The sequence below is a fragment of the Amblyomma americanum genome, chromosome 4, assembly GCF_052857255.1.
Source record: "Amblyomma americanum isolate KBUSLIRL-KWMA chromosome 4, ASM5285725v1, whole genome shotgun sequence".
Classification (NCBI taxonomy): domain Eukaryota; kingdom Metazoa; phylum Arthropoda; class Arachnida; order Ixodida; family Ixodidae; genus Amblyomma; species Amblyomma americanum.
In genome coordinates this window covers 199,132,563-199,254,629 of record NC_135500.1, presented here as the reverse complement: position 1 = coordinate 199,254,629, position 122,067 = coordinate 199,132,563, and the positions used below count along the sequence as shown (strand labels likewise).

General features: G+C 46.8%; 4 protein-coding genes across 8 annotated transcripts in view; 2 read left to right on the top strand and 2 right to left on the bottom strand.

Moving 5' to 3' along the window:
* Positions 1–516: 516 nt before the first annotated feature.
* On the top strand, positions 517–12,515 carry LOC144129017 (acyltransferase PGAP2-like). 3 transcript variants are annotated; one of them, XM_077662885.1, is made up of 7 exons: positions 544–891; positions 2,428–2,674; positions 3,401–3,507; positions 3,577–3,685; positions 5,043–5,176; positions 9,328–9,434; positions 12,227–12,331. In XM_077662885.1, the coding sequence occupies exons 1-6, from the start codon at positions 748–750 to the stop codon at positions 9,415–9,417; spliced, it is 831 nt and encodes a 276-aa protein (XP_077519011.1). In that variant the 5' UTR covers positions 544–747; the 3' UTR covers positions 9,418–9,434; positions 12,227–12,331. The 3 variants fall into 3 exon arrangements, 2 of the variants coding, with proteins under 2 accessions (XP_077519011.1, XP_077519012.1); XR_013313853.1 differs by lacking the exon at positions 12,227–12,331 and having other exon boundaries at positions 517–891; positions 5,043–5,890; positions 5,935–9,434; XM_077662886.1 differs by lacking the exon at positions 9,328–9,434 and having other exon boundaries at positions 12,227–12,515.
* A 323-nt stretch (positions 12,516–12,838) lies between these two features.
* On the bottom strand, positions 12,839–44,011 carry LOC144129016 (NF-X1-type zinc finger protein NFXL1-like). The gene is made up of 19 exons (XM_077662884.1): positions 43,807–44,011; positions 43,152–43,477; positions 41,401–41,519; positions 41,165–41,301; positions 37,649–37,827; positions 35,704–35,865; positions 34,677–34,777; positions 32,942–33,056; positions 31,065–31,180; positions 30,362–30,493; positions 30,168–30,258; positions 29,410–29,530; positions 27,524–27,683; positions 26,335–26,448; positions 24,849–24,980; positions 19,152–19,264; positions 18,788–18,911; positions 17,118–17,294; positions 12,839–13,083 (listed from the first exon to the last, which is right to left on the bottom strand). Exons 2-19 carry the CDS (start codon positions 43,474–43,476, stop codon positions 12,925–12,927), a joined length of 2,577 nt encoding a protein of 858 aa, XP_077519010.1. The 5' UTR covers position 43,477; positions 43,807–44,011; the 3' UTR covers positions 12,839–12,924.
* Positions 44,012–44,750: 739 nt separating this feature from the next.
* Positions 44,751–85,629, top strand: kibra (WW and C2 domain containing protein kibra). 2 transcript variants are annotated; one of them, XM_077662882.1, is made up of 18 exons: positions 44,751–44,983; positions 48,461–48,570; positions 52,009–52,103; positions 52,530–52,766; positions 53,581–53,760; positions 56,297–56,547; positions 57,494–57,736; positions 58,272–58,496; positions 59,066–59,224; positions 63,524–63,751; positions 67,563–67,818; positions 71,902–72,061; positions 72,661–72,911; positions 77,702–77,800; positions 78,436–78,601; positions 79,777–79,850; positions 79,940–80,055; positions 84,844–85,629. In XM_077662882.1, exons 1-18 carry the CDS (start codon positions 44,856–44,858, stop codon positions 85,013–85,015), a joined length of 3,150 nt encoding a protein of 1,049 aa, XP_077519008.1. In that variant the 5' UTR covers positions 44,751–44,855; the 3' UTR covers positions 85,016–85,629. The 2 variants fall into 2 exon arrangements, with proteins under 2 accessions (XP_077519008.1, XP_077519009.1); XM_077662883.1 differs by having other exon boundaries at positions 44,752–44,983; positions 63,542–63,751.
* Positions 85,630–110,622: 24,993 nt separating this feature from the next.
* Positions 110,623–122,067, bottom strand: part of LOC144129014 (uncharacterized) — a 13,677-nt gene continuing 2,232 nt past the window's right edge. Inside the window, exons 3-5 of one of the 2 annotated variants that reach the window (XM_077662881.1) lie at positions 112,795–113,656; positions 112,144–112,301; positions 110,623–111,419 (exon numbers count right to left, since the gene is read on the bottom strand). In XM_077662881.1, the coding sequence (XP_077519007.1) occupies positions 111,124–111,419; positions 112,144–112,301; positions 112,795–113,656 (1,316 nt within the window). In that variant the 3' untranslated portion in view covers positions 110,623–111,123. The remainder of the gene's footprint in view (positions 111,420–112,143; positions 112,302–112,794; positions 113,657–122,067) is intronic. The other variant, XM_077662880.1, reaches the window with a different exon arrangement.

Below are 122,067 nucleotides of genomic sequence, written 5' to 3'. Positions count from 1 at the left end.
CATGTGCTGTGCAACTTCAGTGTATGTTGGTATAGTACGTAGCTCTATGGTGGAGCTAGGGCTCCGGAATAATTTCGACCATCTTGCACTGACATCACACAGCACACATGCGTCTTTTGAGTTCGCCTCCATCGAAATACGGTATTCCGACGAAAAATACTTGCGAAAAAATAAAGAACACATGGAAGCCACGCATGAACCGAGCCAGAAAGAAATAGGCCCTCAGTTCCTCGGCGCTCGTTGTAGTCTTGTTCTTTCAGACATCTGCGCTTTCTATTTGTTTGATATTATTTCGTTATCACTGTTTCATAATATTTTTTTTTTGTTTTTAGACCGTGGCGAAGCGACTTGCTGAGTACGGAAACCACCGAGTTCCAGAGCTGCGCCTGCAAAATGTACTTTATGACTAAATGTAGTTGAAAAACGCGGCCGAAAAGTGGCGCTAGCATATTATTACTTCGGAAAGAGCAAGAAAAGAGAGAGAGGAACCAACGCCAGCCGACGCCCAACCCGATTGCTGGCGCTGCAGGCATTAAGAAGCTCATAGGGGAGCTCACTCATTTCGCACATTCCCCTGTTCCGGGGATGTTGTTATAGCGCCGTCAAAATTTCCGCCTTAAAGCCCAGTATTTCCTCAATATGCCCGCAAGTAGCAGCTACTTCGTGACACAGCTACACAATCTAAGTGTATTACTTCTTAAATTAGCTGTCTAGCATACTTTGCAAGGCATTCCGAAGGCGTCAACGATGGCTCAGCCGGTGGCGCTTGTCCGCGTACCGTTTCGGATATTTGCAGTGGTCACCGTGCTGTTTCCCTTTTTTTCATTCGTCTTCTGTGTTTTGTGGTCGTTGATGTTCAACTTCGCTGCGGTCACAGCAACGCACTGTGGGGTATGCATACTTTCTGCATCGTTTGTTTGTTTCTCAGTTTAGCTTCGCGTTGATGCTTCAGGATTGTCTTCCTGTGTGCATCGCGGAATGTGTTATTTCGGCTTGAGGTGCCATGTATACAGACAGACGTCCACATGTATCTGTGGGCCGGCTACCATCGTGTGCATGTGTACTACTAGCTGCTGCTCTCCACACGCTGCCACTGCCCTTCCCACTTTTCTCATTGCGTTCGTTTTGCGCGGTTTGGAGACGTGTTTTTAACAGACAGGTGTTTTTAACAGTTGTGTCCGCTTCGTCCTCGCTGCTGTTTCCGTCTTTGTTTTATGGCTTCTGGCACAGTTATTTTAAATGAGTGCAGAAGCTTTTTCTCTGCTTGTAGGAAAAACTGCGCACGCTCGTGTCACTGTTCTAAAGTGTATCTCTCAGTTGCGCGAACAAAAGTGCGCATGGTGTTTAACTTTAAAGTGAGGCAAAATGATACCGCAATATTAAACGCTGAGCTGAGTGTGGATCCTTTTAATGTAAAAGTTAGAATGTGGAATTGTAAATTCTGTTTGTGAACTTAGTGCGGCAGGACTAAATTTTGCCATTGAAGCGCATGCTGCAATGTGACATCGGTTTGAAAAAAAAAAATTGTCGAGGCCAGGCGCCGTGAGCCAAAGTTCGTGGTGAACGTTTGCAGGAGGAAGACTCGCTAATGGAACAAACCCTTTGATACAGTAGGTCCTGCTAGTAGCGAAAGGATATATGCTCCTGGATCACTTTCTATTTTTTTTCTCTCTCTGTTTTACGTGCTGTTTAGCCACTAGTGGGATATGCAAACATTTTACAGCATTTTAATAAATGATACGCTAATTAACAGATTGCATTGAGACAACCAGATGCTAAAGAAACACGGAGAGCAAATCACTGCTAAGTATGACTTCCTTCTGTTTCGTACAACATATTTCCTCAACGAATTTTAGTTTCCGTCTTGTACGTGGGAGGTGCCAGGTCAACCCTCAGTGCTGCCAGGTACCGACTGGTGATACTATGGGTACAAGCTTTCCCCTGGCCTGGTGCTCAGCTTCTCTTGGGGGGGAATGCTGTTGAAAATGGGTCTGACCCCACCTTGTGTAGAAAAACATGCCTTATGCCATTGAGCTGTTTCGTCATAGCTGCCCTTGCGCCATAAAAATTTGTCGTGTTTTAGTTCATGTCAGATGTTACCTGTCCTGAAGTTGCACTGCACGCTGTAGTAAAGCTGCACTAAGGCACTTGGCTGGTTGTCTATGAACGGCACAGCCTTTGCCCTGCTGTCTTCGTTTGTTTCAAAGAATACTGTACTCAAGAAGAGCTGTGACCTGACGCTTGGAGTGCATTGAAGAGTCACAGGTTATTTTTATTTATAACTTGAAATGTTGCAGTGCAGTATTTGGATAGTTATTCATGATTTGAAATATAAAACGCTACATATTATTTCTTCGAGCTTATTACTGCACAGAGTATTAGCTCTGCACTTCTGTGTCACACTGTGTTCCTGAACTGATGTTGCAGGTGGCAAATTTTCTTCCGTCCATCAGCGCAGCGATAGGAGGCCACACTCCGCAGCGCTACATCTGGCGTTCTGGTATTGCGCTGCACGCTGCGCCTAGGCTGCTAGTTAGTGTCATGTACTATCGCTACTACCAAGGCATGCTCGACATCCAGCATCAGTATGTTGCCCGAATATCCTGGTGCCTAAACACTGTTGAGGTCCTTTGTCTGCTGGGCCTTACAAATGTTTCATCTACTGAAAATTATGGCAAGTTTTCATGTTTTTCTTTTTTTTTCTATTGTTTTGGACATTATTTTAGCCATGTGGAAGTTAGCTAAGTGCCTGGCAGTTTAAGTCATTAGGCACACTGGCACTGGAAGAGGCCTTTTAGATAGGAACTGGAAGTAACCATATAGATTCTCCCTTAATGTAGTGCTGTATTCAAGTATGTGTTGGTTCTGTGAACAGAAAAGTTTGTGGCTTCTTTACGCACATACTGTTATCCTTGGAACCACTAGAACATAAGTCGGCATTTAGAGTTTTCTGATTCCGCAGAATGTTTATGATAAGCAGCTGTTGTCAAGGAACACCAAGGTTTATCAGATGCTGAAATTGCAGTTCTAATACAATACTGTTGTGAAGTTTGTCTGTGTGTGGAATAGTGATGCTCAGGTAAACGAGCCAAGTAAAATAGGTTTCTTTAGACACAACGTGGAGGAACAAATTTTTATTGCTTTTATTTTGAAGTTAAATAAAGTGAATCATGGCTTATTGGTACGAGTTCTTAGTCAGCGAGTACAACAAATAAAGCATACGTCTTCCTTTTCTACCATTTCAGTTAACACTGCAATGAAACCGAGTTATCTTAGCATGTTGTTGCCAGTACAGATTATTAAATTTGTTTCTACAGCTATTCTTGTTGTTCAGTGTAAGGAAGAATCTTGGAAGACTTAGTGCATAATTTTTCGCTTATTACCGTTTTCTTTTTTGCAGCTGCCCATGAAAAGATGTTCATAACGTTTGTAACTTGTTCACTTTTATACATGATGTTGTGCTGTGTTATGCCGGGCCTTGGAAAAAGACGCTCTCTCTCGGCAATGGTAAGCACAACCACTGTCTGCGGTCATGATTGCGCTCACTTATTGTGCTCGTTTTTGTTCTCTCTGCAGGAAGCATATTCCCTGAAGGTGAAAAAACGGCTCACAATAGTGTCCATCGTTCTTTCCATTGTGTGCTGCTACTTTTTTGTTCGACATACCAAGCACTGTGAGCCAGGAAGTAAGTGCTGCTCATTGCCAGTTTAAGAAAAATTCAGTTACCTAGTGAAATGGGAAGTTGTCATCATTGTTCACTTTGTAAGCAATTAAAGGTGAATGATTTTTTTAATGATGTAAAGACCTCGTGATGACAGATGACTTCATAGTTTTGCACGTAATTTATACATGAAGCATCGTGGGGGCTCGTTACAGCCTCTATATGCAATACCTTGCTTCTATAATCAACAGAAGTGCCCGAACAATTCTTGTTTTTAGACAAAGTAATTTCGGTGAGCAACACAGAACTTTGAAGTCTACTAATAGTTGGTGTGCAGCAACTGTGTCATTTAAACTTGGACTGGTACTAGCTTCTTTTAAATGTGATGTCTGAAAATGATCACAAATGAGTAGGCACTTTACTTTTTATGTGAATTGAATGTAGAACACAGCTGCTACAACATGTGTGAAAGCATAGAGGTTTGGCAGAATGCTACAAGATATCTTTTCATGTTTACAGCGGTTGTTAACACTGAGCCACGGTCCGCAGCATACGTATTACTCCTCTAGCCAGTCACAAAAGTAAACAAAATAAGCTTTTTAATGTTCGACTATTAAACAAGCCAGGTATCAAAATTTTAGAGCTTATAACTTTTTCTCGTGTTTAGCTTCTTGTTTAAGTGACAAGAGAAGTTTCAACAACGGACTACTTTTTTTGTCGTGGAGGAAATCTGTGCGCCGGTCCTGAATGTGGGTGGAGCTTCAATGCATACTTAAGTTGTATCCGACCATGCTTAGAATGTAAATTGATATCTTTCGGTTGAACACTTTGACAAAATTGTCAGCTGCAGTGTACTGTAAGACACTGAGCAACTACTGTGTATGTTCCCATTCTGTTAATGGCACAGCACCACAACTTCTGATTGCATGTCACAGCTTGTCTCGCACCTTTCTAAAGAGCGATGTTGGCTCAGAAGCACCTAAACGCAGGACCTAAAAAGCAACATACACACAAGGAAGGATCATAAATAATTTGTGTGCAGTTATTTTTTAGCATTGAAAAATCAAGAGAAAAAAGTTGCTTGCTGTGGGGGAGTTCAGTTTGGTGTCAAAAAGTGCAGAGCTTATCCTCTAAAACACAGCACTGATAAATGGACTTTCACCTAACGTTGTTATCAGTTCTCGTGAAATCTTCCTTTTTTGCCGTTGGTGGCACTGTATAACCAGAGATTGTGGTTTGCTGATGACAGGACAGAATGGCATCTGTGCCACCGCCCCCGATGTGCTAGCCTTGACTGTTGCTGAGAAATTAATGGTGTTGTGTACAAATAGTTACCTTTTGCTGACAGTTCATATTGCTTGTCCACTTTTTTCTTTTTCAGTGTACACGCTGTTTGCTGCTGCCGAATACATTGTGGTGCTATGCAACATGGGTTTCCACATGACCGCCTATTGGGACTTTGCTGACAAGTCGTTTTATGTTTCAGAACTCCCACGTGAAACTGAGGAGGACAAGGTCAGCTGATTGGCTGCCGCATAGCGTGCTGGCAGATCTCTAAGATGCCCTTATTCCTGTTAAATAGCAAGTAATGGGTGGCCTGGCTCCGCTTATGTATATGCAGCATACATCAACAACTACGTACTCTCGGTTTGTGCATATGCTCTATGCCAGCTGCGCAGTGATCTGAGTGTTCACATGCCTGCAGTCTTTCCAGCACGTTTGCCTAACCATTACTCTCATGGGATGCTGGTTGGAAGCAAACAGAAGTGATGTGACACCACGCTGAATGTGCCAAGCTGTGTCTTGAAGCAAGCCTGCATCAGCTCACAGCACTGAGTTGATGGGCTGTCCGTGTAGCATGTAACTTGGCACGCCATGGAGACTGTGGGCAATGTGCCACTCTGACAAAAACCCACATGTCCACGGCAGACTTAAAGGGCTACAGAAAGAGGTATTTGAGCTTGGCTGTAAAATGCTTGCACTATGTAGAGTACAGGCCACCGAGCGTCCATGCCGCGTACAAGACCTCAGAAGCGGGCAGGAAATTTACAACACATTTTTAAAAATTTCCGCTTTCGCACCTCGCGGCAACGCGCGGTGCCAGTCTTTCGCACGAAAACCTAGCAGACGACGTCACGTCTTGCAAATGACGTCAGCAGCCGGGGGTTATCTTTGGTTCACAGCGCCGAACTCTTTCAGACGTCACGCGCTACAGCGGCCGCGGCAGAGGTAGGGGAGCGGCCGCGGCAGAGGTAGGGGAGCGGCCGAGTGAGTGGGGCCAGCGGAGGAGCGCCGCCGTTTTGGCGTGCGAGAGGAGAGGGAAAGGTGCAAAGACGCAGAAGTTGAAACTTAGTCTGCATATAACTCAGCTTCCACAAAACGCATTAAAATAATTCTTGCTGGGGAATAATTATTAACTGTCGTCTTTTAACATCCCAGACATATCGCACCTTTATTGAAACCCCCTTTCTGGGTCCCTTTAAGATTCTACCCATTGTACTAGATAAGGCATTGTCTGTTGTTTTTGGCAAGGTGTACGCCTGCTTATTGAAATTTTTTTTTTTACAAAAGCAGCAGTGGCACAGAATCAAGCATACCAAAATTCAAGCGCTTGTAGAGAGGTTCTTGGCACTGAAAGCCACTCTTATGTATGCTTTTAAAGGCTAAAAGATTGAAATAGTGAAGGAAGGCTTCATTTTTCTCAGGTTTGGCAGTGACACACCAAGCCAAACACAGATGGCGTCAGAGGAACAGGGAAAATGAAAATCCTTGTTTAACATTTGTATTCGATAGTCATTTCTGTCGTAGAATGCATTTCGTAGGAATGTGAAATTAAGTTCACAAGCAGAGAGCAGCTTAACTAGAACCAGTATCAGTGAAAATTGCCAGCATTTTGGAGCTGAATTAGACTCCTTGCCCATCGGTGCCATGCATGTTCATTTGAGTATTCGTACTGGTTTATAATGCCAGAGTTTTTCAGTGCCAAGTTAATGCATTGCTATTGAAGCTAAAAGGCATGAATAAAACAACGCAAAAGAACTAAGCATGAAGAAAAGGCACCCAAAACGCTTGTGCTAATTTTTTTTTTTGTGCCTAGTGCTCTTGTCTGTGTACCCATATCTCCATTCATGCCTCTTTGGCCTTTAGTAGTAGGATAACTGTTGAGTTTGCCTTATGTCCATTGTTTGCCATCACATGACATGCCACTGTATGTACAGTTGTCCACACACCTATCTAGAGCACTCGAATGGTGCACCGGGGAGTATGCTTGTGTCATTTGTGAGTGGCCTAGGCCTCGAATCCTGACCTTATTGTGCATGAACATTCCTGTGGATTGTGTTTCACTCCTCATATTTTTAAAAGCTGTATCGGGCCTATCAGGCTGCGGTGATTGGCATAAATGCAGAACAGAGCACCGGTCAAGCACTGTGGACAAATGTGTGGACGACTGCACTAGGCAGCATGTGTATGGATCTGCTAATGCGCTGGATATGCCAGGATTCAAGGAAGGATTACCTATTTGATTAGTTTTGAGGTTGACAATATGTTCATTTTAAGGTCAGAAGTGTGGTCGTGGCCCAGAGTTTAGTTTGCGACAGCATTTTGCTGAAGTCATTTTTTGTTCTAACATCTCGACTGCAGAAATCACTTCTGTGGCGACTTGCGAAGAATAGGCTGAGTTCACCTTTGAATTGTTGAGAGACTTTCATTGAGATTTCTCGGGATCTTGTTGCTTTCTGCTTATATATTTTTTTCTGTTTCCCAGTCATGTAAGATTTCGTGAGCTATCCAGCGCCTCCTCTGTTAGTTTCAATGCCAGCTGCATCGCTTGCTTCACAGTGGGTTCCCTTTGGGTGCCTTCATTCAGTTAGTTGCTGCAAAGCAGTACTAGCCATGTGGAGTGACTCTAGGAGTGGCTACTTGCACTGGTCCTGGTCTCTGGGGCTGCTTGTGGCTGTCTCAGTTCATCGCTAAGCAACACATGCTGCTGGGCAAGTTGGTTTGTTTCCATGTTTGCAGGACTCGGCGCAAGAAAGAACGGAACACAAGAACAAGGACAACAGGATGGAGCACTGGCCAGCGCTCCGTCCTGTCGTCCTTGTTCTTGTGTTTCGTTCTTGCGCTGAGTCCTGCAAAATCAGTTCATCTCTGTTTCATCGTATGGTGCCACCAAGTCAGTTCGGTCTCCCACAGCAGGGAGCAGCTGCAAAGGCTAGCCAACAGGGAAGAGTAAGAAAGGGGATAGGAGAGTGCCTTGATCGGTCGGATGAGCTGTATCTGACTGGCATTGAAAAAAAAAAAGAAGAGGGAAACGGGCCATATTATGGTTCATGCTACTGAAAGACCACTTCCAGGCGCTGAAAGTGCATGTGCTTTTGTGCACAGTCCGGCTTTGAAAAAAATCGTCATTTTTAACTACGTTAGAGTACACATGGCTCTTCCTTGTCTGCTGTGAGAAGTTTGTGTAGTCATCTGTTCGAAAGCCTTGGTGGTGCGCACACAGTACAAGAATATATGTGGGTATGAATTTTCTTATTAAATGCTGGATGCCTATCTTGTGGGGTGCAGCATAGTTAGGATAGCACAACTCTGAAGACGACCATTGCAGAGTGAATGCAAGAGGATCCCACATTTTAATGCGAAGGCATTTCTTGTCTCATGAGTGCCGTGTACAGGACCTGTTGGCAAAACGTGTCTGCACGAGCTAAATCATCCATTATTGGGGTAATTAATAGAATAGATGAGTTAATTGTTATGTAAGCATGAATGAATAATTAAGTTATCAAATTGATTGACTAAGTATGCAATTAATTGGACAAAGTAGTTAGCTGTCATAAATTATTTGAATTGTTGCATTAATCAAATCAAATTATTCAGCCCTCACAAATGACCAATTGGGGAATTGCTACAATAATTAGTTTAATTAGTGAATTACTACATATCTGTTGGTAATTCAATCAAATTGATGAATTATGTACTGAATTAGTTAATCGGTTGAACTAATTAATTAGTACTTTGGTGTGCCTACTAGACGCTCTAGCAACGGGACCCACGTCTTCAAATGTGTTAGAACCAAAGTTAAGAGCGGAAACGCGATTTAGAAACGGCAGAGGCACAAAGAAACGAACATGCAGCAACATCATCGGCAGCAGTAAGAGAAATGCTTTCACAATACTGCACCTTAGCAGACTAAGTGCACCCCTGGAATTCTTTAGCAGTTCTAACAAGTTGCAGATTTGATTGCAGAGGATGAGCCCACTTTCAAATCTCTCTCGATCTTTATAAAGGAGGTGTGAATCTGTTTAGCTTTGCTTCGTGCTAGGCAAAAGTGATGAAATGTTTGTTTCCATGTTAATACATTTTAAATGTAGCTTTGCAGTGGCTATTTTGGGGTTATTTTTGGAGGTCTTTTGGTATAGAATTTACATTTGCCATGGCAGTATTTGTAAAGAGGCTGTTAGTGCTAATGCTAGGCATGTATGTAGCAGCCTTCGTAAGGGGCAAGCCTTCGACTGCATATTATTTCGATTGCCCTGTGCCTTCGGAGACTTCAGAATTTTTGTGCTTTTTACTTTACCGGTGAACTGACTGCCTCATTCGTCTTTGTACTAGAAGCATCACTAAACTTGCTATCACAGAGGTTACTCGTGTATGATCTTGTGCAGTGCCGAAGCCGATTTATGCTAAAAGCTCGGAGAAAACGGCCGAAATTGTGCACTAACCAATATTTATTAGAAACGGAGAGCCACATTTAAGTCTGGAACAATGGCAGGTAAATATTTTGGCTAATGGTGGTGTTGGGCAATGAAAAATATTTATCATTGCATTCCAAGCATATCTGCTATTCTACTTCACTCTTCGTACACATTTTTTGTGTAGTGGCTGTTGCACAGAACATCATGTTACTTTTGCAACAAGTGCGCATTGTGCATGTCTGTGATGCTGCACATGTCAGGTTAGCAATGCATGTCTTGCGTGAAATTTCTTCAGGTGCACCTGAACTGCGCTTTTTACTTAATCTCAAGAGAGCTTCAAGGCACTTGAAGATACTGCAAATTTTGGACATTTGTTAGATCTTTTATTTGGAGGTGTAGCACATCTCTGTTTTGCTGCTTGGCCAAACTTTATTTGTGTAAACGTATATCTGGAAGCTCCTTTTTTGTGTCTTTGGTACAAGGTGGTGGTGTGCGACTGTACAAAAGCACTGTTTTTCTTGGTTATTGCTCTTTTATTTGTTGGTTGGCACACAACAGTTAGTGGTGGCGTCTTGTACTTTCAGTGGTCCTTTGTGCACTGTTGGTGAAATTATCTTGGCTAGCACCTTATCACTGTAGTTGTGGTCAGAGCATGACCTGGTAATGGCCAGCTGCTGTGAACCGTCATGCCTGCTCTTTGAAGCATTTGGCAGGTTGTGAGCACCCGCGACTCTAGTCACCACAATGGCGTCTTGACGCTAGTTTTCACTTTTCCTTCATTGTGACTGGGCATGACCGTAAACTTCTCGGCGGATAGGTGACGTGTGCTCAAAGCATAACCTAAATCATTCAAAACGTTTTGTGCAGCAGAAACAACACTCTACTTGCTTGTCTGGTGAGAAGTACCCTAGGACAAGCATCTGTCAATTGAATCTCTGAGAGTTCGATCTTTCTTGAGAATAGGGTATTCCTGCCTTTAGGGAATGCTAATTGCAGGCACATGCCTGCTTGGGGTTGTGGTTTTGAGCAGAGGAAGTATTCTCAGGGAGACTTGCTTAGCCTGAAAACTGAAAACAAATGATCTTGGGCATTTTTCCATATCTCTGGCTATGTAAATAATCACCTTTTTAAATTTTTTTTATTGAACTGTACTCTGTTCTAGTTTTAATGTCAAGTACAATGTGTATTATCAGGCATTTTTTGTTGCATATGAAATATTAGCCTTCAATTAAGCAGTTCAGATATCTAGGTGTGTAAATTGTCTGGTTTTGTATGTAAATAAGTACTTGAGGCTTTAAATGTGTTCATAAGCACATGTTGTGGTGCGCAGTAAATTTATGTTGTTTTTTAAAGCTTCACAATGTGTAAACACTGAGAACTTGATCAGAATTTATGCTCAAGTTGCATCTTTGCAGATCTTGCCTGTTTAATGTGCATTACTGAAGAAGCATAATGAATGACTAATTTTCGATGGACAACTGGTTAACGTACACCTTACTTTCTGAAGCTCTTGTTGGTGCAGCCGTTGCAACTTTTCAAACCTGTTGCTTGTTTCACTTTATAACATTTTTTTCTTGGAACACCTGGCTTCAATGAGCGGAAAAATTCTGCAAGGCTAGTACGGTCAATGAACGCAATGTGGGCATGTGACCTCTTCTGAATTAGCTTTGTTGTACTGTGTATTCTTCAAAAGTTACTCAAGAAATGGTAATAGTGCAGGCACTGCTACGGCTTTTATCGGAAAGCATCCGAAAAGTCCTCCCAGAGGGCACCATGCATGTCCAAATACATCAGAGGTCGAGCTCTCGGGATATTGCACCTAATTTGTTGATGGCTGTACAGGTGCCCACAGTTTTAAAAACACTGATGTCACAGAAAGTTTAAACATGCAGTCAATGAACCAAGTTTGCTGAAATTATTCTGACGATCTCTACTACAGCCTGTCATAGCCCATGGGTAGTTGTCATTCATTATACCACCATACACTGTACCTTACTATACTGTACTAAAGAATGAAAGTTGTGATCTGCACGTCCCTACGAGATGTGCACAGTGTACTCACCAAGGTCAGACAGCTAGAAAATCTTTCATGGCTGCTGTGTTCCGAAAACTTTTGTGAGCACCTGTACACCATCTCCCTTTGGGCCCCACAAATTTGTTTATTCAAAGTTTGTTGCTTTCATAGTTGCATACTTTCGGCTGTTGAATGCCAAAGTGATTTTTTGTGTGCCTGAATATTCTATCGTGCATAACTTCATAGCACTATGGCAAATTGTCATTTTCTTCTGGGGTGCTGTGAATGTCCAGTAATAAAAGAGCTTGGTCCCACTTCACATACAAGACTCTGTTTCATGCCAAACCTCCTTAACAAATTGGGAAATTGAATGTTTTTAGTTTATCAGGCTTAGGAGCAAGTAATTTCGTGCCTATCCCTATTTGCTGGGCAGGCGGTTGATTACGGACATGCCCGTGAAAAGTTACATGACCACAAGTTCCAGCGAGGTCTGTATGTTGGCATACAAGAAAGCTGTTCTTATATATACCAAATGGCAAGCGTTTACTCAAATTTTTATTTTTGTCTTGCCTTACTATAACACTTGTCAGGAGCATTACTGTCTAGATCCCAGTTTTATTTGGCAACAACAATGGCTATAAGAGCAGTCGAGAGGGCACAGACTAATCACTGTTTTATTAAATATTAAACGATGACACTCATATTACCAAACCTCACTTATTCAGTTTTCCTTCGCTGCTTATCGTATGGTATGTGGTTCATGACTCACATTGATTTGCTTTCACTATCCTTATTGCAAAAGTATGAGATAAGCATATGTAGACGCAATTTCAATCGTACACTATCTCCTTGCAGGAACCACTGTTGACAATGAACCAAGAAGTTTGATCGATTGCAGCGAAGAAATCTCGGGAGCATTAATAACAGCATGTTAGACAAGACCAAGTGCTTTGGCAACATCCCCATAGCCGAAGTGTGCCCCATCTCACTCACCAGCACATTTTGGGCAAACAACACAAGATGGTGTTGAAATTTTTAGCGTTGTGCCTTTCACAAAAGGTGTACCTGAGGGACCTACGCGACAGCAAAATTTCTTTCACGCCTGCGAATAAAACTCTTTAGACTTGTCAGTGTTACTGAAGAATTTCAGGAGTCAAAGTTGCCCGTTTTTTGAGATTGAAAACATGTTCTGTGATAAAGTTCCGGTAACAGCAGTGCTCTTGCACTTGTAGTTATCGCTTTCATAAATGGATGGTCACTTGTAAAACTTGGATAATAAAGCTAGTTTACATAAAGGGCTTTTTTTTTTTCAGCTGCCCATTTTTTTTTCAAAAGTGGAAAATGTGTTTATAAACTATGTGTTGCAAAGCAATAGCAAAGGGAAACAAGTTGTGTTTCATTATGACATCGGCAAGTAGTGAAATGCACGTCCTGCACAGTGGCAGTTGGAGTATGCAAATACAAGAGGCCGCAGTGAATTGCATTTTTATTTTGCGCCATTTTGCCGCCTTAATATTCTCCTCCTTGTGGGCTGTTACCATTGCAGGGTTCAGTTATTGGAATGTACTAGAGTGCATTAGCCAGTAGGCTAGTGCCATTGCAGTGACCAGTACCACACCACTCAGAGCAATGATGACACGGGCTTGTCCCATCATATTGTATGTCTTCTTTTGCGGCTCTGGCTTTGGCTCTGTTGCCTCCAATTGGTTCTCCTGAAGAGAAAAAAAAAAAGGTGAGAGTACCTCCCAAAAAGCTCACCTAGTAAAAGTGACCATCAAAAGCAGGACAACAAAGGACACAACTGTCTTGCAGAGTGTGATAGCGATCTGTATTAATGTTGGGTGCACACCTCTAAAAGTATTTAACTGACCAATGCATGTAGCCTTGCAAACTTCAGTGGTGGAAACAACGCTTCTGGGCAGGATTTGAGTTTGTTTGATCCGGTGACATAGGCGGGAGAATCGCAAACACTTGGCTCCAATAGTATACACTACAAAGGCACATTTACAGGTCCCTAGTGTTAGCATATGCACCAATGAGAGGAACAAAGTTTTATATGCTACACAAAATGGATTCAATATGATCTGGCTCATTTCGCCAAGTCTGCTGATATCCACAAATGCTAAAATATATCTGAACATTTCATGATATCAGTGATGTCTGTTGGCTCTTCATAACGCTACAAAGTGAATTGTGCAGGTGCATGGGCTGGGCTGCAACTAGCACTGGACACGGCTAATGGGAGATAAATGGGAGAAGCAGTGAAGCACCAAGGGGAGGCGAGGAATGGTGGCTGACACTCCAAAATTTACTAGGCCGCACCAAAATGTGGCGATGCATCAAAGCCACAAAGGTGTCATGCCTGCCAAAAATTTAATCATTTCCTGGTGCCATTCCCAGGGAAAATCCTCTGCAAAGCAGCGAACATAGAAATGATGATGGAAACTGTCAAGTATTCGATATCTGAATGCCAGAGAGATTTGCTCAAGAGTGGATTACTGCCGGTGATGCCAGAAGTGCTGGCAAAGGAAATTTTTTGGGGGCTTGCACTGAATGACTGATTAACAATTTAAACTGCGTGTGCACCACGCATCCAACCTGGCTACTGGGCATAGGGTCGAGAGATTCGCGTGCATCGCGGTTCCCGGTTTTCGGCGCGTTTTATTTTTTTTCGTAGGTTCACACCTTTGCCTTCCGATGTATGCAATCTGCAATGAATTTGAGTGCTGTAAATGAGAAAAACAACAATCGGAACCGTTACAAGAACTCGGAGCCGAGCGCTGGCGTGCTCAAACAATGACCGCGAGACGCAGGACCGAATCGCAGGTCTGGGTCGATAGAGGTGGCTGCGTTTCGATGGGGGCGAAACGCAAAGGCGCCCGTGTACTGTGCGGAGTCCTTGCCCTCGTGGCCGCATTTCGACACAGGCACAATGCAAAAATGAACATCTTAGATACGATGCCAGCATGCTTTAAAGAGGCCTAGGTGATCCAAGCTTTTCTACAGATGCTTTGCGTCCATGCTTAAATGCCCTCCATCTCATACCACGTAGCGTGTTCAGATGTTCACTGTGAGCAAGACAGTAACTGCACCTTTGCTGTCCTTGTAACTGCCCAACACAAAACCAGTAAAAAAGGACAACAGCAGAGCACAGGGAAATCCTGAAGTACCAAAAGAGGTGCTGTACTCCACAACAACATTCCTTGGCAATGCTGCCAAAGCTATACAGCCGAAACACACCTTTCATTCTATGCAGTGGAACGTAGTCCCCAGTTGCAGTTAACAGTCTCTTCTTAAAACACGGCATATCGGTAATACTCATTATTTAAGGCATTATTCTACCATAACTGCACATTTTTAATGTTAGAGAGTCACACCAGAAGCAGCTTCATTGATTACAACAAATCGTTCAGGCAAGTCTGGTTAAAAATAGTTTCCATAGATGACGCCAACTACTGTGATGCAGCACAGCAACTGCACATTGAGTCGGGTCCTACGGCCTAACTATTGACGAGTGACACAGACCCTCTGCCAAAAAAAAGTTGTTACTGACTGTAGCAATGAGCAAGACAATGCCCTACACCGTCTCACTTAAATCAACCACCACCAGGGGAAGCTACACGTAGCGTTAGCTAATCTGCAGCTGAATTCACAATGCTTTTTGGCCTGCGACAGCAGCCTCAGGCTGGATAGTGCTCTGCTAGTAGTATCAACGGCTGCCATGACTGACCAGCATGTAGACCTTTCCATTGAGGGCTCCTTGGGCTTTGCCACATTGCTCGCTGGGCTGTTGCGTGCACTTGGTGCTAGCGCAATGTAAGTGGCAGCGGAACAGGTTTGCAACAGTCCAGGCAGGAGGCATTTCAACATCCTCCTTGCCTGATGGAAAGGTCTATAGGCCCTGACCAGTCTTGCACTTCTCTCATGCACAAACGCCTTCATGGACTTATCCTTTAATAAAGTGGCACAAGTTTTGGCATCCACTATGCTGCACACTGACTTAGATGCCAGCAGCAATGATAGTAATGAAAGTTCCCAGAGAACATAAGTGACCATAAGTGTTGACCATAAGTGAATGTACTGAAGTGCACCAGAGAGATCCCAGAGCATCGAGACAATGCTTTAAGACGAGGTTTATAGTGCATACTGGTATGACAAAACCGCTTATACAGTGTGTGCTTCCACTAGTTTAAGGAACTTCCAATTTTCAAAGTTCTGACCAGGTCAAATGTGCACAGATTTATTTCCTGACCCAGGAGAAAAACCTATTCAGCACTAACATTTGCAGAAAGACTTTCAAAGATCTCCATCATAAGGAGTTGTGCACACATGATTTACTCCTATGGCTTGGCTTCATGGACAGCAATCGGCAGGGCTTGGAGTGGATGGCGTCGCATCCTACTTGGAACCAATGCATGGTCAACTCTTGACAACTCGAACTTCAAGGCGACCAAGAATTTGTTCAAATTAAGGAGGAGCCTTCTTAAATCTCTCAATGTTGATGGGTCTAAAGAACATCAGTTTAAGTAAACTTATCTCAATTTAATCAGTGAAGACAAGGAAAAACTAGGGCCTTCGTAACCACATCCCTAAACAAAAAAATGGCACAGCATTTGGAGGTTGGCTCTCCCCAGGAAATGGATTAAGGCGGTATAGTGGGGATCAGTGGGTGGATTAAGGTGGAAGAGTGGGCAGAGTTAGTATAATCCCTTGAATCCTGGAGCGTTCTAGTCCTCAGATTTTCAAATTTGGCGGTGCTGATGACGCCACGACTCTGCCGACCAATCAGTGAAATTCGTTACAGAGAAACCGGATGGTTTTTACAAGACGAGAACCTAAATGCTGTTGCATTAAAAAATTCTAGAAAATGTAGTTTTTAATCGGCTTATAATTCTGGTACCACTTCTGTAACATGCATGCTGTATTTTTTTAAACTGCGTGCTTTTTTGGTGTTTATTTCAGAGAGCAAGTTTTTTTATTTGCAGTTAATATTGCTTTCAGCGTAAAAATTTTCATTTTTTTTTCACTGAAATATATGATGCCCCTATGTAAACGTACCATAGCGTTAACACAATGTAGAACTAACGTTAAAGCTGCATTAAAATAATGTAGAGTTATGCGTCCTTACATACAATGGAATAACCTACATAATCAAGCAACGGTGCTAAACCGGTTTTAATTGCTTAGGTAGCAGATGAAGCTTCCTGATCTGGAATTGCTTGTGTCATTTCACAGATCACTGACGCAAAACTCACAACCATGGCACTACTTTCAAGAGATACTGTTGTCTGACCGCGTTCCTGGTTCCAGCATTTTCTTAATTTTTTCCTGTGATCTACTGCAATTGGTACTAAAAACCCAGCTAATTGTGACATCCATGTCAAAAATACTGACCTTTTTCAGTTAGAACTGAATTTCAAGAAATGAATTGTTTACTTTCAGCACAGTTTTTTTTTTTTTCATTTAAACCGAAAAGTCCAGCCGCTATTTATAAGCAGCAATATTTTAAGCACCATCAAGTTTTCAGTGCTATGCAAAGCCCTGCACCGGTGAGCATAAATTTGTAATGTAGAGAATAAATAACTTTTTTTAGCTATTGCAGGGCTAAAAAAATTAGGAGAAAAGAATGAACTTTAAAAACGGCAGTGTGCCAGCTATATTCACTTTGAAATAAGACTTTTCTGAGTATAATAAAAGGCACATATCTGTGCTCTAGACCACTATGTCTACTATGAGCACTTCTTACCTGTACACTAGAGTGGCATTCGTCACTGCAATCCAGACTACTCTTCAGCTCACAGCAGGGCCCTTCTGCTTTGCGGCGCTTGCAAGGACATCGCACCGTAATCTTTTTACGGCACTGGCTAGGTGGGGCACATGCACCTGGGTGACAGCTCAGGGGACACCGATGCCCGCACTCCAGCTGTAAAAGAAAGGAAAGCAATCTATGTGGCATCAGTCTGCAAACTCATGCCACTGATGACTGTAGTGCTCAAAAAAAGCTGCAACACAGGAACGAGCTGCAAAAGGAGGATTTTGGAGCATGCCTTGCATAGCCTGTACCTGGCAGCCAATTATTTTCACTCGTTTGTTTTTCACTCTCAAGAAACATCTCGCTGAATAACCATTTGCAGATAACGAGTTCACAAGAGGATTCATGACATAGTTCACATGGTAGGTGGCAGACTTCTGTGACCATGACAAAAAGCAGATTCCCAAAAAGCAGATTAAAAGCAGATTCCCAAGCTAAACAATTGTTTGGATAATGACAGCACATATGTGGAAAAATGAAGAAATGTAAAATGACCACTTCTAAGTTAATGTTTTTGGAGTAAAAATTTTCCACAGCCGTGCTGCCCTTTATGTCTTTACTTTCATCTACACATCTCGTAGTTTGCTAACAAGATCATTTCCCACTTTCCGATACCGGCTGTCTTTTGAGGCGTCGGGACTGCTTGATCTCGCTACTGGTTTATGGTTTACATGGATTTAATGCCCCGAGGCAACTCAGGCTATGAGGTATGCCGTAGCGTGAAGGGCTTCGGAAACTTTGACCACCTGTGGTTCTTTAACGTGCACTAACATTGCACAGTACACGGGCCTTTACAATTTCGCCTCCATCGAAATTCGACCACCATGGCCGGGATCGAACCCGCGTCTTTTGGGTCAGCAGCCAAGCACGCCATAACCACTGAGCCATCATGGCGATTTGATCTCGCTACTGTAACCATTTACTGACAATGGAATGCCCAGAGAGAAGGAAAAAGCATTAGATCAGAAGATGTGTCTGTGCCCCAACAAAAGCTCTAAGCTGTCTTGAAGTTCAGGCAGCACAAGACAATAAAAAGGCAATATGCATCAACCGCCAGCGACTGATCTAATCGGTCAGAATGCCATAGGCTTTTTGAGTACTAAGTGTACAGCCTTTTGCTGTAAGCATTGGGCCGGAGGCATCTGGTTCTTGGTCATGCTCGAAACTCATTATGTATTGCCAGCATCTCTAATCCTCGGTGCTAGATGTACTTTCAGCACTGCGCCCTAATCTTTTTTAGGTGAGAGGAACTGTCGCCCTCACCACTCCAAAAGTTGAGACTTCCACGGATGCTATGAGAGCCCAAACTACACGGCTTAGAAACAAACCCCTTGGGACATTTACTTTCGACAAAGATTGTACATTTTGTGTTCAGTATACTATGTCCATGAACACACAACACAAATACACAATTTTCACAATGGTGAAAAATGGCACTCCACAAGGAAATCAGATAGAAGACACCAAGCCGAAAATTGCAAAAAAAAACAGCGGCACCATTTCTGGAAAGGAACAAGGTAGCTGAGGCTGTGTTTTGACAGAGTCTGCTATCATGGTGGCCACTATTCCCACACCACATTTGACTGCAATGTAGACAAGCCCACCTGTTTACAGCACCGGTTCTTGCAGCTCTGCAGTTCATCCTGCTTCCCCTTGCCGTCCACGGTCCACTGGTGGCACGCCACATAGACAGGATTGAGCCCACAGTGGCACTTCATCTTGACATACCTGCAAGTAGCAAGAACAGTTTTGAATGCCAAAATGCTGTCACGAGCACTATCTTTATTTGCCCAAATAAAAGACTGTATTTGCATGCATATAAAGCGACCAAAAATTTAACATGAGGGGAGAGTTTGAGACCTCGCAAAAATCAACAAAAATTATATTATGATTATAATGCGATTTGACCTATTCGAACCAACTACAGTCGAGGGGTTGAAAAAAGAAAACGCAGCCAGAAAAACTCACTGGGTGCATGGAGAACAGTCTCCTGGGTGGCAAGGCTTGTTGCATGGGTGATTGCAGCCAGGTGGCCGCGGCTTTTTGCAGCCTTCTTCACACAAGCTGCAGTTGGAGCCCGCCTGTTTGTGAGGGCAAAAAATGTTTGTTCTAATTCTTCCTTGTTAAATTGCGTCTCTCTCCTCTGCCAAGACGATCTATGAACAAGAATGTAAATCAGCTTGCTGAATGTTTGCACACAAGGCCGCAACGAAGTTTGTTGTGAACTGAGCAGGTATGTTTTATGGTTGCACACCACTGAAAACAGAACATGTTCTGCCCAGATGCCATTTAATGTGCACACAAAGTGCAAGTGCAAGCGTGCCTCTGCTTGCACAGCTTTGCTGTGGAATGATTTCAAAACCATAGGACAACCCTCTGCTATAGGCAGTAAATGAGAAAGCAGGTAGTTGGAAAATCTTGAAAGCAAGGTTCGCAAAAACGCTGCAGCTTTTGTGACCAACAGGCAAGTTCTGAACTACAGTATTATAAGTGCCGGAGCTTCAGAAATATGCTGGAAACACATTACTAAACTCTTTCCTTACCACAGAAAAAGAGAAGGCAATTTAGATATGGTGAATTTATTCAGTCATACAGTAAAACATTTTGGCTTATGTAGCACCTTATAGTGTAAGAACTCTTCAAGGATACAAAGGAAAAAACGAAACCAGGATATTCATCCCACATTTAAAAAAAGAAAATCTGACCAGCAAACTTTGTGCAACCAACATAAAAGTTAGCAAAAAAAAAATCAATTTATTCACTCATATTTTAAAAAAATCCAGAAAGAAAAAAAATGACCTTGTGACTACTGCGCCAGCCTCCAAACCAGTCCCTGTAAAGCACAATTACACCTCCAAGGTCGTGCAAAATACTATGCTCACTTTTTTTCATATCAATACAATCAATGCAAAATACAGTTGAACCTCATTATAACGCAGTTGAAGGAGCCAGACGATTACTTCGTTATAGCCGCAGCTTCCTTATAACCCGTGCTGACCGGGCTTCCAAGGGGAATCGTAATTTGTCCGTTTATTATTCCATTATAAACCATTTTGTTATAACAAGGTTCGACTGCACTTTTCTACCCAAATAATATACACAAGCCTGAAGAAAGCCAGTTTGCAAACGGAAAATTTTTTACATGCACATATAAAACTTTATGCAAACTGCTGAAATGGTTGAAAACTGCAACACTGAAATACCAGGACTGATCAAATAAACACCCAAGAAATCTTGGAATAGTTTTCTCTTCCAAAGATGCACATGATGATAGAAATTCAGAAAAAAAAAAAAAATTACTGTTGGCAAAATCTGTCTTGTCTAAATGAAAACGGCAGCGGATGTGCTACCATGCTCAATTTTTGAAGAAATATTACCGTATTTACGCGCATAATTTGCGCCCTAGCATAATTTGCGCACCCTTAACTTATGACTCGGGTTTACAAAAAAAAATTTTTTTACTCTCATATTTTGCGCACCGCGCTGCGCTAGATAACCATCATGCACGCGGCCTCTACCCTATGGCTCTACCCAGTAGCATTCGGCTATTCCGCGTGTTTTTTCAGAAGGCTTTTTGAACCTTTTGTGCACTGGGCATTCATGGTGGTGTCAGGGGCCGCTGTTACAATCGCGGTTGCACCAGTGGCATCGCCACTCGGAATGGCCAGCAGCGCTTCCAGGGAGGATCGGCAGCTGATAGAAAAGCCAACACCGCTGTTTGTTTGGCTGATGCATGTGACTCGACTGTATAGATGGGCAAGACGGCTCACTTCAGTGAGCGGCTCGTCGGCTCACTTAAATCTGTAAATGTGAACGGGTCGCTCAGGAGCGAGTGAGCCGTGGTTCTTTCCTTTCCACTTCCCCTCTCCCCAAGTGCGGCGCAGCGACCTTTTTTTTTATTCTTTTCCTTCTGCATGCTGCCGGCTCACCCGTCTGGACAGGCTCCTTCAAGCACGTCTCTAGCTCTTTTTTTTTTCTCTCCCTTGCTACCGCCTCATCCGTCTGGCCTGGCTCCCTCGCTCACTCCTAACGCCCTCTCCCCGCGACGCGGCATGCGGTGAGCACTTCCCCTCCTTTCTCTCCCCCCCAACAGAGCAGTGACGATCCTCTCCGGTCTTTCGAACCGCTCTTTCGGAAGAACGAGTGGTTCTGTAAAAGTGAGCGGCGGTTCTTTTGGAGAGCCGGTTCTCTCGTTCAGTGAGCCGTGCCGACCCGTTCAGTGAAAGCCATTCTTTTGGAGAGCCGGTTCTCTCATTCAGTGAGCCGTGCCGACCCGTTCAGTGAGAGCGGTTCTTTTGGAAAGCCGGTTCTCTCGTTCAGTGAGCCGTGCCGACCCGTTCAGTGAAAGCCATTCTTTTGGAGAGCCGGTTCTCTCATTCAGTGAGCCGTGCCGACCCGTTCAGTGAGAGCGGTTCTTTTGGAAAGCCGGTTCTCTCGTTCAGTGAGCCGTGCCGACCCGTTCAGTGAAAGCCATTCTTTTGGAGAGCCGGTTCTCTCATTCAGTGAGCCGTGCCGACCCGTTCAGTGAGAGCGGTTCTTTTGGAAAGCCGGTTCTCTCGTTCAGTGAGCCGTGCCGACCCGTTCAGTGAAAGCCATTCTTTTGGAGAGCCGGTTCTCTCATTCAGTGAGCCGTGCCGACCCGTTCAGTGAGAGCGGTTCTTTTGGAAAGCCGGTTCTCTCGTTCAGTGAGCCGTGCCGACCCGTTCAGTGAAAGCCATTCTTTTGGAGAGCCGGTTCTCTCATTCAGTGAGCCGTGCCGACCCGTTCAGTGAGAGCAGTTCTTTTGGAAAGCCGGTTCTCTCGTTCAGTGAGCCGTGCCAACCCGTTCAGTGAAAGCCATTCTTTTGGAGAGCCGGTTCTCTCATTCAGTGAGCCGTGCCGACCCGTTCAGTGAGAGCGGTTCTTTTGGAAAGCCGGTTCTCTCGTTCAGTGAGCCGTGCCGACCCGTTCAGTGAAAGCCATTCTTTTGGAGAGCCGGTTCTCTCATTCAGTGAGCCGTGCCGACCCGTTCAGTGAGAGCGGTTCTTTTGGAAAGCCAGTTCTCTCGTTCAGTGAGCCGTGCCGACCCGTTCAGTGAAAGCCATTCTTTTGGAGAGCCGGTTCTCTCATTCAGTGAGCCGTGCCGACCCGTTCAGTGAGAGCGGTTCTTTTGGAAAGCCGGTTCTCTCGTTCAGTGAGCCGTGCCGACCCGTTCAGTGAGAGCTGTTCTTTTGGAAAGCCGGTTCTCTCGTTCAGTGAGCCGTGCCCAACCGTTCAGTCAGAGCCGGGTCTTCTGGCAAAGTGTGTACTGCTGGACGAGTTGGCTGAGAGCCGGTTCTTTTGGAGAGCCGGTTCTCTCGTTCAGTGAGCCGTGTCGAACCGTTCAGTCAGAGCCGGGTCTTCTGGCAAAGTGCGACTGCTGGGCGAGTTGGCTGAGAGCCGGTTCTCTCGTTCAGTGAGCCGTGCCGACCCGTTCAGTGAGAGCTGTTCTTTTGGAGAGCCGGTTCTCTAGTTCAGTGAGCCGTGAAACCGTTCAGTCAGAGCCGGGTCTTCTGGCAAAGTGCATACTGCTGGGCGAGTTGGCCGAGAGCCAGTTATCTCGTTCAGTGAGCCGTGTAGAACTGTTCAGTCAGAGCCGGGTCTTCTGGCAAAGTGCGACTGCTGGGCGAGTTGGCTGAGAGCCGGTTCTTTTGGAGGGCCGGTTCTCTCGTTCAGTGAGCCGTGCCGACCCGTTCAGTGAGAGCCGTTGTTTTGGAGAGCCAGTTCTCTCTCGTTCAGTGAGCCGTGCCAAATCTTTCAGTCAGAGCCTAATAGATGGCGCGCAAATCGCACCCGGCAGAAGAACCGGCTCCGACGAAACGGTTCGGCACGGCTCACTACGGCTCACTGAATGGGCTCTCCAAAAGAGACGCCGCTCACTTTTACTGAGCCATGGCTCACTCGCTCTTTTAAAAGAGCAGCTCAAAAGATCCGGCTCGCTCCTGAGCGACCCAACTCTACTCGACTGCCGGCTACGCTTTTCTTGGAGGCTCTGACGGCTTGTGTATGGTTGTTCGGCCGTGTCTTGCGATGGGAAATCACAACTATACGGCAAGTTTCAAACTGCCTGTCAGCACCTTATCACGGTGCGGAGCGGCAAAGCCAGCGAGAATAACCGCGTGCGCACAAGTTTGCCCACAGACGACAATCGTTGTGTCGGAAAACTTGTGCGCACGTGGCTATTCTCGCTGGCTTCTCAGCTCTGCGCCGTGATGAGGCGCCGACAAGCAGTTTGGTCGACGCTCGTGCGGTACTGTTAAAAAATTGTGTGGTGTGACAATTGATTTATTGATTCGCGGTTGCTTTCCCGGACGAAGTTGCAAAAGCAAACTTACGGAATCCGGAACTACCGAACAATTGGCTGGGCCGCAAGCGATGACGCTATTTTAGCGTCTTATTCAGCTTCGTGCATGCACCTTTATGCCATCCCGCAACGTGGGGGGGGGGGGCTTTGTGTAGTTTTTCAAGTCGTGCTCGCGAAATCCCCGCGTAATTTGCGCACCCCCTTCTTAGAGCCCTAATTTCTGAATAAAAACTGCGCAAATTATGCACGTAAATACGGTAATTACTGCATTTGCTAGTTGAGATTAAAAAAAGCCCTCTATTCGCAATATGAAGGATGCTAATTCTCCTGGAAGAAAAAAATCAATGTAGGTACAGCAATTTCCGAGAAAGCACCGCAGGCTCACTGTGTACAGAACTGTGTATAAAGCTTTAAAGGGCTTTGTAAGTCGACTGAACATCACAAAAATCAATTCCAACAACCTGTTGAATGGACAGTGCATCCAGATCCATCAATACCTTTCTGATTTAACCTTTTGTGCACGAGGGGTAAAATTTAGCCCACTTTTTTGGTTGGCTTTCCAGAACCTGCAGACAAACAGAGTACATCTTAACCCAGTTTGTGTTGTGCTGCCTGTTTATGAATTAAAAGAAACGCTTTCCTTATAGTTTCTAAAGTTGTCATTTGATCAGAGCAGGATCAAGAGCAGTTTGAGTTAGCACTGCTCGGAGTTTGGCACGTGAAAGTTTTTGCCAGGATGCCGTCAGCTCTGCTTCTTCTCAAACATGCCTGGCAAGTTTCTCCATTTCCCGTTTTTGCCATCAATACCACTACATTCTAAAAAAACAACAATTGGAGCTATATATTCACTGGTACTGACCCACTAGGCTTGCGTGTGAATCGGTGCATGCCAACAGACAAGCTACATGTGGTTTCGAGTGCTGCTGGGGCCACCTAGCTAATTAATGGAAACATATACAGGCAACTCTGTGCAGCTTATCAAGAAAAATTGGAGGGGACACATAAGCTCCGCCTTAAGGATATGATGCAACAGCATTAATGAGTTAATGCCCATATATACAGTTAAATGTCCTGAAGCAACATATACGGGCTATGAGGGACGACATAGCGGAGGGCTCCAGATTAGTTTCGACCACCAGGGGTGCTTTACCACGCATGCACCAACATTGCACAGCACATGGGCGCTCCACTGAAATATGGCCAACACGGCTGGGGAAATGTGTAGCCATCATTAGAATAGACCTGCTTTGTATAGATGTGGAAAGGAGGAAGTTGAAGTTAGGTCATGAGAGGGCTTTCTTAGATAGCAAAAGGCGTTAACTTCTTCATGCTCTATGACATACCTGTGAATCGTTGGGTGCTTCTTCAACTACGTGGCACTCGTTGGTGCAGGTGTGATTACCACAGGCCAAAGAACGACCGCATGGTTTTCCACACGAGTATGGCCTCAGTTCCGAACAAGGAAAAGTGCTAACCTGCAAGAATAAAACGTCCCATCTGCTGGAGGCTCATGTAGATGGTTATAAAAACGAACTGTTACAAGCTTAAGCCAGAACTGTCAGAAATTAAAATAGTAATAGATTACTAGCACCTTTCCTGTAATCACATTATGTTACTGGAAATGTTCAGCGAACTGAATGTTGCCAATCAAGTGATGTGCTTAGAAAACTAGAGCTAATAAACCCAATGTTTAGTGAACGTTGCATTACAAAGTACTGAAGTCTGCTCATGAGGTATACTCACGCTAATTTCCATTGCCCACATCCATGAATATTACAAAAAAAGAAAAGAAATAGCAAAACTTGTTACACATGCTTGCAATGCTTAAGTACAAAAAATTCCCAGTCTATAAGACACACCTGTGTATAAGTTGCACCCCATTACAAACGACAGTTTATCCAGAAAAAAAAGAACCATGCACACTAGTCACACCGCGCATCAGATGCACCTGCTCATTTGGTAAACGCTATAAAATGCGCCGAGGATCACTTCATCAGAATGAGCGTCCAAATACAAGCTTCAAGCAGCTGCCGTGCGCAGACTATTCTCAAGCTCTCGCCAACAATCCTTTCCATGGTCTGCCATTTTGTTGGCTTCATCGACCGGAGCACTATTGCGCTTTTGCACCAAACCCGGATCATTTGTTCAGCCATGTCGCACTGTCATCCCGCTGCTCAGTTCCCTTTCTCCAGTACATATCGAACAGCACTTAACTTGAATTTTTCTTTGCAACTCCTTTTCTATGTAGGCAGCATCATGTTAAGCAACAACAAATGACATGTGCGAGGCCAAATGAATGTGACGCCGAAATAAAAGTTTTGGAGAAAATAGCTAGACTGGATATGGTGTCAGCACAAGCTTTGCACTCCTGCCTCAATCAGCGCAGCTGTGACGAGATTATGCACTTCTACCCATACGATAACATTTTTAAAGTAACTAGACTTTTTCCTCTTTTACATAGATTTTCTTTTAAAACACAGTTACTTGGCATGACATAAGATGGCACGCACTGGTGTGTGATTTTTAGCTGCATATAAATCACACCACTGACACTTATACACCAGAAAATACAGTAACCAGAACATACATCATTTATTATGAGCAGTACCAAGCAAAGCTACGATTGAGTCAGTGGTGTACTAAGAATAATGCTTACTTCAATAGCGCTAACTACTGAGCCAGATGGTGCACGCTCAGATCCTACAGAAGATACCAGCGAACATAAGAATGCAGACACACAGCTGATGTTGATACTGTGCTCTACAATATCGAAAGCAAACCTTGTCTCCAAGCAAGCAACAACAAATGTGAAGAAAAAGTATTTCTCACGGAATGATTTCCACGGCAGGCCAGTTGCATGGGCTCTGGACAAGGTGGGCATGGCTTAGAGACTACTTCCATTCGAATTGCAGCCAAAGGTTCCCATGGTCCCACTCGCTGACCCTGAGAAGAGTCGGCATTTCTGGCTGAGTAATTGTCGTCAGCGGCAGACCGACAGTCAGTCATCCTGCCATGATCTCGTAAGATTAACTTAGGCCATCACAACAATTTTAAGGGTCGTGCAATTTCTTTGCTTCACTGAAGTGAATAAAAGTATTGCAGGCTGTAGAAAGCTGTGATTCCTGACTCATGACCCAACACCAATAAGAATGAACAATTACTTAACGTTTCTGCAAGATTTGGTAACACATCAAATTACTGCCAGATTTCCTTTTGATGGTTTCTTATTACTGCAACAACAAAAAATTAACACAACAAAAGGTAATATGGAAAGTAAGGCATCTGAAGCATGCATGTGTGGAAACAATAACTTTTTCAAACTAGTTTCTTTGCATCAGAGCAGGCACACTGCACAGTACAGCACATTTTCAAGCCATGAGAGTTAGCATTCCTTATTTCTTTAAAACATACTTTCCACATATACACCACTATAGTATTATGGGGGGATGTGGCTTTCAAATCCCAAAAACCTTGAAAGAAATTGAATTTTAGAAAACACCAGATTTCGTATCTATAAGGTCTTTCTAATTATATCCCGAAAAATTTTCCCCGAGAACAGCCCAGAAATGACTTGAAAAAATGTTTTTTTGTGACCCTAGGTAGCAAAAAACTGGTCGAGATCTTCGTGAAAATGCATTCTCACACAAGTGCTTGACCCGACTGCCCTGCTTGTAGAAAGCATAGCATGACAATGGCTTCATGGACTTTCATGTTTGAAATCAGCACACAAAAATACATGTTCTCTGAAGATTTCATAATTGTGACTTCATTAATAAAAATTTTTTTTCTAAGACCAGCTTCCCCCCTTAAACGGCAAAATTTTACACGTTGTTTCAGAGGATCCTAAACCAAGCATATATGAATTCAAGAAGGGCAACTCCACATTTAGGTCAGAATGCAACAGTCTATGACAAAATTAATGTTAGTGCACTACAATTTATTGCAGTCAGCATGCTCCTGCTGGCCAGGTAACATTTCATACTACATACAAAATGTCTCTCTTGAGACACACACACACCTGCTTAGGTACAATTTTGGTCAGGACAGCAGAGTGGCAGTGAGCCTTGCATATGTGGCCACACTTGAGAGGGCGGTTGCAAGTCTGGGTACAAGGTGGGCAACGACCCTCGTGGCAGGAATGCGGATCTTGCTTCTCATGATGACACTCTGGAGGTATGCTGGTGAAAATGTAACACAAAAAAAGAAATCGAAAAATAAACCAGCATGAGCTTCCAGTATGGTGTGTACTTCACAACTCGTGCTCAACACGACGCCATCTGCGAGGTGTAGAAGCTGCAATGCAGAACTAAAGTTCTATGCCTTTGAATGTGCGCTGCAGGATGGGAACCAGGCAGCAGGGAGGCAGTTCGTGAGTGAAAAAACTATCTGGGACTGGCAAAAATCCACAAGAATGCTATGGTCAATGAAGCCAACAGAAGAAGCAGGCCTCGGGAAGAATGAAGACACACTTGTCAGAGCCCGAGGATTGTTTGTGCATGGTAGCTTATGCTCAAGTGTATTTTCATCACACCCACTGACAAAGCAATCCTCAGTGCGTTTTTATAGTGCTTACCGAATGATCAGGTGCACCTTTTACATCGATGCGACTTAGGCGTGTTTTTTTTTTTTTTTAAGTGCCATATGCAGGGTGGTGCGACTTTCCAGGTGCAATTGTCCGTGATAGAGAGCAATTAAAAACAATTAGGTAAAATTAATTAGCTTTGTAACGTTTGTCTTATGGCATAAGACTATATTGCAAAATGGATGGTCATTAAATTCTTTAAAGGGACACTGAGGACAAAAGAAGTTGGCCTGTTTTGATAGGGTGCCACATTCTGATTGCAAAGAGACCACCCTAATCGAAAACAGAGCTGTTATAAGCTAGAAAAGATGAAGGAACAAAATACAGGTGGTGTCATCACGGGCAGATTTCCCAAGTAAAATGTGCGTGGACATCATTTTTTTGTTGCTGATCACAGAGGCTAAGCTCCACAGCCATTCTCTTCAAATCAGTGGCAACTTTTCAGTAGGGACGTCAAGAGTTGAATCGACTGGCTGGAAGATTTTTAAATGCAGTGAGTCTTTTAGTCTTTCACTCCCGGACAAGGCATAGTCAGAAAAAGCCATGTAATCAATTTTTACAGGGAACAATAAGTGTGTTCTCAGTGTCCCTTCAAGCTGGCTTTCCCACGTTGGATGGATGGATGGATGCAAGCCACACACAGCTTAGCCAAGTCTTTTTGAAGGGCAATGAAGCGAACACTGAGACTGACGCCACCGAGAACTTCGCAGTAGCAGCATGCCGTTTCCCCACTTCAGCTGAGGAAGGACAAGAAAGTCAACACTGGTGCCATTCGTGAATGTTTGTGTCATGCGTGTTTCCCTCCACACCACGAGATGGCCAAGTAAATTCATGTGTGCTGCAGGCCTGTTTCGCTCCTCTGTATTTATCAGGCGAGCTGCAAGACAATAGGCCCAGCTAGCATATGATGCCTGCTCACATATATATACTAAGGAATGCATGATTGAAGGATTTCCAGGAAAATTATGTTTTCTGCCAGTGCCACTGATATGAGAGACAGATACTGCACCATTTCCCTCCCCTAAAAACCAATTTTCAATTTTTCATGCAGCACAAAAGAATTTTGTTCTTGTGAAAAAACTAACTTTTGATGCAGGCTTGGTGCAGATTACTTGTATTTCGTCATAATGTCGCAGCAGGCTTTGGCTTTGGCACTTGGCGCAGTCTGGCACAATTGGTGCAGCGTCACTGGGACTGAACAGTCCAGTGCACCAAGGCCTCATTTTTCTAAAGCATCAGCTGTCCCATAAATCATGCTGCAGTATTTATCCTTGCAGGAAGACAAAAACACAGTGCCAGGCAAAGGCAAAACTCGCACATACCTGCAGGGCTGATGACAGGTAGGTGGCTTGGCTGAACGCTCCCGCCCACAAGGCACAGCTGTTCTAGTAGCTTTGCACCGACAGGTCAGCTCAACTTTCTCGTGGCATGGATAACATGGACCTGGACATCACATAACATGACTTGCACCTCCTCGCAATTACACTCAAGCACTAAAATCACTGGAAAACCATGCTGCACGGAAATCATGGACACTGGTCCAAATTAGGATGCAAGAAGATGCTTTGGATTATAAGTATACAACACATGTCCATACACAAATGGCTAGCCATTTTGGCTCCGAGTCATTCACCTTGCCAGGTTTTACTAGTTTCATGCAGCTAAAACTGACAAGCACACTAAGTCAAGATGCAGTCAAGTGTCGCTGTGCCATAGTGTGGCTGTGCCTCAAAACATAATGTAATTTACAAAACCTTAATTATCTGTTTTGTTCACACTTCCCCTTCTCTCCCCATTGTTTATATTATATAAAGTACAGAGCTCAGCCTCCCAACCTTAAGTATTTAAGTGGTTTGCTGCACAGAAAAAAAAAAAGTGAAGTTTGATGGCAAGACTCACATGTTGGGAAATGCGCTTGTGCACAAAAGCACGTAGGCATGAGCATTGTAGATCAGACACAAAAGTGAATGCAGCTTTCTTTGATAAAAAGCGTAACCCTCAAATGCAGTAGATAAGTCTGGCCCCCTTTCTGCATGCCCTTTGCGTCCGTCACTGTTGTTCTCATTTTAAAGCAATTTACCCATATGACAGCAGCTGGAGCACCGGTGGTTCTTGCAAGGCAAAGTGCGTCCACAAGGTTGTTCACAGGGAGGGCACCGGCCGTCACAACACTGAAGCATGGGAAAAAGCGAATTACATAGCCGTGTTTTTCCAGTGAGTAAAACATTTATCCGCTTTCCCTCGCCAACATCTAGTCTGAATGAGAACACTTGCCTTGCGGCTGCATGGGTGCCTTCGGCAGTCCCTAAGCCTTTTGCATTTTGTTTCACATGTGTACTCCCGACTGCACGGCACCTCTTTCTCTCTGGCCCCGCAACGGCATCGCTTGGAACGTATCTGAAGGCACTGCACGAAAGCGCAATGCAAAGGACATCCTTCAGCTAGATGAAGCACACAATCATTCTATCATTCTCAATGCTTATCAGTGCACAACTGAAAGTAACTATCACCAGCTCTTTGTGACGCTGCAATATTAATACTACATTCTTTTCTACCTTGTTCCTTATATTGTCAACGCAGCAAGACCTCTATTTTGTGAAATTTGTGCTTGACGACTTTATTTAAAGCATGCTGTGGCTTTTCTGAACTGAAATGTTTACGTGTGAACACTCATGAGGCTAGCCAAATTTCCATCTAGGGAAACAAGAGAAAACTGCCACTATTTCCTTTTATCCTTCTATAAACACAGAACAGCCGAACTTGCGTAACACTGCCCTTCGATTTGTTTTCCAAAGACTGCACACATTCCTCATTGTAAATTATGAGGACTTCCTTAATACTTTTATAGCTTTATTGTAAGTGCCACCTAAATTAAACTCAGCTAGGGCAGCTACTAGCGACAATGAAACATGTCTTCATCTAAGTCCGCAAGTTGTGCCAATTTTCTTCATGCAGTGAAAACAACACTTCCTCTCACCGGAGGGCAGCTGCCAGTGTGGCAACGTTGGCTGCAGTGGTGGATGCCACACGCCAGCAGCTTGTCACAGGTGTCTCCACACGGCCCCACATCTTCGGTGCAAGGCAGCTCCCACTCTGCAGCATGTGCAAGAATGCACAGTAAAACCTTGATATAGTATTGAAAAAAAATGCAGAAAAAAACGTACTGTTCAAGAAAAAATATCCAAACCGCCTAATTTTGAAAAATACAACTGTTGAATGAGGTACAAAAAAATTTATTGACACTTTCACTTCATAAAAATGTTTTATGGTTTATGGGGGCTTAACATCCTAAAGCGACTCAGGCTATGAGGGACGCTGCACTGAAGGGCTCCAAAAAATTTCAACCACCTGGGGTTCTTTAACGTGCACTGACATCGCACAGTACACGGATTTTTTGTATTCCTTGGCCCAAGGTCTGAACAGCTCCTTTGGCGAGTGGTCTTCTTTTTTATATTAACCTCCTTTTTTAACGCATGCAGAATTCAGCCTACATTTGTGCTGTTTTAAGCGCGGAAGGAATTTCGCAATACACCTGTTCCGCTGACAAAGACGACAGTAAGCAAAATATCTTCGTCGCCCCATTGCACCTATGCACTGCGGAGAAGCCGCCATGGCAGCTGACTGTCTCAGCATTTTTGCCTTTCCTACTGCATTCCCCAGACCCAGCCCGCTTGTTGTTAGCACATTGTTGTAGTTCTCAAATGCTTTGCCACGTGCCCAAGAAGCCGCTGCATTTCTCTTCATGTCGCATCCCCGTTCGTTAGAACGACCCGCTTATGTTTTAACGCACCTTATTTTTTTTTTTATTCTTTGCCCCTCTGCACTTAGGCACCACAGAGAAGCCGCCACGACAGGTGACTGCCGCTGCATTCCAGCTTATGTTGCATGCTTCCGGTTCGACTCACTTGTATGTTAACACGTATGCAGTTGGTCACTAGACGTTCTACACGACCAGAATTTGTCAAACTTTTAAATGCAGTAGCCGGGAAATCGCGTTATCCAGGAACATAACTGACTGTGATAAAAACACAGTACCTCTAGGAACATTTTAATGCCCGAAATACTGAGTGCATGAACTAGGAACGTACCAATGAGGTTTTACAGTACTATGTGAAAGTCTCAATAGACATCTAAATAATAATCATTAAAAAAATATTCTCTCACTCAGTGGCTCATTGCACCTCATTTTCCATTCCATCATCGTCACTCAAGCATCAGCTGGAACTTCCACACAATAACGAACTAGCTCACACATAAGCCATTCTCAGGTGGTTGTCCCTAGCCTGACTGAGCAGCACTTCTCATGGCTAATAATGCAGTCAGTGTCTAACCATACTGTGTGCTTTTTGGCTGTGTGTGTTCATTGTACTATTGCAATTCTAGCCCCAAAGCAAACTTTTCTGCACTGCAGTTGTGTACCATAAGTAACCGCTGATTTTTGACTAATATAAATTTGTTTTTCAACTCAAACCAAAATTCCTTACATGCAGCTGGTTATCTACTGAAATGATGCAAATGTATTTAAACAAAACAGCAGGTCACGTGATTGCAAGGGGCTCTGATGACCAAGCTTAATGAACGAGGCCAGTGTGGGAGCCTGTAACCAGTAGGCTAAGGGACTAAGTTACTCAGGAAAAACTGCCAAGGAGCATTCAAGCACTAGGGACGCTCTAAGGTTGCATTTGACAAGGTCTGTAAGCTACTTCGTAGGGTCTGAAGCCCGTTTGTCGTAACAAGGTTTAAAAAAAAGAAAAATCCTATCCTTACAAGCACACGGCAAGCCTTAGACCTGTCAAATGGCTGCAGACTGCACTGACAAAGGTGAAGCACAAAGAACCATAATGCACAACTCACTTGACTTCCCACAGGGGCACTCCCTGGGACCTGACCTCGGGCAGGCAGAGCAAGGGCCCTTGTGACACACGCTTTCACACTTGTGCTGTCCACATGACAGCGGTTTACCGCACACCTGCAAAAATTGCATTTGCATTTTGAATTACACAATGCTTACCAAGCGCCCCCTTGCAGGATATTCTCTTAAACAGGGCAGAACCAAAGCAATACACATATATGCATACCTGCCAACCTGAAGCCTTTAAAATTCGTAAAACCTTCACAACCGAGAGGGTGTAGCAAGCGCATTTTTTTTTCTTTAATGTCATGTTGCGTCACTTCTTTTAGTCTACGACACGATAGCATTGGAACTTCACACGTGGCGTCAAACATGAGGAAACGCGCAAACAGTGAACAGTACATGATGAGCGCAGAATTTCGGCACGCTAGAAGAACAGAAGTATCATGCGGAGGGAATAAAGGGAAACGCGCATTGGCTTCAGAGCCTTGCCGGAGTGGCAATTAAGACAACTTATTTTAATAAATAAACAAACAAACAAACAAAAAGTATCCGCGACAATGCAAATGTTGTTCTAAACAGCATGTAGCTCAGCTGGCTGACTGATACATGCAGCTGAAAGCCGCTGTTCCTCCAGGCTGGCAGCGAAGCTCCGAAAACGAAACTACGTGGCCAGACCCTCTATCGGCCTATTGCCGGGGGCCTGCCGGTCGTCAAAACACCTGCAGATGCGTGCATGTCAGAGGGGCACTGGAAGCAATGTAACATGCAGTTCAGGCCTGGGGACAAATATTAGGGGGATCGGTTTGTTGAGCAGGTCATACCGTGACACGGCACCACTTTGGGAGCCCGTCCGAATTGTCCGATGCCAGCCCCTGGGTGTCCAAATAAACGAGCTCCCGAGGCCACAGTCTTACACGGGAATTTGGCGGGACTCTGGCGGCAGTCCAGATTATCCGAATTAATGGGGGTTGAGGAGTAGGAATAGACGTTTATTTAGTTGGGTCGAATTAACGATGTTTTACTGTATAAGTATAAATGTTTTTCGCAAATAGAATTTAATTTCAGTAAAATTTGAGGCAAGATTCGTAAAACCATAATACGGGACCAAATTTGTGAATTCAAGAGTTGGCAGGTATGATATATGCAAAATTAGCCTCTTTTCAGCTGTGCTCAACTAAGCAACTACCACGCTTCAAACCACACTTGCAGAAGTATAAGGGGCTGAATATACAAACATCTTCCCATCCTCATTAACCCAGTGCACACAGAATATTGTGAGGGCAAAAAAAAAAAATTACAGGAGTACATATTTTACAGGCTCATAAAGCTCACTAAAATTTCACCAACAGCATTACAAGTTATTATGAAGGTTCACAGATTTCACTAGAATATAGTGAAAATTTATTCAAATGTTTAGGGGAATGCCCCAAGGTGAAGAATGCCTCTAAACGCCAGACCAGGATGAAATTTTCTTTAACTACGGAGTTTCTGTGGAAGCTCTATAGCTTTCCTTTGTAGCCGCACGGCTGCGCTTAGGTGGATACCAAGGAGTAATTATATTCTCTTATAATAGTGACAACTTAGCTAGATGTTTACTATAAAAGGTTGCTTTCCTGTCTGTCTTGCCATGACAGCATACATACACATACAGTTCAAAGGGAAGGAGCAATAAATTACAAGAAACAAAGCTAGGGTTTCGAAAGGGAGTTTGCCACGCCAGAAGTGGGAACTTACTTTCTCACAGTGCCATTGTGGATCAGCACAGGGCCTGTCTGTCATTGATGCCCCGCACAAGCAAGACTGCCGGCTTTTCCGTGGACAAGGTTTGCATTCTCCTGTTGAAAAAAATTAAGCATGCTAATAACAATGCCCTTCCACAGACAACTTGCGCTTCGAATCCCAAAGCAGGAGCCATTACTGAAAGAACATGTAAAAGAATACTCAGGAACTTTTTGAGATGACACACCACGCATGTGTTTGTTTACCTGCTCATCCACAAGTTTATGATACAGATATTCGGTAACCTTCTATTCAGCCACTGCTAAAAGTTGAGGTGACTGGCGTTGGTTTATGCTACAGAGAACAAAAACTGTACGAAATCAAGGCTACTGAGCAGTGCAGGTCTGAGCACATAGGGGACAAGTGGGCGGTATACAAACACAGGCATCCTACGGTCGGCCCTCATAATGCTGGACGTGTAGGACAGCATGCTCATTTTTCTTTCTATGCAACAACAAGCAAGTGTAGAACACACAATGAAAGACTGATAAACATAAACCAGAACATCTTATGACTGTTAAACAGTAAATGTCAAGTTGAAAAAGAGGCTAGCTATGAAGTAGTTAGAAAGAATGGTCTTGAATGGCATCACTTGCAATCTACTTTTGTTTATATAATCTATAAATGCTTCAACTTCCTTAGACATGGAAAAAGCAAAACCGTAGACTTCACATTACATCGAATTATAAAGCACAGTTAAGCCACGAAGAAGAATAAAATCAAAGAGTTGAGTCAAAGCCCCCTTCCATTCCGGCACATTTCTTTTTTTCACTCTGTGCTGCTGTTCTAACAGCACACCTTAACTGCACGTCTTTGCTTTAGCTGTCATTGTCAGTCACCCTCCCATCTCTTTTATTGCCCTTCCCAATCCTTGCAATTAGAAGAACAAAATCTGCACTGAACAGGCTGACCTCTAAAATTTCTCTCAATAAGTCCTCTTTCTGCAAAAGGAAATGTAGGTCTGCATTCAAAAACGACTTACCCGAGTGACAAGTGAGCTCGCATCTATGCTGATTGCACGAGAGCATCTTCCCACACGGTTTCCCACATGACCAGAGGCGTGAACCACAGCGCCTGGCGGTTGGATCTGCCTTGCCACAGTAGCAGCTGCTACGCACCATCTTGGGACAAGGAGGACAGGGCCCTGAAAGCGCACACAGCATTTGAGTGCTATCCGCATTCGGCTTCTAACCAAGAATACGTCATGACTGCTAGCATGCACTCAACCTGGAAAAACCGCACGACAAAGCAAAGCAGCAACTAATGGCAACAGCTTATGGAGCAGCATTGGCTGCTGCTAAGCCATATACACAAGATACACAAGAGACCTGCACTCCTCATGCAAAAGAACGAGTGTAAAAACCAAACAGCAAATCGACACGCTTCGCACACACAATCCAAGGAATTTCTTTCAAGCACTTCAACGCCACAGCAAGACAGCCGACAAAATGGCACGTGTGGTAATAAGGAGATCTAACTGAAAAATGCATACCAAGTGCTTACGCCCAAATAGACACAATGCAAGTGTAATGCAACAATGGATTTCCCATTCGATGTCGCTGACCAGTCGAAGAAGCCAGAACATGACACTTTCGTGCCGCTTGTGCATGGTTTTGATTTTTACAGAGGCATGTTGAAGTTAAACATTGTCAATGTCCTTACGTACTGTGTGAAAACTCCACACCCAAGTAATGGCTCTGATAAGGTGATGACAGCCTGTTAGTTGAACCTGATATGCTAGTAAACGAAGCTTGACAAGATAGTGGAGCCTCCTGGTCTCATCCCACTGTTTGTCTAAAGTAAAGAAGTAATGCCTCAAAACGTACAACTGCACCACTTAGTTTGGTCTGGTTCATGGGGTTCACGCTCCAAAGCAAAACAGTCTAAGAGATACCGTAGTGGAGAGCTCCGAATTTCGACCACCTGGGGTTGTTTAACATGCACTGACAGCGCACAGTCCATGAACCTCTAGCATTTTGCCTCCATCGAAATGCGACCGTCACAGCTGGGATTGAACCCACGTCTTCTGGGTCAGCAGCCGAGCATCATAACCACTGAGCCACTGCAGCGGCAACTGCACCACTTAACTCGGTGATCCTGTGGTCATGCCACACTCCTGGCTTTTGCACTTCATTAATTCTCTCTTGTGATCGATTCTAAATTGTACTCAATAGCCAGCAAGCTATGACATACATCTGGAGAATAAAAAAAACGAATTCTGAAAAAAAAAAAAGTTTGATGTACGTTTATTGTTTTTCGGTATAAACCAACAACTCCAACCTCTGGTTAATATGCCTGCCACGTACAATACGATATGCTCCATGTAAATGCTCATAACGCCTTCAGGCGCTGCATGTACTCCATGTCTTCAACACTGCCGAATTCCAGTAGAAAAGGCACAATGTGCAGATATATGCCACTGAAATGTGCAAAATCATCCGCAGACTACTTTCAACCCAGGCATGATAAATGAATGCAAAGAATTATTTATATGACAGATGCCTCTGCGTTTTACTGTATTTCTGGTGTGGCGACAGTCAATGAACATCTTCTTTTCTTTGTTTTGCAAGGATAAGTGCTTTAAAATGCTTCAAATGTGCTGATCTGTTCACAAAATGAGTTCTTATAACAGGAATGAGTCGTAAGAAGTACAACAGAGACCCTAAAACTATTGTTGAGTCATGAAGGGGAGATATGTGGCCTTGAGAGAAACTGCATAATAAAGCATCTAAAAGAATGTAAATTTTTTTTTTTGCACAATCTTGGCATTCTCCTCAATTTTATATAAAATTTTTAACATTTTCCTCCCTTTGAATAAACACTGTGCCTGAAGGGGATATTGGCAATAAAGATTTCTTGATCAATTTGCTAGAAATTTCAATGGCCGATGGTATGTGAAAGCAAGCTTAGATAAAGGCTCCACGCACCTGGATGGCACAGCAGCAAGCAACGATGGCCACAGGCAGGCACCAGCTCACGTGAGCAGGTTTGGCCACAAGAGTGTGGCACCAGCCAGGGGTCGTATTCAGGATCTACCTTCTGGCCGCAGAAGCACCGGTACTCGTTCAATCCCTGCCTGCTGTCATAGTCCTTGCGACACTTTGGGCTGCACAGGTGTTATGACGAATAGATGCTCAGATGGCTGTGCTGTCACCTAGGACAGCAAATGGCGGCACTGTGCTCTTGGCTGGCAACATAGCGGTCTAGAATATACACTGGCTGGCTACATCATGACACAGGATAACTACTACTTGATGTATTACTGCACTCAACATGAGCTACAACACAGGAGCTGGGGATGGAGGTCAGTTCTTTAAGCACTGCCAGCCCAGTGCTGCTGGAAATTTGTGCGCTTACCCATCGATGCAAAGATGCACACTCAATGTTTGTGCAACTTGAGTGCTCTATATAAGGGCACATTGTTTTACTATAAAGAGGAACCTTCAATAGGTTCACTCCGGACGCATTGCAAGTCATAATGTGTGAGACGGCACATCAATTTACAATCTAGCTGAATGGTTTTGTAGAAGCAATGGTCCAAGAACCAACCACAATACCTTTTCCACAGAAGCTCCGAGAACAATGACAGGCGATAGCCTCATGTGTCAAAATTTGGCGCACAAAGATTTCTTGTAATCACGTGACCATGATCAATATATTGCAATTAAGTTTTCCTGTTACCAGAAAACATACTAATGGGAAGCATACATGCAAAGCTATTCGCACACACAGCACTCGCTCTTTAGCATGCTCCATCACACTGCATACTAATTCCCCCACCCCACAAAAAAAAAAAAAGTAGTGCATGGACAAGGATCACCAAAGAACCATAGAGACTGTCTGCGTGGTTCCTCTGTTGCCCTACTATCTGCGCTGCTTCTTTTATGAAATGTCACACCAAGTTGTGCAGTCACCGGCGTTAGTTACTACACGATTAAATTCAAAGACGCCTTGCAACACCCTTCATCGTAATGCATGTTTCCGCATCTCCGAGACCATCCATCTCTATTCATCACTGCTGTCGCCAGATTCAACTAAAAGGGGAACTGAGGACAAATTGAAGTTGACCTGTAGCGACAGGGTACTGCAGTTTGATAAAAAAGAGATCACTCTCACTGAAAATGAAGCTTTTATAATCTAGAAAAGACCGAAAAACAAAATACAGGTGTCACCATCAGCTGCAGATTTTACAAGTAAGATGCATGTGTCAACTCCGATTTTTGTGTGCGGGTCTCATAGGCTGGGCTACAAAGCCATTCACTTCGAAACGGTGGCAAACGATCCTTTTCGGTAAGGATGTCAAGCGTCTCAATCAACTGGCGGAAAGGTTTTTAAATCCATTTTCTCCACAATAAATGCTTTTTTTTCTGCCAGACAGACATGAACACAACCAGAAAAAGCCAAAGGATGAATTTTTATTGAGAACAATAATTGCATATAGTTATTCATAGTTTCCCTTTAGGAGTGGCAATATGGGCTAGTTGGTTCATCATGGCAAACCAAAGCAGTGCAAACAAAACAACATTGACGCCCCCTTGAATGGGGGCCTTAAAGGAATAAAACTGAACTGAACTGAACTGAGCTGACGAAAGAAAGAAAGACGAAAACAAAATCGGTGCGTTTTTGTCTTTCTCTGTCATCCTCATTTTGTCTGCGCTGTTTTCCGTCCCTTTAAGTCTGCAGTGGAACCCTGCCCACATCCATGATTGCTGCCCACTGTTTCTCTACAATAAGCAAATAATCCGCGTAAAAGCTTTCTTGTTAGCTAAACGAAAAGGTGACCACAAGGTGACATTATTAGCACAAGAATACTGGTACCTCTGACTTGTTTAATAGGACTGAACAATGAACTGTTGATTTCTTTTAGTTTGGTTCATGGTTTATCAGGGTTTGACGTTTCAAAGTGACTCAGGCTATGAGGGACGCTGATTTCGACCACCTGGGGTTCTTTAATGTGCACTGACATCACACAGTACACAGGCCTTTAGCATTTCGCTTCCATCAAAATGCAACTGCTGTGGCCAGCATCGAACCCACATGTTTTGGGTCAGCAGTTGAGCGCTGTTGATTTCTTTTAATGCTGTGATTGGTTTGAGTAGTAACAGAGCAGACTCCATGATTTTGAATTTGCATTTCATTAAGGCTTTCCCACTGTAACGGTCACTAACGGGTAATACTTACGATAATACTTTCATCACTGTACCAGCCTATGTTGTACGAGACCCTACAATCCACCTAATCATCAGAGATTTCTTCCCACAACGTCAGTCAAAGCTTCAATGTCATCACTGCATCACCCACACCAGCTGTCCCACCAATATCAGCAGCCGAATCGCCGTCTAGCGATGATCTTGGAGGGAGACCAAGGGCCTGTTCAAAAGGACATTTCATCTGGATGTCATGGCTGGAGCACTGGACATGTCAGAACAATACGTTCTGCAGTCGCTTCTTCTTGGTGGCACATCATGCATGTCACGTCCATTCTGTCTGCCTTTCGCCCGTTGCAGTTTGCCAAACAAAGCCTTGTCCGTAGCAGCCCCACACAGGCTTCGAAAAGTAACAAGCTTCCTATGGAGTTTCCGTAAATGTGCTCGTGCTTAATCTCAGTCTCCCCAGTGCAATACACACGGAGGGCCAGCTTCCTTGCCACGGCAGACCTCCACCGCTGTGTCTCGACCACTGACACCCGCTCTCTCAGTTGACCACGGCTTAAACTTGTTCTCGAGTTGCACAAAGCCGGCAGGGGACCTCAAACTTTGCAGCTGATCCGCATACTCTCCTCTTCCATCTTGTGGACACACCGAAGTACAGGAGGAAGCATTGTACCCGGTTCACCCAGCGCTTTGACCAACGGCCTAGGACTGAACCTCAAAGCCCAGCTTTGCCCCCGCCTTCCAGGTCTCGAAAGTGGACAACCCGAAGCCCCCCTGCATGCTTCGTTGGGTGTCGCTCAGTGGGTGTCCAGAGCCTGTCTGCCTACCTCACGTTGTCGCCGCTCTATGAACCACTGGGTAGTAGGCGACAGACTGCACCGCATTGCCGAAAGTCAGCCCAGGGACCATCATCGCCTTCCACAGGCTCCGAATCATTTCCGTGCGACTGAAAACCCACTAGCCATGGGTTGTTGCCAAATGGAGTTCTCTTAAGTTGCATCCTACTATAGTGTGACAGACGGCCTAGGGGCAGGGTGAACGTAAAAAATTCACCTCACGTGAGCGTTGACCAATTAGACATCACCACGCTACGTTTTTTGTCTTAATTTTAGTTAGAATTATACACTAGTAAACCTGCTCTCACTTTTTATACCATCCCAAATTTTTTCTGCCATACTTCCTCGCACCAACCTCGCTCTATGAAGCCACATCACACATGCCGTTAATGGCTAGGAAGCAGTGGCTGTGTACAGCCTATGTTCTTTATCTGAAAAAAGACAAAATACTCACCAGTGCCATTTCAGTTTTTGCTGTGTAAAGTCTTCTTGATGTTGCTGTTGCTGCTGCTGCTGGAACATGCTGTCTTTAGCCCATTTCTGAATGCAACTGAGGTGAAGAACACCGTAACAGCCACTGCAAGACCAGACCTGCAGCAACCAAAGTGCATTTCGTGACAAATAATAATAATAATAATAATCCCTGCTCACTTAACAAGGGGATGTCATCAAAAAGGTGCTCCTACTCACCCTCTCTGTCCTCTTTACTGATTCAATGCATATAAGGCACACCACAGCACCAGACGCAAGGTTGTCAGTCAAAAACTGGACGGTTCTTTGGAGGTCACCTGAACCCATGTTGTTCAGTTCTAGAAGACAAAAAAAAAATCATGAAGTGCACAGATTACACTACTGTTTAATGCAACATTTTTTTTACTACTACAACTGGACTGGAAATTATTCTAAACATCAGTCTTGTCAGCCGGCTCCTGACCACCGTCTCTGATCATCGCCAGGAGGATCATTCTAATATCATTATGCACAAACCAAGTCCACAAATCAGCATAGTGAAAAGCATAACCACAATGCAAATTAACAGAAGATTGGCACATTCCTTCCAATGCTTTGCTAAACCGTGAACATGATCCCTGAACACTAAAATATCAGGTTCTTGTGTGTCCCTCAAGGTATGACGAAAACGAGAGAAGAGAAAAGGCACTCAGTGATTTGCTATAGAAGCCCCAAAATTGAATTAATGTTGCTTGTCACTGAAATATGCTGGGCCAGCCATTATTGCAAAAATCAAGCAGTCAATTTCCACACGGAACCTGGGAACGTAGGGCAAACAGGAGGATGTACTGGAGCCCTGGAGCTCGCCGTCACATTATTATCCAATTCTACACTCAAAATTGTTATGCAGAAAAGCAAAGTAATATTCAACAGTCTTGCAAAGGAACAGCAGCTTACAATTTGAAGTGCTGGAAGTAGTAAGGGAATACACCAACTTAGGGCAGGTAGTGAATGCAGATACGGATCACAAGAGTGAAATAAACAGAAGAACAAGTGTAGGGTGGAACGCATTTGGCACGTTCTCTCAGATCATGAATGGCAGTTTACCAATATCCCTCAAGGAAGAGGTATATATCGCCTGTATCTTACCGGTACTCACCTATGGGGCAGAAACGCGGAGGCTCACGAGATGGGTTCTATGGAAAGGAAAATGATAGGTGTGACGCTATGAGACGGGAAGAGGGCAGAGTGGGCCAGGGAACAAATGCGAGCTAATGACATCCTAGTCGAAATCCAGAAGAAGAAATGGGCTTGGGCAGCACATTTAATGTGAAGGCAATTGAGATAACCGATGGTTGTTAAAGGTAACTGACTGGATTCCAAGAGAAGGCAAGTGAAGCAGGAGGCGACAGAAAGTTAGGTGCGCAGATGAGATGTAAGAAGTCTGCGGGGATAGGGTGGACACAGCTGGCACAGGACAGGTTTAATTGGAGATATATCAGAGAGGCCATTGCCCCGCAGTGGGCGCAGTCCGGCTGATGCATGATGATGACATCCACCATTCGGTCAATAACCAGCAGATTCAAGTAGGCACGGGATGGGCGTAGTCCGGCTGATGCAAGATGATGACATGCACCATTCGGTCAATAACCAGCAGATTCAAGTAGGCATGAGATGGCCAAGGCAGCAGTGACAGTGCTCTTGCCATCTCATGCGCCAGCATGTTACATATCCCTTCACCCCTGCAGCATGCTTTCGGAATAACAGATGTTTTGTCAACCACCCGAACGGAAAAAGCCCCAATAGTTACCTATTCACCTTCGTGTTTTTCCTCCCCTTCCGACCTCACGGTATCCTCATAAGTTCCCACGTATCTTATTTATCCCTCTACAGCAGTCACCATTCGATGCATAGACAACATGCAGACTGCAGGGGTTTACGGCCAACTTAGAAGCATATGAGCAAGACAGGAAGAACGAAATTAAACTGACCCGAGTATGAGCCGACAACGCGAGAGAGGATTCCGTCAGTCTCAAGTTCCTCTTCCTCTGACGACTGGTCGTCTTGGGTCTGTGGTAGGAATTTTTCCACGTTCGCCTGCATTTTCGCACAGGCTTCCTCGAACTTGCGGCTGGCTGCCAGCTCTGAGGGCTGCGAATCGGCGTCTCCATTCCTGGCAACTTTCGACGCCGGTGGGGCGGGTCTTCGTTGTGTTTGTAAAGGCACTCCCCAGGCGTTAGTTCTGGGCTGCGGCTCATCCCGACGTTGGCGGCCGCGGCGACCTCTGCCACGACCAGCCGCTCGTGGTTGGTCCATCCTTGACAAAAAGTAACCAGTAGAGAAACACGACTTAGCTCTCAGAGAATGTCTACGCTAGCACAAACCGCGCAAACACATCGTATGGCACGCGACTCTTAGCATCTGACCGGCTATTTGTAAGTGGGACCTACGCTGTAGCGCATAACACAATCAGCTGTGAGGTTCCGCAGATAATTTCGCGAAGCAAAGGTTGCGGCAAGTGAAAGCAAAATATGCAATGGAGCTACCGTACGAAATAGATACTTGGCGCAAAGAAAAACGAGCAACCCATGCAAAGGTAACCCAAGAGCGCGGGTTAAATTTGACTGTTCTGTGCAGCGTACTCACAATAGCGAAACTATATGTCGGCGGTCTATTTGCTTCCGGCGAATATGCCGTTGTGACAGTCAGGGCTGCGCAGAGCTCGGCACCGAAAACATCAGCTAATCTTCTACAGACCGGCTGTTGCTAAACTCTGCGAGCGATCGGCTGCTCGCCAACGTAGGCCAACGTGAGCAAGCAGCAAGCGCGCTGGCCGTGGCACATTGATCACAGTAGTCGCAAAATACAACCTCCCCTTAAACTAATTCAGATTTTCCACACAAACGTTTGATTGGCTGATATTTATCACGTGGTGTCACGCCGCCATATTTGTACAGTTTTTTTTTTCTGGGTGCCTGCGCGTTTGAAGAAACTGTATTTGAGCCTGGCAACATTAGCATGCAAATACGACTATACTGTAGCACAAAAAATCTTGAAATAAGTAATTTACAATTGCGCCTCAAAATTTTACGTTACAGCCTGTGGAACTGTGCAGCTGTCTCTCGAGAAGGACACAATTGGCCACCCCGTGCTCGAGACCTACGAAAATATGGGTAGGAAAACATATTTAGCGCTGTGCTGGCAGCGTTATAAAGTCTGAATACGTAACCTTAACTCATTCCTTACTTTTATCAGGCTTTTTTGACAAGTTTGTATGTCTGAATTGGCTTGGTTAGCGTCATACGGGCCACACACCGTCAGCTTCAGTCGGACGAGTACCCTAAATTGAAGCATTTGGTAGGTCTTAAATCTATTCTTCAAGCCAAGCATTTATTTCGTCGCCTCTAACGTGCTACTTTTATTTTTTCAACATTTATTAGACATCAGGGACGCTACGGACACTGCGGATCCTACGGGTATCTATGGAGATGCTACAGAGCGCTTCAGAGGTGGCCGAAGCGTCCCGCGTGTAGCGCGGCCGCCGTGCGCTTGCTCGCCATTGGTCGCAACTTCTGTTACGTCGGCAACGTCATTCCTACGATAATGTGCTATTCAAGATGGCGGCAGGAGGTAGCGTTTAGCTCTGTCTGGCGAAAGGAATTTCGATCATTTCTTCACTTTGGGTCGTGAAAATTATGCCGAAAAGACGAAATGGGGAAATCCCGCTACCTTCCGGATGGGACATCGGCACCGACTATGACGGCAAGATCTATTTCATCGACCACATCAACAAACAGACGACATGGATTGATCCTAGAGACAGGTAAGCGAGGGTACGGCCAAAGGAATGTGCGTTCCCCGTGAAGGCCCCCTCGGGCTAAAAGCCCGACGTTCTCAAGATTTTTTCGCTTGTCCGTCGCTGACCCTGCGCCACACCCGTTGTCGCCGACGAATGCTGTGTTTTCCGCGGGTTGTCACGAGAAAACGCCGTGGACACGGCGTTTCCATTTCGGATGTACTGAGGAACAGATAAAAAACAAAAATGAAAGGAAAGAGGAGCATTCGAAGGAATGTCGTTGCAGCACAGATGAGATGCGGGTTTGCTGGAGCGCGCAGTGTGGCGTCAACAAAAACAAGTTATCATCGGAGTACTGTGACAGGAGGTCTCGGGTTCGCGCTACGTTCAACATTCTGTCCCCATTTCCCCGAACAGGCCTTTCGCGGGCAGCTAGCCACACCGGCGGCGATTTTTTATTTTTATTTTTCGAGGACGGGGCCTCGCGGCAGCTACTTAGCGCGCCGACTAGGACTAAAGAAAATATGCGGCTTGTTTGGCACGCGTGATGCCATCGCCTTTCGGCAACTGGGGACGGCATGCGTTGCCCTGCAGCCGCTGTCGACCGTGCAGCGCAGTTTTCAACTTTAGCACCGGCGGCATAGGCGCCTGCCTTCGAGCGCTTTGAACAGCGTGGCTGGAATGTCCGTAAATCGGCTCGCGGAGTATTTCGCGACCAACAGCTTGACCGTCGATCGACGCATGTGGCCGCTTGCAATGCCGCATATTTCGGCCGAACGTTCAGCGCGCCTGAGCCGCGGCTCGCTGGAGGGCTGTCGGCCGCACTGAGCTCGTTAGTTTGAGATCAGCGCGAAGTGTGCTCGTACGATTTGCTGTCCCCAGCGCGGGCCGAAACGCTGTTCTAGGTCAGCTGCCGCGTGCATGCAGGAAGGTCGAACGTCCCGAACGCGGCGAGGCGGCGTTGGCACAGAATGCCGCTGTTGCCGCATTCGTCGTCTGCTCCGCAGATACTGCTCGCACGGAACACACGGAAACGACTGGCGCTGTGCACGATAGGGTCGCCCGGGTATGCGTTTTTAGATACGCAGAGAGGGGGGAAAAGGGGAGAAAAAAAAAACGACGGTAGGGGTTTCGCGGTGGCTCGTGCGCCGGCCAGCGAGCGCTTCTCTCGCATTCCAAGAAAAGGGCCCGAAAATGATGTCAATGAGAACGGGTGAAACGTCAGCGCGAGGAATGCTAGAGCGCGGCGGCGGATGCCTATCTCTAATGGCACCCCCCGCCGCAATAAACACACACACGCATGGCAGCGCGCGCCGCGCGGCTTTTGTTGTAGTGCCTTTTCTCTCGCCGAAATTCCGTTCACTTTCTCTCGCCCGCGCTTTTCTTCCTTTTTTTTTTTTTTGCGCGCGTGGAATGAGCGTCAGCATGTGCGCGTAGATAAGCAGGCGCGAGTCCTCGCCGCAAGTGGCCGGCTCCTGTGCACTGCCGTGAAGCGGGTCGCAGGCTGCGGGCCGAGGGGGAGGGGTGTGTGCAGAAACAATAACAAGAGCAAAGCATGGCGAATACGCCCGCGCCACGCGTAGATTGGGCTGCACAGCTCATCTTATGGCTCATCGCTCTGTGAACTGCCCCTGTGGACTCGACCTCTGCCCGCGCACATTTTCCTAGCGCAGCTGCCGCTATAGTTCCTATCCTGGAGTGTTTGAGCGGGCGGAATTTGACGTTTCCTGAACCGAAATTCGGACTGGGAAGAGTAATCGTGGACACCTGTGTCAGCAGTTGAAACTATTCGGCAAGCCGTCGGTTAATTAGTCGACGTTCATCAGAGCTTCTGTTCTGCACACAAACTTCTGTTCAGTTTGTTGAGCAGTCCCACTGCAACTCGTGCATTATAGTATTTGTGGCCAGTCCAACATATTCATTTTCAAAGAGGCACCTTTGTGAATATGTGGCAACTTTTTCTGCAATTAGACTACCCTTTGCTAAGCAGGATAACTTAGGCTGTCACACTTTTCCCCAGACGGCTGTGCTTTATGATATTTGTTAGTCTTTGGAGGTCAAATCTGTGTAGCATTCTGCTGAAACAAGAATTATAAGAAGCAATGTTTCTTCAAAAAAAAGCCCGTGGTACTAAGCTTTTGTGACTCTTGTAAGATTCAGCATGCATTTCTACTGTCCATTTCTGCTAGGGTGCCATGACATATATATGGTGCATTCCATTGCTTTTTGCCATATGTTGTTTTTACTAGAGCTTGCCTCATAGTCATTCCTCACTTTGAAGCTATTGACCACTGCATGGCATGATTGGGTTGAGCTTAGGTCATAGTGCTCTGTCACTGTCTTGTTTAAAGGTTGTGAACTTTTTGATGTAGTGAAATAACTCTTTAAAGTCTTTAAAGCTCATTCACACCACCTGCTACAATTGTTGTCAGCGTTAATGCACTTCTTTTTTTACATGTTAAGTGATGCTAAAAAGAAAAAAAACTGGATGCCATTGCCACACCAGCAAGCGTTTCTCACAGCTTTTTTAGGGTCATTTAATTAAGACATGATTGTGAAATGACACGAGGACATTTACAGTTATTCATCGCCTTGGCGGCTAAGTGGTTATGGCGCTCGGCTGCTGGCCCGAAAGACGCGGGTTTGACTCCGGCCGCGGCGGTCGAATATCGATGGACGCTAAATTCTAGAGGCCCGTGCACGTTAAAGAACGCCAGGTGGTCAAAATTTCCGGAGCCCTTCACTAAGGCATCCCTCATGGCCTGAATCGCTTTGGTCTGTTAAACCTCATAAACCAAACCTAAAATTTACAGTTATGCCACCTATTTTCTTATCTTGCTTTCACTGCAGTTTTACAGGTAATTTGGCTTTTGGTGTCTCTAAGGTTTATTGCTAGGTACACCTGGGAACAGAAGTAACATAATTTCAATTTTGAGCACCATTTGCACTTTGAGATAGGTTTTGGTGGCTCAAAATGTTACTTTTTTTTAGCAAAGGACACCTTAAACAACGTAATGTAAGTGCTATAATTCGGAATGCAAGTGTTGGAAATCGAAGTAGTCTTGCTTTTGCCCACAGGCATCAGGGAAAAAGCGGCACTGCCCAGTTATAACAGGAATGCACTGTTAAAGGAAAGGATAGGCTACAAAGCAGCGAAGGGCTGCAGTATAGAGGAGCATGCCGTGTGAAATTTTGTGGTAAAATGCCACATTTGCCTTCATCTTGGTGAAATGGGAAGCGGGTTCGAACGGCTTTCCATTCACTGATTCGTAACTGTATTGTTATCTATGCTGCCTTCCCTATCTTATCTTTGGTGGCATTCTTTCCATACATTCATTTGCCGTTTGTGTCATTTTGTTTTGAGTTTGCACATGCCATTCTGCAGCACGTAAGAGGTGTCAGGGGCATGCATTTCCATTTGAAGGAAGGTCACTCTGTTTCACTCTGCTCTATCTGGCGAGTTTGATTAGTGTCCCATTGTTCTGCTTCCTTGTGTGACTACAGGTTGACAAAGCCACAGTCGTTTGCTGACTGCATAGGTAATGAACTTCCCTTCGGCTGGGAGGAGTGCTACGACCAGCAAGTTGGCGTATACTATGTTGACCATACAAACCGTGAGTCCTGGGTCTGTTTGCTTTAGAGAAAACCTAGCGTCAAAACCATGCAAACCACAAAAACGAACGACGACGAGACACAAGCTCGTCGTCATTCGTCCTTGTGGTTTGCATGGTTTTGGCGCTAGATTTTCTCTAATTCAAGTATGCACCAACTAGCCCAAAAAGAGGTGTTAATGCTGTTTGCTTTCTCATGCCAGTATGCTGTTAGTGCTTGGAAAGGTGCGAAAGACGGGATGACTTGTTTTTCAGTTAACCACCTGTCTTTCAGGAATTTTTCATTGCTATTCTTCCTGTTTATGTATCACAGCCCTTTACGTTATTGCACCTGTCATATGACAGAAATGCCTTTCTTGTTTTGTAGATTGAAGTGTTTTATGGTAGCTGATGTTCTTACTTTGCTTGGTTTTATTTTCTCTCTGAACGGTCTTTGCACTCTGTGAGCATGCAGTATAATTACAAAAAATATCTGGTTAAGCAGTTCAAAGAGTTATTTTTAGTGCGTTCTTAGCAATTTTATTCAAGACCGCATACCTATTTCGCGTGCAGTTGCCAGCAGTAGGAGTGTTGTGCTTTTCTGCTGGGACAAAAATGCTTTGGAGATATTCTGCGGCAAATATTTTCTGCAGCCTTTACACTGCATTGGTAATGTTTTTAAAAGCACCCAAAAGTGTGATCCTTTTGTTAATTTGGGAATTGAACTAATTAGTTGTATGCATTGGACTGAATAACTATATTGTAACTGACAGCAACGTTTATCAGTAGCTGTAATAAAATAGAAAGTTTTTGTGCTTGGGCGTGTAACATAAATTGACTCACAAAAAAGACCTGCACTAAAAATTAATTTACAGTAGTGAGTTTCATGAAGGTTATTATTAACTCACAGTTCCTTAAACGTTGAGAAGCATTTTTATGTGCAGGAGTTTTTTTGTTTTTTTTTTCAGGAAAAACATTGTCACAGTATTCTCTTCTAGTAGGATTGATGTGATCAATGGGCTTGCTTTTTTTTGGTCTTGCTGTGATCTTGAAGGTTTAATATAATGGTTCATGTCTTTTTGTTAATGTGGTTAGCTTTGCACTTCAAATTTGTATTTTCAAGTTATGCAAGTTAAATTTGTGCAAGTAATCTTCATTTGAACAAATATTTGTACGAAGCTTCAGGCCTGGAAAATTAATTTTAGTGCTATACACATGGCAATACCAGAATAGTGTGGCTGAAATAAAAAGGTAGCTCTGCAACTCCTCACTGTTTGTTTTGTTTTTCATTTTATTTAATTCATTATAGGCCTCTAGAATGGATTTTGCAAGCAGCCTTTTATGAAAATAGAATGCTTAGTTTTCCTGCTGAGTGGGAAAACTATTTTATAAGCAGAGGTTGATGTCAGCCATGGCTCAGCTACTGTTTCATGTTGAGTAGGTTTATAAGGGTACTTTTAGAAATTCTTTAAATGCTTGCACTGTCATCAGGTTGACTTGCTTGTGTGGCTCGGTGTGTTTTTTCTTTTTACTTGCCATTTTGGTTCTGGCCAAGTCTCACTTCGGAACTATGTGCAATCCGTTGGAATGTCACACTTGCGCAGCCTGTCACCAAACATTGTCATGGTTTGATGTATCATTGTATTGCTTCTTGGGATGACATCTGAGGGAACTTGCAAAAAGGTTTCTCGTTTGACGTGCTGCTTCTTTGTGTCCATAAGTGGTAACAACATTTCACTGGAGCAATTACCTTGTCCATTTCCTTTTCTTAATTCATTTAAGTCCTTGCTCTATTACCTTCATAGGAATATGCCATTTAAGTGCTGGCTGTACTTAGGGCTGACAGACTAATACCCCTGTCACATGGCAGATTTGCCCCATTCAGTGCCATTATTTCCGTCATATGACAAATCTTGTTTGCAGAGTATGGCTGTGGCGATGAGAACAGCACAGTCTGAGAAATATGCGCGCATCATAATAGTTAAAGGTTTTATGGTACTCATTATTGTGCTACGGTACACATTTCTGAACTCGTATGAAGATGTCAAGTTTACCGGTATCTCTCAAGAGGAAAGTATACACAGCTGCACATTACTGGTACTCACCTATGGGGCAGAAATTTAGTGGGTAATGAAAAGGGTTTAACTTAAATGACAATGCAGCGAGTTATGGTAAAAGAAAATGAGAGCCGTAACATTAAGAGATAGGAATATAGCTGAATGAGTGTGGGACCAAACGCTATATAATGACATCCTAGCCAAAATCAAGTAGTAGAAATGGGCATGTGCAAGGCATGTAATGCGAAGGCAAGATAACTGGCAGGCATTAAAGGACTGTAGACACTTAAATTTATTTGCATGTTTCCTTCTCTGTAATGATGCATGAGACATTAGAATGCATGGACCCCAATGGTATATCCACCTACGACCGCTAATTTATAATTGATTTTCTCTCTCATCTTGATTTTGTATGGCTTTCACCAAGAGAAACCAAAACAGCATCAAGAAGACATCCAGTTATAAATTATGTAGTGGTCTTAGGCGGAATATTGCAAGGTGACCCATGTATGCTTATGTTTAATGAGTCATTTAAAAGGAAAAAAACACGCAAGGAAAAATTTGGCATCCATACTTTTTGAACGGTAACAATGTGGATTCCAAGAGAAAACAAGTATAGAAGGGGCTGGCAGAAAGTTTGAACCGATGAGATCTGGAAGTTTGTGGGGCATTCATTTTTTACAGTAATGAAATCTGTGTTTACTAAATAAATTGATCAAAGGCATGGTGTTTGATTGCCATTCCCATTCTCTGTTTGTGTACATTAGGGCTGTGCCACCCGGCATCTTCACTCATAAAATGAACGTCAATGATTTTTTTTTTCAGTTATTTGAATTTAGTTCTCGGTGATTGTCAGTGAATTATCTCATGTGACAGCAAACGAATGCTTTAGTATTGAACGGCGTTGGTTGAAACTTGTATATTTGCTGTGTAATGCTGTTGTGTGGAGTAATTGTCTTCTTACTCTTCGTTGTGCTTTATTATCACGGTGAGACTTGCACTGCAACAGGAATTACTAACGGTCTTGCTGCCACTGCCTTTTTTGCTTCTTTTTCTTTTTGTTCTGATGGAGAAGGAAAACAGAATAGGTAGCTTTCGGTGAAGCTTGGCATATAGAACAGTAGTGATAATCATGGGTAAGATGTCCCACATACAAACACTAATATAATTCAGAGACATGAAAACGTAGAGACATCTTGGGAACTGGAGCAGCTGCTTGTCTTGGTCTTTCGCGTATAGCACTTGTTGGAAAATTACATGATTGATGTTTGTCACCCATCCGGTCATTTTAAAGAGGAATTCCTAATTCATCTTGGCAGGTTCAGCTGGTGTGCATGAAAAGAATGATGGCTTGCGCTCAGAGATGGTGACCTTTACTGAAATGTTCTCATTGTTTTGATGTCAGAAACAAATCAAATTGAAGACCCTAGGCAACAATGGAGGCAACTTCAAGAGGCCATGCTCAAAGAGTACCTGCTTACTGCTCAGGATGATCTTGCGGTGAGTGTAGACACTTATTTTTCTTCCAAGTTCCCTCTTTATTTTGCCATGTCAGTTCCATGTGTATTCATCGAATTGTTTTGTTTTCTGTCCTCTTGTTTGCTTAAATTGAACAAATACTTGTCTTTGTTTCTCTGCTACATGACAGACTGAGCTTTCAATGAGTGACATGAAGCGCTTTGTTTACATGAGGCAAGAAGATTTCTCGCCTGGCTAGTTACCCTAGGTGACGATAAAGATGAAGAAAGGGCTGTGTGTCAGCTTAAATAAAGAATGAGACACTTCCATCTCTTTTCTGCCTACCCCCTTAGGTGTTAGTATTGTGTTAAGCACTGCACACTCTCAAGCTGTGTGCCAAAATGCAAACTTGCTCATCTGTATGAATTCAGGAGAGGGTGAGTGTGTTACGTACTTGGTTCTCCACAGGCCAAGCGCGAGATGGTAGATGTCAAGCACCAGCGGCTGACCCTCGCCCAAGACGAATTTGACCACCTGTCAGGTGCCCTGAAAGGTCTGTCGCTTCAAGGAAGCTCAGCGACGTCTCTTCACTCTTCATCCACGTCGGTGGCATCGCGCACCAGCTCACTGGACCCTGAGCTGCTGCGGTCAGATGTGGGGCGGGCACGACATCGAGTTGCCAGGCTAAGGAGGGAGCTGGAACAAGTGAGTGTGGGTCAGGCCTCGCCCCTAACTGAGCCGCTACTGGTGTTGCCTCTGCGGCACTTCCCTGCTCTCTCCTGTTATGCCGCTGGTATAGTGCAGGCCTTTCCTTGATGTGCGCTTGAACTGGAACTGACTTGTTAGACCTTGCTTGCTAAGCGTGCCTGTTGCTGATGCCTTAGGGCGTCATGCAGAACATTTTCTTTTATTCCCTCCTTACTGTGTCTGGTTGTATTCGCGGGGGAGGCAGTCCCATGTCATGGCTGGGAGCCACTATTGATTGGACCATTTTTTGAGCTGCCTTGAGTTGGAAAAAATCCTAATTTCTGTTAGTTTTTTTTTCCCTCTAACTCAGTTTTTCACGGTTCCATTCAAAGCTGAAATTTCAGAATAATTTGTGGACACTAGCGCTTGCTAGATGGCAAGGAAAAATTTTGTAATTTGACCTCGGGCTTTGGTGAAGACAGCTCACAATAGCAAAGACTTCATTGCAAGAGTGCACAAAACAAGCACTTGTGTTGGGTCCTCTTTATTGCGTATCGGTTAGAGTATGTATGTTGCTGCATCAGCTACCATTTTATTTCTACCAAACCACCCGTATAACATACACGTCTTTTGCAGGTTCTTCATGACAATCATGTCCTTGTGGAAGCTAAATTGTTCACAGTATTCATTTGCCCTGCAAAGGCCCCCTACTTGTTTGCAAGTGCTCTAATCATGAATGAAGGAAAAGAGAACATGTTACTAAAAATAGGAAGCGAAAGTGTGAAAGAAGCTGTTGTCTTCAGTGCCCTGCACCCTTTCATTGTCTTTCCAGGTAAGATCTGAAGTTCACCAACGAGAACAAGGGCTGGAGGCCTTGCGGCGAGTTGAGCAGCAGTTTTGCGAGCTTCCAACGGGCTACAGCTTAGACCAGGCAAAGGCTGTGCTTGAGGAACTCTGCAGTGTGCAGCGTTCCTTGGGCAAAGGTCACAAAGAAAAGAGTCAGCTATTGCAGGTAGGTTGCCAGCAGCTTCCTCCACTAGCAACTACAAACATCAACGTCCATCTGTTTTTTGTTGGTGCATCAGACATCCCTTAGATGTGCAGACATTTATTTATTTTTATTTCTTTCAATATAATTTTAGTCCCACTTGAGACTGTTGCAGGAGTGGGCTTGTATGTGAGGAGAGTGCAAAGCATTCACAAGCAGACGCATCGAGCAAGGAATGACATGGGAACAGACTGAAGATAAGTCTTCAACTTTGATCATCAAAGCAAACTATTCACACATACTGCAAAGCATTCAGTTATACACAGAGTACACATCGTGCAATGAACAACATGAAAATAAAAAGCAGGCTGGAGATGGTCATCAACTTTGGCTTTTTGACAGTACTGATACAGCCGTGAGCTCAGTGAACTTTTCTAACAAATCCTGTGAAGTTATAAACTTACCTAAGACATTCCATCGTGCACAGCTTATGAGAAAAAGGAAAAATCGTATATGTTGTTGAAACAGTTATATTCATTTATCGTAAATTTGTGCTTGTGGCACATTCCTCTAGAACGGTTAAAACTAATAGAAGGAGCAGGATCCATGCTAAATGCATTTTGAATTAGTTGGTATAAAAACTTAGTCTATGGAGTGCTACATAACTTGACAATGTGTCAAGGCCTGTGCGAGAAAGCAGTCCTTTGGGGGAGTCAGTGCTCCAGTGCTTGTTGCAGTTAAAGCAAACCGCTTTTGCACTGACTCAAGCATGTTTAGATCTTTGTGCACATGTGGAAACCAGGCGGCGTTTGCGTATTCAAAGATTGGACGGACAAGGACGCTATATGAGAGTAGCTTGGTATCAGAAGTTGTAAACCGCTGAGCATGCTTAATAAAGTTATAAACTGTTCATTGATTTTTCCGTTGTGTTATGCACTTGTGTTTTTAAGCTGAGGTCAACATAAATAATGACACTAAGGTATTTCTCTTAGGTCACTACTTGAACGACATTGCCATAGCTGTAAGGGAAGCTGAGTTTTGATTTCTTATTTGTGACTGACATCACGGCCATTTTTTCTAGATTGATCCTCATTTACCAGCTATAGTACCACTTTATGACATTGTTTAAAAGCAGTGTTTAGCCTTACTTGGTCTTCTTGAGTATTTATTTTTGATATAGCACACACACGTCGGCATCGAGATGCATGTTTACATCCACAGGATGTGCTGTGTCGTTTATGTATAAAATCGATAAAACTGCATGGTGCTAGCATAGAAACCTGTGCACCAGAAATGATGACATGATATTGGACACATATTTTATGAACTGCCGGTGTTCCAATAAGTAGCTGTCTATTCGTCTGGTACCAGGACCATTGCCAAGCATCTGGTTAATCTTAAAGTTCAGCTTTGTGTGACACATGGCTGAAGGCCTTCGAATAATTTAGAAATATTGTATCAGTTTGTCTTTGATTGGTTTGACTTGACCCTTGAAGCAGTCTTCAGCACTGCTAAGGTACATATGATGTGCTGTTATTGCTTTCTTTTTTTTTTTTTGACGGGTCTATACACTGCAGTGAAATATGTATTTTGCATCTCAAAAGATTGTAGTTCCTTGTCAAAAGAAAGTGCTTTCATTCATTTTCATTCAGTTTACAGCTAGTGGAATTCTCAATTTAAGTTGAACCCTTTTTGCGGAGGCTAATGAAAAGTTTTCATCTTGAATTGAGAGCAATGCAGCGAGCTATGGAAAGGAAAATGATAGGTGTAACATTAAGAGACAGGAAGAGGGCAGAGTGGGTCCGGGAACCAATGCGGGTTAATGACATCCTAGTTGAAATCGAAGAAGAAATGGGCTTGGGCAGGGCATGTAATGTGAAGGCAGGGTAGCTGATGGTCAGTAAAAGTAACGGACTGGATACCAGAAGAAAGCAAGCATAGCAGTGGGTGGCAGAAAGTTAGGTGCACGGATGAGTTTAAGAAGTTTGTGGGAATAAGACAGCCACTGTTGGCACAGGATAGGGTTAATCGAAGAGATATGGGAGAGACCCTTGTCTTGCAATAGATGTAGTCAAGCTGTTGCCGATGATGATGAAATTCTCTGTGTACTATTATGGTGAAAGTATATATATATATATATTATGGTAGTATATATTCTTGTGCATGGTGCTAGCGTGCAGATGAAACAAAAGAACAGAATGGAAAGCAGGCAGTACAGTTCGGCTAGTGTACTCGTGCCCTTCATTTCTATTTTTGTCCAGCTGTGCTTTCTTTCACTAGTGCTATGCATCCCCTTAGCCAGAACCGCATGGCTAGGCTGGCTGCCCTCTCTGAAATCAGGCCGTTGTAAGTTATACCAGAATTTGGTAGTTATCCTGCTGTTGTCTATGAATAACTGCATTTTACTGTGGCCTAAAATCTAGTACCGGCCCTGCTGCTACCCATGAATAAATGCACAGTCAGTAAACTTGCTGTTGCTTAGAATCTTGTAGTGGTCTTGCTTGTGCCCGTAATAGTAGTACCATCGGTGTAAACGTCCCATGGTTGCACTGCTGTGCAGCGGTTGTGGCAGCTGAAGGAGGAGTTGACGCGGAACGTGTCCGACCCTCGGACGCCAGAGGAGCGACCCAGTGCGGCCTCCCAGACAGACCTCTCTGGTGAGCTGGCGCCCTTGGGGGCCCGGCTTGCCGAGGTGGCCCGCACTCGACTCAGCTATGATGAGGCACGCCGCGAGGTGCAGCGCATCCAGCGGGAGCTGGCTGACCTGGAGGATAGGCTGTCGCCAGGGCAGGCCGAGTCCGACCAGGACAGGTGAGCATTGGGGCACATCCTCTCCTCTGCCTTTGAATGCTCCTTTTTAGCAGCCATTGAGGAACCTGAGCACAAACGTATACAGTGGCATGGCGGAGGACAAATGAGGATCCACTCACTCAAGTGTTGTGTGGGCTTACGACAGACGGGCCATCACATGCAGTAGTGGGCAGTGCACCTGCCTTACTGTAACAGAAAAAATTTGTGCAATGATGAAAATGCAGTGCTTTTTGAACACTGGTGCAGTAATTTTTTTTTCCTATGTAAATAGCAAAACATGTGGGTATGTCTCTTGGTGTTGGATCATTGTGCAGGCATCTCTCTAAAGACTGTTTGTTAGTCTTGCCATGGCCGCATTTGAGTGCCTTTAAGGGCATTTAAACAGTTTTTAAGGTAAGCATCGCTTTAACAAACTGATTTTCAAATGGACATAGCGAAGGAAAGGCATTTCTCTTGAAATCCAGCACAGTGCAATTCCCTAATGATATGTCAAAGCATTGTTAATAATGTGGCAGTTCCAGTGCCCTTCAGGAGCATAAGCGCATTTGGTGTAAAAGCAAGATAGGGCTTTTAAGTGCACCACTCTGATGTTGATAGGCACTAACAGAAGAAAAAATGTTGCAAATCTGCGGTAACACAAGCACAATAGAGCAGGTGCTTTTCACAGTTCTGACCGTTACACGCTCCTATGTCGTTTGCATCAAGGTGAAAAAATTTGCAGTATTTTTAAAAACAGTTTTTGCACAGTTGACATGTGGCATTTTTCGGTGGTGCATTAAAATGAAATGGCACAGTCCTCGGTGAATTCTGGAAATCTCGCACTCTGAACTGACAATTAAGTTATGGATTTGGCCCTGTTGCCTTATGTCGCCCACTATATTTGCTCTGTTCAAGGCACAGCTTTGCGTTGTCCCCCACCATTCCTGTATCGTCCTTTGCCGTCCAGGCTCCTGTTGGTGCGGGAGAAGGAGCAGCTGCTGCATGAGCTTCGAGCTCAGCTGGAGCGGGGAGACTCGGTTGCACTGCGGGAGGAGATCGCACGGCTGGAGCGCGACCTGGGTGATGCCCTGGAGAGCTCCAACAGGGCCATTGCCCAGCGGCTGCGGCTGCACGAGCAGAAGCAGCAGCTGCTGCAGCAGCTCAGGGATGCCACACGCCTCACAGCCTGCCTCGAGACACGCCTCCAAAGGTGGGGAGCGCATTGCTGATATTTTTCTGTTTCCACATTTGTTTCTCAGCTGTGTTGTACACTGTTGTTTACTAGACACTTTCAGTGCTCATTGAACTAATGCGCATCAGGTGTCCTACCAAGTTGCTGCTTCATCTTCAGCCTTTTGACTTCTTAATTGTCATTGCAAACTAGGTGCAGTTTTGGGAAGTGCCCTCCCGACCCTGCAGCTTGGCAAAACGATTAGACGATCAAACCAGAGCAGAATATAAAACACCGTCAATTCATACATGTCACGAAGCCCCACGATAAAACATTGTTAAAAGCAGGTTCTCATCAGCAAAGCAGCGCTTTGTTATGCGACATCTTCATGATACGCCAGTGGTCATAAGAATAGTGTCAGAACTGTCCTTTTGGTTGTTTTGGGCTCCATGCATATTCATGTTGTATGCTGTCCACTCGTTAGCCTTGGAGGCTAAAGCCTGTCTTGTACATTTGCCATGCACTAGTGCTCTGCAGATGATGTGAGCCAGAACATTGTCTCTGCCCTGTGCAGCCTGTCGGCCAGCACACTGTCTGCCTCATCAAGCTCCTCCCTTGGCTCCCTGAGCACGGGAAGCTCGCATGGCTCCCTGGCCAGCCTGAGTTTTCCCGACATCTATGGCTGCACGGCCATGGATGTTACCTGCCGGCCGCATCGCCCCACTGGCTGCAGCCCGCCCCTGTCACCGCGCTCTTCTCTGTCGTCTCTTTCACCTCCCATCTCGCCGCACTGTGACGGGTAAGCCCTCTGGACATTTTTTCTACTGCCTGGCGAAAGTGTGCCAAAGCCTTGCTCAATCTTGCCATTTTGTTTTTTAAGGAACGTCTTATGTGCCATTTGGTATGAGTAAGATTGGCAGGTAGACCAAGAAATCAGCAAAAGTAAAGCAAATTGACACGCACATTTGCCTTACGAATGCCAACAGTAATACAGGTCTAAATGGCAGCAGTAGTGGATGAAGTGTTGAGCAGTGTAGTGACAGCCTTACTGTCAGCGTACCACTTCGATACCAACCAACCTGAAGCCACTCTCTACCTCATGCTTATGTGTTGCAAGTCTTACTTAGTGCAGTCTAGGTACAAATGTGATTTTCACTGTGGATTACTGCAGTTAACTTGTGCTACTTTGACCAGCGTCAAATTGTATGAACGATTGGAGGAGAGTGAAGTGAGAAAGCAGTCTACGTTTCTGATATGTGTGCGTTACAATAACAAATAATGGTATGTGCTGACTCAAGTGAACAGTTGTCTACTGTTCTGCTTGTTGCTGGGAATTGACCTGATGAGTGTGGGCCCATTCTGTGACAGGTGCAAAGGCATGGCAGAGGTTCCTCGGCCCCGTGGACCAGAGCCTCCGCTCAGCCCCATTTGTGAACAAGAGTGTCTCCGCACGGGCGGTGTGTCTGCTGCCATCAGTGACGAGTCTGTGGCCGGAGATAGCGGTGTCTATGAGGCAGCACCCCCAAGGTGAGAAGGCTGATGTTGTCATTACTGCAAGCTCTTTTGCTTACGGGCTGTTCCTTGCATGTGTGAACATCCTGTGGTGTCGTGGATGTGTAGTTGTGCTGCGGACTATTGAGTTGGCGAGTTCAGTTTGTCTTTACAGTAGCTGCATTTAGGTGCAAACAGCATGCAAAAGTGCCTGTCTATCAAGATTTTAATGCACATTAAAAGACATGTAAGGGTCAAAATTTTTCCAATCCTTCTCATACCAGTGGTGCAACTTAGTCACTTGGAAGGTGCTCTCTCTTCCTTTTCCCTTCTATATCTGGTGTTGCCTGTGGCCATTTGCTGAAGACAGTGTTTAGCCAGTAATTAGAACCCTTTGCATATGTCGTATTTGCTTGTAAATAATGTGGCAACAAATATAGCACAAGAAGTTTTGACAGTAAGAAAAATTTGAAAAATTACGATTATAACCCATGCTCGGAACTCTTAAGGGGGGACACGGGTCTTTCGGGCCGAAAAATCTCGAAAAAATCAGTTTTTAGAAAATGTTATTTTCGAAATCAGCAGCCATTTATCTACCTCTCTGTTAAATTTCTCGCCTCTAAAGTCAGTATTTTACTCACAATACCAATTTATATAATCCATGTCGCCCGAATTTGAGCTGAAATCGGCGCCGAAACAGCAGTATTTCGCAAAGCGTAGCTCCCGTTTCATGCGCGGCACCGCAGCCATCTTGGTCTCATTTGAAAAAGCCGCCTTTCGCCTTCAATTTCCCGCCACTACGGTTTCTGTTCGCCCATTGGTTGCCGAGAAAATAGCAAAAAAGAAAAGGTAGTATTCAAAATCCTATTGGCTGCCGCGGATCACGTGACAGCAGGTCGTCATCCGATTGGTGGAGCTGGCTGGCAGCGTCTGCTTGACGCGCCCGAGCCGCGGGGAGACGCGACTCTTTGTGCCGGACAGTGCAGTGCAAGAAACGCGCAGCGATGCCTGGTTCAGCGCGCATGGTGCACTCAAGGCATAAATTCGCCAAGAAAAGGAAGAAGTCGCTGACCGATAACCTCAAGAGACGCCCTGCTGTGCGCCCCGACATGCGCTGAACGATCGTGTCGGCGAGGCCGCGCAGGTAGGCCTAACGCGCTCCGCGGCACGGGAAGCTGTAAGCGGCAGCGCCCGCATCCGCCGTGATACAGTGATGCTGGAGCCCTCAGATGTGCTCCAAAATAAGACGAAGACTGAACAAAAACTGCGAGAACTCGCCTCAACTCCAGCAACGGAGCGGAAGTCTCGTTGTTTACGTGACGGCAGCGCGTCGGACTGTCTGCTCGACGAGGCAAGCTTCACGATCGTCTGTTTGGAATCGCTCAACAGTTTGTTGAAACTTGTGAAGTGTAAAACGTGTGGCGGCAATGACTTGAGCTTCGTAAAAGATGAGCGAGAATACGGCCTTGCCGTTAAACTTTCTCTTCAATGTGCGAGCTGTGGAGACGCATCGTCTACATGGAGTTCGCCGCGGGTACGTGGCGATCAGAAGATCAACCCTTTTGTGGTGAATGTGCTCGCTGCTCGTGCAATGCAGAGCACTGGCAACCAGCAGACAGCTCTAAATGACATTTTTTCATCGCTGAACGTTTCGCGCCGCGGTCTCCACAATAAAACGTGGCAAGACTATGTGAAAAAAAAGTTGACACCTGCAGCAGCTCGTGCAGCCGAAGAAGTTGCACAAGAGTGTGCGCGGTCGGTTCGAGAACTTTATAATGAATTGGACCTTGGGAACCCCGGCAATATTGCAGTATCATACGACGGCACTTGGATGACACGCGGCCACACATCCCACATTGGTGTGGGAACCGTCATCGAACTGTTTACCGGGCTTGTGCTGGACTATGTTGTATTGTGCAACTTCTGTGCCGGCTGCGAGCGAGGCCCAAGAGAAGGTGACCCATCATACCAGTCCTGGAGGGCTGGGCACCTATGCCAAAAAAACTCAGAAAAAAAGGCTGGAGAGATGGAAGTTGAGGCAGCCCTTATTCTTTTTGAAAGGTCGTTGAAGAAGTGTGGCCTTCGCTATACCACAATGCTTTCGGACGGTGATAGTCGGGCTTTTCTAGCTGTGCAAGAGGCAGATGTGTATGGATACATCAAAGTAAAAAAAGAAGACTGCATAAACCACGTGCAGAAACGTATGGGAACAGCGTTGCGGACTTTGTTGTCCAAACACGAAGGTGCCGAAAACCTTGGAGGAAAAGGCAAACTGACAGGCAGCCTCATAACAAAGTTAAGCTCCTATTATGCCTGGGCTTTAAAATCCCATAATGGGGATGTAGAGGCTACGCAGAAGGCTGTGATGGCCACCTACCACCACATTACCTCTACTGATGAGGCATCAAACCATAGCTTCTGCCCATCGGGACTGGACTCTTGGTGCCAGCAAAATGCGGCAGCAGCCCGAGGCGAATCTGCTCCAAAGCATCGGTACAACATTCCACCCCATGTTGCTAAAGCATTGCTCCCTGTCTATGAGCGACTGTCGGATAGGAAGCTCTTAGAGCGGTGCCATAGGGGTAAAACCCAAAACAGTAATGAAAGCCTACACTCTTTGATATGGGCCTTGGCACCCAAAGAGCGCCACGCATCATTGTTTACTGTTGAGGCTGCCGTGGCCGAGGCAGTAATGCGGTTCAACGCAGGCAGCAAAAGAACTTCTGCAGCAATATTACAGGAACTGGGCCTCAATACGAATGCTATGAGCGCAAAAAGAATGCGAGAGAAGGATGAGCGCCGAGAGCAAAAGTGCGCTCGAAAGCATTCCATTGCGGAAAATATTCAAGGAGTGCTCAAGAAGCGGCACCTGGATACTACTGGCAATCAAAAGGACTACATTCCTGGTGGCTACTAGCCATTTCCTATTGTAAATATATTACTGCACTTGTAAATATTTATTAAACTGTCCCCTGCTTGTTTTTGGGGCTTTTCTCAAAATGCATATGGTTGACTGCTAGCAGTCTTGAGGCCTTGATATCTCAGCAACCAAGTCACATAGAGCTGAAATTTCGGTTGCAATGGAAAGCCTAATGTATGCTGTGTGAAATGTTGGGAGCAGATTTTTTCATTTTACCTTAAAAAAATAATTATTTTCGTTAATTTACCATTACTTGGTACACACATTCTTTATACTGAAATTCAGAAGGTTGTAAAATGAGTAATAATTGACATATCAAAAATCTGCTCTCAACATTTCATAATTCACTATTCTGGCTATCTAACCATGCCTTAAAATTAATTTTAGATGAAATCATTATTTTGATATTTGGGCCTCAAACAATGGGCATTAATTGTTAATTATCTTGAAAACTAATTGGCCTACACTTAAAATAAATGCATATTTGAAATCAGCATAAAAATTTGAATAAGTCTATGCATTTTTATTAAAATTGGTCAAAAAACAACAAAAATAGCTTTAAGACCAGTGTCCCCCCTTAAGGGCAACCACAGTTGAGGTTGCAAAAGGGGGGGCTGCATGCAAAAATTTGGAACACAAGTACCGGTGCGTGGCTTATTCATTGTCACTGTTCAGTTCCTTATTGCTGTCTGTGAACGCAACGTCCGGAGCTGTTGGCGCTGTTAAGCTTGTGGCCGCCGTCACTGCTGCACGGTACCGCGGGTCTTGCCCTTCCCAGTCCTCTGCCTTGTTTTTTTTTTCTTTCTTGCTCCCTACAGTTCTATCCTGTCTTCTCTTTCTCAATCATTGTGTCTGCCCCCCTTTTCCACTTCATAGCCTCTCCATGCTTTGTTCGTGTTTCGTTCTATGGCCCCAAGGTTGCCAAAAGATTTTTCCTCCTCACATTTTGCAAGCTTGGCGGTAGAGCCAAGTTGACGAGCACTGGGAAAAAAAAGCTTGGTATGTTCTTACGTTGGTTCTAGATTAACAGAAGGTGTATTCTTGAACATAAGATTTCCAGTAAAAATATCGTGCTTCAATCGTGTTAATACAGTGCACTGGAGACATGCTTTTTTTTTTTTTTTTACACATTTGGAGTTTTGAGTACTAACATATAGCTACTTGGAAGCAGTGAGTGGAGCGACCAGGAAGGGTTTTGGAATGTTTTGTTGATATCATGCAGCTCAGAGGTTCTGTCTTGTTTTCTGGAACTTACACACTTCGTGTGGCAGCCTGCCAGTTACTAGTCCTTCTAGCTCAAATGTATGCAGCCTTATTTGTTCACTGTTGCTTTCTGTAGTGTGTGTGGGGGGCACTTAGCATTAAGCTTGGCTAGTGCATTGTGCAGTGTTGGCATTTAGTAGCAGCCGTAGCAGTTTATTTGCCTTCCTCAGGCCTGGAGATGAGGAGGAGGAAGACGACGACGATGATGAGGAAGAGGAGGAAGATGAGGAGGAGGAGGATGAGAACCCCCTGGATCATGTGGACTTCCCATGCCTCCAACTTCAGCTGAGGTTGCAGCACTGCTGCAAGGATGGTGTGCTGAAACTGCGCATTGAGAGGGCAAGACACCTCAGCATTCTTGTTGCCCACAGTGCTTCAGTGTGAGTGCCACATTGCTTCTGTCTTAGTTCTGTTCTGCGAGCAACACAGCAGCTAGCTAATGTCACTTGTTAGCCATGCCGTGAGCATGACTATGGGCAGGGCTTGAAGTCTTGCTCCATCGGAGGGGGGTTTCTAGTGATTCGAGCTCAGGTACAAAGGGTAATAGAGGGAGAAAGAAAGAAAGCGGCTGGCAGCCTGTTTTACGCATAGTTTTATACAAAGGGGAGAGATAAATTTAAGTGTGGTTTTTTTGCTCAGTTTAGGACATATTTTTATACAAAGTGCATGGAGAAATCCTTAGTTCATGACACAGACCTTAAACAAGCGATCCCCACACTCTGCCAGTGTGTTTGATGGTATCTGAAGCAAAACAACTTACAGTGAAACGAAGCGTCGGCAATTTTACCGTATGCATATTTATGAAGCCACTACTTTACAGTATTTTTGAAAACGTGGATAAAGGTAGCATTTCTGAACATTCGCTATTACCCAAAGACAATGAAAGCAAGGGGGGTTGCCTCAAACCCCTCGTCAATATTCGAGGGGAGTCCCAGACCCACCCTAGACACCCCTGACTTTACCCTGGCTAGGGGGGGATGACTCTGAATGAGCAGTTGTTTTTAATGTCTCTAGGATCCTCAATTAACGGCCAAGTTGGCGTGCAGGCTGGTGGGGGTATCTGGGGTAATTGAGGGAAGTAACCTAGACTACCGCGGGACAGAGTGAAAGAATAAGATTGGGGTGGAGTGCATATAGCAGGTACTCTCAGATCATGAATGGCAGTTTACCAGTATCCCTCAAGAAAAGTACCGTATATACTCGTGCAAGGGCCGCCACCGTGCAAGGGCTGCACCCACAACTTTAGAGCTGAAATTTTGAAAATATATATATATATTTTCGTAGCCAAACGCTAAAATTCGTGCACCAGCAAAAGTTAAGTTTCACAAGTCGCTACTAGATGGTGCTAGCTGCTTTCAACCCCCCTATCATCATCATCAGTGCTTTGAGATCATGTGGAGGTGCGGTCTTGCTTTTGCAACCGTTTCGCTCCAGCAGCCATTTTTTCTTGGTCTGGTGTTGCGGTCTTGGACAGTGTGTTGATGCGGTTGTGGTTACTGTGTGCAGCGTTGTTCAGTGGATCGTGGCCTATGTTTACCGCTTGGTGACGATGGGCAGAGATTTTATTTCGCATACCGCGGCCTTCAAGCTGTAAGCCGTCGCTTACATCGTGGAGCACGGCAAGGGGTCTGCTGGGCGCAAGTTCAATGCCAACGAGAAGTGTTTGCGTCGTGGTGCAGCCAGAAAGAACAGCTCGCTGGTACGAACTGCAACCGGAAAGCATTCCGTGGGAAGCAGTGCAGGTTTCCGGAGCTTGAAAAGGAACTTTTGGAGTACGTCCCGACGACAAGAAAAAATGGCTATGCAGTGTTAATGGAGATGATCCACATGAAAGCCGTTGCCATTTTAATGCCAATTTTAAAGGAAGTAGGGGATGGCTTCAACACTTTATGAACCAGAACATGCTCTCCATTCGGTGCAGAACGTCATTGTGCCAAAAGCTGCCCAATGAGTATGAGGACGACCCGTTAAGTTCCACTGTTTCGCTAACAGCCTTCGAAGGGAGCTCGAGTATGACCTATCTCAGATAGGGAACGCGGATCAGACGCCTATCTGGTTCGACACACCAGAAAATAGCACAGTTGACTTTAAGGACGCAAAAAGCATCTCTGTGCATGCAACCGGTGCAGAACGGTAACGGTGCACGGTGATGCTGGGCATCAGTGCCGATGGCAGAAATCTGCAACCATTTGTCGTTTTCAAGAGGAAGACGCTGCCAAAAGAAGAGTTTGCAGATGGCATTATCGTTTGTGTCCATGAGAAATGTTGGATGTGCAATGAACTCGCTTTGGGCTGGGTAAAAACGGTGTGGGCAAACCGACCAGCCTGTTGCAACGGAGGGCTTTGCTCGTTCCCGACAGTTTTTGAGGCGATCTCACAGAACGTGTCAAAGCCCGGCTCGCCAAACCCCAATGAATTTAGCTGTCATTCCTGGAGGAATGTCAAGCATCCTGCAGCCACTGGATGTTTGTATCAATCGGCCGTTTAAAGTTGAATTCCGGCGTGTTACTCTGAGTGGATGGCAGCGGACGTTCACAACAAGGCTCCTACTGGACGGTTGAAGAGAGCTTCAGTGCAGCAGGTTTGTTTGTGGTTTTAAGCGCATGGCGTTCGGTGTTGTGCGACAGGATTGTGAAAAGCTTCAAGGTGACTTGAATATCGAACCAGACGGACAGAACAGAAGACGACTACTTCTGGGAAGGCGCCCATGAGGCGAGCTCTTCAAGTAGCTGCCAGAGCGAAAGCAACGAGGAATTTCCTTAAATAAAGTATGTGTGGTGATTTAGCAGTGTTTACATTACTTTTTAAAACAGTCACAGTAACAGTGGGATGTTTCTGTTGGTAGATATAGGCCTGACTCCCCATCAAAATCGCGGAAGAAAAACTGTGTACCTTACGCGAGTATATACGGTATATAACTAGTACTCACCTATGGGGCAGAAACTTGGATGCTAACAAAAATGGTTCAACTGAAATTGAGGACAACGTAGCAAGCTATGGAAGGAAAAACGATAGTTGCAGCGTTAAGAGAGAAAAAGAGGACAGAGTGGGTCAAGGAACAAATGGGCGTTAATGACATCCTAGTCGAAATCAAGAAGAAATGGGCTTGGGCAGGGCATGTAACGAGAAGGGAAGATGACTGATGATCGTTAAGAGTAACAGACTGGATTCCAAGAGAAGACAAGTGTAGCAGGGGGCCGCAGAAAGTTGGGTGGGCAGATGAGTTTAAAACGTTTGCGGGGTTAAGGTGGCCGCAACTAGCACAAGACATTTACTTAGAGAGATATGGGAGAGGCCTTTGTCCTGCAGTCAGTGTAGTCAGCCTGTTGATGATGTGAATGTTGCAACTCAGTTGGTCAGAGCTGTGTGCACGGTGTGCAGATGTCGTGAGTTTTGTTTGTCTAGCGACGAGTCGTCTTCTGGTGCCTGCCAAATCTACAAGAATTGCTAAAATTGCTCGCCTTTTATTGTGTCAAAAATTAAGGACCAGAACCTGTTTGATTTGTTTTGCACAGTATTGCAGGAGAAAAAAAAAAAAACAAGGTGGAAAGATCTAGGAACAAAATTTGTGTGGTCCTAGCTTTTTATTGTAGCTGCATAAATGTGACTTGTCTTTCATGGCTGTTTATTCTTGAAACACCTTGTTCGAAGCCACATAGTATGCACAAACTGCATCAGTGACCCAGACTGCTTTGTCGTGCTAATCGAGGCTGATACAAGGGTCAGCACCCATTTCCCAAGCTTATGTTTCATGAGAGCGACAAAGATAAATGTTTAATTCAGTACATGGGGAACGTATAGTTTCCTCCCGGTCACTTTAATTGACTTGGTGTGGCACTGGTCAGCAGTAAATGGTTTCGTAGCTATGTTTTATCAGCCTACTCTGTGACTCGTAGGTGCTTGTGTAAAGTAAGCACGGGATTGTGCGCAACTTAGCTGAAACTGCAGCAGCGTTTATTTTAATTGCTTATTTCACTTTCAAAACTTGATACTATGACCAGTCATCCTTTTATTGTTTCTGGCCTGCCTTTATCTCTCTTTTTCACTCACAACAGAGGTGCACTTAGTAGAGGCACATCAAAGTAAATATTGCGAACTGATCTATTTCTGAAGCTGCAGCTACCACCATATCATATATTAAATTGCTCTCCAATCTGCATGCACATTCTTGCCAATTGGAATCGGCTGCAGTTGTGTGCGTGCCACTGTGGTTCCTGGAGTCCCCGGCTGTGGCTGGCACTCGTCACCTTGGGTGCGGCTCGAAGGCCATCAGCCTGCCAACACTGCACCCACTGAGGACAGTGGCAACATTGGCAGTCAGGTGGTCGGCGAGGAGGAGGATGCTCTGGGCCAGGAACTGCACCTCCCCGTGGGTCCCCGACTGGCAGGCTATGTCCTGCAGTTGCAGCTGTGGTGCCAGAAGGCCCGCATGGTTCAGGAGTGCCTGGTGAGTGCCCCTTTCCCATTTTCGAAGTTCACTGTTAATCAGGATGTGCCTCCGCGGTGGATCAGTGGTTATGGCACTCGGCTGGGGACCCTAAAGATGCGGGTTCGATCCCAGCCGCGTGCGCACAGGAACTTCCAGGCACTGCCCACAGATGGCACGCGAGGCCATGGGTCATCATCATCTACTTTTTTTCCTCCTCCACAAACTCCTGCTGTCCATACAGTAGAACCACGGTATAGTTAACTCTGATATAGTAAAGTGAAACTGCAGTCAAATTTCGCCTTCCATAGATGACTGTACTTTTTTTTGTTGTTGTTGTAGTAAAGATTTTTTTTCGAGGAAACAGCTGTTGTGAAGAACGTCTGGCCATAGCAACTTACCTCCCGTGGAACGATGACAGCGTGGCACGTGCAAGACCAACATTCGGATGCAAATGAATACCAAACACGATAAAATGGTGCTCTTTGAGATAGCTTCAGCGCCAAGTTCGGAAGACGTGAGGAGAAGCCAACTTCTGGAAGTCCTTGCAGCTGTGAGGCAAATTGCGCGGTGAGCCCGGAAAAAAAATAAAGCTGGCTATGAACGCAGAAAGATGGCAGCGCGGGTCGCTGAGGGAGGAAAGCCAGCAAAAGTGTGGTGAGGAGTAGGGAAAGGAAGGACAGGGTGAAGATTCGCAGCACAGCAGAACAAAGCACATGGAAGTGGTGGCAAGAAACGGAGGTGTGGCAGCACTGCGTGGGTGGTAGCGTCGGTCCTCAACTGTGTTGCGTGCATTTCTTACCTGTTGCCTATTAAACAACGCTGAGGCTGCGAAAAGTGATGCCGTATTCACGCAAAACATTGGTTTCCACATGAAATCAAGCTCTCGTTATATGCGTAGCCGCATTGTATTGTGCAAATGCAGTACTTTCACAAGGCGTGAGCAAAATCAAAAATGTGATAATACGAGATGCGATGACTGAAAATGAATAAATATTACATAAAGGGGCAATAAGAGCAGGGTAGAAGGTATTTGTGAGTGTTTCTTTTATAAACCAACCCTGTGCTTAGAAAGTAGCCAGTTAATTACCAGAGAGCACACCACTCAGAGCCATGCCATCACCAACAGCTGATATAGTTAAGATTTTAGCTTTTTTAAGGCTTTAGTAATGCTCTATTGTTTTGAAGTAGTTAAAACAAGTTTTTGGGCTAGTTGGTAACTTTCTTGATTCATAACTGCAGCGAAGGATCACAAACACAAAGAAGAAACACGCAAACAGCGTTCGTTTGTGTGTTTGCATGTTTCTTCTCTTGTGTTTGTGCTCCTTCGCTGCCGTTATGAAGTAATTACTGCCATTATTTTTGGAGCTTGTCTAGATTTGCTGTTATCATACACCATGATGATACCAGCTTGAAATTATGTAGCTCATAAGCCCCAAATGTTTGTGGGTATTGAAGGAATGTAATATTTGAGGTGTTCTGAAGAGAACAGCACTATTTTACCATGCCATTCAGCGTCATGCCACCAAACTAGCCGAGCATTGCCAATATGTAATATTAGGCAGTTTTAGTTTCACGTACACGACGCAGACTGAATAAACGTATGGAACTAATCTGGGATTGCTTCGGTACATTTTACCGTGCCATCTATCATAATGATGACACCGCTTTAGCATGTAGCCCTCAAACGGGTTGCATTCCCTCACATTCCGAAGGAAGTCTTAATCGTCGCTTTGGAAAAGCAAAGGCGTGGAGCAGCAGAACTCGTGTTTTGCACGGGGGTGGCTGCCGTCTCGATTTTGGCACACTCTCACTAGTTCAAGATCTCGCGAGACCATTGCTATGACGACAACGAACGCAACATCGCCGGGCTTAAGAGCTAAAAAATCACCCTTCTATCTGAAAAACAAAATCTATTTGTCACTTGAAACTTTATGCGAGAGTAAGAATGGGTAAATTAAAGGCGAATACAACAGTTTCAAGCACGATATTGCTTTGAGGGGTTAGCGACAAAGCTGTTTTCGTTGTCAAGCGGGCGGGCAAGGTGCCGCCATGCTGTCAACGCTACGTACTCAAGAACGCGAAGACCACAACTTAAAAGTCCAAATATCACGTATGTCCGTGAGACTCGCGCAGACACTTTGCGTTCTGCGCATGCGCACTGGTTGCCCGTAAGCACACTACGTACATGAAATTAAAACTGTCTACTGTAGCGCCCCACTATAGTAAATTTGCATGTAAGAACAGAGATATATTTACATGTTGAAATGTTGACATCGTGGTACGCGTGCAGTGTAGGGCATCACAGCAGTAGACACTTAGCAGCGTAATCGCAAGGCCAACAGTTATCTAGAAAAGGATAACAGACAATAAAACGGTGCACTTTGAGATGTCGTAACCACGAGGCTTGTAAACTGCAGGGAGAAGCCAACTTTCTGAAGTCCTTGGGGCTGTGAGGCAAAGCATGCGGCGTGCACGGGGGAGATAAAAAGAAAAAAGCAAGCTGTGAACGTGGAAAGAAGGCAACGTGGGCTGCTGAGAAAGGGAAGGCAGTGAAGGCAGTGCTATTCAAGGGTCATAGTAGTGCAAAGCACGAAGCAGCGGCAGCAAGAAGCAGAGGCGTGCAGCGCTGTGTGGGTGGCTTTGCCATGCTTGATTGCATCATGGGAATTTCTAACATGTTCATGCATGTTTCTATTTATGTGGGCTCAAACTCCTCTTTTGCATTATATATTCGTGATTGCGTTGTATTTGTTCAAATAATATGCCTGGTTCTTTATAAAACTTAAATGAAATCGACAACATGGTGACATAAAATGGGATTACTGAAATTATTGATTAGCACAAAATTGGATGATTACAGCAGGATGAAAGGTGTTTCGAAATGTTTCTTTTCTAAACCAACACTACATGTTTAGTAAGTAGCCTTCTTGGAACAGTATTCTTGGAACCATGTTGTCACCAAGTGACTTTACGGCAGAGGGGTTCTGCTGTGTATCGTTTAATGGCACCTCTTGCATCCAGAATAAACATGCTTCATCTGAGCGGTATTAGCGGTAGTAGGTTTCTTGACGAGGTGCTTCAAGTGAGACAGATCTGCTCTTGCACTTGTGCAGTGGGAACCAGAGTACTCATTTCGCAGGGAAATGAGTTATATAGCAAGCTCATAAATGGGGAAGAGGGTCTTAAATGAAAAGTTTTATTGGTGAAGTCACAATTATGACATCTTCAGGGAACTGTTATTTTTATGCGCCGATTCGAAATGTGTCGCATAATTTCACGTAAAACAAGTCCTTGCGCACTTTTGTAATATGCTATGCACATTTTTTGTTCGCAGCTTCTAAGAAATTTTGCTGCAGGAAACTTGCTAAAATCGATTCCATTGGTTTTCCTTGGCATAAGGAATGTGATAAAGGTAAAATTACCATCCTGTCTATTATGGAACTTGAGTAATAGGGTTTTGAAGTTGCCATTTCAGAACCAGAACTAAATTTTACCCTTATCGCATTCTTTGTTATCAAAACAAACTGATGGCATCGGTTGTAGAAAGTTTCTTGCAGTAAAATTTCTTAAAAGCTCTCGACAAAGAACTTGCGTAACATAATACATTCTGCAAAGTCTTGTTTTATATGAAATTAAATGACATATTTAGAATCAGCACACAGCAATACGTATTCCCTGAAGATTTCGTTATTGTGACTTTATTAATAAAAAATTTTTAGTCTGGAAGCCTCTTTCCCCTTCAAATGCAAATGGCATTGGAGCAAAGGCCTATAATATGCAGGGCATCAGACGCTTCATGCCTTTGACCATGTTGCACAGGCATAAGATATAGTGTGCTTTGTGACCGGCTCAGTGCTTTGAAGCACTTCTAAGCATGCTTCAGTGGTGTTTCTGAACATGAGCATCCATAATTTTTAAGAATGTGTCATATATGACATGCCCTAAGTTTTTGTCCATGTTGCTTCCTCAAAAAGTGTGGTGTAATGGGGTCACTTGCATACAGTGCTGCAGGCAGAGAGATACATGTCCTAAGTATGTTTGAAATCGCCATTTCAGCCAGCCAACACTGACAGCCTTACTTTCTGCCCCTCCATTTCACAGGGCTGTGCACAGCTGTCTTTGTGTAGCCTCAACCCATCAGCCATGTGGCTGCGCTGGGTGGAGCTGTTCCCCCCTGAAATGATGACAGCAGGAAAAGACGAGAGCAGTGATGAGTCAACCGTCATCTCCTCTCAGACATCCACACTCACAAGGAACATGGGTAAGACATGGTGCTTCTGGCATTGCAAACGTGCTTCATGTTGCATGCTCTCTAACTGTTGTCTCGGCTAGTTGTTGCTGTATGAGCTACAGAAAGCGTTTTATTTATGTATTTTTTTCTTCCGCCTTCTTTTTCTCGTGGGGCTTGACGCCATCTGTAGCGGACAGCAGTTGGTTATGGTTAGGACCTGTTACCCAGGGCTTGTTAACTGTGGCCTGAAGTTGTGCTTGTTGCTTACTTTGGATTGGTCTTAGGCAGGGGGCCTCAATCATAAAATGGTACCTGGGAAAAGGTGGTGAAAAAGGCCTGTTAATGCTTGGCGGGGGGCTATACTCTTAACACTTGTTTGCAGCTGGAATAGATGGGAATAACACAGACATATACAATATGAAGCATAATGCTGTTTGTGTTCATGCCTTCCCGCTGTTGCACTATTGCTTCTAAATATTGGAGCAGAAGTTCCGAGCCGAGACCTGCAAAGTTCTAGGTTGAATTATCTACTTTCGTCACCTACTGCGCCTACAGCTATGATGCGGCTGCATCTTGTGCCCATGTAGGTGGCTACAATTGTGCTGCGGTTGCATCCTTTGCCTGTGTAGGTGCACCCGGTAGGGAAGAGCAGCAGCAGGGGGAGGAAAACAAGAAGAGTGAAGTCCCGAGGCCACCAGAGGCCATTGAGTGTTGTGACAAGGAAACCAACACAGAGTGCGTGTTCCTGCCTGAAGGGCGCAGGGGCCGCAAGGGTGTGACTGGGGACCTGGCAGTGTCATTGCCTGTACCCGCAACTCCACTAGCACCAGTCAAGCGCTCGCAGACATTCGGACCCGCGAGTCACCGCTATGTCTGCAGGGTGAGTGTCTCTGTGGATTCAACAGAAGGAGGGCCTACTGCCACTTCTCGCAGGTGCTTTGCAGCTTGTGCAGCAGTGGTTTTTATCTCTTTTTCGAAATTCAGAGTTCCTGATTTGGAATGAGCTTGTGCATTGATCAGTCAAAATTATGGCCTGGGCTGCTTGGTTCAGGCACTCAGATCCTGAGGAAACAGCACAAAAATACAGGACAGACAAAAGGCACACTTATGACAAGATAGATGCTGTTGTGTCATGAGTGGGTTGTTTCCTCATAGAGTTCACCTTTCTACCCTTGGAACTGTATTCAGTGTTTGGCAGTGATGATGAATCAACATTTATCGGGCCCGAAATAAATCGGTGGTGCACGCAGGCACCAGGCGGGGTGATTCCCTAGTTACGGGACCCATATGTTGCCAGCAGCTCCTGGCCCCTGCGCGTCGGTGCGAGCTGAATCGGTAGTGCGGGGCTGGATAACAATGTCTCCCATCGCTCAAGGGGTTGGGGATTGGGGGTGTTGGCGGGAAGGATAATTCAAATTGCTGGCTCAGTCTTGTCCAGTGCCCATGTAAGTCTATTGCGTGGGACACTTGCTAACTCGGACACTATGGGTCTCGCACCGGTTAATTCGAACAGGGTCATGAAGGAAGGCTGCGCTCAGGTGTGACAAAAGACCGTTGAAGTAGCCCTACTCAAAACCTGATTTCCATGCTGCAGACTCGTTTGCGCACCTCAGATGTGTGCGCTACAATAGGCATGACGACAAACGGGTGGCCCAGACTCTGTGAGGTCACTCCAACAGCTTAGTTTCTGTTTCGTTTTTCTGAGCTGCAGCTAGGCAACCTAACCCAGCTGATTACCGTTTCGGGTGCTGGTTGACGCGTCACTGGCGTTTTCTCTCCCCTCCCCCCCCCTTTTTTTTTTCTTGCGGCTTTGGCACGAATTCCTTAGCTTGTGTCTATGTGGTTCCGTTCTGCCACCTGTGTGGTGAAGCCTCCTCGCTCACGGCAGTGACATGGTAGCAGTGAAGCTCCAGTGCATTGCACCGCGAAGGATGCGGGAGGCCCTTGCGTCTATAGAGCAGTTCTGGTTTGACACTCACGACAATATGCACGCAATAAAGCATTGATGGAAACGTGAAAGACAGTCATTTCCATGCTGTTCTCATCTCAAAATCAGGCACCCATCTTACTCCAAATAAATTTACTGTGATGCAAGCAGTTCTTGGCAGTTTTTCGGGGTCAATCAATAATTCAAACTTCCAGATTATTCAAACATTTTTCTTGGTCCCTTGAAGGTCACATTAACGAGCTTTTACTGTACTAAAGTCAGTTACAATTTGAGAATGCAGCAGAGGCCCTGCCTCCGCAGACTTTTTACTACTTTTCAGGCGCTAGTTGAACAAAATCCTACATCCAGGTACAACTCTTAATGATGGATAGAAAGTTGCAGAAATTATAAAAGTTTGTAATGGATGCACAAATAGTTTTGTTGGTTAAATCTTGGCATGGAACACCCTAGTGATCACCTCCTGGCGGAAAGTGAACATGCTTGTTTTTCTTTCTCTTGGAGTAAAATTAGTATTTTGAAAGATTATATTTTGGTATGTACTACCAGCATATCGGCAGAAAAATATAGTGTAAAGTACATCGCCCATTTGGCAGGACATAACGCTTCTGTCTAACTGCGTCACTCGGTTGTCTACATGAACAGGTGTTGTCGGTGACATCAGAATGTGTATCTCTTTTGCAAAGCGTGTCCACATCATAGCAACTGGCTGTGATGCACGAGTGGGAGTTTTCTTTCCAAGCAGCACCGTGTACTGTGTGATGTCAGTGCACGTTAAAATCCCAGGTGGTCGAAATTTCAGGAGTCCTTCACTAGGGCGTCCCTCATAGCCTCAGTCATTTTGGGACATTAAACCCCCACAAACCGTAAACCATCTTTCCAAGCAGCCAGAAGGAACTACTTTTCCTTCCTATTTATTGTGATAGGAGAGCACCTGACCGTACCGTGGAAGAAATGTGCGCATTGCTAAAACACACAAAGAAATCTATTCTTTGTAACCTTGCTTTTATTGCATAAATGTGCAGCGTTACCACGTGCTTTGAGCAGGCATTGGTTCTACAGTGACCAGCTGGTGTTTATCAATACAAGTCACAGTGATATACACACTACTCTTGAAACTCCAAACCCACCATCAGGGTGGAACCAGCTGAGGTGATGCCGGGACACTGGCGTTTACTGGCATTTTTCCATCTGCTGTGATGCTGCGACTCCAGTACTTGCTGGTTTTACCCACTTCAGCATGTAGAGCAAACACACATTGCAAATGCGGACGACAGTGCTTTGCTAAACGCATGCTGCCTCTCATTCATGATGCATGGCTCGAAATTAGCTTGGCTACCGTGCAGTCGCTGACTGCCGAGGCATTGATGCACAGTGGCATCAACTTTTCCAATGCAACAAACCTGGTGCTTTCTGGCATTTGACATTCATGTCACTGCACTAAGTAGACAGAACACACGAGAAGGACACGTAACTATCACAACTTCATCATAAGTATGTTCCACACTGTTCTTGACAAATGGCACAAAATATGCGCAGCGAATTCCGTGACATAAGTACAGTGAATGCCGACACTCCTGGCAGCAACATACTGCAGAATGCGAGCAGCACTTTTGGAAGAAGCTCGTCACTTTGCTGCGACATCATCCCATGGTGTTGCTGCAATTGGCAAGCAGATGTATATATACTGATTTGAGGGCCTTCGGGAGGCAGGGCATCTGCTGCATCCTCAAGTTGTAGCCAACTACAAGTGGCTGTATTGACATGGTGAATTGTTGGTTTACCCGCACTGCTAAACCTTTGGTTTGAGGAGCGACGCACAGGCTGGCTATTGACCAACACCGTGTTTATAAACAAAGGGGGAGCTTGTGGCAGCTGGACTTGACTGGGGGTGAAAAGTAGGCTTAGCAGTGATAGGAGTACATAGAAACAAAAGTTTTCAAAACAGTTTTCTGATTTTACAGTGCACCCATGATGATGTCACTTCGTGAAAAACAACCAGGTTCATCTTAGAACAGCTTCTGAAAGTATGAAGTTTCGTTTCGAAGGTGATGTATTTTTAAAACTCCGTGAAATGTGTGCGTTCGGGTCGCCATCGCTGGGGGTACGAGGCAGTTGCACGGCCCGTAGAAACGCATGTAAGCAAAACTTCCCAAATTATATTTCTCGTTATGGAGTAGTTCCGCTTCGGCAATCCGACAGTGTGCACACAGCAATAGTATTCGATGGAACTGTGAAAAAACGTTGTTGCCTCTTAGTTCTCATCTCAAAAGCAGATGACCGTTGCCCAGTTTTTCATCAAATAAATTTTCTGTGATGCAGATATTTGGTGAATTAGATCATTCGACATTCGGATAATTCGAACGGTTTTTCCATTCTCTTAAATGTTGAAATTGGCAAGCTTTCACTGTAATACCCATGTCATGTGGGTATATTTATAACACTTTTGGACAAATGTTTTGTCAGCTTAGTGGAGATTGAGTGCTCCTGTTTGGGCGGCATCAAGAGTAGCCGTCAAGTCGACAATTCGTCAATTCGCTAGAGCTGTAGCGAACTCTTTTGAGAATTCTAGAGACTTCAAACAGCAGCATTCACTCACAAGAACAATGCGCTGGCAGCCATGCTCTGAAATAATGTTTGGAGGTGCGTAGAATCTCAACACATTTTCAACCTTGCAAAGTTGTTTTGCAAGACAGAGAACAGGTTACTTATGCAAACAATTGAGAACAGGTTACTTATGCAAACAATGGGTGTTGTTGCAGCATTTTAAAAGAAGCCTTATTAATTTAGAATTGAAAATATATTAGAAAAATTGGCGGTGGTTTGGCTCACGTTAAACCTGGAGTGACGCGATAGCTACAGCTGGCCGAGTGGAACTTGGTCACGTGACCAACCACGTGACGAACCACGTGGTCAGCCACGGCGCCGCGCCGCCAGCAGCTGCTCCACACCACGTGACAGCGTGGCGGCGCAGCCACAGGGTGGTCACGCTGAAGGCTCGAAATGCTACCGTAATGTAGCTATCGCTACAAAACCATATTGTTTTTGAACATACAAAGCCATTAGTGCCTATGAAGGCACTACAAGAACCATTTAACTTTTCATCAGCCATCAATTTTGCCTTATAGCAAGCTCAGTTGCGGTGAGCTCATCTTAGAAATGCCTATTCGAAATAGCTGCAACCTCCTTCGGAGAAGCAATAACCATTGATATCATTGGCATCTATTTTAGGGCCACTACTGGTTCAGTAGCTTCATTCGGTCGTCAGCTGTGCAGCTGCAATGCTGAGGCTGCTAATAGGACCAAAGTAGCATTGAATCTGTACTGTGTATTGACAGGTCAGTTGTTGCACACCAGATGCTGAAAAGTGCACAGCAAGTTTGTGACTTGAAAATTTTGATCAACTTTTGCATGTTATGTCTGTAATGCCAGTAATGGTGCCACCAAGGTGCCAGCAAGTTTTGGATCTAGATAGTCAACTTTATGATTATAGATTGATTACTCTTGTTTAGCGTGGTTTTGGTAGGTATGGCTTGACCCTTAACAGCAGTGTTTGTGGTGTCATGTCTGCGACATTGTGCACGTCAGTGTGAGCAGGGCACTTTGGGGCTGTGTTGTTCTCACACTATCACTTCTTTTCGTAATCCTTAGAAGTCCTAACCTGACCGAATGGCACGCGTCCTTGTGAGCTTTTCCCTCTTTGTAATTTACTTGTGCATTTTCAGCTCAACCGGAGTGACAGCGACAGTGCCATGCCATTGTATCGGAAGAGTGGACCTTTCCAGAGGAATGCTATGGAACGCAGAAGCCTACGATGCAAGAAGGTGAGGGAGCTCTGGAAGTCAGAGGAAGATCATGCATATGCATCAAGTCTAGCACATTCTAATTCATGCAGCCCTTTTGCTGCCCCCTGGCATGTCAGTTCTGCGCAGATCTATTTTAAAGTTTGCCATTTCCATGACCTCAGCTCAGGCAATTTACGGTATACTGTCAACGCTGCATTTGTGAGGTCACGAGCATTACCCACACTTTGATACCTGCTTGCCGCTTGCGGAACCAAAATTTTTAAGACTTGTGTTCAGTCATTTATGACATTTCATATTGGGTGGAAGTCATCGCTTACAGTAACTATTTTTACTGCTCAATGCATACCTGTACGAGCATACTATTAATTTTTGTTTTTTTTCAATAATGCTTGCGATGCCATCACTGTGAGAAATAAGAAATGTTAATTATAGCACACAGCCTCGGGTCACGCAGCTGAGTTTTGGTTTGCTGTCTTCGCTTGCTATGAAATTGTTTTACTTGGAAAAAGGACTTGATGTAATAAGGAGAGCATACTGCAGGGAGTATAACACAGTCATCAACTCAGTGTTTCCAAAACCGCCTAGAGGTGCCACTTATGTGTAACGGAAGTGCTTGTCACATTACATGGCTATTTGTGCCTGTGTGTATGCAGTCAGCAGCTCAGGGAGGCAAGGCATCGAGCCACGCATCAGGGGCACGGACGTCCCTGGATCTGGCGCTGGACCTGCAGGCATCGCAGACGCGGCTGCAGCTGCTACAGCAGGATTTGGCTCGCCTCAGGGAGATGAAGAGACGCCTCGAGGACACAAAGGCACGAGGTGAGCCTCCACCACACCACTGCATGCATGTTGCCTCCAGGAACATTGCTGGGTGAACCATTTGTCTTGCAGTTGCTATGGTAACACAACTATGGCTGCACTCATTTTTCATGCATTTGCCGATTTTTGGATCCCCGGTGATCTTTTCATGCACCTGTACATTGTGCCCTTAGTTCACCAGGCTGTGCACCTTGGAGCTTGTGGCCTTCGTTTCTCAACTCTAGAAATGCATAAACTTTTTCAGTGCCGCAGTGTTCTGTAGCCACAATTAAAACACTATAATACTGTCTTTGAGACAAATAAGTCTACTGAGAGTGAGGTAAGTTTGAGGCACTTGGTGATGAGTAAAATGCATTAGGAGGTGCTAGCAAGGCCATCAGCAGGTGCTGTAATGGAACAGTGTGGCCATTGTGGGCTGCAGTTATTTTTATCCTTTGTTATAAGGCTTCAACATCTTAATTTGCATCGGGCACAAGCCTTAGTTACGCAAGCATTTGGGTAAAGGTGTGAAGAAGCTACTTGTTGGATACTGTTCTTGCAACCAAACGCATAAAGGAAATGAGTGTTATCATGATACAGCACAGTCACGTTGATACGAATCTTACTGGACTGCACAATATATTCACATCATCCAAAATTCTCATCATGAGAAGCTAGCTAAATGCATGCTAAGGCACAGGAAGTGCATTTATGCTAATCTATTTACAGCTGACAGGGCTTCCTTATGGCTGACAGGATTTGTTTACATCTGCTTAGCACTGCTGAGTGCCTGCTGTGTGCACTGCGCGACTGGTGATTGTGCTGTTGGCAATGTGGGGGCAGTGCTACTCACTTGTGTGGTCATGGCTCCCATGTGCGTATCATCCATGGTTCGTTGGAGAGTGTTGAAAACACCCAAAATTTTTACATATGATACAATGCACTTGTGGCCACGGAATTTCATGAATTCCTACCACACTGAAATTAATATCAGCTGTGATCCATCACCAAGATTCTACTGTATTTGCTGCTAATTATAATGGTTCTTTAGCCAAGTTATACAAAGCAAGCTTTTACAGCTAATTTAGTTTGAGCTTGTGGTATTGTTTTGCTGTGGCCTTGGCTTAGCTGGTCATTGCTTCAGCTGTACGGTGACCTTGTATTACATTGCAAAGTGCATCTTTTATGTTTTGTAGGAGAAACTGAGATACCATCCTGGCTAGCTGATGACGAGCAACTGCGACAGGTGCTGGCAGCAGCTGACCTCCAAGTAAGAATTTTGAAGCCTCTTGCAACCGAGGGTGTCTGTGAAGCATTGTACCCCACCTCTCATCACTCCTCTGTCTTTTCCTGTTTTAGGCCTCGAGGCAGACAGTGGAGGAGAAGAAGACAGAAAAGTTGCTCAAGAAAACTTCTCGGGAGATATACAGGTTGCGCAAGAGCCGCAAGAAACAACCAGACATGGCCTTCTTCAAGTATGCTCTCCTGCTGATTCACGAAATTATTTGCATATGAAGATCGTACGCAAATATTAGGTCTGTTGGATTTGACTGCACTTGCTGCACCGGTGCGAGGAGTGCAGCACATTTGCAGGGCTCGCCCACTGCACTTCCGTATTCATTTTGCAAAAGTGTCCGCATAGTGCATCACGAATTTTTGGTTGCATTGCTCTCTCCGGAGTGGAAGTGCAGCTGTAGTGCAGCAAGATGGCAGCACCCTTGCATAGGTAGGAGAAGATAAGGCTGCTCTATCAATGAATTGATGGTAGTTCTTCACTGAACGGAGGAGGTGGGCAGCTGTTCATGGCACCAGGCTGAGCCCCGTGGGCATCATTTCAGCACATATTCGTGTATTGTGCATGTAAAATCATGCAGTGAATTCGTTCATGGAAACGACGATTTCCTAAGGCTGGTTTATGCCGTCACTTCATTGCGATTTGCTGCTTAAAAATTCTTCACGTAGTGTAGGATGTTGGTGGTCATTGATGTGGATAAGACAAAGCTGGCTCAAGGGCACTGAGGAACATGTTTTGCAGCGCGCACTGTTTTGATTTGCTCAGATCACTGCAGCCTTCATAGCAGTGCAAACGACTTGCGAGATAGAGTGTAGGCTTTGGTTAGTTAGGTTGGCTTCACTGCGTGACAGCAATATAGCGGGGAAAATTAGTGCGAGAGACCGGAGGCCACCCTCAAGCACACCCCACGTTCACCTTGTCGCATTGTTTCAGAACGCTAGTGCTGTCAGCAGGTACCCAGGGCTGCGCAGTAGACCCATATCCGCACATAAAAAAAATTATCATAACTACAGCACTTTGTTTTTGGGGTAAAACCCAATTTCTCCCCAAAAATTCCCCTTCAAAACACAAGGGTAAGGGCAAGAGAAAAAAGTGGTAGGGGTTTAATGCAGTTAAACCGAGTAGGCGTGCTAAAGCATGTGTTATTCCTCAATTGGAGGAGGTGGGTAGCTGTTCATGGCACCAGGTTGAGCCCCGTGGGCATCACCCCGTGGGAGCTCCGTCTGAAGAGTATGATGTGATAGCTTGAGTGGGTTAATTCCCACATATGCAGATTTGGTTATTCTCTATTTAACATTCATAGATCACTGAGAGTCCTCATACCGCTCCTGGCGCAGTGGTGCAGCAGTTAAGCGTTGGGCCATTGCCCTGGGCCCCGTGTTGCTCTTCGCGAGTAACCTCTCGCTACCAATCTTTAACTGCCATCTGCCACCATGGTCAGTCTGCTCACAATCTGGTGGGCAGGTAGTGATGACACCACAAGGTTACGTGACATACGTGGTACAACGCCCTCCTCCCATTAGCTACAGCTGGCGCGATACTTCTCTGAACTTGCCTGAGTTTCCTCCCATTGGCTACAGCTTGCACAACGCCCCTCCGAACTAACCTGGGCTTACCAGAGTTACTCCGAGAGCACAAGTAGTAGTAGTAGAAAACATTCCAAAAAGGTAGGATAGAGAGGCGAAAATACAGATTTTGGGTGGAGTCCTTATTTCAGGACCCCAATGTCCACCGCAGTTGCTCTTGCTTGGGATTCAGCTTTTGCTGCGTCGCCAAGTCAGAGCTGAGCAGGGCAGACTCCCACTGTTCCTCGGAGTGATGTTTGTCTAGTTCGGGGGGCTTGGGACCGGAGCAGCCCCATGTTACATGATATGTTGTTGGAATTCCGCCACACCAGGGGCAGATGCTGTCATATCTGTCGGGGAAGATGATGTGGTACTTGTGTAGGTTAGGAAAGGTGTTCGTCTGTAGTTGTCGCCATTCCCTCGCCTCTGCCGCCGTTAGCTTATGGTGTGGTGGGGGGTAGACTTGTCTTTGTGTTCGGAGAAGGAGGAGGCACTCGCCGTAAGTAGAGGGGTGAGGTCGGGGAGGTTAGTCGCTCGGTTAGTATATCCTCGTGCTAGACTGTCCGCGGCCTCGTTCCCCTCTTGCCCAGGAGTCCAAGTGATTTGGTGCTTGCATGTGGAATTTTGAACTTGTGGGGTAGTCAGAATGGGAGCGACGGAGTGTGGAAGTCTGCCAGAGAGGAAGAGGTGACACGCGGACTGGGAGTCGGTAATAATTTTAACTCATTTCCCGTAGCATCGCCGTGCTGGATTGCGAGGGCAATTGCAACAGTTTCTGCTACTGTTCTGCTAGATACAAATCATGGGATCATGAAAAAAATTCCTGCCACAAGAAAATCGTACCATAAAAAAAAAGAACAAAATCCGCATGCTGAAATATGCAAAGTGCATTCAGGCAACCTTATTCACGGCTGACTGGATTTATTTACGATGCGCCACTGCTCACCACTTGCGGTGCATACAGCACGGCGACTAGCGATCGCGACATCCAGTCTATACAGTCACTGTTGCCTGGGTGGTTGGAGCCTTGAAAGCTGCTACTCTGCAGCTTCTAGTTTGAAACACTACTCCAGACGTACCAACCCTGAGCAAGAATCTTGTCGTCTTGTCTTGGGCTCTCGCGGTGGCGGTCGTCTTGGACACCAATTTCAAGAAAATCGCCAGCGCCTCCCTACAAGAGCACAAGACAAGATTCTTGCTCCGGGTTGGTAGGTCTGGAGTAGTGTTTCAGACTAGAAGCTGCAGAGTAGCAGCTTTCAAGGCTCCAACCACCCAGGCAACAGTGACTGTTTGGACTGGATGTCGCGATCGCTAGTCGCCGTGCTGTATGCACCGCAAGTGGTGAGCAGTGGCACATCGTAAATAAATCCAGTCAGCCGTGAATAAGGTTGCCTGAATGCACTTCCCATATTTCAGCATGCGGACTTTTTTTTTTTATGGTACGATTTTCTTGTGGCAGGAATTTTTTTCACAATCCCATGAGATTCGTATCTAGATTCTGCTGAGATTGTGTATACACCGTGTTTACGAACAAAGGAGGAATTCGTGGCAGGCGGATTGTACTTGGGCTGAAAAGTAGGGGTAACGCCCATAGGAGTACATGTAAGCAAAAGTTTTCAAAGTAGTTTTCTTATTTCAGAGTGCAACTACTGCCATCCTAGAACAGAATAACCATGGTCATCCTAGAACAGATTCTGAAAGTATGAAGCGTCATTTCGGAGGCAATGTATATTTAAAACACCTAGGAATGGGAGCGATTCCCGGCTGGAGGTATGGAAAGGCAGCGTGCCCCATAAATACACGTGAACAAAACGTCCAGAAATATTTTTCTCGTTGCACAAAGTAGTGATGGAGGCCGCCGTTCCTTAACAGTTTGCGAGTGCTTTGGAGAAGAGTGCGACAGTATTGTATGTCATTTCGAAGCTATCTTTTTAAAACACGTGCTGCGAAGCCGGACATACCCCCAAAAAGCGCTCATCTGCTGGGTGTTCCCCTAAATCGCACAGGCTTCTCATTTATTCTGACAGTTCTGCTGCGCACACTTAATTCTTTCGCAAATAATGTCGTTGAAATGATAGCAAGGTTTACGTTGCAGACAGCCCTCAAACAGCACAATAAACGGGCCGCGCACTGTAGCAGATGACTGACAGCATGACTTACACACATAGTTGGCACTGGCGGACGCCGAATCTGGAGGCGGCCAGTGTGTTATCTGCGGCGCCATCTGCTGCAGTGCGTGGTTCTCGTTTGTGCACTTGCCATTTTGTTTGAGAACTGCTTTCTTAAGTAATGCTGTCCAGGCTATCTAGTTTGAACGACAGTATTAGTGAGAAAATGTAGCGCATGCGGCAGCATGTCGGACTACACAGGAAGCTTGGGCGATTCGGGGAAACACCCAGCGGATAGAGCGCCCTCTAGGGGTATGTCCGGCTTCACAACACACATTTATCACGGCACTTTAAGAAGAAAGCTCGGAAATGATGAAGGGTACTTTGTGACGCTCTTCTTCAAAGTACTCACGAACTTAAAAAGGGGCTGCCGTCATGGTCTCTGTCAAATGAGAAATATAATTTGGTAAGTTTTGCTTACATGTGTTTCTATGGGTCGCGCAACCCCACTCGTACTCCCAGCGGCAGGAGACTCCCATGCGCACTTCATGCTGTGTTAAAAAAATACATCGCCTTCGAAATGACGTTTCATACTTTCTGAATTTGTTCTATGATGAACGTGGTTATTCCGCATGAAGGAACGGCATCATAGTTGCACTGTGAAATCAGAAAACTGCTTTGAAAACTTTTACTTCCATGTATTCCTAGCGTGCTAAGCCTACTGTTCACCTCCAAGTTTTGCGCCAGTTGTCCCTGCCAGCAACAGCAGCGCCACTGCATCCTGCTTACATCGCAAATTGGTGTTGGTTTATAAGGCAAATTTTTTTGTATAAATACAATGGATTGTGCATGGTTTAATTAGTCATCATCTGTTTGATGTGTTGGATGCCAGTTTAGCTTTTGCTTTTAAACAATCAATCTGTTCTGTATGAAACTTACCTTCTTTGATTGAAATGAATGCAGACGCAAGAGATGACAAATTCTGTTTGAAAATAAGATAGTGAGCGCTGAAGGCTAAGCAACATATAAAACTGACGGGCCAGCAGTCCTCTATCAAATGTGTGATTCTTGCCCAGCACTTGGCTAAAACATCCACTTGTTGCCAGTGTACTGAAAATGGTAATCCATTTGCCTGATGAGAGTAAATGACGCAACATAAGTTTTATCTTGTTTTACTGTGTTTTCTGCAATGATTCATATGAAGGAACAATTGAGCAGTGGACATAGTGTAGTCGTAGCTCTACATGCCGTCGCATATCAGACATGCTCATCAGGTTCCATCCTTGTGCCCGCCAGGGAGAAAATGGCCTTCTTCACACGGGCCCAGTCCACAGTCCCGGTACTTCCTCCCGAGGCCGACATTGCCGAGGAGGAAGTGGCACCCACACCAGCAACACTGACTCCATCCGCCCAGCAGCAGCAGCGCTATGAGTACACTGTGGATCCTGTGCTGGGTGTGCAGGTGTGACATGACGACACCCAAGTGCCTTGAGTCTTAAGGCGACACCCTTTGCCACATGCTGGAACATCGATCAAAGTACGGCCTCTCTCTTTGAGGAGCAAGTCTCTCATGGGCCAGCTAGACTACTACATCGGCCGACCACCAGAGCCGAGTGCCCAAAACTGAGCGTCCCTTCGGAGCTTGTGTACGTACCTGAGACCACCCTAAACGCCTCGCCGGTGCCACCCACGGTTGCTGCGCTGAACCGAGTCAAGGACAAGCTGTAGCCAACGCTGTGCCCGGTTTCGTCCCCCGGTGTAACGGTTTCGGTCACGGACACTTACGAAGCACCGCTGCCCACCAACACGTCTTACCTCTTTGCCGCAGAAGTGCCTTACAGTTCTGTGCCTACTGTAAATTATTTGGAAGCTTTTTTTTATTATTATTGTGATAAAGTACAAAAGGGGATTGATGCTGTTGGCCTTACGATGTACAGGAAGGAGCGCTTAACGTCATCACTGTTTGGACATTGTTTTCTCTTTGCTCCATTTGGCCTCCCGCACCAAGACATCTGTGCCCTGGGGAACACACCCACTACTTTTCGGACAATAAAGGTAGAAAACTCTCATACCTTATTCAAACCTGTGTTTGTGTGCACATTGTTCGGGAGGCCAGCATTTTTTTAACGCTGATTTGCAACAGCATTAAATATCTAAATGCCCCTACCGTTTCCAGCACTTGCACACCACAGTAGTCTGCAGCTTAAATGGGCTACGAACACAATTTAAATCACATTGGTAGATGATTATCGTTCTGGGGTAACCTGTGATACACTTAGGGGGACTATAGACTGAACGTCTATTTTAATTTCATGATACAAAGGAGTAACAGCGTGGAAGCGCAGCTTTCTAACTGAGGAGCTCGCATTTAACCAATTTGTTTTGTGCGCCACACTGCCGTTGCGGCCGAAACAACAGCTTGTTATTTTGCTGTATATGTCGCGCTCGACCACCGTGCGTATATGAAAGTACATGTTGCAATAGCATCGCTCTTTGCTGCTGCGGCGCAACAGGTTAAGTTTGATTGCGGGTCTTGAGGAACGAGAGATGCCTTCACACACTTGCACTGCAGCAGTAGCATGCTGGGGTCCTCTGAAAGTCTACGAGCCTCGAAAGAAACTTTATTTGGAGTGTGGTGACTAGATGTATATGTGTGCCAACCGCCAAGGGACAAAGCTTAGTTCTACACGCCTTCGCTGCATGACAAAACTGGCGCTGCTGTACTTCGCCCGGTGCTTGGGTGCAGGGCGTCTGCTACTCGTCGCGGTTGCATTTGATTTTTCACTCTCCTCAGTTTTGGCTCACAACATTTCGCTTTTTGTTGACTTTCATTAGACATGTATGGTGAAGCAGATATTGACTATTTGGCAGTGAAACGCTAAAGGTACGTGACACCAGCTGCTTTATGTTCATCTGTTTCCGTCGGCTGCAGCGCAGTGCATTTCACAAGCCTAGTGGTTTGTGGTGAAAATGGCGAAAAGAATCTTGTAGCTGGCTTAAAACCAGCGAGGAAGGGACCTGAATTTCCTTTGCTTTTGTGCCGCAGTGTCCAGATTTGTTTAGGGGCAATGCGAGTTGCCCACCATCCGGCGGCTGACACAGTTTCTTGCTGTTATTACGTAGACGGAAAACTGGCGCCCTGTCTATGGGAGTTTGCACGGAGCTTCCTCAAGACCACCTCAGCCACCGTGGGTGCTCTAAGCATCATTGGATGGAGAGCTACCGACTGCAGAACCACAACTTTTGGCCAAAAAATAATGCAAAAAAATGTTCGATAATCAAGAATGCCCAAACATTCAATATCCTGTCTATAAATTGCAACAAATGAGCAGAAGAGCATGTGAGTGCAAATTTTGCCCAAAATAAGAGATAGCTTGCACTCCTATTGGCCAAGTATTGCATACCACAAAAACTAATATTTCGTGCTTAACAGGCGCGCTTTTAAAAATATTTTAAATGTTGTTGCTTAAACACTTAGGTTCTTTAAAGTAATTTAGGAAATAAAACCTTTTATTGGCATCGTGTGCTGTTGCGTTTTCGCTACTATGGCTTTTGCGCGCTACGTTCGCACCAAAGTCGTCTGCGTGCTGGGCGCGTAATGGATGGAGTGGGACATCTCAGTCGTAGAAAAAGCTGATGGCGCTACACCTCGCCCACCATGGATGCTCAAAGCATCATGGGCCGGTGAGCTACATGGTGCGGGACAGTCGGATTTTTTTCGGGAACAGAGTGGCGGTACTGCGACGTCTCATTCCAAGTCCATGGTGCGCTCCGCGCAGACGCATGCGCAGACGACATTGGCGCGAACGTAGTGTGCAAAAGTCATAGTGGCGAAACGCAACAGCACACGACGCCAATAAAAGGTTTGTTTTCCGAAATGCCATTAAAAAAACTAGTGTTTAAGCAACAACATTTCTTTAAAACATAATTCTTTTTAAAAGTGCGCCTGTTAAGCACGAAATATTAGTTTCTGTAGTGTGCAATATTGGCCAATAGGACAGCAAGCCGTCTCTTATTTTGGGCCAACTTTGCATTCACGTGCTTTTCTGCTCGTTTGTTGCAGTTTATATAGACAAGATATTGAATGTTCGCGCATTCTTGAATATCAAACAACGTTCGTTTTTTCATTATTTTTTGGCCAAAAGATTCGGTTACAGTGAACTATAATGTGGTTTTGCAGTCGGTAGCTCTCCGTCCCATGATGCTTAGAGCGCCAATGGTTCCTGAGGTGGCCTTGAGGAAGCTCCATGCGGGGCGCCAGCTTTCCCTCTAGGTAGTAGTAAGAAACTCTGTGATCTCAGTAACGCCACTATGTGTTCCCGAAAAAATCCCGACTGTCCCGCACCAAGTTGCTCACCGGCCCATGATGCCTTGAGCGTCCATGGTGGCTGAGGTGCGTCGCCGGCAGCTTTCCCTTTAGTTAATAGTAAGAAACTCTATGGGCTAACAAGAAGGTACAGCACTCCTCCTTTCTTAATGCCACTTCGAGGAGCAGTTCATCGAACGGGACTACACATTTTTCACTGAAGGTAAACCTTTTAATCTACCAAACCTTTTCTACGAAGCAGCGCAAACGCTGTGGGGAGTGCTAGCGTTTTTTTTCATGGGGGGGGGGGGGGGGGGGGGGCGCTCCCGTTTCCCTGGCCAGCCTGCGCGAAAATTGGGAGCCTGCCGGAAGTGCTTTCGCACCAAAATGCAGTTGGATGAAAGGAAAGAAGCGAATCACTGAGACGCGCGCTTGAGTGCATGGACACGTACGTCGTTTAAAGGGGGTCTGATAAAGTTGCAGTATGCCTGGGATGTTAAAGCACGCCGCTTCACGGATATTGTCCAGGAAGAATTTTTTAATGCGCCTTGTAGAAACCGAGTTATCTGTGATCAAAATTTGAATTTAAGCGTCTTCGCGCCTTTCCCTCGCCTCTCGTCACATTTTGCACGCTGGAAGGTCGGCGCTCCTCCGCCGGCCCCACCTCCGGGGGCGAAGCTTTCTAACCCGCCGGAGCTACGCGGCTAATTGGCCGCGGCCTGGTAGCTGCCTGGCGTCTGAAAGAATCTAACCATGCGGTAATCACCTCTCAACATGCATACGTAGATGCGAGCGACGGAGGAGGGTGCGAGCATGAAAAAGCCGCCGGGAAGGGAACGTCAACTTTCGCGCGTGATTGTGGGTCGTCTGCTGCGTGTAGAAGAGTATTATTTGGCCCAGGTTTTCATGACAACACAATGCAGTGATTAAACGAGATGATTTGCTTTCCTCGGAAGGTGTTTCAGAGCCCCTTTAAGTTCCGTGATTTACTTTACTTTGCTGATTTACTCTGTTTCTTGACTGAGAGTATCGTTTTTCAGTATAAGCTCATACATATTCTATCAATCGCTCATTTCTGCATTGTGTTAAAATACACATCATACCGTTGCGTGATGGTGCAGACTTTTCCAGAAGAAAACAAGAAATGATTGCCTTAATGCGTTTTAACTTGTACTCAAAGAGTAAAGCCTTGTAGAGCACAGTACTCAAAGGGAAAGATACTGCGCCTATCACAGCCGAGCTGAAGGAATCAATCATTCCAAACTCGGCACACATAAACGCCTCGCTCTCTCTTGCATGTTCAGTTTACTCGCAGAAAAAGTCATGCGCACTAGAAAATGATTGGAGCGAATTGGCATCATACAGCCACAGCAAAAGCCGTAGGACCGCGCGAACCGGTATTTCGCCGGTAGCGCCACCGCTGCGTCATGAAAAAAAAGGGCGCGCGCTTCCCCCTCCGGTAGGCACACCTGCTCATCTGTTTGGAGCTTACTACAGCAGCACGAACACACATGCGGGCGCGAAGACTCGGAGTGCGCAACGCGGAGCGGTAAGTCAGCAAATGCTTCCAGGTTGAACCTCGGCGCCCAGATGGTTAAAGAACCTCCTTTCATTCCTTCCATCTCTTTCCCCATGATCAGATGTCCACTGAAACTGGTCGCTGCGTCTTTCCTTTCATTATGAAGCATTTCGATCATATAGTTCCTTACTTTTAACTAGAGGGAAAGCTGGCACCGATGCACCTCAGCCACCATGGACGCTCAAAGCTTCATGGGCCGGTGAGCTACTTGGTGCGGGACAGTCGGATTTTTTCGGGAACACATATAGTGGCGTTACTGAGATGTCCCAATCCGTCCATGGCGCGCCCCGCGCGCAGACGACTTTGGCGCGATCGTAATGCGCAAAAGCCATAGTAGCGAAAACGCAACAGCACACGACGAAATAAAAGGTTTCTATTTTCCGAAATATCATTAAAGAGCCTATTAAAGTGTTGAAGCAAGAAAATTTTTTAAACATATTTTTAAAAGTGCGCCTTTTAAGCACGAAATATTAGTTTTTGTGGTGTGCAATACTTAGCCAATAGGAGAGCAAGTCAGCTCTTATTTTGGGCAAACTTTGCATTCACATGCTTTTCTGCTCGTTTGTTGCTATTTATAGACAGGATATTGAATGTTGGCGCATTATTGATGATCAAACAACGTTTATTTTTCCATTATTTTTTGGCCAAAAGTTGTGGTCCTGCAGTCGGTAGCTCTCCGTCCCATGGTGCTTACAGCGCCCATGGTGGTTGAGGTGATCTTGAGGAAGTTCCGTGCAAACTCCTATAGGCGGGGCACCAGCCTTCCCTCCAGGTAATAATAAGAAGCTCTATGATTTGGATGGATGGGTGGATGGATGGATGGATGGAAAAAAATTACTGAGCGAGCGAGTTCGGACCTTTGAAGGGCTCAGGGCCACCGCGCAAACCCTCACATTACGCGCATGTGTCCAGGCCACGTAGGGTCATGGCAATGGCACCCCTGTTTACACAGCGAAGTTGGGTGTCCAGGTCCTGCGACGCAAGGAGGGCCTCCCCCATTACTCCTATGATCCGATGGCGGGCTCTCCCTGCGGGGGAGAATCGGCAGGACAGCCGAAGAAGATGTGGTCTATAAGGTGGCGTTGCACTTTGTGAAAACGGGGCGGAAGTGGGATTAGAATCTGAGGTGTGGGTAGAGTTCGGGTCTGGTAGTGGGATTTGTTAGCAGTGGGATAGGCGGAGGTGGGGAGGGGTTAGAGCCGGCGGGCAAGGCGTGCTTATTGGGTGAGTTCAGAGAACGTGTGTGCCCACTCCTCCGAAAAATCCCAGCAAATAAGTCCTCGGGCTATGTTAACGGCGGCCTCATTTCCGGGATTGGCCGGCACCCACACGAGCTCAATACGCATGTCGGAATTTTAGGTGCACAGTCTCAATATTTGTCACGCGAGGGGATGGACGCGTCCGCGAGAAAATTTAAGAGTGGCTGTTTTGGAGTCGCTAGTTATGTAAGCCACATTGGTTTGGGCGATTTCTAAGGCTATAGTCGCTTCCGCTGCTTCTTCCGGTGTACAGGTGTGTGTGTGTGGGGGGGTCTATGATGTGGGTGATTGGGGCTGAGGGGGGAAGGCTGCTGAATGATATCGAACGTTCTGGACCGCACGCGGCGTCCACCCAGCGCACATCCTCTAAAGTGCCATATTCTTTAGAGAGCTCTTGCTCGCGCGACTCAGCGGGATTTTTGGTGTTCTGGGTGGACGCGTTCTTAGACAGGGGTTTGAGTATAAACGCGGCGTGCATGGCGCGAGGGAGAGAGATTAAGTCTGCACTCGTATGCCGTCCCGTTTCCGTGCCAGCAGATCAGAGCATTAATTTTATCTTTGTTCGCACAGGAGAGGCTGAGGTAAGGAGAGGCGCAGAGAATGCGACTGGGCACAAAAGCATGTAGCACATTGAGATTGTCTGCTTCGTCTAGGCCGGCTCGTGAGTGTGAAACCCTTCTAATATGCATGACGGAGTAAGTGGACTGTTTTAGTGCTTTCAGGGTGAAGTAGTTTTTCCCCGTGCCCTGTAAATGCAAGCCAAGAATGCGGAGGGTGGGTGTTCGCAGTATGGGAGTGTCATGCAGATAAATCGTGATGGGGTCGGTAGGGACACGCCGCGGCCGGAAGAGTGCTGAATTTCTGGGGGAGCATTGACGGTCAGTACTTGCCACGTGGGTAGCTATAGCTGTGGCTGCTTCCTGAAGGGTCGTTTCTATGTCGCCATCCGAGCCGTATGTGATCCAAATCGTTATATCGTCCGCGTAAAGCGTGTGTCCCAAGTGCGGGGTGCGGCTGAGAGCCTTTGCCAGAGGGATGAGTGTGATGTTGAATGAATGAATGAATGAATGAATGAATGAATGAATGAATGAATGAATGAATGAATGAATGAATGAATGAATGAATGAATGAATGAGCTGTTTATTTAGAAAGGGAGGCTCAAGGCCGTTTGTTGGGTGATTGGGTTGTTAAGGAAGGGAAAGGGGGATATTGAAGAGGAGTGGTGATAACGCCGCCCCTTGCGGGGTGCCAATGCTACCAAGGGTGAAGGAGGGGGTCTGTATATCGTCTGCGATATGCAGGGAGGCGGTGCGTCCGTTTACGAAGGCCGGGATGTGATTATCCCGTATGGTAGTAAAAGGGAGTAATATATATCTTCTATGGCTTACACCCTTTTATAAATGGGGAGTGCTCTAGAGAATAGCTTACTCCCTTGCGACTCCTTTCTGTTTAGAGTGTATATTTTCAGCACTTGCCGTACTGTTTGATGCCTGCACGTGAAGTCACAGGCGCCATGATTAAGCACCGTCAGTAGCTTAGAGGATGCGAGAAGGTAATTAATTTTTTTTTAAATGTCCAGTTTTTCGCCGTGCCCCATGGGATCTCCAAAATGGCGGCGACTGTGACGTCATGGCAAGCCGCCTAACGACGCCCGTCGAAGTGAAAGAGTGATGGATCCGTCGCTTATGATGAGGGCAGTTCGTACTACTTTCGTTCAAAACTCGGTTGAAAGCGCTACAATACGGTAGCGCAACTGCACGATCACGTAGTGTTCTATTTGCCTTCATACTTCACGCCCTTTATTTTTTAAATTCCGGGAAAAAGTACTACATGCGCAGAATATAAGTACGTTGCTGCAATAAACTGAATCGGCTGTTTCTGGACCCTTTCTACAACTTTATTACAGCGCCTAGGCTTAAAAGAAAAAATATATATTTTGCACAATTAATATTAGCTAATTAAATCATTATGCGAAGTTTAATAATATGCTCTGAGATGCGCTAAACGATAATAATAATAATAATAATGGGTTTTTGGGGAAAGGAAATGACGCAGTATCTGTCTCATATATCGTTGGACACCTGAACCGCGCCGTAAGGGAAGGGATAAAGGAGGGAGTGAAAGAAGAAAGGAAGAATAGGTGCCGTAGTGGAGGGCTCCGGAATAATTTCGACCACCTGGGGATCTTTAACGTGCACTGACATCGTACAGCACACGGGCGCCTTTGCGTTTTGCCTCCATAAAAACGCAGCCGCCGCGGTCGGGTTCGAAAACGGGAACTCCGGATAGCAAACAGTATGTCTTGGTTTCACCCATCTGCGGTGTACCACTTTACGTTTGCTCCACTGAACCGAACCCATATTTTTTTCGCCACCTTGGAACTGAACCCAAACCGGAACGATTCACAGGAATTATTCCGAACCGGTTCGGGTCACTTCACTGTTCAGCGCCACTTTTGGTAGGACATGGCGTACTTTTCTATTTTTTAGACGAAATGAGTGCTCTTACCGCGCGGATTTACCCACCTGAAGCTGTGCAAGACATTGCTAAAAACGCGTCCAGTTGGCAAAAATAACGAAAATAATAGAAGAGTTACGTCTAGGAAACAAACTTTGAGCTTCTATGATCCTCATTAAGCAGCCCTAAAACATTTTGCACCAAATCAATTGGGAAGCTTGAGTTTACTAATCTCCCCATTTCACATATATTAGCAGCAAATTTTAATGTCACGAAAAGCTGTAGCAATGCATTAGACCGGACAGAATAAGAGACGCGCACAGATGCCAGCGCTGACTAGAGCAATTGAAAGAAATTTATTGCATCAAACGCAATATATATGAACTGAATCCGACCACTAGATAACAAGCATTAAAAGCCATGCAGCAAGAATCCTTCGCATTATCAGCCATCTAGACACATAATCTCTTTACTTTTCAGGGCTATAGAAAAGACGTTTTGATACAGTCCATTGCTATCTCATGTATTGGATCAACTGTCTTTGGAGGATGGAGGTAGGGTGGGGCGGTGGGTCGAGGGTGGCAGCACACCTTGTCAAAATCACGAGTGCTCACTCGGGCTCACTGGAACTTATGAACTCACTCATTTAGGCTCACAGCTCACTTGGGTTCACTCAGACTCACCAGCCATCCGGGGTCAGCCTAGGGGCTAACGACTCACTCAGACTCACGACACATTTAGTCTTACTCATTTCAACTCACGACTCATTTGGACTCACTCATTTCGACTCAGGACTCACCTGGTCTCACTCACTCATTTTGACTCACGACTCACGTGGGCTGACTCATTTCGACTCACGACTCATCTGCGCTCACTCGCACATTTCAACTCATGATTAATTCAGGCTCACCTTGATTCAGGACTCCTACAGCTAAAATATTGGACAGCTGAATAGCTTTTAGGCCCAACGGCGCAAGTTACGCGCCTAAAATGCAAAAAAAAATGTTAAAAACAAGATGATGCGGTGAGCCCTGAACTCCAGCTGCCATGTAGCCAGGCCTGACTAACAGGCCTAGAGGAATGTAGCTGCCGCTCGCGGGACGTAAAGATCTGAGGCCGCTGTATGTGTTCTGAAACCAACTAAAAAAACAGCAGAGGAAGAACTGGAGCAACTTCGATACAGCAAGCCACAGCTAATATCCAACGAAATCGAGCGCGGCGATTAATAAACTTTTCTCGCCTTTTAGTAATGTTCTAGACTGCAATATCGAGAAATATTACATACCATGAAATAATGAAATTTCTCTACATCATCATCTCGACCAAAAGCGTATTCAGTATTGCGAGTTTACAGGAAACTCGCGTTTATGAACGCCACGAACTCGTGCCAAATCGGTATTATGGATTCTCTTGGGATCATGGGATTGTTCAACCTCAGATCATGGACCTGTTAGGTTTCATAGGCCCACAGTCAACCGGACTGACCAGAACTCAGATCACGATCTGAACGTTAGTCCGGGCTCACTCACGAGTCACGACTCAGATCATGATCTGAAATGAGCCTGAGAGAGCCCGAGTCAGTCGACTTATGAGTGAGTCCGACGACCTATGGGTGGGAGTGGGTGGATGGGCAGTCCCCTAGCCAGAGGGATGGGGTGGAGTGATGGCTGATGGGTGGCACTTATGTAGGGTGGCGGATTTACTCGCCGAGGCTTCACACAACACGCCGTTATTTTGCAGAACGCCTCTACTACTTGTGTCGCAGTAAAAAAAAAAAAATGGTACTCGAATTTTAAATAGTCGAAGAGCATAATAAGCCAATAAACATTTTTCAGTTTATTTGAATTTGTGGCTCTGGCCGTGAATTTGTATACTTTCTGCCGCAGGCAAGTCGCCGCGGTTACTCGGTGGTTATCGCGCTCGGCTAGTGAGCCGGAGTAGCCGGGTTCGAATCCGACCGCGGCGTCCGCGTTTCAGTGGAGGCGAAACGCAAAAAGGAGCCCGTGTGCTGTGCGATATCAGTGGACTTTAAAGATCCCCAGGTGGTCGAAATTATTCCGGAGCCCTCCACTATGGCACCTCTTCTTTCACTCCCTCCTTCCTCCCTTGCCTCACGGCGCGGTTGAGGTGTCCATCGAGAAGTGAGGCAGTTACTGCACCATTTCGTTTCCTCAGGAAACTTAGTAATGAGACCTGCCGTGACCCCGCGCTCCCAAGATATCATGACGTTATCGCCAAAGAGGGCGCTGATTGCTCGCTTCCGAAGCGCCGCCTGTAGGCCTAATTCGTGTGCACAACATTGGCAAACTGGATTGCTCGACACTGCGCCGCTAGGCCGTCAGCCTCATCAAGCGGAACAGTAACCTGGTAAACTAAACAATCACAAAAGAATCATTCCCGCAAGTCTAATATATTTCCTCACGATATCTTGATACTCACGTGATACGAAAGCAATATGCTAGGGTTAACTCGTGGGAATACGCTCTCGAGAGCGTCCGAAAAGCATGTAAGCGATAATGGAGGCTCGAAACCTTGGCTACGACTCCTTGTAGACACCGTCGGAGGTCGTGGACAGAGAATGAACACGCACCCTTGTTTATGTATGCGCCTCGGATCTTAACTACATAGCCGAAGTAAGGTAGCCACGTGTGGCTATCGGGTAGCGGACAGTTCGACAGTGCTGTCGGGCGTTCCTTTCGAGCTATATTTTTTCAAGGTGACACATCCACACGCGTTCTTGTTTCATGAGCTGATACCAGCCTTGGCCGCTGACCTGGTGCTCCCCTTGAACTATTTTGGTCGAAAACATTTGGGCTAGAGCGGTTTATATCCGCCCCCGATGTACAGATGGTCTCTGTGTTAAGAGTTACCCTGTCATAATTAGCGCAAAGCAACAATACGAGATATTTAAAAGGCAGGACACGATGTTTCACTCTCCAGCCTTACTGGTTATGTAGCTCCCCACGATGGATAATAAAGCAGAAAGTGCCGGACAGCAAGCAAATGTCACTTGCGTCAGCATAAAATGTTTCCATGAAGTTCATTTTTAATTCGCTCCAAATTTTATGTAAAACGAAGTTCTGGAAACCGTGCACGCGAAGAGTGATTCGACTACACCGCGAAATATTAGCGCATAGTCTGTTTCTGCCCCGCTTATCACGCTATCGAAGTGGGAATCTGTCAATCAACGTCATTTGTTGAGATATGACTACATTAGATTGTTCACGGAGCTTCCTTAAGGAAGCCGATATTAGGGTAAACAATTCGACGGGGGAAGGGTGGCTAAAGGTGGGTGCCCACCGCTGCAGAAATAATAGAGGGAGACCCCACTCCCTGGTCCTCCGCTTCGGAGTCCCTGATGGCGATGCATATCGGAATGGCGGACGGCAGCTTGTGTCAGTGGTTTGGCTATCCTTGATTCATCCACTTACAGACGCATGGTTGTTGCGTTCCCTTTTCTATCCTGGCAGGGGGCGTGCGAGAAAGCACTCGAAAAACTGCTGGTCTCTACTGTCTTTTTCATGTCCCATACGCCTAGTAATTTTAGGGCAACCGGCCGCTCCACATGTAAGCGAAACTGTCGGATGGTCATTTAAAGTGCACGAGGGAGCCATTTTGAAAATATAGTGGCGCTGATAATATTATAATAATTCTTTACTTGCACGAAGTTTGCAATCTATAAGGATTGATATGAGACCCAATCATGATGTGTAAGGGCTCACATTTGTTGTAGTGTTGAATTCAACCCGCATTGCGCCCATCGTCGTTTTGTAATTGTCTTGTGTGCTCCCGGGCATAAAGCGACCCCCCCCCCCCCCCCCCGCGCTTTCCTCGGATATCAGTTCTTCTCATTCTTCTTTCCGTCATCGTTTTCGCCCACGTAGATAACATTGTTTTCTATCGGGACGACTCCGTGCATTACAAAGTCATAAAGTTTGCACCAACAATTGCTTCACATTTTAAGCGCGCTGCGTTCGGCTCCTCCGCATTGTTCAGCGTGCAGCGCGTTATGCAAAAAAGCCGAACTTGCGCCTCATCCACCGTGGGAATGCCGGGAAGACAGCGTAGCGTACTTGGCTTGGCCCTAAAACATGACTACGACTGCAAAAATACAAATTTTCGCAAAACATACATTGCAAGGAAGCGTTGTTTTACAATCAATATGTCCTGTAATTAAATATGCTAACTGCACACTGCAATAAATGAGCAGAAGAGCAAACGATAAGCGAATTTGCTCATGGCTAGAGAGGGTTTTCTCTCCATGCCGCCAAATATAGCGAACTGTGGAGAATATATTTTTTATTTTTTGCGTTTAATTAAGAGACACACTTTTCACAGCGAATATTCTTTCAAAACAACTGTTAGCGCTTAAAATAATACGCTTTAGAAGCTTCTGCTTTCTAATTCTGAAAAACAAACGTTTCATTGGTGTAGTCTGCTATTGCAGGACGCGCCCTATATCCGTGCACAGGCTATGTTCGTGCCGTGAGAAACTTCCCTGAGCCCCCGCTTTCCTATGAGAAACTAGTTTACGCGCACTATAAGTGCCGGCTCTCGGCATGTCCTGGCGCTGCGCTTACAGATTTTCCGAGAAAAACATGAATTAGGAAGCGCAAACATCTCCTGCCGCAAGTAAGTGACGCCGGTGTTCATGCTGACTCAAGTGGAACCTGCGGGTATTTGCATGGAAGTGGAAGTCGTTCCTGCATGCAATGTGCGGCCACCGTCAGTCTTCGAAATGAACTAGTCGCAATGCTCGAGGAGTACCTCGAAGCAATTTGAGCTTTTAAGGTGTCTGCGAGACTCTTACGAGAAATGTGCACAGTGGTCACGGCAGCAGACTGCCGAGTTCTCAGTTCACAAGAAACCTTGTTCCCTTCTTTCACATTTCAGTGCACAGGTATACAGCACAGGTTCCCGCAGAGAAAAACCCAGCTTGCTCCGTAAATGGCTTCCCTTGAGGGGGCAGACGGACTTTAGGCCTAGCAGGCACCAGACGCTGTGCTCAGCTTACTTCAAGTCAAGCGCCTTTGTTAGTTGGTTGGGAGTTTAATTTTATTGGCGCAAGGGCGACTAACGCGAAAGAGCAGCAAAGCAATGTTTATCTAAATCTAGTTTAATAGTGAAAACGATGTAATCATGAAACGCTGCGCGCAATAAAAGTCAAGCGCCTTCGGATCTCAAATGAACTGAGTGCGTAACTGCTCTACACAACAACAAAGCGCACAAAACATCAGTAAAAACTACAATGGTGAAAACGAAACTGAACAACCAAAAATATCCAATCCGTATCACAGTCACCAAGTCACCGGATGTCAATCTGGTGTGCTGTCTTCCTGGCACGCCTCGGACGTCCTTGGTGGATGAAGTGAAAAGCCGCCAGCTTTCCCTCAAGTGTACATTAAGAAACTCTAGGCAGATAACAATGGTCATGTGAATGAATGTGCGGTGCAAGTTAGCCAAAGGTGATTGGAAGATCTTCTAACATAAGGTTAGAAGTGTAGGATTAAAAATATATTGAAAGAAAATGGCGGAATTATAGACCGATTTATTATACCTTCAAAGAAACAAAGATAAAAGCCACGTTTCCAAGGGGCCCCTCCTGCCTTCCTCCCTTCCTTAGAAATGAAGATTCTCGGCCACTGGCCGCGGCGATCGTCGGCGGTGAAGACCTCCAAGGCACTGCTTCGTTTCTTGCGAACTTTTGGCCTGCACGATAGGCTGTGTCTTTAACGAACGCTGACTTTTCATAGTGACTCTTCTTTCTCTTTCATTTTTTATCCCCTGACCCCTTTCCCCCGGTTTAGGGTAGCAAACCGATTATTCCTCCGGTTACTCTCCCTGCCTTTCCTCTTCTTCCCCCTCCTCCTGCTTTCCATTCCATCCATCCATCCATTAGGCTGTTAGTCAAGCTGTGTCCAATTCACAGCTATATGAACCTCATCCATGAGGTTCTATTGTCTACCTCATACAGTGCGCAATTCGTATCGCAGCTTTGCGCGTGCACGCATGCTCAAATAAAGGAGGCTGTCAGCAGCACGTCTTCCTCGTCTCTAGTCGCCGAAGGTCGCGATCGTATACGCTCTACCAGGGAGGCGTATTCCTGACCGTTACCTGCGCCGGGTGAGAGGGATGAAGAGACCTCCGCCGTCGTCATCCGTTACCAAGTCTGCCGCAGCTGTCTCCGCCGTCGCTTGCGGACCGCGAACGGTAAGCGAAGGGAGTACACCGCATACACACGCAGCGGTGACGGCCGCGTTGCGCGCTCCGCTGAAAGCGGCGTTGTTGTCTCCCGCTAGGTGCTAACGCGCCCGGGGCCCGGGCCGGATGGGCTCACCGGGGTGCCTCCTTTCACGCCGACCGTATGCATTGAGGGCTGGGCCGTCCCTGATCGTGCGCTGCACCTGGCTGCACGTGCGGTGGGGTGCACCTTTACGTGTTTGGGCGCTTGTGAGATCTTGTCAGGCGGCTCGCAGTCCGTTGCGGCAAATAGAGACGCGCGGGGTGGCGCTGGTGTCGGTTTACCGGCCTTGCGCCGCGGGTTGCCTCGCCGCTTCTCGACGGAGAACTCCCACTCGCAGCTAAGTTTCGGCACGTGCCGCACTGCTTCGATCCCGGTGTTTAGGACTGTGGTAGGGCATACATACGCGTGCAGTTAGTACATGTTTTGCTTGTTTGTTTGTGCGCTTATATTCTATATCTTTACCAATTCTGCTGCTCTGACACGTGTGTGCATGACACAGTACCGACTCGACTAAGCCGGCATTTCCACTTCGTCAGCGGCCTTGCTTGTTCATGTGTGCTGTAGGTGTGTTCAGATAAAGACAGCCATCCAGGTTCCATATGCACTTTTTTTATTTTCAATGAAATTTTCGATGCCTGCGACTGGAAAATGTTTCGTTTTATGGGGTTTAACGTCGTTACTCGTGAGGCAACTCAGGCTATAAGGAACGCCGTAGTGAAGGGCTCCGGATAATTCAACCACCCGGGCCTCTAGCATTTCACCTCCATCGAAATTCGTCCGCCGCGGCCGGGATCGAACCCGCGTCTTTGCGGTCAGAAACCGAGCGTCATAATCACTAAGACACCACGTACGGCAGCTGCGATTGGGAAATGCGTCGACACTGAGGAATGGAGCTTAATTTTGCTACAAACCTTGTAGTTTTCCGGAGGGAAGATTGTATATCGCAAGTGGTGGAAAATGGAGCTTTTACGATTTCGCAAAGTTACCAGTCTGGAGCCATGTATAACCAACGACAAAATTTTGCCGTGCTTCGATCTTTATTCCGTAATCATAAGCAAGTTTTTCTGTTTGAATCAGGGGAATTTTTTTTTTCCCGATTAAAACTTCGCACCAAAGAAAACGCGACTCGCAGCGCGACAACCTTCGACGACACTGCTACGAACACAGCAGGCGACCGCGTATAGACAACGGGGACTGAGCAAAAGCTTCAAACACGCGTCCCACTGGCCCTGAGGCCTTTATTTCTGAAGCAGCTCATTCAGGTAGCACCGAAACACTACAGCAGTGTTATCGGTCAAACGGCCTAAATTTTTCATGATGTAGTTTTTTGCTCTGAAAATTACGATTACACGTTGCAGTAATATTTTTATGGCCTTCATTAAATCTTCAAACTACATGTAAACAGCTTTCACTAAAACAGTAAAGTAGCCGCGCAGTACCCGACCCGCGAATTGTGAGAACACACGACTTCAATCAACGCTTTGAAAGGAGCACATAGGACAACAATAGGGATGACTGCAGCGCTACAGTGCAACACAACTCATGCACTCACCCTCGATCGGACATGACAGGGTCATGTTTATATGCAGTCAGCCATTAATGATGTCCCATAGCTCCATAAGTGGTCGCGGTGAATCGGTTGTGTTGGGTTCGACGTGTGTGTTCATGTGCACGTGCGCTCGTCAGCGGCCAGTATACCCCGCTGCATATATAGTTGAGAGAAACTGCTGTTATGTATGCGCTGCTATGTTTGCAAAGCACCGCAGTGCGTCAGTCATTGATGCCAAGGGCACCTTGGAGAGCGTAGAAGCGGATCTCAACCCTGGCCTTGCAACGAGCGCGCCTGGACTAGGGCTGGCCACTATAGCGTGGCCGTACACGGAACGCCAGTTCGCGTCGTATCGGATATCCGAATGCGGCAGAAACTACAGGAGGCTACTCTTGGAACAACGGCGACCTGCCCAGGGTGCGGAGGAGTGACGGAAGCATCGGAGGCTCAGTTTCGCAGCGTGAGAAGCCATGCATACACGGTTGCCTACGGAAGGCTGGTGGCGTCGCTGCCGCCACTGTTAGGACTGGGCCTCCCAGCCTGCTGCCACTGTTGCGCAGAGCTGGGCGATGAAGTGGTCAAGGCGACGGTGAGTCAACGAAAATTGGCAGTGGCTTAACTTGGCTAACCCTGGAATTCAGCGAAAAGCAAGCACGCTTGCTAAGCGTCTGAGCCTCGTCCATGGCAGCTCCGCTACACGCTCGCGACAGCGACACCCACATGACCTCATGGTTATGATGTGGTATCACATGGTCGTACGACATCCCCATCGGGTGTCGTCACGTGGCTTCACATCACCCCATCGGATGCTCTTAAGATCAAGGGTCAACCCAAAGGTCACCCAATGTCAAAGGTCAACTAAAGGTCGGGAGTCAAGCGTTCGACACCATAACTGTACCACATATGGTCATACACGGCTATCCTTGTTTGGGGCTGAAGGTCGTTTCAAGGTCGTTCCGCTGCCAACCCGGAGACTGATTTACCAAGCGCAGTGAAGCTTTTCGCTTCAATACAAGGGCGTTGCATTATCGGCACAGGGGCCGGTCGCACAACGGCTCGCACAAAGGGTCTCGGCGATGCGCCTGGAGAGCGTCTAGCTCGATGTCTCCGTCTGCTCCCGTTCAGCGCGGTTTGGTCAGGGGGAGGAAAGCGCCACTTCCGTCCCGGCTAATTGACAAACCTCCGCTGGAGCCGTAACCCTTTTGAATTTATGACCCGCGCAGCCGTTGCAAACCGCCACACTTCCTTGGCGTGTTTCGCGAACTCCGTCAGTCGCACATTATCTCGGGCGCTGTCGTCTGCTTCGCGGCGCCGGTCACAGACACTTTGGCATCGTGTTCCTTCATGTGTTAGTGATGTCTGTGCTGCGACAACTGCGGTGGTGTTTCGTTTTGTGCTCGTGACCTTCGAAACTGCTAGGAGTGAAGCGAGACTTGCGAGCGGATACGGCGGGAACAGCTACCTGCGCTCGCTTTCTCGGGAGCCACCGCTCATTTCGGCGCCACGGATTATTAAGTGATTTAGTCACTGCCATTAACGAATCAGTCATCGTGTTTGGTTCGCAAGAGTCGGCGCATCGTGGGAACCGATTGTGCAACTATACGTTGACTGAATTTCATTGCTGTCGCATATATCAGCACGGAGAGTGAAGGCTATCGAGTGATAGTGGTTTGCATCCACGCGTTTGCGTAAATGCTAAACAATTTGTAAGGTATAGCCTCCTTGATTTTTAATAACATAGCGCGGGCGTCGACCAAACTGCTTTGTCAGCGCCTTGCAACGGCGATAAGCGTGCAACACAGCGAGAGTTCGCGCACGCGCACGAAGGGAGAGAGCGTCGTCTGCTATACGCTGTTCCGTTCACGAGGACACACGCCCTGCCACAATGTCTGTTCGCAAAAAACTGGCGGACAGCAGAGCCTATGGGCATGACTAAGATACGACCCTGTGACGTTTGAAAGCTCCGATGCTTTGTTTAAACCGTCTTGACACTGAAAGACTGATTAAAGAGCTTGTCGGTGCCCCTTTTATCGTGTTCCGATCTCGCAGAGCGTTCCATGTGCTGCTGTATTTCTTTCCTTTTATTTTTTTTAACTCTGCTTCCCCAGCACGGCCTCCCGTAATACATGGCTTGCACTGACGTCGTAGCTGGGAACCTTGGGATACTGTTCCGCCATGTTGGTGCAGTCGCAGCGGCCGTGGTGCACTTGATGCAATTCGCGCGTACGGTGTACTTCGACGGCGTTGCGATGGTTATCTGCGCTGTGGTTGGATGCTCCAACCGCACTTGTTGGGCGAAATCAACAAACACAAACGGGAGGTGTGGCTGGCTCGTATAAAACGTGCTGATCTCAACACCGAAAGGACGGGCATACGTGTTTGCGGCGCCCACTTCGTAAAAGGTAAGTCCGTTGCATATGCACAGTGTTTATTTAGGTGCATGACGTACAAGCATAGCGGAAAATCTCATTTTAAACAAATTTTTCTTGCATTTTGTAAGCAGACCATCAAAACTGTGGGAGGAGACGGACCCGGACTGGGCCCCTACGCTTTTGCTCGGCTACAGCGCAAAACATGGTGATCCCGGTCGCCACGCTCGCGCGGCAAGACGACGGACCCATGCAGAAACGCGCGGCTCAAGCGGAGTGTCAGGCTGAGGAGTCGGGAACAATGGAGGCTACGAATCCAAATTAACATTGGGCACATCTCTGCGAAGGCACACGTCACTGTCGATCTTGTCGCGCTACCGGACCGTCGAAAACGGCAACAGCGATGAGCTTGATCAGTTAAGGCGGGCCATAAAAGCTGCGTGATGCGACAGGCGACACCTATATGGTTGGTCGACAAATCTGTAGCGAGCGATAACAATCTCTCCACGCATGACCGTTTCTTTTTTGCGCAATAACTTGTTGGGTTTCCAAACTAAGATAAACCAGCAACGGTTCCTTTCATATGCCCATAAAAATAGAATAACTCGTGATTTAATCTCAAATCGTCCAGGTTCAGTACATACCAAGAAATGAATCACTAGCCTGACAGTTTGTAAACAGTTCTTTTTAAAACATTACTGAGTGATTGCTTACACTCAGTCACTTGTGGATTTAATAACCGTTACTTCTTTACTCTAATCCTTACAAAGATCAATGCCCTGCGGCTTACCTCTCCAAGTAGAAGCACCTTGTCCCCTTGCAGCTGTTTTGCCGACAGTCCCTTCACCCAGCCGCTAGTGAAATAATTATGCGCCTCGGTGGACTTAAACGCCTTCATTTCTTCAAGGGTCAGAAAGCTCGCAGAAAAAACAAGGTAATTGACGATGTCACCGTAACAAATCTCTGGAAATATGTCGACATCGCTTGTGTCCGTTCCCGGCCGCAGCATGAACGGGTCGATATTATCGCAGAGACGCACTTTTTCCGCATACCGAACGCGCTCCGACCCCGTAAGATCTAAGCGGTAGGTAGCGTCTAAAGGCTGTTTACTGAGAAGCGGCGGCATGCCACACAAAAGGCAACAAAATTGCACGTGTTACCACTAGCGAGGAAACGCGTGCGATACGCACTCCACCGACTCCGCACAGACTGCACCAACATGTCCGCCGTAGCGCGCGCCGCCGGACGTGACGTCACATGCAAACCATGTATAGGAAATAAAAAGAGGGAAAACGTCCCAGTGTGACATCTTAGCATGCACATATGCTCTACTGCCCGCCGGTATTTTTGCGAACAGATGTCGTGGCAGGGCGTGTGTCCTCGTGATCGGAACAGCGCAGCAGACGACGCTCTCCCCTTTCGTGGGCGTGCACGAACTCTCGCTGTGTTGCACGCTTATCGCCGTTGCAAGGCGCTGACCAGCAGCTTGGTCGACCCTCGCGCTATATTATTAAAGATCAGGAAGGCTGTACTACATCATGCATGCATTAAATTGCGTGCATTCACTGTGCACAGACTGATCCTTCTGTATTGCTTGAAAATTATGCAGGAATGATCGCATATGTATTGCGTGAATGCTGCACGAAATGATGTACTGAGAAGTCAGTTGCGCCGCTTGAGATAAAATTTGACACCTCTGGTGCGTCGACACACATGATCTGTATTGTACTTAATGCTGTAACGTAGGCATGTAGTGTATTTTGAGAAATATCTCTTTTAGCCATGAAAAACGTTCTCTGTTCTCCTTACGTTGGCCCAGCACTGCAGTTACCATTGCTGACCGGCAGCGCTACCAATTTTTGCATGCCACAGTAGCAAAGAAAGGGAGTACGAAAACCCAAATAAAGGTGCGGTGCGCGGCATCCACCCACCTCCCCCAGCGGACCCGATTTTGGACCAGTCCGCGCGCGAAGCAGATGCCATGCGAACACCCCCCGTGCCCTCGCGTTTCGCTCGTCCGTTGTCGTGAAAACTCGTACACCAAACGCTATGATTATGGAGGAAAAACGCTAAGGCGCCAGTGTGCTGTGCGATGTCAGTGCACGTTAAAGATCCCCAGGTGGTCGAAATTGTTCCGGAGCCCTCCACTACGGCACCTCTCTCTTCCTTTCTTCTTTCACTCCCTCCTTTATCCCTTCCTTGACGGCGCGGTTCAGGTGTCCAACGATATATGAGACAGATACTGCGCCATTTCCATTCCCCCCAAAACCAATTAAAAAAAACGCTATGAGCGTAACTGCTGCTAACGCCTGTAGTTAGCGGCCGCAGGGCGGTACACGAAGTTTCGTCCCCCTGGTTTGTTTTTCACTTCCTCCGGGACCGCTGCAGCAGCCAGCCGTTCAAACCCTCCTATCAGGTGGCGCCACTGGTCACCGTTCGAATTGGTCGAATGGACGAGAAGGGATCGGATGTTCGAAGTTTGCAGCCTGGAAAGGGCTGCCGGTGAGTAGTAGTAAGTGTTTAATCAAAAATATAATAAAAGGAAGTTAAAAGATTTTTGCTCACCCCGCTATCTGCCATCATTATCGGCGGCACCTGAGCTGGGGCAGCGGAAATAAAGGATAGAAGGCAGTATGAAGAATAGAAATGAAAGAGGTGAGGGGATAGCAAGAAAGGACACAGGAAGTGGTCATATTTACACTATTTACAGAGTCAAAATAAAGTTGTCCAGAGTCAAAATAAAGTGTACATCAATGAGAAAAATAAAATAAAAACGCACGCGCACAACACTTTGTCGGTTGAGTCTCGAGTCCGCGCCAGCAAGAGGGGGTGGGGATTCCGCCGGGCGAGACTAGATGCTGCAAGCCTCGACATGTCCGAGAGCCCGGGCTTGCTTTGCGCGATGGCGGGCGCACGACGCTCGTTTCCACGGATGCCAGCGGAATGCTTGCTCGTGCAAAACAGTGCCTACGTGCAGTGGCATATACGTGCAGGAATTTGGTGCGGTTCTTTGTGGTCCGGATTCAAAAAAAAAAAGTGTCGTCGCGGTCCCTCCTAAATTCTTTCCTTCCTCCATAACCCTGGAAGGAAAATGAGGGTAGGGCGAAACTGTAGGAAGGCGTCACCTGAACGTGGTAACCGTGGAAGGGGGAATGTGTGACGAGAGCGGAGAAATCCCTACAACTATAGATAGATTATAGATGGTGGCTACTACCGGAGGGTAGTTACCCTGGAAGAGGGAGGAGGAGGGTATGGCGCTGGCATAGGAATGCGTGACCAGAGGGTGGTTACTGCGGAAGGAGGGAGAGGATATCAAGAACAGAGGAATGTAGCACGCTCCACCTGCGCCGCATGAGGAGGGGGTCGCCGGTGGCGCCGTGCGCCCATAGTGGCGGACTGGAGAGGAGAGCTTGTCGAAAAGCGAGTACGTGGGGAAAACTAGAACCCGCCGCGGTGGCTCAGTGGTTAGGGCGCTCGACTACTGATCCGGAGTTCCCGGGCTCGAAACCGACCGCGGCGGCTGCGTTTTTATGGAGGAAGAACGCTAAGGCGCCCGTGTGCTGTGCGATGTCAGTGCACGTTAAAGATCACCAGGTGGTCGAAATTATTCCGGAGCCCTCCACTACGGCACCTCTTTCTTCCTTTCTTCTTTCACTCCCTCCTTTACCCTTTCCCTCACGGCGCGGTTCAGGTGTCCAACGATATATGAGACAGATACTGCGCCATTTCCTTTTCCCCCAATACCAGTTATTATTATTATTATCATCACGAAATACTAGCAAGTGGGGTTTTGTATTGGAATTTTGGCGCTATGTCGTTAGTTGAAGAACAACAGTATTGTACGAACAAAGAAAGCAGCTCGAGGCACTGCGCTTGAAATATACTTGCGATGCTATTTTACTGTCCTGATAGTAGCACATATATAACACACCATTACACATTGCTTAGTTTCAACGTTGAACTAATGTTTAGGGTACAACATAAAACTTCGATTTTTAACGGTATAACATAACCTACCAATTTAACACGCAGTGTTACTTTTACTTACAGATCAATTTCATTATATTGTTTTAATTTTTGGTGCTATCTGCGCACTTACTGCTCATTTTTGGCTGTCTGATGACCTTTAACCGTAAACAAAAATTTATTGACGTCCTTGCCTACTTTAGTAGCGCTTTTGCGTGAGAAGGGCTTCTATAAACTGAATGCGGCAGAAAAAAGTAAATAAATATCAAACAAGAAAACCTTTTTTGACAAGCGGTATTCTTCACTGGAGCTGTTAATTTGTTCGCTTTTTCTTGTTCTACTTGAATTTACTTTCTCTGCTTTGTGTTATTCTTACTTTTTCCTTAGACCCTGCTCATATCCAAGCACCTTTCCATGCAGCTTCTGACGCGTGGGAGAGAAGTTTGTAAATGCAGGCCGTGTGGCAAGACCATGCACCCTGAGCAGATGCACCGTGCCTGTACCTGGCCTCCAACCTTACTTCAGTTGGCAGGATTATGGCGCCAGCCTTTACAAACATTTATTTAGACAGTATTTAGACTGCTCATAGCCTTCTTTCTGTAATGTTCATAGAAATCTAGATTTATGGCCATAAACTTGTAGACTTTTTTAAACAGACAGTCTATAGACTATGAATAGTTGTTGACCCGAAAGACGCGGGTTCTAACCCGGTCGCGGCGGTCGAATTTCGATGAAGGCGAAATTCCAGAGGCCCGTGTACCGTGCGATGTCAGTGCACGTTAAAGAACCCCAGGTTGCCGAAATTTCCGGAGCCCTTCACTACGGCATCCCTGATAGCCTGAGTCGCTTTGGGACGTTAAACCCCCATAAATCATAAAAAAAGTAAATACCTATAGGAAGTCAATAGAGTCTATAGAAAGTCTGTAGGCCATTTTTATAAGGACTAGTACTCAAGTCCTGTTCGACACATCGGTCCAGTGTTTCAAGGAAGGGGGTAAAGCCGCCCTGCATGTTTTGGATGGATGTTACAAGCGTCCCGTCTGGAGTAGGGAAATTAACGAGCATGGTGGCTCTGTATTTGAGAGCGTTAGCTGTTATTCGATCTTTTATTAGTTTTGCGCATTGACTTCGGCGGACGCAAGCCCACTGCCTAGAACCTACCGGTAAAAATGCTTTTCCCGCCTAAGACTCTAGCATCTTCCACATACAAGGCAGATAGATGAGCTAATCACAAGGCCACCGCTGCGGTGCAGATTTGTTACATTGCACGTGTGCCATCTTCGTTTTTTTTTTTTTGTAGCTTCGCGTTCCAAGATATCCCGATTTCGCTTCAAACAGCAGGGGGCTGCCTTTTGAACTATCAGGACTCCGTTAGCTTGACCTGCGCTCTTTAATAAACAGGCTCCCGCGCTTATTTGGTTTGGTTTATGGGGGTTTAACGTCCCAAAGCGACTCTGACTATGAGAGACGCCGTAGTGAAGGGCTCCGGAAATTTCGACCACCTGGGGTTCTTTAACGTGCACTGACATCGCACAGTACGCGCGCCTCTAGATTTTCGCCTCCATCGAAATTCGACCGCCGCAGCCGGGATCGAACCCGCGTCTTTCGGGCCAGCAGCCGAGCGCCATAACCACTCAGCCACCGCGGCGGCTCGCGCTTATTTATTTTATTTTTATTTATTTATTGATACTGCGATCTTTTACAAGACCTTCGCAGGGGTGGGCACACAATACATAAATTCTGGAAACAACAAAAACGACCTCAGGAACAAGCAAACAATCAAGAACAATTGATCAACAATTTAAGATCAAGAAACAAAAATGGCTCCTGAACATCGTTTCCGATGCGCTGCTGCCGAGCCCACTCTGCGTTGAACTGATCCATTTCTTACCCTCTGCGTGTTTGAGCCAGCGGTTTAAAGCTCTTTTCCGCGTCCTGGTTTCCTGCATACCGATACTCTAGTCGCACGGGCAATCTAACCACGGTTATGGTTAACTGCGGTTATCGCGAATCACGGTTCGCTGTTGTCATACGGCTCGCCACCGTTCTAGCAGCCAACTACCGGTTGCAACGAAGTGACGCGATGATCGTTAGAGCGAAGCGGCATTTGCAAATATCTTACGACGCAGTGTGCCGTCCGACGGTACTGACACTGCCTCCACTGCCGTAGTACAGAGGGCAAAACGCTTGTCTTGAACAAGTTCAGGGCGTGTTTCGGGGTGAACACGCGATATCTAGCGATAATATTCGGTTAAAAATTGTTCGGATGCAAGCGGGTGCAGTTAAACTAATGGGGTTTCATCGTCATTTTTTATCTTCCTGGTCGCAGCGGAACACACTTTTCGGTCTTTCTAGACTTGTGGTTTGCAAGGCAGCATCTCTGCGGCGTATCCCTGGCGCCAGCGTCAGAGAACCGTGCTAACTTTCTTGTTCTCGTAAATAATAAGCCCCGGGATATTAAGGATCGCTGACCTGTTCCGAGTTGCTGTTAGCGATAATAACTACGATACCAGCTAGTTTTAAGGTCACAGCGGCGTAGCAGCTGCCGCCTGTGCATCGCGGCTGACCCGATCTGCTTGCAAGTTAGCTGCGCTTGCTGAGCCGTCGCTTAAATCCATCATATATCTTTCACTTAACATGAGGCATTGGGGTAGTCAGTAAGGCGGTGCCGTGAGTAGACCATTTATTGTAGAGCTGGTCAATTCAATGGCGTACTCCGATATGGCTTCGATGCGAAACAAGTTAGGCCTAGCGCCGACAAGGGAGTAGCTCACTGCCGGAGCACCGTCGTCTGCCGCGCTCGCGGGCGGCACTTTTGCGCTCAGCTCGCGGAATACAGTGCAGCGAGCGTTGCCAACTTCTCCTATTCCGCCAGTCAACGCTTTTCTGCACAAGTATGTATTTTTCGTCAGGCGTTCTTCACACAATAATTTACTTCGTGCATTTCGCGCTTTAAAAAAAAGATGTCCAGCCCAAGCTGTACTATCAATTGTGGGTTTGCCGTGAGCACATACTGCTCACCTGTTGCGGTTTATGTCTATTGTGCCATCCGATTTATCCGTGTAAAAGGGGCGGCCACACCGTCATTATTTGGACCGCGACTCGCCCTTCTAAAGTGTTTGTGACTAATACTAAACCACTGCCGCTCGGGCCTGTTGCAAGCGTCGCCATCCTATGCCTAACTGTCCCATCACCCGGGACAGTTAGGCAGATTTTAGAGGGCAGTTAGGCGGGAGATGTTGTGCACAGCTTAACAATCGCGTCGTCACTTCACCAGGCGACACGAAAATGCCAGCCTGCTTGCATGTGCAGTGCATCACATCGCTGGCCACAAGCAGACACATTTGCTGGAACAACGTATCACTTTTATTGAACATGAAGAAAAGGCAAGGACGAACAAGGAAAGACGCTCCACGGCCTTCCCGCTCTGTAAAAGTGAACAGGCGGAGGACTCGTTAGACCGCGAGGTCCGTAGGAAAAATTTTAAAAATGACAAGAACAAAATTAATGAAAATGAGCAAACGTGAAAAAAAAAACTATAGGTGTACTTTTCAAGGGACAAGTTTGTACTGCATCGCGGCTTCCCGGAGATGCATTCGGACGGCACCGTGGGTGGGGGGGCCAACAATGAAAAAATGCACGCCCCGAAACAGACTCACTGCGGACATGGAACAAAGAGGAATGATGCTTGAGATTGCAGGGGAATGCGTTGTGATGGACATAACTTAATGCCACGGCCTTTTCTTGAGGCCGCTATTTACAACGAGGAAGACTATGTGGAGGTATCACAGACAAAAAGGCAGCGCGTTCTCGGCCGCAAAAAAACAAAAAAAAAACAGGAGACAGTTCAGGAGTGCACGTGCAGGAGCCCCATGGGGAGGTTCCCTTCGTTGAACTTGAAGTGCCTCTTGTCGTAGAACTTGAGCAAGGCTGGACTGTAAGGGTGGTGCTTCTGCAGGTGCACGTAGTGGCGCTCGGGGTCGTTGGTCGTGTGGCCGCACTCTTCGCACACGTACACCTTGGCCCGGCGCTCCTTGTACGCGTACTTGTGCTGGATGCCGTGCACCTTGAGGGTGTGCGACTCGAGCGAGCACCGCTGCGTGAACGACTTGTCGCACATGTTGCACTTGTACGGCCGGACACCTGCGTAATAATAATGCGACAACGGCCCGTTAGCGGTGCGAAAAACCAACTCCAAAGTCTCGCCTTAGCGCGATATTCGAACGGTGATCAGTGCGCTGCTACTTCTGTGCTGTGACTTCTTCCTCGGGGTAAGACTAGAAAGCGGAGTCTGTTCAAACCAAGCTGGCCTAGGACGTAGCACATAAAGAAAAACTACCGTCAGCGTCTTTGCAACTGTCGGTCCATCAACCGCCATATCAGGACTGCAGTAACAGGTATCCACTATGCTGTGACGGTGCCGACATTTGCATATATCGCACTTTATCACTAGCGATTTCGACTCCATCTAGGTTGCTGTATTGAAACTGGGTTGCTCACAACCAGGTGGGCGGGTTATGCTAACGTCGCAAGGTCGCGTGGCCTCTCTAGGCCAACCAATAACAGCCACCTGTCATGGTGATCAGGTCGTGATGAGTTGACATGGTCAAGTGAGCGCCCTCAACCAATCAGCTAATTTCGTGACAGCGGACAGCGGCGGGGTTTTGGTGGGACAAATCCAGGCTGGCACCTCCCGCGATGTGCGGGTTGTGATGACGTCACGAGGTCACGCAATTAAATCTCGAATACGGTACGACGCCTGACTCTGGTGCTATATAACCTTAAGACTTCATTGTAAGCAGTTTAGCCACACATTACACTACAGGCGAATTGGCGAAGCCATGCAAAATCGCTGCTGCGTCCTTACCGGTGTGCGTTCGTGTGTGCCGCTTGAGGTCAAAGGTGTCGTTGAAGCCTTTGCCGCAGAATGTGCACAGGTAGCGCTTGAAGTCGCTGTGGCACTTGAGATGGCGATTGAGAAGCCGCTGCAGCGCGAACGTCTTCCCGCACTCCTGGCAGGAAAGCCTGTGGGAAGAAAGGCAGGAATCGAGGTTAGCTGTCAGCTTAACCCTGCTTTCTCTGAAAGAACTGTCTTCGCGCCACGCCGCTTATTGCTTCACCTACGGGATGCACACACGCTAAAACTAACGAAATGCGCTGTTGCCACTGTCGCACGGAATCTGCCAATGATTTGTTAGTGCTTTTGTTTTCAATACAGGTCACACGTATCCTAGGGAATAGTTTTAACATATCAGGCATGCATGGTTTGCCGTGTGGCGCGGTGCCCAATGCCGCCACAGAACGCCAGTGGCGGCCGATGCACATGCCTGCGCTATCTGCCGGCGGCTCGCGACCGCTCTGTGTGGAGCTGAACATAGGGAGTGCTCGCTCTTTCGAACGGTACATAGTCGTGAAGGTACGCGAGCCACGGCAGACATCGCACCCAATCGCTTGGGCCCGAAAGATTCGTCCGCCGCGAGGCAGTGGCACAGCGCTTCAGTGCACGACCCAAACTGACTTGTTCTGCTGAGGCCTGGCTGCGGGCTGCTGCAGCGGCCGCTGCGGCGGCGGCGGCACAGGCAGCGGCGGCGGCGCCCTCGGACTGAGAGGCTCCACTGACCCCGCACTCTGGTTGCTGCTCGAGTCGTGCAGCGCGTCGGCCGGCTGGCTGCTGCTGCTGGTCCGGCGGCCGGCCTTGTTCATCAGCGGGTTCTTGATGCCGTGGCCGCCGTTGACGAACTCGATGGGCTGGTCGCCGCGCAGGCCCAGCCGCTGCTGCAGGACGCTCATCCGGATGTTCAGCGGAGCTGCGGCCGCCGGCGTGGCCTCGTCGGCCGGGGCCATCTCGCAGGAGGGCGGCTCGACGGCGGCTGTGCGCCGCGTCAGCTCCACTGGAGACGTGGGCGGCAGCTGGCGGCGCGGCTCGGGCGACGAGAGCACTGTCGTGCGCGCGTCCAGCGGCACGTCCATGGACAGGCGCGCGATCTGCGTAACCAGGTCCGGCGGCGGAGGCAGGTAGCGGGATATGGGTGACTGGATGACCGGAACCCGGCGCGGGCTCGGCTCGGCGACATCTGCGGGCAGCGACCTCGTGTCTTGCGGCGGCAGCAGTGGCAGCAGCGGCGGCAGCTGGCGATGGTGGTGGAGCTGGTGGGGCGTCTGCACGTGCATCGTGTACCGGTAGGCGGCCGAAAGCAGCGGCATGGGGGGCACCTCGGAGGAGTCCTCGGACGACAGGTACTGTTCATCGCAGCCCTGCGCGCAGCCCTTGTCGCCCTCGCTCGAGGACGGCGGGGTGGGCGGAGTCACGGGTGGGCTGCTGCGGTGGCTCGTGGGTGGACTGCTCCGTTGCTCGCAACTCGAGGCCGGGGAGCCCAGATCTGCGAAAGGAAGCCGGGCGACAAATAAGAACGCGCACGCACGACGCCCGTTCATCACCCGCCGAATAAATTCCTAAGAAATCGCGGTACGCGAATGAATATTACTCAATATTGCTGGCCGTCTACCGTGGCCTCGGTGCCTTTAACTTTGGCCTCGTTCGTGCGTACGAGTCCGAAATGAACCAAGTACTGAGATGCAAACATTCATTACCCAGCTGACGCTGGAGGATAAACACTACCTTCTGTAGCCCTTGTTATAGATTCCATTAGTGTAAGCTCGTAGCTATGATGCAAAAACAAAAAAAAGGCGGCACTTGTACTTGCAATAGCTCCAGTTGCGACAGAGTGCTGCATCCTTTACAACCGTCGCCAGGAGCCACCAAAAGAAGCTGCTACGAAGTGTCGCATAGAAGCAAAATAAAAGACGGCGACCCACAGGAACAGGTCCGCGTCGAAAGTGCGAAGGAACAGGGAGGGTAGTGGGGGGGGAGGGAGGGACAGTTAAAGGCTTTTTCTTAATGGGATCCTGCGCGTAGACCGCAGGACGGGGTCCCAGCCGGCGGCGGCCATTGAACGCAGGGAGACAAAAGCTCCGCGCCAACCACCCCGTCGCGTCAGCAGCGGAACCGTTCGCGGAACGCGCCGGTGCGGTGCGTGCTCGGCGGGAAGAACGCAAAAAATCCGGATACGTCGAGGAGAGGAGCGGGTGACGAGGCACGTGGACAACAGCCAAGAAGAGCAGCTCACTCAACGGTCTCGCCGCTACACGGGAAGAAAGTGAGGCGGCGGGTGGGCAGCCCCCACCGGCCCAGTCGGCGACCGCCGCGGAAGCGACACATCAGACTGAGGGAGACCGCTTTCGGTGCTTTCTACCCCCTCTTAAGAATCCTAGGTGTGTCCACGTTGCCGGAGGGTTCGCGAGAAGACAAGGCGACGGCTGCATGGCATCCAGCAGAATCCCACAGGCACACAAGGCGCAAAGCAGAGCGCAACGGTAAACCTTGCGGCACCTCAAGAATGGCTCACACGGGGTCTGAGTGCTACACCGTTGGCTGTTCACAAAGGGCTGCGCGCGAAACGTGAGCAGCTTTGAAACATCTTCAAGGGTGGCGCAGTTCGGAGCGCTGCTGAATTGGTTGAAGCAGCAAATAGCTCAGTAATAATAATGCCAATTACACCCGTGGTAGTCCCACTTGGTGCTTCAGCAATTGTTGCATTCGGTCTAAAGGCGGATTCACACTGGCGAGTAGCAAATAATAATAATAATAATAATAATAATAATAATAATAATTGGTTTTGTGGGAAAGGAAATGGCGCAGTATCTGTCTCATATATCATTGGACACCTGAACCGCGCCGTAAGGGAAGGGTAAAGGAGGGAGTGAAAGAAGAAAGGAAGAGAGAGGTGCCGTAGTGGAGGGCTCCGGAATAATTTCGACCACCTGGGGATCTTTAACGTGCACTGACATCGCGCAGCACACGGGCGCCTTACGTCGCGCCACCGATTTCGGGCAATTATATAGTTACGGTTTCCGAAGCACTAGGAAAGCGGGGAGGGAGCTTACCAAATCGATTAAAACCTGTCGCACGACCACCGCGACTCGCCAGTGTGAATCCGTCTTAAGTGCTGCTGTCGGGCAAGTGTGGGACGGGTTGGCCACGTGATCGCGAGTCAAGGTGTTCGGGGTCGTCTTTTTTTTTCAACTCCGCGCCCTACGTGATGACGAAGTTAGCACGAGGCACGGGCTATGTTCCCGGGAAGTGACGTGATCGCGGCCGCTCGATGGTCACGATAACCACTACCTTTAGGCCAGGAACCTTCGCCTTAACAGCTAGCGCTGTACACCAGCGGGCGCGGGTAGTGGCCTTTTTATGCGCAAACGTACGACCTACAGCTGGTCAGAACGAGGCAACGAAAAAAATACATATACATGTAATTATCGTTAGACGATCTTAACGCGCGCAGCTAATCGTAAATCACCCACGCTTCAAACCGCGGCGCTCTCGGACGAGCGCGGCCCGTGACCAATCCCTCAAACAACGGGACAACGGCTACGGATGCCCCTCAGCTGCCCGGGGAGGAAGAAAAAAAGGCGTACCTCGTTAACGAGGGCGCAATAAACGCAGGCTCGCACCTGGTAGTAAACATAAAGTTACTTAAAACTAGGGAGGAAGAAACAAGACAGAAGAAAAAAGGACCTAGAAACGACGAGCATCCCATTCATTGCAGAGGCCGCTGCGGACAGTGAAACGAGCATCCCTCGAGAGAGAAAACGACCGCCTCGGGGAGAAGAAAAGACTTCGGGGTGCCCCGTAACCCGCTTGGCGGTCAAGGAAGGAAGCCAAGGAGGAAGGCCGCTCCTTCCTTGCATTCCTGCCCACGGGCACCCCTTCCACCTGGAGGAGGAAGAAACACTCTCCTTCCGCGAAAAACGGCCACTACGCGCGCGGGTCCAGGCAGCTGTAGACGAACGACACTGCAGAGGCGGCGGCGGGGCAGTGTTTAGCCCGAGGGCGTTTTTAGAGCCCGGCAGCTGCTGCTGGGTTGGCCGCTCTGCAAATTGCTTCCTGGTGCATTTCAAGGACTTTTGCCGGACATCTGCGAGCGCGGCGCGTGCCGCTGTTTTGTTGTTGTCCCCGTGTGGGTCAGTAAGTTACCGAGCGCGGCGCCCAGGTGGCCCGATACGGCGCGCGTGCTCTGCTTTGGGCCACAGGAGGACCACGATGGTATCGCGTGGCGCCGCCTGACCACTTTCACGGTGCGCCGGCTCGCTTTGGAGAAAGGAGATCCCCTATCCTCCGGCGCCGCCGGGAAAGTTTGGGTGGCAGAAGCGTGTCAGGGCCACAATGCAGACTTTCCGACTCGGACCCTACTTCGTGTGGACACAACGCGGGGCATTTTCTCTCTTGGATCTGTCACACGGTGGCCCAGCGGAGCTGGCACATCGCAAGAGTGTTTTTAACTACTTTTCTACAGGCCTTTGTACTTGCGAAGGCGCTGACCCCCCCCCCCCCCCCCCCCCCCCCCCCCCCGCAGAAAAAAAAAAGACTACATTCTCGTGAGAATCTGCGACCTTTTAGGGAGCACCACAAGATTTCGTCACACCCTTCACGTTCACGTGAGCTATTGCAGAAATGCAGATTTCGTTCACAGAGCAGCGAAGGCTGAAACGCCGACGCGACCTCTTCCCGAAGGTTCACGTGAAACGAAAGCCTGATTCGCTTCGTACAGGTACCCGCCGCGGTGGCTCAGTGGTTAGGGCGCTCTACTACTGATCCGGAGTTCCCGGGTTCGAACCCGACCGCGGCGGCTGCGTTTTTATGGAGGAAAAACGCTAAGGCGCCCGTGTGCTGTGCGATGTCAGTGCACGTTAAAGATCCCCAGGTGGTCAAAATTATTCCGGAGCCCTCCACTACGGCACCTCTTTCTTCCTTTCTTTCACTCCCTCTCTTATCCCTTCCCTTACGGCGCGGTTCAGGTGTCCAACAATATATGAGACAGATACTGCGCCATTTCCTTTCCCCAGCCCAAAACCAATTATTTATTATTTATTTATTCGTACAGGCTCAACTCACAACGGGGGACATGACACAAAGTGACAATGGGAGCGTTTTTCGGCAGTGGAAACCGGCCTGTAGTGAAATAAAAGTGCGAATTTTCAACGCGAGAGACGACTGAACCCAGTGGCGCATATAAAATTTGTAGGAACTAGGAGGACCTCAACGCCAGCGTACGCGTCTCATGTTTTCTTCGAGACTTAGGCCGCATGCCATCGAAGCTACCGTGGGAAAGCCATCCAGCCGATAAAAAAAAAATCTCGTGCACTCTGTAGCCCCCCCCCCCCCCTAAAGAAAAAAAAACAGCAACGAAACATCTCGTTTCTCTCGCGTTAACTTCATCAGTAACACACGGCAGGCAAACATGTTCACAGATAGCGATTAGTCGAGGGCGCGCGTGGAATCTGCTTGCAGCGACCTTGCATTATGTTTTACGATAACGGGCTAGTAGGGAACCCACGGCCGTCGAATGGCTATCGTGCGGAGAACACTGACCTTTCCTCGAAGGCCTTGCGCAGACGCCCGCCCTATCAGCTTAACCAAAGATTACAGCACGTCGCGCTCGAGGAGTGGAAAAAAAGTCCTGAAGCGCGGTGCTCGACTTTCGAGCGTTCTGACGTCATGTAAAGGGAAAGCTCGATTGTAATAGGAAGCCGAAACAGAAACGAACACGCCGCTGATACACTATACCGCGATCTCACATTCTGTGCCATTTTATTTTTATATTGTCCACGCACTTAACTAACAGAAAATACGACCCTTCACACTACCTAAAAATTAGACGTCAAGAGAACACTTCATAACGAAGTTAGGCCTAATGTGGTATTCCAGTGCACGTGCGTATACAGGGTGACGCCTTGGTGGAGTCCGAAGCAAAGTTTCCCTCTACACGCCGGGGCAGGTGGCGTTAAGCGGATTAGAAAAGCGTGCCGCTTTTGCGCCGTGCTTCCAACCCGTTACAGAAGCCCAACATGTATTCACCGCGACAAAAGCATTGTGGTTTGACACCACTGACAATTCTCGCGGAATCATGCGCAATTTCTGTACTTGTTCCGTTTCTCGTGACGTAGTTTATTGTCGGATACAACTCCAGAACGAAGCGGCAAAAACCGAAGGAGTCCCTCCAGATACTTATGACGTTGTGGTTAATTTTCTTGGACCTGCTAACATATCTTCTCAGGGTGTGGCAGATGATAGGCGGGTTAACCACATCTTAATCGGACTAACTGCTGCGGCGTGAAAATCGGTGGACATCATTATAGACTTAGAATAGGGTGATGCGATCGGTTAGGTGGCACAGAAGGGGGCAAGTGCGCAGGACAAAAACGCTCCCGGAGCTTTGGCGCGTTCACACTTGGACTGTCGGCGGCGAGAGCGAGCGGAATCCGCTGCCGCGGCGAAGATTCCGCCGAAATACCCAGCGGAAAGGCCGATCGGTCCAGGACCGAATTCTGCCGCCGGAAAAAAAATCCGCCGAATCTCGTCAGCCAATAGGAAGGCGAGTAACCCGCGGCGACTAACATGGCGGCGCCCTTCGATGCAGGACGCCTCGCTTCGGACTGAATTCGTCGCTGTTACTGCCTTTTCAGCGCGTTCACTGGCCATTAAAGAGCCAGCGGTCTTTCGCTTTGTCTTATCTCACCCATAAGGAAACGTTTGAGCGATAAATTTGCTTTAATTTTTATTTCGGGTGACGATTCTTCCCCTTTTAGGCTTAAGAGGGGCATTGGTTCGTTGACAACAATGATTCCTCTCCTAACCACCAGATGGCGCCACGAGGCGTTTAAAAAGTAAGAATGTTAGAAATGGCGTAACGTCCGACAAAATAGCTGCATTTAGCGTACGCAAGCGTGCATACGGTTTTGGTATGCAGACAGCATCGATTAACCTCTTGCCACATTTGTGTACGCCGTGAGCAGACGACACACAGACGATGAGCGACGACGCGGTGGCCGGGAAGTGTGAACGAGACAGCATTTCGGCGGCCGCGGATTCCGCTCCCTCTCGCCGCCGAATGTCCAAGTGTGAACGCGCCATTTGTCCTGCGCCTGCGCAGTGGCCGACCGCTATTCTTCTAACCGACAGCGCCACTCTGTCTAAAAGCCCGTATTCACTGGAGGGCCTTCTTTGAGGAGGCGTCTGACCAGCGCAAAAAGAAAATTGGAATCGGTGCATGCAATGAAAAGTTATTCGCTTAGAAAATTGAAAATAAAAAGATGAGACCAAAACCCGTTTTACTCGCCAATTTCATTCACCTAGTTCTGAGTTAGCGCTAATCAGAATTGCACCTTGCACACAAGCAGCGGAAGCTTGCACTTTTTTTTTTCCGGGGCAGACCACAGCCGCGCATTTTAACGGCGTCGTCCCTTTAGATACGCCTAAGGCAGGGTAGGGTGACTAACTCAACAAAATATTGGAAGCCTCACCAGCCCGCCTTCCCCGTCACCCCCTCTCCTCCCCATCTGTCCACCTTTTCTCTCACATTTGTAGGCAAGCTTGCATCCACTGGCTTTTTTTTTTTTGTCGCTGCCTTCCTTTAGTATGAACAATAGCGCTCACGTCGCCTACGAAAGTTTGAAGCCAAACAGAACGTGTCGCCCCCTAGATTTAACCATTTTCGTTCTCTTTTCACTGCTTGTTTTCAGCTTTTGTGGGACGGGAAAAAGCTCATAGCACTCGGATAATTTTTCGACTCATTCGCACGTGTAAAGAAACTATAGGCTCGAACTGGGCGCCCAACCAACCAGAAAGGCAGCACACAATTTGGATGCCACCTCATACCCGCTGAGTGGCGAAACCGTCGGCAATATTTCTGGAGCACCCGCCGCGGTGGCTCAGTGGTTAGGGCGCTCGGCTACTGATCCGGAGTTCCCGGGTTCGAAACCGACAGCGGCGGCTGCGTTTCTATGGAGGCAAAACGCCAAGGCGCCCGTGTGCTGTGCGATTTCTGCACGTTAAAGATACCCAGGTGGTCGAAATTATTCCGGAGCCCTCCACTACGGCACCGCTTTCTTATTTCACTCCCTCCTTTATCCCTCTTACAGCGCGGTTCAGGTGTCCAACGATATAAGAGACAGATACTGCGCCGTTTACTTTCCAAAAGCCAATTATTATTGTTTCTGGACCAAGTTAAAATATTACGATTTTGGCCATCTCTTCGGGCGTCCAGGCATCACAATGTCCCTTACTTTGCACGTGAAGAATAAAGGCCTCATGCTTGATTAACATCGCACGGTCCCCCCTGTAAAGGGCGTCTGCCGCTTCACTGTTCAGGTACATCCGACTTTGCTGGCGGTTTATGTCAGATACGCGATGTTCTACTTTGTTTCTTTAGACGTCAGTTATCGCTTCAGACATCTGGACGAGTTTCCACTTATATTTCTGCGAGGTCACGCTAATATTACGGCTTTGTCGTCTGCCCTGTAGGCTCCCGCCGTCTAATGCTTTGATCTGCGCGGCACAGCGCTGCTTCCCGGGGTCACACGTAGTTAGCTGCCAAATTTGAATACGTCGCAGGAAGGTTTCGCTCTTCTGCCCGCAACGGCAGCAGTAGTGGTTACGTGCTACGCAGCAAGAACAACGAAGCGAGCGCGCGCGAGAGAGGAGGGGGGGGCGCCCAGCGCACGCAAGCAGAGAAAAAGTCGTTAGCGCGTCTCACGTCAGCGCGCCTCTTCCTCGGCGGCGCAACGACACAAAAAAGTAACGGAAACTGCGGCCGCAGCGGCGGCGACAACGCAACCTGTCACGCCGCCTGAATGCAGACAGGTTCCCCCCCACCCCCGGAATGCCTCTCCCAAGCGGTCGGCGAGAGCGAGTCCGGCCTTGGCAATGAACGGCTTCACTTTCACCTTCCTCTGGCAGCGGCGGAGAAAGGACCGAGCCGTTGCGCCAGCGCCAACCGGTTTGCCTGGCATAGTGGACGGTTCCGCGCGGCGAACTCCCCTTCCCCGTCTGCCGCCGATATCCATACATGACCCGTTGCCCGTGTACAGGCGCGCGCGGCTCGCGAATCAACTCGGCGTGGCGACGACGCTGTCCGGGCATCTTCACCACTTTCTGCTCTTGCCGCCCGGGGCGACCGAATCGCCCGCCTCTAGCGGCGCTTTTTTTTTTTTTCTGCTTACGTGTCGCAACTTTTCTCTAGTTTTCATCCTTCCTAACCCTCTCCTTCAACCAAACTCCTTCCATACCCTCGCGAACGGTTCCACCAATGCCTCGCGTTCCACACGCCTGCGATAGGCTCCATTGCGACACTGCTTTCGCGACCGTCCAGCCCGCTGAACTAATGTGGACTAAGGCGAAGCTGAAAAAAAAGATGCGTCTCCATAAACAAGCGAGCGCTTTTCAGTCTCGGGAGCGCGTTCGCTCGTCCCTACCACGGTTAGCGCAACGGAGACCCAAAATGCAACAAGATAGAAAATAAAGGCGGGGGAGGGGGATGCTGTCGGGACCGGCCGTGGTTGTAGAGCCTCCAACGGCTAATCGCTCCCCAACATGCGCGCAGCGGAGACAATCTTTTTCTTTGTTTTTGGTGTGGGCATCGTCGATGCAGTGCCCCTTCCTCCTCCAAGCGTGGTTAAACATGCACAGACCGCGAGAGACAACCGGTGGCAAGCGAGCCGCGAAGGAAAAACTGACCCGCGCGGAGAGCCCGTTAAAAGCGGACTGTTTCGCAAGACGCCGGGCGCGCGGACATCTGGTGCGCGCATCGCGAAGGAACACCAGATGCGGCCAAGAACCGTTAGGAGAAAAAAAAAGGAAGGGGACGGCGTTCGCGATGCGATACACAGCCGAGCGCGCTGACCGACCGTTGGCGGCACAGATACGCGGGACACGGCCGGCCGACGAGCCGCC

Coding starts and splice junctions, on each gene's coding strand:
- LOC144129016 (XM_077662884.1), bottom strand. CDS start 43,476: ATGGACCAACCACGAGCGGCTGGTCGTGGCAGAGGTCGCCGCGGCCGC. Junction 27,684..29,409: donor ACCTGTCATCAGCCCTGCAG/GTATGTGCGAGT, acceptor CATTTTCACCAG/CATACCTCCAGAGTGTCATC. Junction 26,449..27,523: donor CCAAAATTGTACCTAAGCAG/GTGTGTGTGTGT, acceptor GACTCTTCTCAG/GGTCAGCGAGTGGGACCATG.
- kibra (XM_077662882.1), top strand. CDS start 44,856: ATGCCGAAAAGACGAAATGGGGAAATCCCGCTACCTTCCGGATGGGAC. Junction 56,548..57,493: donor GCCGAGTCCGACCAGGACAG/GTGAGCATTGGG, acceptor TTTGCCGTCCAG/GCTCCTGTTGGTGCGGGAGA. Junction 80,056..84,843: donor CCAGACATGGCCTTCTTCAA/GTATGCTCTCCT, acceptor TGTGCCCGCCAG/GGAGAAAATGGCCTTCTTCA.
- LOC144129017 (XM_077662885.1), top strand. CDS start 748: ATGGCTCAGCCGGTGGCGCTTGTCCGCGTACCGTTTCGGATATTTGCA. Junction 2,675..3,400: donor TTCATCTACTGAAAATTATG/GCAAGTTTTCAT, acceptor TCTTTTTTGCAG/CTGCCCATGAAAAGATGTTC. Junction 5,177..9,327: donor GTGAAACTGAGGAGGACAAG/GTCAGCTGATTG, acceptor GATCTTGTGCAG/TGCCGAAGCCGATTTATGCT.